This window comes from Augochlora pura, chromosome 8 (genome assembly GCF_028453695.1).
Source record: "Augochlora pura isolate Apur16 chromosome 8, APUR_v2.2.1, whole genome shotgun sequence".
Lineage (NCBI taxonomy): Eukaryota > Metazoa > Arthropoda > Insecta > Hymenoptera > Halictidae > Augochlora > Augochlora pura.
In genome coordinates, this window is record NC_135779.1 from 9442904 (window position 1) to 9549668 (window position 106765).

The 106765-nt window shown below is 41.4% G+C and overlaps 3 protein-coding genes and 1 long non-coding RNA gene across 4 annotated transcripts; 2 read left to right on the forward strand and 2 right to left on the reverse strand.

Annotated features, from left to right (window-relative positions):
- Window positions 1-36710: 36710 nt before the first annotated feature.
- Window positions 36711-39074, reverse strand: Elp3 (elongator complex protein 3). The gene is made up of 9 exons (XM_078188545.1): window positions 38929-39074; window positions 38619-38860; window positions 38340-38543; window positions 38026-38279; window positions 37762-37951; window positions 37473-37690; window positions 37141-37401; window positions 36902-37083; window positions 36711-36823 (listed from the first exon to the last, which is right to left on the reverse strand). The coding sequence occupies exons 1-9, from the start codon at window positions 38945-38947 to the stop codon at window positions 36738-36740; spliced, it is 1656 nt and encodes a 551-aa protein (XP_078044671.1). The 5' UTR covers window positions 38948-39074; the 3' UTR covers window positions 36711-36737.
- A 715-nt stretch (window positions 39075-39789) lies between these two features.
- On the forward strand, window positions 39790-45213 carry Sirt6 (sirtuin 6). The gene is made up of 7 exons (XM_078189681.1): window positions 39790-40491; window positions 40699-40826; window positions 41488-41606; window positions 41679-41802; window positions 41870-42043; window positions 42488-42611; window positions 42746-45213. Exons 1-7 carry the CDS (start codon window positions 40426-40428, stop codon window positions 43241-43243), a joined length of 1233 nt encoding a protein of 410 aa, XP_078045807.1. The 5' UTR covers window positions 39790-40425; the 3' UTR covers window positions 43244-45213.
- A 2062-nt stretch (window positions 45214-47275) lies between these two features.
- On the forward strand, window positions 47276-58257 carry LOC144474611 (uncharacterized). The gene is made up of 3 exons (XR_013494759.1): window positions 47276-47366; window positions 56686-56956; window positions 58077-58257. It is a non-coding gene; the product is annotated as an uncharacterized LOC144474611 (long non-coding RNA).
- Window positions 47360-74609, reverse strand: LOC144474608 (uncharacterized). Its single transcript, XM_078189680.1, has 4 exons — window positions 73971-74609; window positions 55865-55938; window positions 50223-54875; window positions 47360-49548 (listed from the first exon to the last, which is right to left on the reverse strand). The coding sequence occupies exons 1-4, from the start codon at window positions 73987-73989 to the stop codon at window positions 48988-48990; spliced, it is 5307 nt and encodes a 1768-aa protein (XP_078045806.1). The 5' UTR covers window positions 73990-74609; the 3' UTR covers window positions 47360-48987.
- Window positions 74610-106765: the final 32156 nt, after the last annotated feature.

The following is a 106765-nucleotide window of genomic DNA, read 5'->3' on the forward strand; positions in this document are numbered from 1 at the left end:
AAAAAAAATGAGGGAAAGAAGTTACCGGAGCGAGTGGCACGATCGTAACAGATAATGAACCTTGTTTGAATTGCAGAACCGCGGCTTTTACGTATTTCAAACAGATCAATTTTTTCCTTTCTGTCCAGCACTGCGAACCAGTAAATCGCCCGATAATTTATACAATTATTACCGTTCCTAAAAACAAGAACACGGAACACATTATGATCTTCAGTCTCAATTATGGACGGTGTATTTATGCATAGCAGCGTTCGCTAAATGATTCGCCGATCGTTTTAGCAATACATTGTTGCAAATTGTGATTTCCACGGTGAGTGAACATCGCCTACGACGCAGCAGTTCCGGCAGCAATTATTCGAACGTTTTAAAAAGACTGATAACGATTTGTTCAGAGATTCTCAAGAAGCATTGATCTATAGAAACCCCGTTCCAGGAAGAACGAATCAGTCCAAATGGTCACCGGGACCAAAATGAACGTTGACAGCGAATTTATTATCGATTCGTACGATGCTGCAAAGTCGGACATTATTCGAATGAAATTTTGTTCGTATAATATATCACATGAATTCTTTAAATAAAATTTTATTCACATAATGTATCGACTAAATGCTTTGAATAAAATTTCGAACGAATTTTACGAATACAATCCGTTAGTCGAATAAAATATGGCCAACTCTGAAACGTTGCGAATTGAGAATTCTACGATAAGAAAAACATCTCTTAACGCAATAGCTCCAACGTTTCAACAAGAACTATTAAAGAAAGATATATTGAGAAATCAAGTTGCGTCAGAAGTTCTGCAGAATTATTGATCTTTAGACATTGTTTCAGGAGAAACGAATCAGTGGGAGCAGCCTAATCACCGCTAATTGTGCAATTGCCGGTCCACTTCCGGCGGGTCGAAGCGAGTTCTCGAAAAGCGAATCTCGCGAAGTTCACGTACTTCGAACTTTATTTGCAGAGCCGCTATAAATACCAGTTGGAAGATCTGCTCAAGGTGACGGGGGTAAGCATTAGGCGTTCGCGTGCCGCATCTCCTCTGGTATCTCCGTTCATTTGTTCTCCACGCGCTCGCTGTCAATTGATCATCGACGAATTCAAGGTGCACGCGTGATCATCGGTCGCGGAGACGCTGTTGCGCCGGTTCGTGTGACGCTGGGAGCAGATTGAATTCACGTGGGAAATTAAATTGAACGCCGTCTGCCGGCCCTGATTCGTCCGTCGTTCCATCGGGTTACAGTTAAGTGGAAATGCCCAGGATCCGCGGGTTGTTTCGCAAGAGATCCGACACAATCCAGAGCCAAGGACGGTCGCGTGATCGACGGTCGTGAGAAAAGACCGCCGGAGAAATCGTTTCCGTCCGCTTTTCCGACGCCCCTTCACGGCCAAGAATTAATGAGAGCCGCGAGCGCTCGCCTCAATGAAATTCCGAGACGAGACCGGATCGTATTTATGGCTGGCGGTGTCGCCGCGACGGTCCCGATATTTTGCGAAATTCGTCGGATTTTTCGGGCAATTTATCACGACAAGGATATTTATGCGACGCTGATAGAATTCTGCCGTTGCATGCATTTTTAATCGTTCATGGATTTTCAATCCGTTCGCCAAATGTGGAAGCTGTACTCTATCAATTCTTATCAGATTTTCCCATTTTCCAAGAGATCTCCAACTCACGCAGCCGAATTTGTCAAAACACGGCGAAGAATTAATATACTTAACGAAATAACTTGATTGCCTCGGTTGCGGATGTAACCATGCTATCATCTTCTCAAGAGAAAGTACGTTCAAGTGTGTCCTATCGTCACGCATCACTGGACTGCACATTTTTATAGAAGATAAAAGCATTTCACCCCGATTGCGACATGATTTACATAGAAATGGAATTTTCTAGTTTTTTTTCGCTTCTTTGTTTTTAACCGCGAGTGCATAAAATCCGCAGTTTACTTAGCGCAGAGAATACGTGCAGTACAAGCACCGACGATAAAAACGAGAATCTATAAATGACGTGAAAAGATTAAAAGAGTTGAACAATTTCGATAAACGATTTCTTCATTCTCACTGGTAAGAACGTATAATTAAATATAATAGACTAATCAGTCGTTCTTCTTTTAATAAGGTTATTAGATCAAAAATAATAGAATGACCTTTTGAAATTGATTTAATCTCGCTACTATGTTAAATTGACTCTACTCGTCTTCACTGTAAATACACAAAATCCGCTGTCTAATAATAAGATTACTAAAGATCAGCGGTCTTCTAACGATAACAACTATTGATTTTTAACGATTACTGCATTGGGAACGCCGCAACTCCAAGACCGAGGTGTCAACAACCTTGGACTCTCGCAAGAAAAAATGGCCTTGAACGAAGTCTTATCCTATAGATGCATCTGTCCCTTAAAATACACGGTGTCTTTGCCCCGAACTGTCCGGGGCCGCAAATAACATAGTTATTTAGGCGTTCCCATTTGGTTGTTGCCACACTCGACAGTCACGAAACAACGGGAACACGATATTGAGAGAAAAAAAAACACGTCGCTCTTATCAGTCCGATCGGCGAGCGGGCACTGTTTAAGGGCAAGTAACCGTCGCCCTGCGTCGTTCTTATCGGTTATTAATATTTCAATCGCGTGTGCTCCTCGTTAATGGGCTGCCCACACGTATAAACCGCGAAGCGAAATTATTTTTAGGTTGTCGTGACTGAATCTGCAAAAATCGTAATCGTGCTCTCCGCGAGTGGGGCTAATTATTTCATCCTGTCCGGTTCCCCTTTAATTACAATGTTTCATAAGGTAAGCACACGTACGATGTATAATTACGTAAATGTACCGCGTGACAGGTAACGACGTATTAATTATTAATGAACGAAGATTTAATGGAAACTGTGTCGGTTGCGATCGCGGGGCCTACCTTCGTACATAACAATCGACGCGGACTCTCGTTTGTCTCTCATTTCTTCTTGTTTCTCTTTTGTGGCGACTGTTAATTGACGATGACCGACACGAGAATAAACGTTCGATGAATTGCAAACGTTGCAATTTTGCGTGCGACAGACTTTCGCGAAATGCTGGAACGAGAATTACAAATGTGGACTTGTTTCCTTGACCACGTAGTTTAACTTCTCGGGAAGTGAACATTTTCGGCACTCATTGCGAGAATCGGGAGCTTAGTCAAAAGTGATCCAACACCCTAAATAATTTAATTAGTTCGAGACAATATGACAGCGTCCTTGGACAATTATTTTACCGATTCTATTCCTGAATGATTGTATTTTATAACAGTATGTCGATATTAATAATACTGTTCTAACTTTCTCATCCCTTAAAGATTTTAATTAATTTAAAACAATATAACGATGTTCTGAGACAATTCTTTTAATTATCTTATTTTCATATAGAATGAAGATATGTACATTTTATACGGATAATAAACGAATGCGCGAATTTGTCGAGTGGACGGCTTATCCTTCGAATATAGCGGAAATCGGTCATAATGCGGGCATTTCGTTGCTAGATTGTGATATTTGAATAACACGAGTGAAAGCTCCGGCATTCGGGGAACGATTAGGAGCGACATGCTGTCTGCATATAATTAGATGAGTTGGCTGCTGCGTGCGACCCCGGACGAATCCGTCTAGAACATTCGCACACACTGCGGTCCAAATTTTTCACGGCAGCGTTTCCTACGAACGGACCTTGCGAAACCATGAAAAATGACTTGCATTATACCATTATTAATATTAGTTAAATTAATTAATATTCTGTTACAATCGATATTTTTATTTTTGATATAATGCATGAAATTTATTCTAATATCTTTTCTAATTATTGAATAACGAATAATAGATTAGAAGCAGTGCATATCGTTTCATGAATTATATTCTTCATTACCTGCGTTGATATTTATTTTTATATCAAATAACATGTCATTGAGAATATTAACAGATTTAGTAGAAAAATATGATTTAAATTCTAGTATTTGGTATTTCTTATTTATAACAATATCTTTGCATCAATGGCGCGAGGGTTAACAGTTGAAGCAAACACCGATACACAACTGGGCGCCGCGAGCATATTAAATTCGTGCGGATTTATTTATGTCCGCCAGAGATCAATTATGCTAATCGGTAGAGGTGCTCGCAGACACGCGCGACGCGTTCTTGGAGATTTCAATAGAAACTGTGTCAGCCGGAATCAAAGACCTTTAACGCGGATGGCGATCGTCGCCGGGCGTGCTTTCCTTTTTCCGACGTGGAGCCAAATCAAACGGAGCGCGGAGAGCCACCGCTCGCCGAGCAATTAGGGTTTAATTATGCTCGACACCTGGCTCGCATGGCAACGAGCTTCTCGTTTTTCATACCAACACGCGTACATCGCTTTAAAAAATTCGAGGGCCGTTCAATTGTAATGCGCTCTTCGTTTAGATTACAATGGAACTTTTAAATAACTTTTTAATAAAAATTAAAATTTACCTTTCCAGGGTCAAAACCATATTTTCCTTTTCAGTGACAAATTAAATTGAAAATTAAAACTTTCCTTTCTAGGGTAACATTAAAACTCTGCTTTTCGCAGTGCAATCAAAACTTTCCTTTTCAGAGCACAACAAATTTTTTTGTTCTAAGATCAAATTAAAATTTCCCATGGAAATTTCAAATGGTAAAATAATAATTTTCTTTATCAGAATCTAATTAAAATTTCCCTTCCTAATGCATGATTAAATTTTTCCCTGTACCTTTCGATCCTTGATATCGAATGAACGTGCTACCAGATCTCAGGTCGATAAACACATCGAAAGAAACACAAGAATTGCAATGTGATTGGAGAACGGTTCGAAAACAAAAATATTGTAGAAGCATTGTTCGCGCGCAATGGAAAACGGAAGAGAAACGCAGTGAAGTGCGTGATCAAAATAGCGTTGACACCGAAAACAGCACAGAAATTAGGCAAATCAGCTGTCAAAGATCTGTTACGTAATATTACTGATATTTTGGTGACGTATAATCACGATAAAATATGATTACGCGTTCGACGAATTACTTTTCATGGCTCTGACACGGCTGATTGTGGTCGACTACAGCTGCTCGTCGCTAAATATGGTCAACTGTATGTACTTATAGCTGACTATAGTCGAGTCTATCTTTTTATAGCTGACTATAGTCGAGCGTATCTTCTTATGACTGACTATGGTCGAGCATATTTGCTTATAGCTGACTATGGCCGAGCATATCTGCTCCTGGCTGACTACGGTCGACCGTAGCATATCATGGTTGCTCGCAGCTGACGGTAACTACTACAAGACCCGATCCGCGTGCAAGAGACGCGTGAATTTTTCGTTATCGGTTCCCGATGCACTCCGGTCATTCGTGGAAATACCGCGAATCGCGAATGCATGCGGCTACTATACGTGATCGAAATGTTATAACTTCACGAGAGCCGGCAATATCCGCCAGCAGAGCTCGAATACGGCGCAGCTCTTATTTGCCGATCACTTGTCGGCTTGGATCTACTCTGGCCCAGCATTTTGTCAATTGGTTACAGAAGAAAATTGTTAAACAACAGTCTGAAGAAACAAATTTTAGAACAACGGCTAAGCATAAGAATTGATAATCAGCAGCTAAAGAAGAGAATTGTTAAAGAGCAGCCAAACATAGTTATCTGCGGTATCGTCGAGTTAATATTGAAACTGCTTGTGGACACAGAGATAAGAACGTTTACTTTATATCGTTACAAAATAATATATATCGTTTGCTAACTGGAGTGTCGGAAGCGCCTGGAAGGCAAATAGCAACAAGAGCAATGCAAAACCGAGAAGCGAAATGAATAGATCGAACAATAGAGGGACGGAGAATGTAATGCGCGAATGTGGAATGCGAAGGAGCGGATCCTCGCCAGGTAGCCTTCGAGCGACTACGCTAAATAACATTTATTTTCCTGTCTATTACGCAACCGCAGAATTTTCCTCGAGCCGCGTTCCCGTGGCCATTATTAAAAAGCGCGAACACGAGAGACGTTCTTCCGACGGAGCATCAACAATACGCGGACAACCGGCTCGGCGAATAAAAATCTGAAAGCTCGTTTTCAGTTTTATTCGGCAGTTCCGTAAAAGTTCGTCGACCGTGTCGCCACTGTTTTCTCTTTACTATAGAATCTTCTATAGAATTCTCCTCTCTTTATTCTCAGCTGTTCTTTCTTTTCGATGCTGCTTTGTTCGCGACATACGGCCCTGGATAAATATATGTGCGCGAACACCTTTCACAAGAGACGACATTTCTGAAATTGTACCAAATGATTCGAATTGTACTGCAGCGATAGAGAGGCTAGTTTGCTGGACAACAACAATTTCTCATATCTTCTTTATCCTAGTATTTAAGGCAAATTTAAACAATGCATTTTTCAGGTCTCTTATGCCCATACCGGAAATTTTAAAAACGATGAAAGATATCGAGAACCGCTGTTTTTCACGACCTTCGACCAGAAACGGTAAGAAATGATTTGGTTATCTTTCAATGCCTGCGGCTCGTTTTCTGTATTAACAGGTTTCGATGAGATTTTCAAAAATGCGTTGTTTCGATTTTTATGTGCACAGATAAGTTTTATAAACGTGATCTCTATTTGTTTTTTATCCACGAAACCCAATTGCCATTGTTCCAAAAATGTTTGTATACATTGTCTAATAAATTAGTACGAAAGGGAGGATTCGATCAGTCTGATCCAATTTGAAAAAAATTATTCTGCTCCAGAAGGTGTTCACAAGTATCCGCCGGCGACTATATTTTTTCGGTGCGAGCGGTAGTCGGCTAAGCGTGCATTATTTATGCACTAAACTGGTATGGTTCAAGGAAAAAATGCGTTTCAAACAAGTTTAAGTTGATGTATCGCCTGGTGCCAGCGGCACTGTCACTCATAGCTCCATTGACGTATCGCAATCAGTCGCGGCGGCTCTCCTTTCGAGGATAGGTGCGTTACCCTTTCATTTCTGTAGGACATACCTATATCGGTCCCTTTATTTTTATCGATCATCGTTTCCTGTCTACGGGATCAAACGACTCATCCGTAACCACTTTTCTTAAAGAATGTCAACCGTTGAAAGGCGAGGCTAACGAATCGGTGTAACCATAATAACAATCATTCTGTCACTGTATACGTGCTAGAGAAACCCTTTGTTTTAGAGGAAGTAATAGCGAATGAAAAGATTTCATATAACAATAATTTAAATTTATTTACACAGCGATCTTTCTAATTTATTCGCCGTTCTGAATTCCATCTGTTCATCTCTGTCAAGAGTACGCGAAATCCGTAACCTTGTTGCGATTGAACCGTTGCCAATGTTTAGCTAAAGTTCACTGGTAGCCTAATCTAGCGGATCTTTCTTGGACACTGAAATCTGACCAATGAAAAATAGACAATACGCACGAGAGTGTCATCGTATCTCTTCGAACATTTTTCAAACGTAAGAAGCATTCCTGGTAAAAAAAGTGGAATAATATTTTTAAAACTGTACAAAATGATTTGAGTTATTTTTCTAAATGTTTAAGGCTCTAACTCACTGTACAATGACTAAAACAATTTTTTTAATTCTGCTATTATTTGGAATGACAAACAATATATATATATATATATATAAAACACAAAACATAAAATATAAAAAATTTAAACTGAAATTTAAAATTTGAAAAATGCGTTTTGTAGATCTCGGTAACTTATAGGATACTGAAAATTTCATCAAAATTGGTCGACGTTATTACAAATTGCAAACAATTGACACTATGTTTATGGAATCCGTCAAAATGCCGGCTCACTAATTTTCTAATTTATTCATTGTTACTTGCGACAAATATTACGATAACATTGTTAAAAATCAGAATAAATGTCCAAAAAAGGAAAAGTGACAATCTAAGTAAATAAACTAACATAAAACAGCTGCTTTTAATTCTCTCTGAATTGAAGATCGTGAAAATCACAGTTTTTCAGGAATTTCAACGTAGAAGAGATTATTTTTGCATTCCCCATGGACTCGCCATAAGAATCGCGGAGCGGACAGCCGAAGGATCGAGGCTCTCGACGGACATTGGGGGCCCAGTGATCACGTCGGGGCTCGATTTAGCCGCGTTTCGTATTTTACGTAACTTTCACCGCGACGACGGCAAGGTAGAGGTGAGAATGCAACGGTATTCTTAGGCACTGGGAAACCGAGAGCGCGGTCCAAGAAATGTCGCGAACCGCCGAAGCATCCGTGACAGAGAGCCGGTGTTTTTCACGGAATCGTTGGGAACACGGTCAATCAACGGCCCATGCCAGAGGGAACGCTCTCGTCCGTCATAGTAAATTTAGCCACTGTTACGCCCGGTTCCACGAAAGTATACAGGGTGTCCCAGTACTCTTATTATACCTCGGATATGGTAATTCCTGAGGCGATTTTGTCAGTTAATTATTGCTGCGTTTAATAACTTTCTTGAGGACGGAAATTTTAATTCACCATTATATCATACAATACAATTGCGATTACTCTTATCATTGCAAATTCTCGAAAATATTAAATAAAAATAATCAGACACACTATGTAGTAATCAAATAAATTTGCAAAGTTGCAGAAATAAAATTAGTAATACATACCGGGTACTAGATAACTAAATATCTGAGTACCCGATCTTGTATGCCACTCGTAGCTACATAATAATGAACTTCTTAAAGATTCATTAAGATATACAAAGCAGAAGCAAAGCTGTAACAAATTTTGAAGAATGAGATCAGCTGTATTCATTCTCGCATTGGTTCGCCTTTTTCGTTAACATCTCATTAACGAATCCACAACCAACCCGATCGCCAAAGAAAAAGTTGCTCCGAATTATCTCGGGAATCACCTCCTCACAGGTATAACAAAAAGTAACGCTTCGAGTGCATCGTTAGTTCGGGACACCCTGTGCATCGTCCAAAGATTGGACAAACCAAGAAGGAAAAGTCGTCTCCGAGGCTGGCGAACTTCCTCTCCAGACGATCGTGTGCGCGTGCGAACCGAAAGTAAATAATCCCGGATAAGCAGATAACGATGAATAATGAAAACGGAGGGCGACGGCGGCGATTCCAACGACGGGACACACGCTTGCTACGAAATATCGCGAGCAATCGATATAACACGCGCTCTGATAAAAACGTGATCGATCAACTGCGTGGCGAAACGGTTCCGTTCGGCTTCCGGCGACGATCGGACCACCGATCGTTGTTTCCGGAATTAATTTATGATCATTCGAAGGTACCTGTTAACGGTGCGTATTATGACCGGGCACAGCTACAATGAACGAAAATTGTCTGCGGTTTATCGTCAGGTATTGTGTGAATATTTTGACAGAATCTTCTGCTTATTTATAATCATTTGTTTTTATCATTTTCAGTGTGACCTACTTATTTCTACCATGAAATTGCTAAATCTCTTTATAATATTGTACAAAGATTGTTTTTACTCATTGTTGATTTGAAGATCGTTCTAGCCTCTAATGTAACTTGTTCGATGGTGAACCGACTAATTCGGACCACTTCCAATACAAGAGGAATAAATGTTTGTAAACAATAATACTGCGTTTACGAACAACAATAACAAGGTTAATTGCTCTGATTTATAAACAACAATAACAAGGTTGACAGGTCCGAAAACAAGCTTTTAACAATGTTATTCTATAATGTTACTGATGATAAATCAAACGCGGTCTCTCAAGCGTGTTGTTGGGTCTAAAGATCCCTCGTTGATACTCCCAAATTACTCGCGCTGAGATTCTACAAATATCTCTTGAGATTCCGATGATATCTCGTTGGAGGGTCGTGTGTCACCCATGAGATCATCTCGGTTCTCCCTAATCCTTCTAACTTGGGGTTGGCGGCCCAAGACAATGCCACGGTTATTCGAACAATACCGGTTGGGACCTAGGTGAAGGTACCGCAGACGCTTCCACGGGGGGTCCAAAACAAAGAATGAACTTTGGGAAATTCCCGATATCTGGAAACAATGTCGCGCTAAGTACCCCGCGTTCTAAACGTGCAAATTTCTGCCTACCTGACCGCGCCGTGAAATCAAAAGCCAGGCGTTTATGGCGGAACAATGCAGCCAATTTCGACGAATCCCCGACTGCATGTCTTGGGACAATCAGAAATGTCATTTACCGAAATACGAGTAACGGTAACTATTCAAGACCCAAAGCATATTGCCCGTGTAATTAAACCTGGCTAAGCAATCCTAAAGATATTTATAGCTGATTGTTCTAGATATATTCGTTTTAGAATTTCACTTTTCGACTACGTTATTTTGTCATAAATTAAGTAAACCTCTCTAGAATACCGTACGGAGTTGCAGTAATACCTCGCTCGACTACCTGATTGTAAAGCATTTTTATCCTCGCTATTTCAATGTGGATCCAATTCACAATAGATCCTGCCTCAGCAGTGTATCGTCCAATCAGAGAAAAGCGTATTTAATGTATGTATAATTATATGTTCGTGTCTGTTGATTTTACTATCTTGTATTTTGCCTAACAATGTTTATCACAAATGAACAAAACATCTATTTAACATTAGGCAGTTAGTTATAAGTAAGTTCGTTTTACTACTTAGCTTTTTGTCTCTCTATTTGTTTTACAATTTTGTTTTTGTCTATCTATTTTTACCACGAATATACAAGATTTTCTACAGTACTATCAAAAGCCATTTGTAATAGTTTTACCGAACCATTTCTACCATAAATGAACATAATCTTCCTACATATAATATTACAAGCAGTTATTTATAATTATATCTATTATTTACTTTCATTTTACTATCTGGTATTTCATCAATCCATTTTAACTACAAACGTACAAAATCTTTATATAATAGTACAAAGAATTACTGACAATTATTATTAAGTTGGTGCATATGAAATGTCGGATTTTTAAGTGAATATATAAAGTAGCACAACTTTTTTCAAAAGCTGTTTATTTAGTCAAAATATACTCCATTTGTTTCGATACAATTTTCTTAATGCGATCTTAATGCGTAGATGCCTGTTCTAAAAAAATTCTGATATTTACAATCAATAAACTCTGATATGAAATTTTTCAGACTGTCTTCATTTACATACATTTTGTTACTGATTGTGAAAAGTGTATTGAAGGAAATGTAGCATATTTTGATTAAACAAAGAGATGTTGAAAAAAGACACGTTGAAAAAGATAAATCCGACATTTCATATGCACCAACCTAATATTTCTATCTATCCGTGTTTCGCTATCTTGTATTTTGCCTACTCATTTTTGCTATAAATATACAAAATCTTCCTTTAGTATTACCGGAGTTCGATGATAATTTAATTACGTTTCGACCATGTACTATGATTTGTCTACGGGGATTTTATCGTGTTTGTACATAAGAGAGGCACAGCTGCGTTCACCGATGCAGGATGCACCCGAAAATATGGTGCATTTGGTGCACGTACACCCGAGGTGACTGCTGGCCCACCGCTAAATAATGCCAACGACTTCTCGATCTACTTACTGCAGGCTTTTTGCCAATGGCGCTCGCATCGCTGTAGGACGTAACCTTCATGTAAGGACTCGAAGCGGATATCGGCACGGTGATCATTTTTCCGCTCTTCGACTTTCCCTCTCACTCCCATCGGCGGTGAAAAGATTCGAATTCGAGCGATCTCGCTGATTTTTCGCCAACGGTCTCCGCAGCTCGACCGACTTCAATCCGACAGATCTTTTCTCGCCCACTTCCGGTCTCCGTGACCCTTTTCCTTCGCGATGGATCTTTCCTCGATCTTCTCGAACGCCGTCGACCAGGATCTTCGGCAGCACGAATCGTCACTATACACCGGATGCACTCGCACTATTTCGTTGCGGTCTCGGGGCTTGTTTATTTCTAGGATAAATTGGCGAGAGATAAATTTCTGCAATTTGATGGAGATACACGCGTTTGACAACTAGCTTTCGAATCGCGAGAATATGCTATTTATTTTCCGGACGATCTACCGTCGAAGATAGTAGACGAGAACTACGGTTATCAAGATTGCGAATTTTTCCGAAAACGCGATCCGATTAATCTCGAATTCGTACGGTTATTTATTCTCCTCCGACCGTGTTTATGGCCGCTATAAATACTCGGGAAGTCCGCAGTCTAATTAGTATACTGCGGACTATTATGCAAATTCGTATTTTTATTGACCGATCCATGCAAATAAACTAACATCGTCGCGTCTTGAAATTAACAGGATAAAGTTACGCGGAACTATGCCGAACCTCGGTCAACATGGAACAAAGATAAATATCTAAACAATGTAACGCAAACTTTCGAGCTGCGAGTAAACAATAAACAAACGTTCGTCGCCATCTATTACTAGCATCCTCTCCGCATATACTCGTCTACTTTCAAAACAGCTGCGCTCCGTTCGCCGCGAACCAAAAAATCATTGTTGTAAACACTATCGAGAAAATAAACTAAACCGGCGGTCTACTTTCACGTATCCACGAAAGTATGCCGTACTTGACACATATAAGAAATTTTGCTGCAGTCACGGCAAGTGACCGAAACATTTTTCTGATAGGGGTAGCACCCGGAAATCGTCGACTAACTTTCACAGACGAGGTCATCGCGAGTAACGGACGAAATCGTACCACGAAATTCTCGCGGAGTCACGACACCCCGATACGCTAGTCCGAGGAATCATTTATTTTAGTGCAAACTTGGAAGTACCTTCAAGGCTGTCCACAACAGTTGACCCTATTCCATCTATGCAGCCGGATCTCTTCAGAATACGCCGAAGAAACGGGACGCGATCGATTCACCCTATATACCGATCGCTCAGTCGATAATTTGTGTACACGATCTATACACTAGATGATTTCAGATCTAGACAATTTTATATCTAGAGAACTTTAAATCTACACGATTTTAAATGTAAACAATTTTAAATCTAAACAATTTTATATCTAAACGATTTCAGATCCAGTCGACTTCGCATCTAAACAATTTCAAGTCTAAATGATTTCAGATCTAAATGATTTCAGATCTAAGCGATTTCAGATCTAAATGATTTCAGGGCTGGACGATTTATTTTCAGAATTCTCGAACAAGATTCTCGATTATAGCGTTTCCACTGTGGAAATTGCTTCACTGAATGGAATTTAATTGGGACCGTCACTCAGCGACCGGTTCGCTACGACTCGCGAATAAGTGTGTGTACGCGACGAGCTTTCGAGCAGCTGGGAAAACAAGGTTTGTTTTCAACGACGCGGAGCCACGCGACCCGGCACCTTTACCGACGGACGAGCAAACATCGACTGACGAGCGTGCCGCGCCGCGACGGTTCACCAGACGAATAGACCTCTCTTGATTGGCTGTCGCACGACTCCAGGTAACGCTAGTCCGGCCGGATTATTCGCAACGAAATTGCAGTGGAAGGGCGGACCAAGTGTTATCGAACTGCGACTCCTGTCGCCAGACATTCTGTATCGTTATCGATGGATCGACCTCGTGGCGATTGCCCCCCGCTCCGTTGTTTTCTCCGTCGACCTTGGCCAGAAAACTACTTCGGCTACAGAAGTAGAACGTATGCCACCTTTTTCGAAAATTCCGCTGCGAAATTTTGTACAGAACGAGTCAGGATTAACGACCGTGCTTCATCGATGTATTCTACGAAGTTTGGCTAACTTCGACGCCTTTTAAACAGGACGTCCGGCGTGACACAGCGAGAACGATAGCGTAGATGGATTCTACGAACAAAAATAAGCCGAAATTGTACTAAGCAGTTTTTCGGTGCAAAGCTTGGTTTACGAGATATTTAAATTTGAATATTGCAGGTACACGCGCACTTGGCGAGTGGGTACGGCGGGTCGCGGTCAAACGCATTGACGGGTACTTCCTCGAAAACTTTTCGAACTCGTTTCTCTCGGAAACGAAGCACTGAATCAGAAAATTGTATTCTACTTGCTTTGCGCCGTGTTTTGTGTAGAATCTGACATCTATCGATTTTTCTGTAAATATCGAAAACGTCTCTTGATATTTTTAATCAAATGGAGATGCACTTCAGATATAACACTAAACCTTCCAAGTAATAAGTGTCTGTCTGTCGAATTAGATATGTTAATCGTTTCCTGTAAAATAAGAGATAAAATAATGCTCGAAGAGTGATTGAAATGCAAGGTTTCCAGGACATCGATCGTTGATTATGTTAAGAGGTAAATGATAAGAAATGAAGCAGGAGGGCCGGGCATCGTTAAGTCTGTGTGCCGATCTATCGGCATCGGTATTAATTTCTTTCGCCTCGTTCGTCATCGGGAAGACAAACAGAGAGATCCGCGGGGAATTGCAAACATAATTATCCTTCCGCCATTAGACGCACGGGAGGTCAAACATTGAAAAGGATATAGGGGACAATCGATGGGAAGAAGTTTTCCTCGGCAACCTAATCAATCGACATCAAATTATTTATACGAATACGCATTTTTTCTGAGCCAGTGCACGGACAACAGAACGTCGAAAGTTTTCTCAAATATTTATCTCACCGCGAAGCTGCAGAAGTTAACGAAGATGTTGCCGATCTTTACACTATCCAATTAGCAAATCCAACGGAACGATAGATATGCGTCGTTGGATTGCGAACAACATTATACACCTGCGCGCAACAATTGCGGATAATTTAAACATTAATTTTCGCGTTGAGATCCAATTCAATGAACGGCAGGCGTCTACGTAACAACGTATTAAAGGCGACGGCCAATTATTTATAGCGTCCGGCGTTTAAGGTTTTGCGAAACGAATGCTGCCGGTTTGTTAAACAATAGCCAACGAAAATTATTCACCGCGGAATCAACGCGGCGGCGCCGTAATTGCACCGCGGTATTCCGCGATAAATATGGATAGGCGTTGATTTTCACACAATAAATCGCGGTGAAACTTTTCTAATTGAATTTTGAGGGATTTATGCGACCGTTTCCATCTTCGGTTGCGCGGAGATTGCAGGCTCGGTTGATTGTTCACGGCGAGGACCGCCGATTTAATGATAAACTCTCCCCACCCCCGCCCCCTTTCACTCGGCGTTATGATGGTCAGGTGACTAAGAGTTTTATATTCTCTTAAAATTCCTGACCACGGAAATATCTTTATACAAGGTGATTCATTTGTTCACGGTTTTATCGTCGCGCTCCCAGATAGGAGACAGAACGTTATAGTTGTGCAATGGCTGTTGTAGCTGATCGCATGCGTCAGGAAGCGGCTGTTATCTCCGCGCCTGCGGACGTCTGCTCTTTTATAACACGGTTTCGTAAAAAGTTGCAATAATCCTCGATAAAGTTCTCGACGGTGTTTTCTTCCTAATAAAATTCCTAACGGTAGAGAATGTTCGAAACCCGACCGTGAAAACGCGAGTTTTGCATAATCGTTTACAGCCAAGATGCTGCAATCATTCAACTTGATCATACAGTATGCAGAGTGCTGCAATAATTACGATCTGAAAAATAAGTAGAAAAATTCGTGAGCGAACGTGCATGGGAAGCGTAAAATATAAACATTTACCAGGCTTTGTTTTCGTAAAAAACAGCTAAAACGTCATTCCGATAAAATTTTGTTTGATATATTATCTGAATAAAACGTCATAAGAAAAATTACGTCAATGGAATTTGGAATTGTGATAGTCCAATTGTATCGTCATTCTTAATTAATGTAATTTAATTGCTTAGCATTTTGTAATTACATTCGAACTGGGATTACGAATTACAATTTAATTGAATGGCTATTTGAATCACGAATTACAAAGTGATTGAATTGTAACATAATCGAATCACTTTATAATTATAATTTCCTGAGTAAATATCAATTGTAATTGGCGCAACTCTGGCTGGCACGTTCCACTGAACATTCTCCCATCCACCGTAGCAATGTATAAAAGTAAACAAATTCTTCGCAACGGCAGGCGTGATATTATCTGCGTATCAATGCGAAAATCGAAATGAAATTAAACCGAACGCATCGGACACAATTACCGTCCAGCGGAGCCGTAAAGAACGGAACTCCACCGTAACAAACGAACGAATGAACGAACGATTCCCGAAATATTAATTCGGCATTGTCGGGCGTCGAATGATCGGAGAATTTCGAGCGTTTGTTTCGCGCGGCTCAGCCGGTGTTCGGCCGTAAGCTGCCGATAAAACGCGTCGAATATCTCGGTCACGTAGCGCAATAAACAATCGCGCCGGCAGAACGATTATAAACATTCCTGCGCGGCAATTCCGATCGCGGCTCTCCGTAGCACGATAACGCGGAGACCGCGACACCGCGTGCAGACTCTGCTCATACGTGACACCTTTGCTTTTTCGCCACGCGATTCCCGCGAGCGGACAGCTCGCGTGCCTGCACACTCGCCGCATTTTACAACGATCTGCAAGGGAAATGAGGCCGTACTCCGGCCGATTCGACAGCCCTCGACCCTTCCTGTCCAACTAATACACCGATTTTCTTTCGCGATCCAGCCACGACCCTTCAACCCTCGAGCGCCAGTCGTGAGCTTGCGAAAAATTACCGCGCTAAGTGCACTTCAACCATTTGCATTCAAATTTTTTCCACTAGGTTGATTACCACTTCTTTGTAACTAATGTATTCGTAGACGAGACAGAAAATTGATATTTGCTAGCGAAGATCTTTGTGCTGTAATGCTTGATGTTGATATAGAAGGGCAGAATTTTATTTTGTTAAATTGACCTCGTAAGTTATTGTTAGACCGCGGATTTTACGCATTTTTGACTAAACCGACTAGAACAAGATTGTAAAGACGTTATAAGTATTTTAGAATATTTTTATATCTATATTTTAATTTTAAATAAGGTATATTTTATATTTCAACTTTAATTAAAATATATTTTATATTTTAGTATTAACTTATTAAAATATATTTTATATTTTAGTATTGTTAACTTATTAAAATATATTTTATATTTTAGTATTGTTAACTTATTAAAATATTTAAAAAAAAGACATTTTAAAAATCCGCAGCGTAGTAATTACTGCGCAAATTACGTTTGATCTCTCTGCACGAAGATTTATCTCACAGCTCGGTTCATTGACACTACTTAGTCACCAATATTATTTCTAGACGAGGATGACAATTTATATTTATTACGTGTCAAACCATACTGTGCTTTCAAAAATGTTAATAACACGTGAATCGAATTTTATTTCCATTTAAAAGAAGCGCGTGACATAATTACTGCGCAAAGTGTAGTTTAATCCTTCGCACCATGATTTGCCGACTAGGATAATTAGCAGTTCTTTGCCATTACTAAATGAAACGACGATGAAGAACGTTTTCCAATATATTGCTCGTCGAACTTTGTTTCAATGTTTAAATACGAATAACAGTAGCAGAGTAGTATTTTATTTCTACTTAAAGGAAGTGCGTGGCATCAACGTATATCCAGTAACTTAAGTTACATAATTTCCGTAACGAATCTAACACCTTGTTCCAGTGCAAGGGGTTAATTGCATCGTTACACTGCTTTGGAATCTTACACGTTAATTGCATTGTTAACAAATGTGAAGGTGTGTCGGCCCCGAGATGTATTTCCGTATTGTTTAAGAGCTTGTCGTGCATTCAATTCGTGGTTTTGTTATACATTCTTTTTGCTTATAATTAGACCGCGGAATTTTTATTTATGAAGAAACGTGTAAATAGCCATTAGAGATATGAATATTTAAAGCTGTTTGAATTTGTTTCCATCATGAGGAATATCGTAGTGAAACTTCGTCCCTTAGTCGGCGTGCTTTCTCTTTGCACAAGTTTCTATTTGCTTGCTATTAGATCGTGAATGTCGGTGTATTTATTATACTTACAAATGTGCATAGTTTAAATGTAACTACATTTTTTCTGCATTAGACATATTTTAGTCTTTCATTTCGTCACTGTTTAACACATCAAATATTCATCGCGTTCTTTCATTAAACGAATTTTTTGTTCGACTACACACCGCAGATCTTAATAGCTTCGCTGCATGCATGCAAACTTGGGATAGCATTCTTCAATTTCTTTTAATCATGAGGATTTTTCTGCGAAACACAATATCTCTGCATTTTGTATTTTATAAAATGGTCCCTAAATAAACTAAACTATTTTATAGCAATTTTACTGTAACGATTTAATACGATGGATCATTCGATAATGCTTTTCCCGATCATGGTTAATAGAAAATGTAGGGTGACTATAGAGCGATTATAAAACATTGTAAGAAATTAGAATAGATCATAATAAATCACAATACATTACGTGAACTCAGAGTAAACATGGAGTGAACTATAATTAGCAGTAAAAATAGGTTGCTATTAAATTGTGCCTTATATTTATCTCTCCTCTGTTGCAGAAACGTTTGAGAAATTATGAAACCGATGAAAAAAACTAATAGAATGTGAATCTATCAATACATCTCTTAATCAGTTTGGATGGAGCCTGTTTCAATGGAAAAAAAAAGTGTTTATCGACGGGCATAATTGATCGATACTCGGTCATGTAACCACAGAAACCGGGAGATCGTCTAAGCTGCATAGTCTGAGCCGATCTCGAGGCCATCGCGAAGCCCGAACAGGTCTCCTCGGCAACTTGCAAGAAGAATTTCATCAACGGCCAATGAGTGTGTCGTCCACTAACAATGAGTTGCGACATCGCACAGCATCGGAAACTCCGTTGTATAGGCAGGTTCCAAATAAAGCTCGTGCAACTTCGTCGAATCCGCACAATGAAGTCGTGATCGCACAGCGGTCTGGAACACGGTGACTTTTAGCCGCGAATAATTTTCTGAACCAGAGTTGGGCATTATTCGAATAAATCATACGAAATTCTTGAAATTAAATTTTATTCGAACAATACTGATGACTCCTTAAATATTTCGAATAATACCACGAACAAAATACTATTGGAACAATTCCGAGAATTAAATCGAAATATTTCTCTAATAAAACTTTTTAATTTATTCGCAATATTACTCGAATAAAATCTGATTCCAAGAATTAATTCGCAATTTTGCGTACTCCAGATTATGTCTATTACATAAATAAATATTCCGTAAATAAATTAGTAATAATAATAATAATAATAATAATAATATTACTCGAATAATGTCAAACTTTGTTCGATTAATTAATTTGTGAACCAAGAATTGTCTCGTTCCGGACCATCGTGAATTCCGAAAAAAATCGTCGCGCCTTATTTTTGCACGGTTTCATTGGAAACTGGATGTCGTAAAACTGTTGTTGCGACCGGTGCGTGCCAAGTGAACAAAATCAGTGAATCTCGCTGTTTGTGCCTCGTTTTGACTGCGGCGATATTGTTTCGAGATTCTGAGCTCTCGGCCGATTGTTTGGCCTCGTTCGACTATTATTAACCTTCGAATGATGAAGAGGTCTCACAGGCCGATTAAAATGGCCGACGCCTGAGAAACCGATGACGAAGGGAAGTACACCGATGTTGGTGGACGTAAAACGCGAGACTCCGGTCGAACGGTCAAAGTGTGCGCGAGGGATCTTGTGGACTACCGGAACTGTTTGCGCAGGCTGTGTCGGATAATGTTTCAAGGACGAATCAGGTGGGCGTTGGATCTACATCGATCGGTCGAGAGGTGGCAGTGAAATCCGCGTTTCTCTACACCTCCTCTAGACGAACTAATTAAACGTGAACTAATTAAATGCGAACTAAATAAATAGAGACTAATTAGATACGAAATAATTAAATACAAATTAATTAAATGTCCGCTACGTAAATGCGGAACAATTAAATACAAACCTAATTAAATATAAACCTAAATAAATACAAACTAGTTGAATGCAAATTAGTGACATAATCTATTTAATGGAAGCTAAACAACTCAAAGCCTCGGTAGCTTAAAGTTCAAGGTTGACTCGTATTAAGTGGTTCGTTAATATTATCCAGAGCTGAAAGTTTATTTTTAAAAAGACAAACTTTTTCGGCTATTCAATTAAGAAGTATCGAAAATCGATCATTTACAGTGTCAAAGTCCATTAATACATTGCTTATTGGCGAAGCCCTGAAGGCAACTATTTTATACCACTTTACTAACAGTTACAATAAATAGTAAGAATGAATAGTGATAATAAATAGTGTCAATAAATAGTAATAACAATATATGGTAGTAATAATAAAATTTGCTTTAAATATAACTTTAAAATCTCGATCATTTTTTGTGGTTCCGTAAACCTAGTGTTAAAGATCTCTCTAAGAGATTAAGACAATTTTCTTTTGTATCTTCTTTTACTATCATTCTTAGATTTGAATAAAAGAGGAACCAAATTTTGTCTCGAGTTAGGAGAAAAGAATAAACTCATTAGTGAATTTTCTGAATCACGTGCGTGATCTCCGTCAGATGCCTGACGAGTTGTTATAGAGTAAGGGGTTAAAGTAGAAACGTAAGACGGCGGTGTAGCAAAAAGCAGAGCGAGTACGTGCGGATTTATGTAAATTCCAGGTTCGCAGACGCATTTGCCAATGAAAAGAACCATCAATGTGAGTGATTGTTGACGTGCTGGCGCGAAGAGGTTTACCGAAGCAGCTCCGCCGCAGTTATTTCACATCCGACGATCATCTAAGCTCGGATCGGCGAACAAACACGGCGATTCGCGCGACAAAGTGCGCCGACAAACACCTGTAAATTGCCGGCCCGCCAACGGGAACGTAAAGTTTGGCAGAAACACAGATCTTTGGGACCGCGGACGGTTTATCTCATATTTTTAGCCGCGAACGGTCCTCTATTTCGGTGCCTCGGGATTTTATCGACGCATCGATCTGACAAAACAGTTGCTTCTATTACATCGAGGCGAATATAGTTCCCGGTGCGTTCCGATTTACACAATTGATTAATCATTTTACTTTCGACGGAACTTAATAGATCTGTTACAAAACTGTATAAGTGATTAGAAGAAAACGCAAGGTTCTGTAGCCCTGCAAGAAAAATCGCAGCCAAGTTTCTTTTCTGTTCAATTAAATGTTTGTATTTTATTTTCCTATCCTGTTTTAATTTATTTTATTGTTATTTGATTTTTAAATTTCTGCCAATTTTGGACAAATTCTGGTTACAGAATAACAAAAGTGTTACAGACTTGAGAAGATCGATCCGCAAGCGATCTACCTATGAAACTCTCCGTCGATCACGGTGCAGAGTAGGTAGATCGTAGCGGCCGTAAATGTTCCAGGAAGAGGTGAGCTGCGTATTTTTACGTAACAAAGAGGCGTTCGATTTGAAATCCGCGGGGGATTGTCGGCAACTGGCCCGAGGCGAAATTTCCGCGATGCGCTCGCCGCTTTCGTGCTCGTTTGCGCAACACTCGCTCCGCGATACTGTTTAGCCGGCGTCGAATTCGAAGCACAGAGCCCCGGCAATATAAAGGGAAACAATTTCCAGCGAAAATGAACGGCGTCGCGTTGCGCAACTCGGAAAAGAAGCTGCGAGATGCGAAGAATGCAGCGTCTCTGTGTCAAATAAGAGTGTAATTGCTTAAGGGAAATGGAAGTTCCGTTGTTGCGGAGCAACAAGTACATTCGAGGAAACTCTTGGAGACGGTGCTTTTCCAAGATGGCGGCTGAAGAGAGTTGCGAAAGCTTTTCTTAGCGACTCTTGCTTTCCGCGTTGTGGAAACTTGTGAAATTGAAAAAATTGCGAAAGTTCTTCAGAGTTTAATAATCTTATAAGAATTTGAGAGAAATTGTAGTGATTGTAGTAATTGTAGTTGCAAGTAGTTGAAAGAATAACTAATAATTATTAATAGACTGTCTATTAATAACATATATTAATAATTATAACTATAATTAATAAATGTACAAAGTTCGCAGTTTAGTGAAAAAATTGGAAAAATATATATACAAATAGTTAGAGCTAATTTTAGGCCTGTAAACGTAATAATATAATTTGATACTAATACAAAGGTACGGAGTATCATCATCTTACTATTAAATTCATTAGATGTTATTTTCAACGGGTCAATCTCGTCAACAATTTCGTCAAAGATCGCTCAGTTGAAGAACATCATTTACAAAAATCGATTCGGATAGTATCCGGAATTTTCAATGAACCAGTCTCGAACGATCCTAAACGAGGATATCCTACTAGCAAGGTGGTGATCTAAAGGTCTGGACGAGTTTTCGCAAAGGGCAATCCAGGAAACGATCTCTCGCTTCGGTGGAGCCACTTAATTGGAGTTTAACGAGCGGCCCGGTTGGCCGTGAAAAACGTCTCCGCCGCATCGATGCAGCCAGAAGAAGAGGCGGAGGAGGATCTTGGTGCAAGTGCAACGGTGCACGGCCGATAATTGCCGCTTATGATTATCCAGAATGAAAATTCCTCCTGCATTGGGTGACATGAACGTTGACGCAATCCCGCGAACCGGTTCCCGAATTGACGATCTGTTATCTTTCATTAACACCGCCGCGATCCGATCTTTTCAACAATAATTTGGTAACGATATTACTTGACAAATGTCGAATAATATATCACAAGCCAAGCAAAAAATTTAAATAGCACGAAGTTTAAGAACGACACTCAAGAATGGATATCTTTTATAAATTCACTAAAATTCTCTCATTATTTCTGATCTAATGAAACTATTACAAGAGGATTAGATCTTGCTTCTGTAGCTGACTCGAAAAATTGACCAAAATTTTCATTGAATCAATCACGAAGTTGCCAAACGAAATTTAAAATCAAACGCAGAGGCCTAAGGTAATTTGTATCGTTAAGTTGTCAATATGGCGCAACGTAGCTGTAAGTAGCTTCTTCAAGATTGTTTCCAGGATAGTGATAAATATATCGAGAAGATTTAAATGGACTACATGCGAAGAAAACGCGGTGAAGAAAAAAACGGAAGAAAAAAGTGACAGTATCGGATACCGGATTCTACAATATAAGGTTTACCATCGCCGGGGTAGAACAGTTTAGTATCTTGCGACCGCAGTAACAATATCCGGACTCCGCCATGGAATGCAATAAGAACACCGGCGCGTGCCAACGAACCATGAAAGGTCCTTTCATTCCGATTCCCTATTGTAATTGCGCAATCCTGATAATTGCATCAGCCGCGATCTTGCTCTTTTTTTCATCCGATTAGACTTCCTGTCGCTGCGCGATAGGACGGACACATTCTCGTGTACCAATAAAACCAATAAAAAGGCATCGATCGATCGGAAACCTGATTTCTTCGTCGTCTCTTGTTTTCGCGGAGAAGACTTCATTGGGCTGCGAGAACGACTTTTGTACTTTTTGGTGCGACGAATTGGAAACTGTGGCTTTTATTCGCTCGCGGCAGAATCAATGCACTTTCGCAGCCACTAATTGTTGGCAACCGAGCAAAAGATTTCATCCAGTTGATGCGGTGGTGTTATCGGACTCTGCTGAAATAAAGCGTTTTAGAATACACAGTTTTAGAATAATGTAGACACACGCGATTCTCTAGCTAACAGATTGTACGAGGACAATGACGAGCCATTTCTGTATACAGAAATAAAGTAATCAATTGATAGACAATTTTTATTGGATACTTCCTGTTAAAGGAAATGTCGTATGGAATATTTGTACAGAAATATAAATGCGATTCTTTAGCTACAGATTATAAAAAAAAAAAAAAACAATGATGGAATATTTGTACAAAAGTGTAGATACGATTCTTTAGCTACAGATTATAGAAAAGCAATGATGCACTCACTATCTCTGTACAGAGAAGTATCGTAAATGAAATCATAAGAAGAAGTTGCTACCGAATTAAAGGAAAAATGTCGAGAATATTCTAGAAATCTAGACGGTCGTGTAGGATTTATATTTTTTGATCGTTTCAACATTTCAATTAAAATTTCTTCGATTTTTACGCAACTTTGTCTAGTACAATTCAAAAAAAGAGCCACCGCTACATCTGATTTCCATTAAAATTTCTTTGATTTTTCCACAGCTTGGTCAATTTGCCGCGCTGTGTACGTGACAACGATCGTCGGAGTGTTGAAATTCCTCCGTGGCCGGCACGTTTGACGGGCCATTCGACGAGTGCATTCTGGCTCGGCGCAGGACGAAGGCATTCGTCTGGATCGAGGAAAGTACTCCGTGGATCGGTTATCGTCGTCACGTACGATAAAATCGATGAAGGGAACGTGATTAAACTGTTGCCGCGGTATCTTCGCCGCGAGAATTCCGCGTACCCGAGGATGCATCAGTCAAGGACATCGGCTGATAATCTCGCCGAGAAAGAGGTCCCTTCCGCTTCAACGGGCCGGGGCACGGCAACGGAGTCTTAAATAATGCAATAATCGCGCTCGATTGATAAGGGCCGCCACAGGAGCGAAAGAGACCGACCATTATTTACCTGCCGCTTTATTTCCACCTAAGCTGCTCTTGTCTCTTCTCGTCTCGTCTCTCGCCCGTTCGGACGGGCTCGCGTTACATCACTTTAACCCCGTTTAAACATCGAACGAGAGATCTTCCTTTACGGGCCGCGGCAGCCTTTTTTTCCCTCCCTAACGACGCCGCGTTGGGTAATCCGCGCGCAATTATCGAGCCGCGCAGGATTGTTTATGCGGATTCAGATTGATCTTGCGAATCACGGGACCGGTTGCCGCGATCGCGCTTTTTCCCGACGGTTTTTCAGCCGGAAAAATGACAACCTTATCCCACTCGGCTCTGACCCCGACGCGATCGTTTATCTCGGCTTTTAATATGCTAAGTTCGAATGATTTATCGACTGTCGCGATGATCCGACGCTTCTCAATTCCCTCGGCGATTTTCCTCAAACGAGGGAACTTTGGAACGTGGGTGATTAGGTTCTGGATAGTTATGCGGTAACACGGTAACTAAATGTTGGGAGGATATTAAACACCGAACGCGCCGAGTAGAAAACCTATCTGACGTGTGCTATTTTATTAGAATGACGAGACTGAATTTAGTTAGTCATTATTTTTGTTACAACGCGAGATTACATTTAGACATGCATTCAATTATTTTTTATCGACGAGTCTATAATTTCAACACTTTTATAAAAAACGTAAACTTGTCGAAATCAATAACATATTAGGTATAATGTACTTCATTTAACCATTTTTATTACAGATACAGCCAGAGTCTAGCTGTTATTTCTTACATATTTTCCGAGAAAAATCATTATCGAGAAAATGATTTTGTCACTGTGAATTAATTAAACGATTAAAGATAATTGATTTATCGTTTATTAATTTATTACGCTTAAATATTGTCGGAAATATTAGCTGAAACGTATTGTATAATACAGTACAGACCCATTGCGGTCAGAAGAAAGAAACTGGGTCGAGAAAAAACCTGGAACACAGCGGAGTCAACACTCGTCCTCTTGTCGGACGATAAATAAATGAATTTATAAACGCACACAATAGTCGGCTTAAAAGGGGGATAATTGAATAATTTTTCGAAGCCCTGTGTTAACCGAGGCAGCGCATTTGTCCAATTTGGAGTTGGAACCGTGGGATCCCCCGTGTAAATCCGCAGAGTTTATGGTAATCATGGCCATCATTAAATTTCCCGGCCTGCGGACACGAACTAAAGAGCGCGCGGTGTTTTCTTATTTCGCGGAACATCGCCGAGCCCTTGTACGCTAATTAACCCCCTTCCGCGGGGCTCGCCATATTTTCCGCGCGCTGAACCATAACGAAGAATTTACACTTCTCACAGTCTCATCCGCGGGCCTTCGTTACCTCTCGCCGGAATACTTTTCTTTCGTTTCGTTTAAACGCGGCCGGCTACCCGATCTCCGATCCTAATCTGATTGTCGTAAACGAATAGAACGATGCGGGCGAATTTACATTTTCCCGTAGCTTTTATGGAGGGGATAGATCGCGGAAAATTTAACGAACATCCAGCGGATGCAGTTTTCTGCGGACGTATCCCAGTGTTGCGTGGGTCCGCGGGTGCCGTAAATGCAAACAGATCTGCAGCCCAATAATCGTAAATGTGCTTGATGGCTATGCAAACAAGAGGATTTCATTCCGGTATTAAACGAAGATTGTTCGCTGTGATTTTCTGCGAAGTACAGTTTAGAAGTCTGCAAAAGTCTGTGGGGAACTAGAATACAATGATATATGATTCGAAATATAACATGAAAATCTCCGCTGGTTATATCAATATAATGTAATTATTCCAAATAGTTAAAAAAATTTGAACGATTAAATCTTCGTTCAATCGACTGATTCGTTCGAGAAATGTCCACTGATTTATGGGAACCAAAATGAAAGTGATATTGTCTCCACGATCCGAATAATATGAAAATCGGATCCCGATTAAGAGCGTTCATTTCTGGAAAATAAAGTCGAACATAAATTATTATTATTGCTATAAATTATTATCCATTTTCAGCATCGAATCAGTGAGAGAAGATCGGGTTAATTGGCGCAGAATTCGTGTCGGCGAGACGGGAACGCGGAAAATCCACGTTGCCACGATAAAACTAGCATCCGAGCCAGTTGTTTCCAGCTCGTCCCAGTTGTTTTCTTCTCCCTAGATCTGCTTATCGCGGCTCCTAGAGCCCGCAGCTCGGTTTCACCGCCGCGGAAACCCTCTTCTTTTCCCGCGTCCTCGTTCGAAAGCCGACCAAGTACCGTCGAGTGCTGTCTTCTTCTAATGGCGTGCACTCGAGTGGACCGACGTACGATAACATGCGGGGACGAGTTCTAACTCGAAAAAAGAAAAGAAGTCGAGAGAAAAGAGAAAACAGAAAAAAGAAGAGAAGGAAGAAAAAAGAAAGAAAGGGAAAGGAAGAGAAAGAAGACATCGTCGTTACGGCCCCGTAGCTCTATCTTGCTCGTCAGTTGGAAACGTACGAAAAACACGATCCTAGCAGTTACGCCGGGTTGTTAGAAACCGCTGATAAGGGAGCAGGTTATTTAATAAAAATTCGAATCGCAGAAAAAGTTTGGACAAAAATTACATGATGGAAAACTTTAGGATAAAAATTGGCCAACTTCAACTAGCGATGAATCCGCGAAAAACTACGGTAGAATGGTGATCCTCTTTTTTAAATTAAAGCTTGAAAGATGTATTTTATGGTACCGTTCCTCGATTTCAAGTTCGATGCATCCTCGCCACTGTAATCGTTTCTCCGAAACAATTTTTCGGAGATGCCGCTTGCAGCAGAATAAAACTCGATACCTCCCCCTTTAATTTAGATGAAAAAGATACGTGACTACGACTTTTTCTCACGAAATTATGGCACTTTAAAGTAACCCTTGCATTTTCGTCGTCTATCGTCGACGTTGGCATTTCCAAATGTTTCGTATGATCTGAATGGGGTGATGGTCCGTCTTAAAATCGTGAAACGATACCTTAAAGTAGAGATTTCAATCTCTAAGCTTCTAACCAGTGCAGGTAATTTTTATTTTGCCCAAACAAAGATCTGCCTCCAGAAATAACGGCGCGCAATAAAAAAAAAGGACAGAAACTTGAAAGTTCATCGGGTTAAATAAATGTCCGCGGTTTAAAGGGATTCTTCAAAGTGCCGAGGCGGTGTTCCGCACCTCACTAGCAACACGACAGTTTATACAGGTGTTTCAAAGTCGGCTCCAAGGCTTTCCGCACTATAAGCGTCTTCAAGTACAAAAGCAGCCGGGTTCGAACGCGTAAAACGCGGCGTGTTCTGGGTAACGGAAGTTCGATTGAACGCGATCTCGAAATACAACGATCCCGAGGACGCGGCCGCGCGGCCACGTAATCGGTAATTCCGACTGCCTCCTCCTCTTTATTAGACTAAGCTCCTCTTCGCTCGGCACGGCGTGCGTCGCACAGAATACACCAAGGGCCAAGAGTCAACTGTGCAATTGACCGGGCAGACGTGCGTTCCCGAGAAATGTCCTTCGAGTTATGGAACAAATGTCGTCGTGTCGGTTTCCAGATTGGAACGTGCCGAGATCGTGTGTTCGCTCGCTGAATCCTGGACGATCAACAATTCCGTTCATTCACTAACAATAAACCTATAAATACTTGCCGTCAGATAAATTTATACACGTCGACGAGCTTCCAGAGTATTTTTTAAACGGTAAATAGGCTGTACGTATTTCTATTCTCTTGTGTAATACGTAAATCAATGAATTCTCGTTCAAAGTAATTGTTATTCAAATCAAATTTTATTCGAATACATTTTTATCTGAAAGATGTAACAACGGATGGATGATTATTACCGAGGCAATGGATTATTTCTCGAGCGCATCTTAACAACAAAATGTTCTTAAGACAAAGCACTCGAAGACAGAGTTTATTCAATTTAATTTTATTGGGCGCTCAATAATTCGAAGCAATTGATTTGAAGTCCTACATCCTCTAATAGTAGCTTGGGGTCTCCGCTGACCGCAGGAAGATGTTCTGTGTAGCGGCTTTCCGGAAGATTCTTTAACTTGCTCCAACTTCTCAGATCAATAGTCTGGAAACGTATACCTTAAGCTACTTTTGCCAATTTTTATAAAATCTTTAGAGAGAATGTTATCATGATATTGCAATAAACTTGAAGTTGCAATTGAACGCGACGTTTTCCCTGGAACGAACCGGATTCTCTGTTAAGAGAGATCTCGAGCTGAACTTAAACGATGACAGCACAACAAACGTCCTGCTATTCGTTAAATCCATAACTCTGTGCAACCTGTTATAGATTTCTATTATAATCACTCATGTCAATTTAAATTTTAATTATAATCTATAGCATATAAGTGTTCAGGTCACGTGATCATGAATACGAGTCACAAAGTTAATGTCAATCGTAAACTAATAAGCGTATAAAACTAGCGAATTCTACTTGATTTTATGTTCAATCCATACAGATTTACAAAAGCTTCATAATAACAATAAATAAATCCACACTGCTGTATTAGTAACACTGTTTTTACTCGATTGGTATTACGTCTAATTTTAGACCAATCAAATTAACTAATGTTAGCAAAATTGTAAACCATGTCATCGATAATGACCTTACAGTTAATGCGACCAGGCTAAAATAAATAAACTTTTAATAATATCAACAGTAATAATAATAATAATTAAATGAAGTCGACTGGCATCCTCGTGATCTACTGCTCATATAAATTCGCTCACCAGGCGCGTCAAATTCGAACGGATCAATTTTTCGCGGCTATAACGTTTTCACGTTTCCAGTGGATTAGCGGCAACCCTTCTCCAACGTCAGCCTTTGAAACAGATAATCCTCGAGCACACGTGTCCGAACATATGCTACAGCGATCAGGTGCCATAACGAACGGATTCTCGGACCAATTAGCTCGTTCTAGCGTGGTAGCATCCGGCGCAGGACGAAAACCCAAGTTGAGGAGAGAGAGAGAGAGAGAGGGAGAGAGAAAGAGGGAAAGAGAGATCGATTGGCCATGTTTCAGGCGGGAATAAATATTGTTTGATCGTTTTACTATTCGATCGTCGATCAGGTTTTCGACAACGAAACGCATCCCTCCCCCGGCCGAGAATAGAATCACGTAGCCGCGTAGGTGGGTGCATCGTGCGTGTTATGTAACCGGTGCACGTGTGCAATGGATGTCAATACGAGGGAAACTTCACCGCTCGAAAGAGCAACCGTGTCCCGGCGGATTGCACGTGGAACATTTTGGCAACGCACCGGTGACAAACGATTTCTCAGAACACCGAGAACGAACACGTTGACTCACTCCGCGGGCCCGACCTTTATAATCCGCCTCGAGAATCCTCCGTTCTCCACAGAGAAATGCAGGAAACTGCAACGCCAACGGGAAATCAGACAATTTCCCTAACAAAGTAATTTCGTTTGATCGTAAAGAAATATTTCTGACAGATGAGAGATTTTAACGACAAACAAGAAATTAATTCTAGTAAATAAAAAATTTATTCTGGTAGATATTTTTTTCTGACAGATCAGAAAATTTGTTTAATTAAATTAAATCCTGACTCGCTTACAAAGCAATACACGTTAGTCACTTTTAACGATCTGGTGTTAAAATATAGTTTAGATACAGTTAAAGCCGCTTCGTTATTCAGCAACGAATAATCGATGTTGCAATGAACGTCTAGCATCTAGCTCTTATTTGTGCGGCCTACTGATATTTTCGAGCGAAAATATCTCATCAGCTTAAGGGAAGCACTTTCGCACCCCCTTCGGTTTGGCCTGTCCAATATTTCCAGCCGCCTTCGTGCCGTGCTCTTTTTAAAATTTAAAGGAGAAGACTCGCCGTTGGAACGTCGCAACCAATTTCGCGGCATTTTCGCCCGTTTTTTGGCGGGGATTAATACCGGCATGCTTTCGCGTTCCGGTTTTATTAAATATTTTTTTACGAGCTACACAAACGAGGAGCCGGCCTCGCGCAATTTATCGTCGAGCACCTGCATAACCACCCGAGGTGTAACTTATGGCGATTAAAATATGTCACGCGGGATTATATGCAGCTACGTGCCGCTCCTTCACCGTTGAGAAAATATCCCTCGTCCTGTCTTGTTTGCCTCTCGCGCCCTTCTAGGTGGAGAGCCTACGGGTTCCCGCGATACTGATTGTTCGAAACAATCTGGCAGTTTTGATCAGACAGACACGAAAATTTCTCGACAATTCTGGTATAGTATATTTTTGTAGATTAATTCGAATTATTAGATCGAATCGTTAGACTGCAGATTTTATGTATACTCGTGACATAAATTACTAAGTCAAATATAAAACTGTAAAAATAAATTTAATAACATTGTTGAATTGTAAATGATTTCCCTCCAACTTATATTATTTACGATTAACAAAGACAATTTTTATTCGTACAGAAACCCATAATCTACTAATCACTCACAACTTAATTATTAAATTAATCGGACAAGTGAAAAGAAGTATATCTTTTTCAGTTACCTTAAACTTTGCATAATACTCCAGCGATTACTGTCACTGATTTTCCTTTGAATTTTTCAGTATCTGTCATTTTTTACGAAATATTTATAGACTAATCTAGAATTTATGAAATGTTGTACAGCCTCGCTATAGTCTGCAAATTTCAAGATCCAAAGAGTGCATTGACCAAAGTATTTCAAGACCACTCTAGTATTCGCGATGCGGGTGGTTGGTCGAGGACAAAGAACCTAAGAATGAAAATCGATTTTTTTGCGGACAGGTTTCGAGCTCGAGGAGTCACTTACGAGCGATCGAACGGAATCGCTGTCTAGTTCCTGGACGGCCATCGGACAGCCCGCAAAAACGAACATAAGCGTGTTCAAGGAATTCGTATGAGACGCGGGAACAGCGGTTTTGTAGGCACGCAATACACGCGACAAAGTTCCGATAACTTTGCACAACGAACAATCAACGCGACGATCCAATTTCGTCACGGAATTGAGTTTCGCCGATGCATCGATGCGTATCGATCTGTGTCGAACAATTGGACAGCGTCCATCGATCTTTGGATTTACTTAGGCGCAGCGGCTCTCAACGTCTCGGTTAGAAAATATTTCGAAAATCTAGTGAAAATCTCGCTTTAGTTACCGCCGCTGAGATTATATAATGAGAAAATGACGAATTGTATGATAGAAAGAAAGAAAAGAAGGAGTTAAGCATAGCAGACGAACAGCTAATCGACTGAGCCAACAATTACTATTAAATGAACTGCAAATATATTTTGCAATTTTTACTTAACTTATTTTATTACCTTTATACTAATTTTATCTTTTCACTAGGATTGCAATTTCAAAAAAGTTTTTAATACAAATTTTTAAAAATTGATCCTGTGACATAAGTTCTAAAGAAATTCAGAGATTTGTGCTTCATTAGGTAGAATTATTTGTGAATTTGTTCATTATTTTCTGTTGCAGAACAAAGGAAACGGAGCACAATATGTTAATTCGGTTTAACTCTGCAGCTATCCGAATATGAATAATTGCGATGGGAGTAGCGATTGGAGACTCAAGTGGGAAGGTTGTCCTCGACTGGTCTATAGAATATTCGAAACGAAAACGAATTTGGTTTGAGCACATTAGGGACATTCGACGATCTTATCCGGTTATACCCTTTCGATGAACGTTTTCCGTTTGCCGGGGCCACGCAATCGACAGAACAGCGTGAAAATGGCGGCCGGATGGTATGGCAAGTCGTTTCCGATTAATCTCAGATTAGTTCCATCTAGATTCCCCGCAACGCGATACCACGCGCGAGCATAAATTCGCGAGGCTTAACAAGAAATTCATGGTCAACCAGGAGTGTCCCACTTTCCGACAATGTTCGTTGTACATGTCGACGTCTTATCTGGCATGGCATGTAGGCGTACAGGCATAACACCGTGCATTCCCAGCAACGGGCTACCGCGGCGCACAAAAATGCAAATTCTGGTACGCACAATACAGATGCGACCGTCGAGAAAGGAAGCATGCTCGACTAAATGCTAACAACTACACTGATCTATCGACTTCGTCGCGAGACGGAACATTTTTTCAATTATAAATCCGAAGATTGAACTCGATATGCACGGCGAGAAGCCGTGAGCACTGCTCAATTACGAGACAATTAAGTTTCCTTTCATTTAACACGTTAACGCCCGAATAACAATGTCGTTCAATAAATGAAACTAAAATTGGAAAGTTTAAGATTTACCATAGGACACGTTAGTTTAACTATTTTGTATCCTAAAAACCGTGGTAATATTTAGTTTGTTCAATACATTATAACAAACACTAATGTCAGAACATAGATAAAAATTAATGCTAAACCAATCGTGCCGATCTCATGTGATATCTTTTAAAATTATTGCAATTATATAGATACCTTTAGAAGAAATAATCGAATGCATTTCTCAATTCAAGCATTCGTTATGTTTGGACTACGTATTTTATACATTTATGACAAAAGGAAGTGTAATTTGAAACAGTGAAAAAGTTGCTATGTAAGAAGCTAAAAATATCTGTTCAACTTCCAATCTCTTGCAATTTACGCAAAAATGTTTTATACAAAAACTGGTGGTCTAGGTTACTTTGATTGTTAAATCAAAGTGGCAGAAATTCTATATATGGATTCAGATTATTATCTCTACAAAGCAACGCGCGTCAGTGGCTGTGAGTGGTCGGTATGTTCAGTGTCAAGGATTAAATTTTAAATGCAGCAAAATAAGCCAGGCTGTTTAGCATTTCAAAGAGTGTTTTTCCAAGATGACTGTAAGGGATACACCCGACAGGAAGTGCAGAAATAAGCATGAGAAAAGGACTCTTTTTCTCCCCCTCTTTAGATTCGCGTCATGAAAGGACGTGAAAAATGACGATTGCCTAAGTGACCGCCATCTTTCGGTTTTCTCGGATATTACGAGGAAGTTTCTCCGCTTCGCCCTGGCTAGTGTCAATATGTTCAGCTAATACACTGGCACTACATATTCGGAAAGGCATGCGAACACGCTCGAACCTAATTGCTCTACGCTGTTCCGCTTTTAAAATCATCGTATAGATATATCGATCCCTTATCAGACGTAATGTAGGCGCACGAATTCGATACTAGGAATTTATGATACAAGTCCTCGGTCGTCACTGTCGTTGTGTGGTCTAACGTGTTATTTGAATACACAATGGTACGGTAATACGAGTGCAAACGTACGATGCGACACGTATCGAGTGCTACTCGAGCTGCACATATTTCTGAATAAGACGAACGAGCTACCGTGACGCGATAAACTATAATTAATAATAATTCGAATGTTTAACAGATCGCCGCGTGCTCACGCGGAACACGGCTGAACATGGTTTGTAAAAACGCGAGCCTAATGCCAAGAGGATTTAACCGGAAGCTGCAGTTGCACCTGCAGTGAGGCAGTTTGAAGCTATATTGTGCAGTACACTGTCCAGTACTGCTTTGAATTGGTAAAATTCTTCTTGGATTCTCGACGTTCAAATTTCAAGTTTATAAAGCTGAAAACTGAACTCATTTATTAAGACGGTTATTAGCGAAACGAAAATGTAGAACATTAGGTATCGACCACCCGTGACGAAACAATTTTTTCTAGCACACAACGGAATCTATCCGTAGGTTATCCGTTATCGTAATCTTTCTCGAGGTCGAAATTTGTTATCAGTGATCGGTAAAGAGTAATTTTCGCGCCGGCCACCGGTGACCGACGCGCAATTCCGGCGCTACTTTCAAGGCTAGTGCTTACCTAAACGGTATACGACTGCAGGATTTAGCTCGGGACGATCGAGGACGGTTACTCCTTATGGGATTTTTCACGTGGATCCTGAAGGCACTTAACACGAGTGACGCAACCACACACAACCGGTCACAAGATCACGACCCGATAACTTCGCGAGGTCCGCGAACGGCTCCGGTGCCATTCGTGCGACGGGAGCTAATGGTTGCGAGACGATACCCGTAACGATCGTTAAGGACAAACTTAATAATAGTAGCCGGATATTTACTATAGATCGCGAGTTATTCTATTGGCCGGTCAGAGACGAATTCATGACTCGCGGCCACTTTGCGAATATATCGCGAGCGGCGAGCCAAAACCATCGCGAACCGCATGCAGGAGTGCACCCGCGCGCGAACGTAACTTGTCGCGATACACACGAGAGAGAACGTGATGGACGGGTTTGCCCGACACACGATGAATATCGTGTGCGAACACGCCATTTATCGTAATTTTCGATCGACGATTAGAATTGCGCAACCCGAGCGATAATTTGTTGCTCCGATTTTTATCCAATTATATCGTGATATAACGTGATTTTCTTTCGGTAAAGGTTCATTTCTTTACGCGACGCCGCGGAATGACGGAAATATGTATAATTTATGGCTGGTTCCTTGAATATCTAAAGCGTGTACTCTTACCTAGAGATAACTGTTCGATGACGAATGTTTTCAAACTATGTTTACTATTTATTTACGGATCGCTTGACAAATGAGAGGCGAGAATTAATGATCGAAGATATCGATTACCTGAGAAAAACTGTTCCATGATTTCTGTATAAATAACGACTTGCCAATCTGTAATTATCATATCGGTACCGCGTCGGATTTCGATGACTTCATGCGTATACTTGATCATCCTAGCTGACAGAGCAGCAAAACAAGACAATTATATCGGGTCTGGGATTTCGCTGGCGAAACAATTTTGTCGAAACATAATCGTGCCTGCGTCGACACAAGTCAGCACGATGGCAAAAATTTTATTCATAAGTTATTCCAAGTAACGAACACTCACAATTTATCGTCCTTGTACAAAATTGTTGACTCTAACTGCGTTGTCATCGACTATTGTTTCTCACCAAGTGCTTTTAAGTTCAAATACTTGCGCAAGGTCAAAGCACCTCGATAAATCAGGGAATCGCAAGGAACATGTCGGAACCAGTTACGGCGCAGGATTACGTGCATCGCGATCGTAAATGTCGGTGGAGTTTCTCTTTTTGTTTACATAACGCAGCAGCGTTGTGCGCTGCGTACGCTCGAAAATCATACACTGTGCAACCGCCGAAAACAACGGGTTTCCCAACCGAATGTTAACTTGACAATTGAACGTGTCGTTCCAGCAATATCAACAGAAGGGAATTTCGAAATCACCGGTCGAAATGCTTCCTTCTCGAGGAGCGAGATATATCGCAAGGGATAGAATTTCGAGTGCAATGGGAATCGCAGCGAAGGGACCTAACCTAAATATAGAAATCGGTACTCGCCGATGGGAAATAATGCGCTTACCTTGACAGAATTTGGCGCCAGGACACTCTTTGTCTCGCGTGTTTGTTTGTCAAGGAGCCGCCTTGATTTCGTCCAAAATGTCCTCTAGCGTTCACCGACCCGTTCCTTGCTCCTCGACATCTTCGTCCCGGTCGCAGAAATGTCAGACGGCGCAGCGCACACGCGGTAATTCGTTCCTGCCGAATCGCGCGTCCGTGACCGAGACGTATTTGAAACAACACACATCACAAACGCGAAAGAACCGTTCAAGCGCGTGCAACAACGTTCACTGATCGACAGCGGTGTCACGAATGCGACTCGCTTTTGTTTACTCTCTCCGGCTCGTGACAGCAGGTGGCGCAAGAAAAAGTGGGGGATCCCATGGTGATCCCATTATTGTCCAATCGAGGGATTGAATCGTCTATCTTCGATGAATCGCGCCTCTTATCGGTACTCTTTTGTTTTGATTTCAAAAAACTACTTGATATTACGCTAATAAAAGAAGAATTTCGCTTCGCACTGTACGCTTTTACTGTCCAATAAATTTGTGTCCTTTCTTTCTTTCCGAGAACCAAGATTAACTAAATACACAATTTATGATATATTTATAGAAATAAAGATCCAAAGGAACATGGGTAGTGATGCCGATTATTGCGAGCTGATCAATTGTTGTCTTTCGTTTGTTTTCAGTCATGATTAACTTTATATTTATCGGATAACATATCAAATATTTTTGTCCTTTAATATAAAATATAATGTCTTATTCTATAAGTATGAAGTTAATTACGTCCGATAACAAAACAAAGGCACAACAATTAGTCAACCCATGATAATCAATTACACTACCCTAAAGTGATTTGAATAATTATAGACTCAAAATAACTTTTACATTGTTACTGATATCTGAATAAAAAATTCACAAACTACTATATTTCAATATTTCTTTTTTCTATTAATTCTAATACAGAATGTAAAAGTTTTAAATGTAGAAGTTACTTCGAGTTTACAACCACTGTACATGTTCTTTTAACGTTTAGGAGGATTAAATGATTACGTGGGATTCCATTGTACAAGTGTAAATCACAGTTTATTTGCAATCTATTAACATTTTGGACATGTACGGGCCATCGAGTTCGTAGCCCATTTTTCTGTAATAGTTTCGCGTTCCAACGCCTAAGTAAAAATTTGGTATACTTAGAATAATTGATCGAACGTAAATATAAACTAGAGCATAAAATTTCATTTTTATACCTGATATGACAGCGATTTTTTGAGATTGATGTTCGTCCTTCGCAATACGCTCAGCTTCCTCCATTAAAAGCATACCGAAACCTTGATGTTGGAACTTCGTAGGGTCCCGAGCATTTACGGGAACTACACTACCATATACATGGAGTTCTCTTACAATAGAACATTTGTCTTTAAGTTCTGGTCTGTAAAATATGAATAGTCAGTAGTGTCATTAAATGAAAGTTTAAACTAATAATTACCTAAAGGTTTCGTTAGAGCATTTCCTTAATCTCAGCAAACCGACTAAGATATCTTGTGTAGGATCTTCGTACGATAAGAAGGTTTCCCAGCCACCATTGGCAACATAATCGCGACGGATAAGTTCTACTTCATAGGGTTGTACTTTATGGTGAATCTCCTGTATACCTACTTCTCGAGTTCTTACGTCACGGCAATCAGTTCCCAAGTCCTTCATTCTTGCCAGTGCCAGTTCACGCAAATTTCCGTGTTCTACACCTGAACTATATGTTAAATAACTATGTTAAACAACCATTCAAATAAAATGTCGATATTGAATTATATATATTCATACCTGACTAAAGGCATTGGTATATCTCTTTGTACGCGATAGACACGAGTCCAAGGCGGAATGAGGGCTAATATACGAGCTATAAGATCTATCAAAACACTAGGCGGATAGCTTTTGTACCTTCCAGTTTTCCAAAGCTCGTACAAACCTGTACCACGAATGACCAACGTTGGATAAATTTTTAGACCATCTGCCCTGAACGCTGGATTCGCAAAAAATTCCTGAAAACAGAGGAACCTTTAAAAAAATCCCGAGGTAAAAAGATTCGAAATTATACAAGAGTGTGACTCACAATAAATTGGTTAATGTCTCTTTCGCTATCTACGTTCGGTAAATCTGGCATCATGTGCGCTACCACTTTGAAGCCAGCATCTTTTGACATCTGGAAACTCTCACATACTGCTCGTACTGTGTGGCCTCTATTAGTATCACGTGCCACATCTTCGTACACGGATTGGACACCAATTTCTAAACGGGTACACCTGTAACAATAATATCTTATAAATACGTTCTGCAAACTATGTCTTTTTATAATATATCTCTAAAGCATGGATACCCATAATTTAACATGTCCGAAAGATGTTTCTTAAGGCAATAGTCGGGACGAGTTTCTATGGTAATACCAATGCACTTTGTTCGACTCCTTTCAGAATATTTTACTGCTTCTTCAACATTACTGCTAACATGCCCAGATAGTGCATCATGCAAATTCCGTATAAAATAATCTCTATAATCCTCTGGCAGAGACATAAATGTTCCCCCCATAACAATAAATTCAATTTTATCTACACTGTGTCCTAATTGTTTTAGCTGTAACACAATATGGTATTAGCACTGGTGAAGAAGTGGTTTGTGAAGTTTCACATTCACCTGTTCAATACGATGCCTTGTTTGCAGGAATGGATTATACCTTGCTCGAATGGCCCTCATAGATGTGGGCTCATAACCAGTGTATGACTGTGTTGAGTACTCAAAATCAGAATCAGGACCACCGGGACAATACACGCATATGTTTCCTGTCATATTAATGTGAGGACATCTGTGTGGTTTGCACATTACAGCCACAACAGCAATCTGCATAAATCAAAAGACTCAATGTATCTTTTGCAATAAACTGGTACATGAATTATCAGATATTGTAGTACTAACTCCACTAGCAGTTCTAATAGGCTTAGCTTTCAACTTTGGCAATAATATGTTTCTTGCATCCACAGGTACAGCTGCAATAATGTCAACCAATCTAGGTGAAGAATCCAAACCATTCTTGGAAGATATTCTTGTTTTCAATTTATTTAAATCTACATCCCGATTCGCTTCGTGCGCCTTTAACAATTCCTGTATAATCTCTCCAATTGTCATCATCATTCGTTCCTCCTTACTCTTTTCAAACTCTGAAAATAATATTGTTCCATGTGAATGAAAAATTTTCGTCAAATATTACCAAAAAGAAAATATTTACCTCTTTTCTCCCGAACCATTATTGTAAATTGCGAAACTATTCTACAAGTGATAAAACTTTAATGAACAATTAACACCCGAAAACTCTGTTTTTATTTAAAAAAATATAAGAGTTCAGGTTAAGTCGGGTGACACTGTGCACGCTTCCATTCGTGGAATACGTCTAGTCATCTAACGGTTGATGCTGCAACCATTCAAACATCATCAGTTGGTAAGTAAATTATAAAATTATTCTTCTCGACTTACCTTTAGTTGGTTCGTTTTCAACGTGAATTTGAAATTAGAGCATGGGCAAAAATAAGAATAGATCTAACACTACAGCTCAGATTAGGGTTGTAAGAGTAGGCTAATTCCAAAATAATTTTTTTCTATACAACTGTGTTATAAATTTTGTCCCGGATCCATTAGAAATTCATCATAGTCTACAAGACGGCTTTATGGACCCGCAAATATTCTTTTAAAACTGCCAGAATTAGAATTTGAGATTTTAGGACTCCTGTCATCTCCTGAAGGTCCTTTTATCCTGGTCGTTTCTAGCAGTTGAAGGAGGCTGACAATTTTAAGGTGTTCTCTTCTATTTGTATTTTTGCCTGCATATCCTTTGCTCGACAGAACGCACTTACGTGTGTGGAATTTGTCGTTTTTTTTTTTAAATTACAACACATGAAATTATGTGCTTTGTGCAAGATATATTGACCTACGCCTGTTAACAAATATTAATTCAAGGCAGCCACCTCTGTTTTCAGTCAGTTGGAAATATATTACGAAAAATCATCATTCTGAATATCTTTTTCTTCTTATAAATATAACAGATGCTCTCTTTACATTTTTGCGATATTCGGGAAAACTGTTGCTAACGTCAGAATGAATATCTCGTGTACCCACACATCCGTTTCACACAGTCGGTAATCGACAGAAAGATGAAAGAAGCTATGACGAAAGCGCGCGCTTTACACGACAATTCGTCAACAATAAGAAGGGTGCCGCGGAGGAGGGGAGAAGTCGACTGTTCGAATATGGCGCCCCATGAATTTAGTCGACAAGGGCGACTGTGGGTGGCGCTGACTGGCCGTGGCATGAATTGAATATACGCGAGAAACTCAAGCGTCTGCAACGCTATAGCCGCCAGTTCCGGGTTCGCACATTGCGCATGCGTCGCACGTTTATTATCTTCTTTCTGTTCAAGTGCCATTTCATTGCATGCAGTGCAGTCTATAAAACAGAGAATGCGTTCTCGGTGGATCTCGAGTTTCCTATCACTTATCGTCATTCGTAGCGTATAAACATAACAGCACGCGGTCATTAACTTACAAATTGTTTACGTGTCGCGCGCGCGAGTACAGGCACATGAGAGCTGGCTGATATCGGCGTCGGGATGCTGGTTACTGCTGGTTACTGCTAGAGGAAAAAAAAACCGGATCGAGAACCATTGTAAGCGTCCACGGGCTTTCAGGATTTCGGGTCGAATAATCGTCAGTGCCGTGAACACCGGAGCAAAATGTCATGCAGCTACGCAGACGGGCTATCGCACTACGAAAACAAAGGAGTGCTGGGTCTCGAAGAGGTAAAAAATCTCCATTGTTACTGGGGCTCGTTTGGCGGGAGTCTATCGGTCATCCGCGCGACCCTTTCAACTTTGACCCTTTGTTGTTTCGTGTCTGCCTGTCTCTGTCGCCCGTCCTCGTCCTGTTTCTCTCGCTCCCACCGCTTTCCTCGGATCGCTGTTTTTTTTTCTCTTGTTTTAATTCCCACCATCGTTCGTTGTTTTCAGCGATACGACAGCGTTGAGGCGTTACGACTGAAATGCGGTCTACTCGCCGATTGGATACAAGCGGCGCGTCACGTCGTTGTTCACACCGGCGCCGGCATCAGCACTGCTGCGGGCATTCCGGATTTTCGGTGATTATCATTTGTAATTTTTCGCTCGAATCCCCACCCTACTTCTATGTATTTCCATCCCCTCCCGTCGCAGCCCCGATGGCCCATCATTCCGGATCTGTTGTGCGCCCGAAAGCGCCACCGGTCAATTCTTTTAAATTAATCAAGCGGGAACGGGAGCCGCGAAGAAACAACCCGGAATCCGTTTCGGTCGTGGTGTCCACCATTGTTGTGCGCAGCTTTGGTGACGATCATCCGTCCCGGAACGATGATAAATTTAACAGGCACACTCATGACTGGACGCCGGATACGAGGCGGAAATGCTTTTCCCTCCTTTTTTTCTAGATTAAAAGCAGGCGAAATAAAATTTAAAATATTCAACTTTTAATTATTACTCGTATTATTTTTAATGAGTTTACTGTTGAAGCGTCGTCTGAAAATATCTCACGAAATCAAATTAATTTAACCGTTAAAACTGAAACTGAAACTGCAATTGCAAAATTTAAATACATTTCAGATTCTACAAAGTTCCAATTGTAATGTTAATTTTTAAAAATAATAGATTGCTGGAGGGATCATGATATTACGTTGATTTTTGCTCAAAAGTTGATATGATAGCTTAGATACTTGTTGAATTGAAATATGTAATTACAATTGCATGGTCGATTGTTTGGTATTTTAGAGGTACAAATGGAGTATGGACATTAGAACAGAAAGGTTTAAAACCTACAATGAACACATCCTTCGATGAAGCAATACCTACCAAGGCACACATGGCATTAAAAAAATTGGTGGAAGCCAGTGAGTATAATGATCCCAAATACAACTATGTAACTAGAATATTAAAATCCATGCGACATAATTCTGTTGTAGAAAAAGTAAAGTTCATCATAAGTCAGAATATTGATGGCTTGCATCTGCGGTCAGGACTGCAAAGACAACATCTTGCAGAATTGCATGGAAACATGTTTACAGAACAGTGCGACAAATGTGGCAGGTTAATATCTTGCCTTTTAAATTACAGACAGCATTTAGAAGAAGAAATAACATAGCATACTTTCTAGGCAATTCATTCGGAACTTTGCAACGAAAAGCGTGGGCAAGAAGTCATTAGACACAGTTTGTAGGTCTGAGCAGATAGGTGGTCGTCCGTGCCGTGGCCGTATGCATGACACCATCCTCGATTGGGAACACAACTTGCCAGACAGTGATCTGACACTGTCTGATCTGCACTCTAGGTAATCCAACATTTTTATGCTAATGAAAATGTTAACATATTTGCATATTATGTTCCATGTTATGTAAACACTGAAGGTGGAAATCTGGAGGCATTGTATAAATTTTTTTAAGAAGAAAATTACCTAAAATCGTATTCGCAAGTGAAACGGGTAGTCATGTGAAAACGTGACTGGTTCTTTATTACTTCACTAAAAATTTGATATTTTTCTGCGAACAGATGAAAAGAAGAGCGCCTAAACGTTTCACGGTTGTTGAAGTGCATGTTAGATGTTTAAAATTTCGATGCATCTACGCAAGTATGCGAAAAAATATTTTGGAAAGCTTTCGTTGATCAGAAAATCCTATCTCGGTGTCTCAGGTTTCAGTTGACAATTATATTTTATTTACACGGTACCGGACGCACCGGTTAGAGAAAGACTAACTTGAAAAACATACAATTACAGTGTGGCTGACTTGAGTATATGTCTTGGAACAACGTTACAAATTATCCCCAGTGGTAATCTACCTCTATACACCAAAAAGTATGGAGGCCGGCTGGTTATATGTAATCTACAACCCACGAAACATGTAAGATAACAAAAATTAACCATACTCTCCTGAGTCCACTAACCGATAGATTAACAATTTAAAGTTGTTCGTATGTAACGATGATTACTCGAAAGATCGACGATGCGGAATGAAAGCGGTGTTCTTGATTTTAGGACAAGAAAGCGGACTTGATAATTAATGGTAACGCTGATGACATCATGGTCAACGTAATGAAGAAATTGGGCCTGGAAATCTCAGAATATGATAGCACAACGGATCCAACACGAAACTCCGACACAACGTCCAAAGAGATGGACTGGACAATACCGACCAGCAGGGTAAAAGAAATGAATGTTCTTTATAAGAAAGTGTGCAAGCCTATGAAAAGGAAACGGAAGACGTTCATGTACGAGAGAGAACGGACGGATGCCAAACGAGACGTGAAGACGAAGAAGCCGGCCTTTATGATGGACCAGGATATAAAAACGGAAGATCCGGAATCATTGAACACACCGAAGATAGAATGCAACGACCCGGTGGTCGGCGACATGAGCAGTATCCCCGTGAAGAGCGAGCAGGACATCAAGGATCAATTGGAACCGTTCGAGGAGTTTTCAACAGAGAGTGTCAGCCAGCCTGATCCCGGCTTACAAGTGTCAGATATACTGTAGCATGAAGATTTCAACATATGGTGATCTTAACGACCTAATATTCTTGTTGAGGGGTCCTTTTGTTTCGGAGGCTTGACGACAAACTAAAAATTCGACAAGCCTTTTCCTGTTAAATCAGATCACAAAAATTTGAAGGATTCAACGAAAAGGGTTGTAGATTTCAAGAAAGCTGCGATCGGAGCGGCTCCTCTGTTAGAAGTCTGACGAATGATCGAGTTTTCGAGCTCCGAAACGGAATAACCCCCTTAGTTTTCAGTCCACGTTCAACTTATCCATGAGTGCATATAGAATGGATGTTATCTGCATGTGAAGAATGCCTAAAGTGCTACTGATTTGTTTATACAGGAAATGATACCGCAACTAGCGGGGAAAAAGGTCACGGAGAATTGTAACAGAAGTTCGGTAAATCGCTTTTATCGTCAGAGGCCAGAGAACGCTGCGCAATACGTGTACATATGTGTAGTAGTAATTTCGTGATCGCTTCATGTTTTGTCCGCTTGCCCCATTACTCGAGCGTGTGTACAAGCGTAGTTCATGCCCCGAAGGTCAATGTTTCAGCGACTAACGTTGTATCATACTTCCGACCTAAGGATAGATGCATGCACATCATGGGTTCTTTCCATTGTCGTAGTACATTGTCTAATGTTATGTACTTAAGATGATTTATTTAGGATCGTTTGTAACACGTTGATAGGGATCCTGCGTAGATCTCTCAAGAGAGATGTGTACTTACAGGTAGCGATGTAATCGGAGGGTTTCTGCACCACATGGTGCTGAATACATCTGAGAAATGTTGAGATTAAACTTTAATTTTTTACCTGAAAACTCTTATGATAGTTTTGTTGAATGCGGTACTAAACAATGCTTGAGAAGCAGGCTGTGAGCCAAAACAGATTGACAAACTATTGTTATGTATTTTGAATCTTAAAAGTATTTAAAATAATTTCAGAATGGAGTTTGGGCCAGTATATTGTCTATCGTTACCTAGAAGTACACGTATTACATATTACGTTTAAGTGCGTTTAATTAACATATAAATATAGATATATGATATATATACACTGTTCGTGTTTTCTGAAACTGTGACCAATACTTCCGGAGGTTGTTCGATGATTGATGGAGCGATTAAGGAAGTTCTATAATGATGTTTTAACTGAGATACTCGTTGCTAGCTTGGAACGTTTAAGATTGAGATCTTTTTAATAGAAAGCTCCGTACGAGCGTCGATGTTGTTTGGTCATTTGATAGTTAAGTGTCTCTTTCTCGTTAAACGCACATGTTTGTACAATCGCGATTGCGATACAGATCTCTTCTCCAGAACGAACGTCGAACCAAGCAATAGATACGTTGATGTTCACTCATTGTGATGATGAACAGTGGTTCGCGAAAGTGTTCGGACACTGATTAGAATGGAATAATGTTTTTTTTTTAAATTGGACCAAATGATTTAAAATAAAAATTATAGGGTCAGATAAAATAGTTCAAATACATGAGTTCTTTTATTAGTGTTGTCATTCCAAGTAATTGCAATTTACAAAAAAAAAAAATACTTCTTTAGGCATTGTCTAGTAAACTTATTTCTTAAACATTTCTAAACAATTGAAGTCATTTCGTCCAATTTTAAACAGAACTTTGGATTTTGAAAGGTGTTGGAATACTTTTGTAAGCCACGATACATGCCCTCGTGAGCAACTCGGGAAAGGAAGTGCAAATGATTTACAAAAAAAAGAAATTTGAATAAGAAGAAAAAGATATATAAGCGAGTCTTTCTTATATCGGCATTCGACGCTATTCAGTCGATAGCGTGTTTTACGGTAGAACGCAGATTAGTGAAACGTGTAATATTTATATGTACATAGCGATGCGCGCTTGGTTGCTCTTAATAATTTATTACTTTAATTGACATTATTTACTGGACGTTACTATTAGTGAAATATTATAGTATTCGACGGGAAATAAAATTATGGAAACGGGATCTGCGACTATGTTATCTATACCCGCCTATTAATTTAATCTGCGCATGAACGTCAATCGTTTAGATTAAAGTAAGGTGTGGTCAATTAGACTGCAGAATCTTTCTTTGATTCATTAACATAAGTTATACTATTATTTTGAATATGTACTAATTTTTGTCATACGTATACAATTTATGTTTAAGGATAGTGGGATCGGTTAATCATGTACGAATGGATCGAACAACGTTTAATGTCTTTGATATCGTATATTCTTATTCATAAGTAAAGTTTAAACAAGGATACAACATAATCATGTACACATGTGCTACAATAATTATTTCATAGTTTAAATTTTCTTAACTCGAATCAGGAAAAAACGTCACTCCAAAGATTCAAACGTATTCGCCTATTTAATAAATAGATCTTTATCGTTTATATACTTAATACGTTTTTTACGCATATCTCGCCAACGCGTCGCGGTGTATCGACGTCTAATAAGGTTTGAAATAGCGTTTTCTATTTCTTCGGAGTCAATTCAGTACATTCCCGCTAAACGATCGATTTTTCGAATATTTATCAGCGAAAAATTACACACCGTCGCACAGTGCGGCAAACGAAATACAAAATCTAAGTATTCACGTATAACGATATTTCAGATCTTTTCAAATTATTATATTTTTATGGAAACATATATGTTATATAAGAAGTAAGGAAATATTAATCAGTTTTTGGATAAAGCTCAATTATTTTCAGTTTCAAGTTAGCAGATTTCAGAAACGATACAAAATCTTCTGAGATTCGAATTGTTTCGAATTTGTTGTTTGTTATATTATAAAAATTTGTCGTCTTTAACTTATCTTTGATTTCCTATAACCACTATAAGATCCTTGTAAAGCTTCATTTTCAAAACAAAAATTTGGACATCAAATTGTATTTTCGACAAAAATGAGGGGTACTGCATGCCAATAGAAAATGTTAAAAAGTTCTAATCAAACTTCTCTCGATTCGGCAAGATTGAAGCGAGCAGTGGAGCACATGGTGGCAGAACGTCGTGCATACGTTGCTTACTCGAAGTGTAAATCGTTTTGACACTTGCTGAACAGATTTTTTCCTCACAAATGTTTATAGAATCCCTAGGTAATTTTCGTGTTAGATAAAGAACTTTTCGAAAAAATACAAAACAATTGTTGAGAAACTTTTTTAAACTTTGACATGAATTTATTATTAAAAATAATTATAAATTTAGGACTAAAAATAATTATGAATTTAGGACTAAAAATAATTATGAATTTAGGACTAAAAATAATTATGAATTTAGGAATAAAAATAATTATGAATTTAGGTCTAAAAATAATTAATAAATTGTATGCTACTACATTTGGATAACTCACGTCTATCTTTTAAGACCATTAAAGAACTTTCTACAATTTTTATTTCTCATACCATACCTAATTTTTGTCGAAAATTCTGTCTTTTAACAAAAGATAGTATTATTTAAAAAGAACTCATAATGCCTATGTAGGAACTAAAAAATCATGTACAGTTATTTAAAATCTGTTATCGTCGTACAAGAATATTTGGCTTTTATATATTCGTGTCGCGTGACCCCACTATACGTCGTATAGATCAAGGTACTCTCGAATCAAATGAGCAATTAGAATTTTTAATGTATAATAATATTTTGCGTGGATAGAAAAACATCGATTCGAAATTCAAGTACCAGTGGCGTCCTCTGCGAGCGAAAAGAAAAGGCTTTGCTAGTTAATATTTTGATTTTCGCTGTTTAAAAAAGAACTTCACTAAATTCACTGGTTACGCAACGAAAATAGACAAGTACTTTTTAAAGGGTCTCTATATTCGAGCACGATCATCAAATTTCGTTTTTCGAACATTTCCTGAACGTTTGCACAAATTGTACAGCAATCGATACACCGAATTGTTCGTACATGACCCTGAAACAATGCTTAACCTTAACATTACGGTGGCAATTATCTCGCTCGTTTAGTCACATTATAGTTCCGGCTTCGGCGCCACGGGTCCTCATTGGTCGAAGCAATAGTAACTTTGTTAGGCGTATGAGATGCTAAAGGGACTCCACGGTGTGAACGAAGAGAGATTGCACGAAAACTGAAGGCAATAGAGGCGGTGGGTGAAAAATGAAGAGAAAGGTATGTAACTAGGAAATACAAATGTTTTATCGGCTCGGTTCGATCCATAAGTTGTCCACGAGCGAACCGCGACTCGACTATTTGGTATAATGGCTTTTAAATATCGTTTCCTCCGCGAAGAACTAATTAATGTGGACTATGCACGACGCGAAACATGGACCTACTAAGAATATTCAATTAGCCTACCTATATACAAGTATATCTGTACGCGACAGAATAGAAATCGATTATTACATATGTATATATTTATATATATATTTATATTCCTATATTGTTTTACGCGTTCGCGTAGTTTCATCAATCTTTCTAGTATCGTCGATTTACGTGTAATCAACCGAGAGAATGCGCGCGACTATTACCGACCGATAATTCGAACGTCGCATAATTCCGATACTATCAGTGGCTTCGTTCGCGAATTAATATCGAGACTTCCGTTCTCTCCTACATGGGAGAGATGTTGCCTCCAGTCCCGACTCTAAGTACGTGGTAAACAATAAATAGGAGTACATATATACCTTAATTAATTCGTTGTGTACAACGTATCTTTGGGTTTCTCAGTACAGCCCGGTCGAGACAGGCGGGGCATTCGAATTTAGTCTAAATATATCTTCTCGACACTTTTATACTTATTCTGTCACCGTTAACGAAAAGCTTGTCGTTTGCGATGCACGACATCGCCTCTTCTATATCGCTCACACGTGCGTGAATATTGATATGTACATAATAGAGAGAGAGAGAGAGAGAGAGAGAGAAAGATAAATAGATAGAAAGAGAGAGAAAGAAAGATAGATAGAGAGAGAGAGAGAGAGAGACGTAATTACACACTAACCGCGTTTCGAAACTCCCGCGGCTTTCGAAAACGATATGTAGGCACATTATCGATGGAGAAAAGCCATTGAGATCCTACGATCTATGGCTAGTTTCGCTATCATACGATCGATGGCGCTGCGATTACGAAATCGATCATTTTCTTCTCTAATCCACGGTGAAACCCGATGAGATCTTTCCCGCTGCATGAACTGTTATTTTAATCGATTCAAATAGGACGATCTGTACTTTTCCCTCTTATCGACGCCGGCGTTTTTGTCATCGCCTGAAAGCACCATCGGAAGGTTCTTCCCTGTTGAGAGGCGGAAAGTAAAGTTGGTTAAACAGCACCAACTTTAATTCCGTATTGAGGAAGAGCTGAGATTAGATGATGGTACTTTCACCGTGACTTGAAACCAGTGGTGGGATTCAGACTGTTTTCAAGGCACAGAGAATCTAGACCGAATCTATAACGACCAACGACTGAATTAAAGTCTATTCAAAATTTTGTCTGAAACGGCAGGATGCTAACTGGTTCCCAATCTTTGAACCCCACCACCGCGTAAACCCGAACGATAACAACAAAAAGTACGGCCCAGAATAGATACGTGAGGCTGTAGCTGAAAAGACGCTTATATAAGTAGCTAAGTCGCATCGAAGTAACGCCTGTCCGCGCCTCCATCCTTTGGTACAGTCAACAGCGGGCCGGAGAACCAGTGCTGCTGGAGATCATGTGGTCGACCAGCCACCCTTACGCGGAGGGTTATAATCTAAGGCACGATCGTGAATTGTTCAGATGACAGAGATCGCGATTTCACTCATGGCTATGCTTTACACCGAGAAGTTTGGCGGCGTCATCGGCGGACGCTTGAAGCACTCGGTCAATGAAATTTTTATCCCGGATGCCTAGGAGATTGGAGATCAGGTCGTTGTCCGTGCTCTCGCTGGTATCCAGGTTCGCGTTTTGCGGGGTGGCGTTCAGTTTCCCTGTCAAGGATGGCAAGTTCCCGTAAGGGTTGAACCGCACCAGCCCACTGGGCGCCGCGTCGCCCGTGGCAACGGGGGCCACCGACGGCAACGAGATTCGGTCCTGTATTGTAGGATTCCCTACCAGGACCGGGGGTTGTTGCTGTTGACTCCTAGGTGTAATAGTGGGCGGCTGCGTGGGCGAGTTCTCCTCGTCGCCGCTGGTCCCCACGTACATAGTAGAGTCCACCGATTCGTGCTTCTTCCGGTGTCGTAGCATGCTGTGCTTCAGCGTGAACCTCCGGCAGCAGATGTCGCAGGAGAACGGCCTCTCGCCTGTGTGGGTCCTCATGTGCCGGCGCAGGTCCTCCGCTGACCAAAACCGTCTCATGCAGAAAGCGCATACCACCTGGAAATGTTTGAACAGCCACTCGTTTAGATCACGCCGGGTTGTCGAGCGAATCACACATCTATTAAAGAACAAGCACGTAGCTTAGACACAGCTGCCGATTACCGACAGGTTGTCCGAAACCGTGAAATCTAGACTGTACGGATTTTCTTGCAAACTGAATATTGAATTACACGTAACACATAATTAAACCTTTGCATACGAACCCATTTCAAGTTATAGTTAATTGAAAACAGTGTTTCCGATCTACAGTATCGTCATTGCACGTGGCTTATTGTTCCTGTATTTTATGCATACGAAATTGAGTTCTTGTAACACATGTAACAGGTTTTTAAGTAGGTATTTTGATAATACAAAAACGATTGTGACATAACAGCGTCGATGTAACGAGTTTTAAGTAATGCAAGAACATTTTCGAATTCATTCACGCCAAACCTATCGTGGTTGAAATTTTGCAATTCTACATGATTTAGAGACTCTTTGGTGCTTGAATAAATTACGTTATTGGAGCAAGTTTCATAATAAAAACTTTGCGAAACCTATCTTGTCACTTTTACGAAGCAATGCACACGAGTTATTATTGCTGCTTGCTTATCAAAAGTTTAGAACAATTTTCGTTTGGACGATTTCGGACCACCATGGTTGGCAAATCTCATCAAGGATTCGATCCTTACCTTTCTATTGCTGTAATCCGGGAAGCGACCTCTCTTCTCCTCGCCATCGCTGGGGTGGTTTTGCTGTGGTGGCTGTTGCTGATCTTCGACAGTATCAATGTCCATGTCCAATGCCCCCTTCGCCACCAGCATCTCGTATTCTCTGTCATGGTTCACCTTGATGTGTTCCAAGCAATCTTGCCGCTCGGAGAAGCCGCAGTCGCACAGGTGGCACTTGAAGGGTACGTCGCTGGGACCGGGCGACGATCTCGGTGAGGGTCTCCTAGATCTGGGCGTGTCGTTTATGGACTGCAAGGTGGTCGGACTCGACTTCGGCACTCCGGACACGGATGTGGTTTCCATTCCCTCGGAGACGCTCGACGATTGGCTGTCGTAATCCGTCTGCTCGTTCTGCTTCGAGCATTCTTGAGGACTGTTCTGAGCTTCGCTGGACGGAGTGTCTGATCTGGACTTCATTTTGCGAGCGTGCTTCGTCGAGCGGTGCTTCTTCAAATTGCCTAGAGTGGAGAAGGTCGAGCTTGGACACTGATTGCACTTGTACGGTCGCTCAGGTACGTTCCTCATGGAGAACGAGTTGTTGTTGCTGATAACCGCTTGACTGTCCGGCGAAGAGGAGTTCCTACTCCTGCGGATCTTGCTAGGGCTCGTTTTATGCTTCCTCAACAGATGACGGTCGCAGTTTGACTTGGTAGTGAAGAGCAGGGAGCAGTGCACGCATTGGAAGGGTTTCTGGCCCGTGTGTGTCAGGATGTGCCGTCTCAAAGACGATGTCCACGGGAACGGTCGCTCGCAATACGGGCAGATCACTCGGTTCGGCGCCATCGAGTACGCGGACTTCTTCTTCTTCTTCTTCTTTTTCTTCTTTTTCTTCGACGATGTGCTGACGGAGTTCAACGAGTTCACAGAGTCGGACTTCTCGTCGCTGCCGGAATTGTTGCAGTCGCTGTTCGACGCGACCAAGCCCTCTTCGTCGCTCAGATACTGCGGCTGAAACTGCTGGAACTGCTGCGAGGCATTGTCCAATAGCTCCGATACGCTGGCCAAGTCTGTCGCCACGTCGTCAATCTTCTCCGTCTTCTCACCCACCGACTCGGTTTTGATCTTGACGTCGTCGTGCTCGCTAGTTTCCATCGATTGTTCCAAGTCCGACATCTTCGACTCGTCGTTCGCGTTGTCGCTGTTCGCCGACTCCGTGTTGGTCGACTCTCCTTTCACACACTCTTCGTGCTCTTCTTTTATCTCTTTTGCTACATCCGAGCCCTCCAATTGACCTCTCAACAAGCTAGTGCACTTCTCCTTCTGAGATTCCTGCTCCTTCTCTTGAGGTTCTTCGTCGATCACCAATTCCTCTTCGGTGTCGTTCTCCTCAACCTTGTTGGCCTTCAACTGCTGCGCCAGGATGGCGTACTTCACCTGGTCCGAGATAGGGTGTTTCGCGGAGCAGTCCGCGCTCGGCAACGATTTAGGCAGGATATTAAGGTAAGACGGCGATACTTGAGACGCGGGTTGTCTCAGATTCTGCAGCAAGGTGGGATGATTGGAAGGCGGTCTGCCTCTGGTCGAGTGTCCCCCTCTGGTCTTCAGTCTCCAATGCTGCGGATGCTGTTGCTTGACGTGTCTCTCCATGTTGCTTCTCAAGGTGAATCTCGCCGAGCAGTGTCCGCAACCGAACGGTCTCTCGGTTCTGTACCGCCTCTGCTTCTGCTTCGGCATCAGCACGCCGTTCTTGATCACCATCTTCACCGAGTTCGATGACGGTATTTGCTTATTGTCGGGCTTGTCCTTGCCGGACAACGCCTTGTTCGACATCTTCGGGTTCATTAACTTCGCGTAATCGTTCTGATCGTTCGCCGATTGCGAGATCATGTCTCTGTTTTGAGGATACGCGCCGTATCCGGTGGTACCGATCGATGGCTCCACCGACGTTCCAACCGATGGCTCTACCAAAGTCCCGCCGCTGGTCAGTTGCAGGCCTCTGACCAATTCCTTTTGCAGTCTCTCCTTCAACGCCAAGTCCGGGCAGAACACGTGCGGTCCGAAGAAGTACGGCGGCAGTATCCTTGGCCCTTGATCGTCGGGGTACGCGCGGTAATATAAATGACTGTCCGGGTTGACTCCGTTCACCGACACGTTGTGCGCGTTCGCCTGGCTAGCCTGGCTCGCCTGTAGCAGAGCCTCGGCGAGCAACAATTGTTTCGCAGTGTTGTACAGCTCCTCCTGTTTCTTCCCATATTGTTCTTGCGCGGCCGAACAGTCCCCGTCCTCGTTGCGCTTCGGCTTCTTGCTGAGATCCAGAACGTCCATCGACAGATCCAGGGGACCGTCGTCCCCGGTCATCTCCGACACCGAAGGACGCCTCTTTCGGTTCATCCGACTAGCTTGTATTCTTTGGTGCGAATCGGATTTGGTATCACTGACTAGAGACACGCTGCTCTCCGACAACCTCGACTCCAGGTCCTCCTCGAGCTTCGTGTAGTACTGTTGCTTGCTGTGCCCCGACTTCCTCTCGTCCGCGTTCCGCGTCAACGGGATCGCCTGCTGACCCAGCCTCGGGTAGCTCCCGGCTTTCTCGTAGCCGGCGTGCAGGGACAACGAGTTGTGCAACTTCGCCTCCTCGATTATCCTGATCTCGCCGCGGCCCTCCACCGGCGCCGACGGGTAATGCATCTGCGTCTGATGCTGCAGCTCGTCGTTCGTATACACCAGGCTCTTCCTCGCGTCGTCCTTGTCCGCGGTCGAATCCTCGTTCGGATGGTAAATTATCACGCTCTTGATGTCGTCCCTGGTCACCTTACCGTGCCTGTTCCTCACGTGTCGCTCGCAGTTCGCTTTGGTCGTGAACGCGAAGTGGCACAACGCGCACTCGAACGGTCTGTCACCGTTATGGGATCTCAAGTGTTTCACCAGGGTGGCCTTGTCGGGGCCGTTGAAGGGGCATATGACGCAAGGGTAAGGCATCTCTGGATCGACGTTCATGTGAGCTCTGTTGTGGCCCTTCAACGCTCTCAAATTCGGGTATATCGCCTTGCATAGTCGGCACGGGAACTCGCCTTTCAGTTTCATCTTTCTATATTCGGCCGCGAACGCGTCCTGTGCTTCTTCCTCGTGGTACTCCGAGCAGAACATGCCGGAGGAGCCGGACGAGCTGACGCTCGGATTAAACCTGATATTGCTTTCGGGCGTGCTGGCGTCGGACCTTGGAAAGTTCTGCAAAATCGGGCCGGATGTGACCGAGATGATGCTCTGGATGTCGGCCAAGTCTTTGCCTTCTTTGGCCTCGGTCATCGCCGCCTTGTTCTGCAGGTCGAGACCCGCGAAGAAGTAGTCTCTCCTCGATTGGCTGTCGTCGATCACCCTGGCTTGGGAGTTCGACGTGCCGCAGTCGGTTTCGTGCGCTTCCAACGCCAGTCGGCACGGGAACGCTCTGAGGCACTTGGAGCATTGGAACTTGGCCACCTCGCCGGAAGCAGGTCGATGAAGCGACTGCTCGCAGACGGCTCGGGCGATCGCCGGAAATTTGTCCGCGGAGAAGTCGATGAAGGTCAGATCGTTGAAACCGATGACGGAGTTTCGGGAGTTGCGGCTTGCGTTGAATATCGCATGCTCCGACAGGTGAACCATAAACCGATGGAGGTTCAGCACTCGGTGATTTCTGAAGGACAGGTCACAGGGGTCGCACTTCGCTTGGAAGTCGGGATGGGCTTGCTCCAGGTGCGACTCCAACAGCGCGCTGGTCGCGAAATCCTCTCTGCTGCACATCGGGCAGATGAAAACTTTTTGGCTGTCGTCCGGGCTCACCATGATCTCCATACGGACATTGTTCAACATGATCTTGTGCCTCTTCAGGGTTTCGTTGTCGCTCACATAGTCCGGACACTTTCGCTTCAAGGCCTGCAGGGTCTCCTGTCGGTCCACGAGGTCCGGCGACTTTTGCTTCATGCTCGAATCGTTCTCTTGCCAGTCTACAAAGTCTGGCGACTTCTGCTTCAGGCTCGACAAATTCTCCTGCCATTCTAGGAAGTTTGGCGACTTTCGCTTCACGTTCGGCGTAGTATCCTGCCGTTCCAGGAAGTCCGGCGACTTCCGCTTCAGATTCGGCATGTCCTCCTGCCGATCGATGAAGTCCGGCGACTTCGAATTCTGTTCCGGCGAGTTATCCTGACAGTCGTCGAAGTCCGTGCAACTCCTCTTCACGGTCGCCAACTTCTTCTTCCGTTCGACGAAGTCCGGCGACTTCCGCTTGAGACTCGGCTCCGTTTTCTTCGCGATCTCGTTGTTGTTGTACTCCTCGATGTGCCGACGCTTCGACGAATTGTCCGAGTCGCTGCTGCCCTCCGACTCCGTGCAACTGTGCGACGGCGACGATCCGTGCGCCGTTTTCAGGTGCCTGTTCATGTTACCGTTCGTCGTGAACGCCATGTCGCAGGACTTGCATTTGAACGGACGCTCGCCCGAGTGCACCAGCACGTGCCTGTCCAACGAGCTCGCCGAGCTGAGCACCTTGCTGCACACACCGCAACAGTAGTCCTCCTCGCCGCTGCAATCCGTGCTGCGGGGAGAGTTGTGGCCGCGCAGGTGGTTCGTCAGCTCGTGGGTGCTAGACAGCACAGTGGGACACGCGGGACATGGGTGCGCGCACTCTGGCAGATCCACCTGAAATTTCGAAGGACGCGGTTATTTAACCTGTACAGCGTTCCAAACCGGAGGCAGATTTTTCTATCACGAATCAGTTCAGGATCGAGGATACGCGCGGATACGATAAGTTTACTCCCAATATTAGCAAACATTTTGTCAACAACTTTAATAACAGATCCGGAGGAAGATTCCTACTATTCTATTGTGTCGTTAACACCAGAATTACCGAGCTACTTTGACATAAAAACGGTGCTGCGATAAAGTTTTGATCATAACTATATTACTATAAAATTATTATATTACTTTAAAATTTATATTATTATATTACTATAAAATTTAACTATAAAATTATCTCATAACATCGCAACAACCTAATATAGCACAAGAAATTTCAAAAAGAAATAGAGAAAAATAGTAGAAGAGAAAGCGGAGGTATTTGTTAACAAATACCTAAGAACAACGCGCGATAGAGAATGTACATCGTTGCATATTTCTGTGCTCGAGTTTGCACTCCGTATCTGCGGAAAAGTCGGCGACGACCCTGAGAACAGATTCCACGCGAATCGAGGTTACCGGAATCTTTCTAAACGCTTTTTTCTAAAGATATCGATCCGATATCCAAGTTCAAAGACGAGTTCAACGACTCCGAGGCACGCTACTCCTGTCGGCTTATCAGTGTCCAAACTATTGATCCTTGGCGCCGAGCAACTCGCCACGGTTTTTTCGGGGCGAAGTTGCGAAAGGGTTGCGATAAGTGTTTAGGACCGTTTCCCGATCGAATGATTCCGGGTAGCCCCGGTGTCGTAACCCAGATACATATTATTAGCTCGAAGCGATTACGGTGGATCGCGCAGCTATTATGATTGTCATCTACACGGCCATCTTTTATCGACGGGTTACGCACATCGATGATCAGGAACTTGACGGTACATTTTCGTTTCTGACAATGTCGGGAGGGTCTTTAACTCGATGTTTGACGAGATTGTATCGAGGGAAAGGTAACTTACGCTTGATAACGGCGATGCGGCATCGGCTTGGGTCTCGTTATCGTTTCCCTGGTTGGGTCCACTATTGACAGTCACTGCAACAAAAACGAAAAGTCAGCTGTTAGTAGTTGCACGAAAAGTATGAGATAATTTCTTTTTAATTCTTGATGCCGCAACGTTAACGTTCAACTGATCAATTCAACCTTTTATAACTAGCGAATTCGATGCATTACAGGAAAATCAGTGGTTGAATTGTGACCATGCGAAGACGTAAAGAGAATTTCATAATTGTATTATGCTAGTTTTAGGTTATCAAAGTTACTAAAGGAAACAGTTTATTTTTATTTTAAATAGTTTTAATATCAGTAAACTGATTTATATTTTTAAACAGTTGTTGAAACTGCAAGTATTGTACTTGCCAGTAATGCAATCTTACATGCACTACGTCATATGATTGACGTAGCAATACAAATTGCAATAAGTCATATGAAATGCAGACACTGTAGCTTAGAAAACGTTTTGTATTTCGTAAGAAAATAGCATCGATTTCAGGGGGTTAAATGTCGAGACCATTTTGCCCTCGGACGTCTCAGAGCCTTCAAAACTCTCGCACGTTTAACCTAGTTTCACAAACTGCCGCCTCGAAGAACAATTAACTCCGTCGTGTCCCGGCGATCGACCGATTCCCAGAGCTAACGAATTCCAGATAATTAGTCCACCGAAAACCGGGATACCCGTGAACGTCCGCGAGACGTACTTCGCGCGACAAGGCTCGTCGATCGGTTGCCGTCGGGCCGACGATAATGGCATATTGTTTGTAAATTCGTTGTCGTTGTTTAAAGGATCTCCCTGGGCGACACGCGACCGTGTGCCACACGGTGATCAGCCGTATATTCCGGAAGCTGATAGACGACCGCAAAAGAACGCCGCCCGGTGCTGGGACAATGACACTTATCAGCGGCCTCGTACGACGTCCTGACCGCAATCCGTTCCTATTTACACCGTCGCTCGGTGGAAAACGGCGTCCAAGGATCCCGGAGGCGAGAATGGAGCTCTCCACTTCCGAGAACGATACGGGGGAACGCAAATAAACGGACGCCGAGAAAAAATAAGGTTACTCGATTGCCGGCGATAAACTGCCACGATCATTGCTCGACTTAGCGACAACAAGCTCCGCGATAACAGCTCAGCTGCCGGCGACTGTTCTGCTCGGTGTCCTGACTGCTTCGTTTCAAAATCTGTTAATCCTTCGCGTATCGATTCTTTGGTAGAAGGAAATTTACGCAACTCGAAAACACACAGCGACGAAGTCAACAATGAATTTGAAGCTCAAACAGAAATTTAATTTATTAAGGAGGTTAGATAAGTGAGGTTAGATCGACTTGGGACGGTCATGGCCGGGTCAACGTTGCCTCGAGGTATTGAAATTGTTCGCTTAATTATTTAATTATAAAGTATTATTTATAATGAAATAATATTTATAATTATTTAACTATTTAATTATAAAGGGATTGCGTCAAATAAAATGCTGTCGCTTTAGGAATAATAGCAAGGCTACTTTCAGACTGCGGGATAATATTTTCGAAAATATGTTTCAAAAAATAGCTGAATAACATTCAGAATTGTTATAAACATCGTGAAAATAGTTCGCCGTACGAGAGTCGAAACATCGGCAAATCAACAAGGAATTTACGCGAAGGTAGAAAGAATCGATACCAGTATTTTTTTTCTATTATGCAATTGTGTCAATTAATTCAGTGTCTACTGCTTGTAAATTTGGCGGCGAGATTCATAAGATAAGGTTCTTCTTCGGTTGCATGTTGTGTTTAGCGTAATCTAAAACCTCCGAGATCAGTGATAAGGATCGTCCGAGTAACACGCAAGAATTAATAGCGTTGAATTAAAGTCTTCCAAAATCTTGGTCCGTCAATCATTTTCACGACTCTCTAGAACCAATGCAGATCCAATCAATATTCATACGATCGTTTCGAAAATATTAATAGCTTCAACTTTGATATATTTCGCGTGGTTGTCCGACACGCGTTGCTTTATAAAAATAGAAGACTGACTTCATCTTACTATTTTTATTACACTGCTTGTTACATTTAGTTGACTTTATTCGAACGTAGATTATTCAAAATGTTTTTACCGGAATAATTTTACAATTTTACTTTTAATCTGTCAGGATCAAAACGATGGTTTTCTTAATTTGAAAATTCTGCAAGTTTTACAGAATCTCCCATGGAAGATGCTTGAATAAATTATTGCAGCAAGTTTTGTAACAACAATTTGACAAAATCCAAATATCTTCTCGCTTTTATGACACAATGCAGTTACAACGGTACCGCTTGGTAAGTTTAGCGTTAAGTAGATTGGGTCAGCCATGATCAGCCGTCGATGATCTCGTATCCACGTATCGTGTACTGATCATGTAATCAATATTAATTACATTGTTCAATATTACGTTACAATATTCAATATTACATTAACAATATTACATTACAATATTATTATATATTGTTTTTATAATATCAGTATTAATACCGATTTTCGCGACGGCGAAAGCATAATTTTAGACGACAACGCCGACGAAGATCCTGTCGGAATAATGCTCTACCAATTTCAAGATACAGGATGTCCAAGCAACGATCGACAAGGATCGACAAGGATCGACAAGGATCGTTATCATGTTCCGCGGGGCTTCCTCAACGAAATGGCAAGTTACCGGAATTATGAGGAACAGGTGCGAACGAGCGGTCTCGAATGAACCTGTTCCCCGCGTGGCTCCTGTGACAAACATACCTGCCAGGCAGGTGACTTTATTCATGCGCGTAAATCACGCGGACCAAACGGGTTTTTCGAGCGGTCACTTTGCTTGCGGTCTGCGTCCGCGTTTAGCTCGCACGATTGCGCGTAAAGCGTGGGATATTAATTCGACACGAGCAATTTATGGTCGCTTCGCGTCCTTCCTCTCTTCCCTCTACTCCTTCGCCGGGACACCGTTCCTCCGATTTACTATTCACCGAGGGAATCTCGTTCTCGGTTCGCCATCCCGCGGGACCGACAATTTTCCGGCATGTTTTACAACGAACACCGAATCTCTCGTTGAATTAGCATTTCCTCGTAACGATCAAGTTTCTTGAAACAATTAATCGCATAGCTCGCAAGTGTTAGATTTAAGCCGAGTTGTGCGAATTTTTATTTGGACGTCGGATAAGAGATAAATTATTATTTGTCACGTTATCGTTTGAATAATTTTACAATTTTTATTCTAATAATTTTTCGAACTTTACTCGATTCGAATTATTCGATTGTAACATTTTATTCGCATGTTATTCAGCAAAAAAATCCGACGTTCGTAAAGTTCTCTCGGAAGAGCGCGCGGAGGGTGCGCGCATCAGCGGTCGCTTCGAAAAAATCTCGTGAAAAACGAGATCCAGGCGTCGCGACGGCAATTTCGTAACGCTGCAAACACCGGCCGGTTTATCTGTCGCTGCAGCAGATTCAGCCTTTAAAAAATCGGTTATCTTCGCTCGCCGTCGGTTATCAGCATTTCGAGAGATTCTACTTCGAAAATCGCGTTATCTGGATCGGCTCGATAGAGCCGACCGCGGTTCGCGTGGAATATGAAATCGGGGGAGGGGGGGGGAGGAGGAGGAGGAGACGACGACGAGGAGCAAGACCGTTAAGGACGACCGGTGAAATTCGGGACGTGTGCGCGCCGTGTGCTCTCCGCGGCGGACAGGTGGAAATCCAGGTGCTTTCCATTTCTAACGATCGTCGATCGCAGGTTGGACGCGGACAATCGTTACGGGGCTCTGTGAACCACGAAAACAACGATTTCTATTTTGTTTTCCTTCTTCGCGCTCAGCCGTCGCTTCCCACGCGAATTGCACTTTCGACCGGTTCGGTCAGCCTCGCGCCGAGAGAAACCGGCGCTCGACCGAATCGATTCCCGGTGTACATACATACACACTCGGTTTCAGCGCTACGTTTTCACGCGCTTTTGTTTCGGCTAGTCGCGTGTAGCGTGCGCGCGCGCGCGCCTCTGACCGCGGGGAAGAACTGTATTCTTTTCGTAGATAATGATGATTGCCCGCGCTGATCGTGTTGATTCAACTTAGATCACGGTTACGATGGAAACGACAAGAACTTCTGCGAAATTGTCATAATCGCCGTATCTGACGCTTCGCATCCTCCAACCAGCAATCGGTTCGATAAAAACATCGGAAATATTCTGCTCGATATTTCCTGGCGGAAAGATTAATGGCGCGTTTAACTGGCAGGGAAACGTAGGAGTCGTTCAAACCTTTTCCGGCATTCAGTTTTCCAAATTCAATTCGAAGGGTAGAATAATCAATGAAAGAGTTAAAAATATAACTCAAAATTCCTAATAGAAAATTCTAATAGTTAAATTTTACGTAAAGATCTAGTATAATTAAATTGATTTAAAATCTATTCAAATCTAACTTCGTACCAAAAATCTTTAAACACGTCACTATAATTCTGAGAACGTTTGTTGTAATCAAATTTTATGTAAAAAGTATGTTAAAGTTAATCTCATCCCTATTTAAATTGAATTCCAATCTGTATTAAAAATCGATTATAATTGCAATCTGAAATATCTGATGAAAATTCGTTAGAATTTATTCATAATATAATTCTAAACCATCTACCTAAATCGCTGAATCTCTGTCAGAGCCAATACGATACATGTCTTATTCTTATAAAAATACATTTTACCCGTATATATATATTAAATAGATTGATTAAAATTAGATTAAGAAGCCTAAGAATCGTCGACCGAACGAACGAATCCGCGGAGAAATCGTAAAGAGTACCGTGTACCGAGATTAGGCGAATTCGTTCGACGAGATTCCCGGGCAGGAAATGGAGGGTGGCCGAGCTCGAAGGGCTCAGCCGCCACGCCCTACATCCGCAGTGCACCCCCGGGGAGAGCCGGGGTGTCGCAGAGGGCCGTGGAAAAGGGAGCAGTGTCAGTCAGTCCATCGAGGGCGTACATGCGCACTTCCGCCGACTCCGAGCCGCCTACGAATCATAGGATGCTGCGCTGAACCAATGGTGGGGAGATCCCCGCCATTGGCCGACTCTCATCTGTCCGAGCTTTTATCTCGTTTCCCTCTCCCCGGCTCCCTTAACCCCCCTCCCTCTCTCACTCTCGAGCCGCTCCGTTCCCACCCTCCTTCGCCTAGCCCCACCACAGTTTCACCGTCTCTTTCTCCGATCCGCTTTATCTCCCCCTGGCCCTCCCCCGTTCTGCGGGCCAACTGTCTCTTTCTTTCTCTCCTCTCCGCTCTATCACTCCCGGCCAGTTTTACGGACGTCGATACTCTCTTTCCGTCATCCTCTGGATTTTTCAGTTCCCAGCCATGACTTTTCAACTCGCCAGGTTTTCCTAATCCCAGCGTTAATCGATAAACGGTCCAAACTGATTGCTTTACCTTTTAATTTAATGTAATATCGTACGCTTGTTATTGGTCCACTGTTTAGTCTCGCGGTACCCACTTTTGGGATTTTCGTAGTTCCTTACTGCATTACGATAAAATGGCGATATTTTATGTTATATTTTATTTCCTTTGTTTCAACGTTCTGTATTATATCATTCTCTTTTATTACCACTCGCTTACTTTATTACCACTCATATTACTCACTTCATCGCTTACTTCATCCTCTATCGTATGTTTTCTTTCTTTGCATTGCTATATCGCAGAACTAGCGACAAATAATATAAAAGGAGGAATAGAATAGAAAAAAATGTCGCAATAAGATATTGTTCAATTGTCTCTATTTTCAGTCGCAGATTTTATAGATCCTCCCACGCAACTAGGGCGGTATATTCCAACCCCGGGCATCCCCCGAATCCCTCGCGACTCGTCGCATTTTCACCACTCCCCTCGCTGGAGTCCCCCTTTTTTCATCTCTCTCCTATTCTCCAGCGGCCCCACCATTCTATCTATCTCCAACGCTCTCCCTCCCTCCCTCTCTCTCTCTCTCTCTCTCTGCTCGGCTCTATTTTCTCCGTTTCTCCCGAGGTTCGACCAGAGAGAGCGCCGTTCCCGTCCCTCTTTCTCCATCTCTTCGCTCGTCTCTCGCCGACCCGGCTGCTCTCCCCCTGCCGCCGCCTCCTCCCCCCCGGCCCCCCCGCCACCCCTTCATCCCCGCTCTCTCCACGCTCGGATACACCCACGCAGCACGCAGGAGAAGCAAAGATGGCGGTCGGTTAGTGTGTTTCGAGAGTCGTAGCCCTGACAACCTTGGACCTACCCACCCGTGACACCCTGGCGGCCACCCTCTCCGCGTTCGCCCGGTGACACACGTTTTTCGCCTTTTGCATTTTCTTCTCTCTCTCTCCCTTTTCTTCTCGCTTCGCTCCTCTCTGTTATTCTCTTTGACTCCCGGCGAATCGCTTTCCGGTCCGCCATCATGGATCTCGAAGATTTTTTTAGGCAACAAAATCGTTGATCAACGAGGAACGTTCGTTTGATCGGCGAGCCGTGTCTCGATCGAAACTACGAATCGTTGCCAGAGTTAAATCGAAACTGGAAATCGTTGCCAGATTTTCATCGAAACGAGAAATCGTTGCCAGATTTTCATCGAAACGAGAAATCGTTGCCAGATTCTGATCGAAAACCAGAGTAGGCCATTATTCGCCTCGTTTTTAATATTTATATGGTTCGGGATGATTATCCGGTTGAATAGCGATTATCATAAACTTATGATTTATTGTTGTACGATTTTATTCAGAAACCGTTCTATCTATTTATTCGAATAAATTAGTCGAATGGAGATTGTAAAATTATTTGAATGATAATGCGAACTATGATTTTATAAGGACATATTCAAGATATTCTATTATTCCATTATTTCCTGCATAAATCCCTGTTCGAACAAATTCTTGTTCGAGCAAACTACACATTCGATCGAATATTTATTCAACGGTGTCGAATAATATGTGTCACAAATGAACTCTTCCCAAACTCTTTTAAAACCTCTTTCCAAGACTCTTTAATCTTCTCAAGATTATCTCTTATCTGTTATCTGAATAAAATGCTGCTCGCTGATCGAAGCCGCGGAACAAGATAAGGTACCAAGATGAATAAATGATAAAAGCATAACCCGATCAAACTTCATAATCAAGAGAATGAATTTCTGTCAGACTTCTTCTCGAACCTAGCGGATCAGTCCTGCCAATTAACACTAAAAAAATAACAGTAACAATTCACATTAATCTTTAACGGTTGGAAATTAATTGAGATTAACGTTGGAAATGAACGCTGACAATGATCCCCAATAAATCACGTTAGTATAATCAGTATTCATCGACGGTAGAATCGATGGAATAACGCGGAGTCGAAACAATATACGATATCCTATGCATGATCAATTTGCAATGCGCACGTTCGATGCACTCTCCCCGATTCTTAATTCTCCGTGGTCGCATATTGGCATTGATTTTTGTTCCACCAGGCTGCGCAGTTTGCGATTTGAATATTCCGAAATGACAAATCAGAGATCGAGGGGAACAATGATTCAGAGCGAAGCGGCTCTGCAGCGCGATATCGAGCCGCGGTATCGGAATCATTAGACAGTATCAGACACGATGATTAGAGTCTAATTTGAAGGGTACAAAGTACACCGTCGCGGTGTCACCGTACACCTCCGATGGAAGATTTAGTTCCCGATGATCGATATCTGCTCGCGTTCGAAACGGTCGCACGTATAACCCGATCTGTTCTATTGGGATTCGATTCTGCGATCATCCGGCTTATTAGATACAATAATGCTGCGTCATTTCGGTGTAACCAGTTTCGTTCTCTCTCGCGCGATTGATTAATCGACAACGTGCTCCAACGCGCTGCGAGATAATTGATAAATATTTTAATATATTCGGGAATCGTCCCGCTGTGTAGCACGTCGTGATCGATTCGTGAACTCCTCGCACTGTAACTAGGATGACTCGTGATACCTTGACTCGTGATATTCGTGGCGGGTTTCATTTTCTGTTGCACAGATTGTTTCAAAAATCGTGGGAAATTTTAATAAACTCGGTTTTTGTCGTCGTCGCGAACGCGTCGCGTTCTTATAAAAGGAACGCGATTTTTGTAGGATAATTTAACTAAAGGTAAACCGATCAAATATAAACGGCAAAATAAGATTCCTGAACAATCCAAAATATTTGATCGCATTCCACTGGATTTGCCAGTGTCGCGAACAGACGGTGGATGTTCGTGCGAGATCGAAACGACTAGGAACAGGGAAACGCAAGAACGGCTCAGTTCTAACGAGCTAAGAATTCTGTCCGAGACACCCACCCGTTCGCGAATATTTCCGCGAAGCTACGATCTCGGGGAGGCTCGCTCGCGATCGATAAATATGTACGTCGGAGCGTTTCCTGGATTCGACCGAGCCTGCGGTGACGATGCGACGACGCCGAACGGATTTCGAAACACACAAGCCGCTATCTCGCCGTGATCATGATCGACGGGGCGTTCTCCGAAAACGGCTGATCTGCCCCGGTTGTGTAAACACGAGAAGACGACCTCTGGCATCGGTGCAAACAGAAGAAAATGAAAAAGACGCGCTCGAGCGTCCTCGTCAGACCGGGCCGAATCTCGAAAACAGATATCGACCGACAATTTACGCCGCGATATCCTTTGTCAGAGCCTCCGAGGTGTCAGAAAAACGCTTACAAACTTCGAGAGACCTAGAACGAGGCTAAACTCTGCTAGATATTGTTACATTGTTCTATTATTCGCCGAAACAGCGAGATTCGTCCCGGGAGTCGATCGAGATCATTTTAAAAAATATAGTCAATAGAACAACAAACTCTTCTAAGACGAAGTAAAAGTTATGAATATTCGTAACTGCCTATGAAACCACCAAGATATAAAAATATAAAAAATAGCTCAGAATAAGAATTGCGTGTGTTCATTGTAGAAAAAGTTATAAATAGACTGCGGACGTTTATGCGAAATAGTTAATTGCCAAAATTAAATACATAAAAACGTGATTAAGGTAAAAATATCTTTTCCCTTTCAATACTCGTAAACGTTTAAAAATAATAAATCTGTCTGTGAATATTTCTTCTAATATTCTTGTAACAGTCACTGTTTTCCATTTCATCGACTAATTTGCCATAAACGCCGGCGGCCTAGTTATAAACAATAGAATTAAGTTGCCAAATTCCTGTAACAGCGTCACTGTTCTCCATCTATTCATTGTTGCCGCAAACGAATAAAATTCGCGGTAACAGGTACACGTTAAACCCGGTTTTAAACGTGGCCGAGGAATAATGAGAATAACAGTACAGGCGATGCTGGCACAAACTGTGGCATAAACTCTGTTCGACAGTATCGAATGCGTGCGCGCGGTTTGTCGAGACGTAACAGAGGAAAGCGTAATCGAATCGATTGTCGCGCTTTATCCGCGCGACTCGCGGATTCGCTGGATATTTATGAAAATGGTGGTCGCACGCGTAACCGTATGCTTTCGTATTTACGCGTCGGGTGATAAATGGGAACGGTGTTTCTCACGTTTACGGGATTCTCTTGGGAACCGCGGGGCCGGATCGGGCAATAAACGGTATGGAAAATGAAAGGCGGCCGCACGGGGATCGAAGCCGCGGAAAAACTCCTTTTTCTCAGGCCGACAAGTGAAACCAGAACGAATTTGTAATTGCGACATTCTAATTTTTCCGCGGCCGTTTTCTCCGCCGGTTCGACGGAACACGGCCAACGGGGCCGGGCTCTCGTCCACCAATTTCGTAGACTGTGGATCTTCTGAGTCGATTGTTGCACAGGAAAACAGAACAGTGCCGAATAAAAACATGATTTCAGAATTCGAGACGTTCCGCGCGCTCTTATCGAGTACATAGTGAAATACATTTTTATTGCAGTGAATTTTGGAGCTAATTCTTATTATAGCGCATTTTAAAGCACATCTTTATTGCATTTTGAAACAAATATTTTTTTAAACACGCGAGCAGATTTAATACAGCATATTTCTATTAAAGTTAACATTACTTTTTATACAGAACAAGGGAGAAAAGCGGGCACAAAAATATCGTCGAAGTTACTCGAGATTAATCTTCGACGATTGCGCGCGTCTATGCAATTCTTTTGGAAGCGCATGCCACAGCAAACTTCTCCGGTGTTCGTTCGATGGATAAGCCACGTCGGACGATGATCACGTTGGAGTAGAAGAGTCTTTAAATATCCGGTGAATGGTTCGATTGTGTAAAATTTTCAGAACGCCTCACTTTGAATACACGAGATTATTCTTCAGCCTAGTACGCGGCTGGGGTGTCCTAGACAGTTGCGTGCGCTATAAATGCATAAAATCCGCGGGTTCAGTAATTACCACGTTGCGGATTTTCCGCGATTACGGCGAATTCGAATGGGCGGAACGTAATAACTGAAAGACTTAATTCTGTCTAATTGACGTTCTCGTTTAATGGAACCTTTAACAAGGGGAACGATCGTGCGTTTGCTCGGCGGATTACTTCGCGGGGAGAAGGGCGCGTGATTTAAGGGCCGACAGCATCGCTGTTTCTTTATCTTGATATTAATAATATTAATATTATGATATTCGAGGGAAGCTTTAATTTATGAAATTTCGCGTACAATCGAACGGAGCTTGAATTCTTTTGGGCACTTTGTACAGACTCGATCTATAAAATTTCCTAGATGAAATACCAAAATCGTCTTTAATTCATTGAAGTTATCACGCGAAGGAGCACAGATTTCTTTAACTCGCGTTCTTTATAATCGATTAAAACACCTTCGATTTTGCCTATTCGCGTCTTCGTCACGGACACGATGTCGCAACGCAAGAAGTCCATAGAATATTTGAAATTTAGCGGATCCGTGCAGCTCGCGGTGCACAAGATCGATCTAAAGACCTCGAAGGACAAGCCTTATATATCGCTAACAAGCCCGATTTTAGCGCGACGATCTCATTCGCTCGTACTCTCCGCAACTATGTTTTGTCCGCAAAACATTCCACGGAGGAGGAGAAAAGCCTTAGAAATTTTCGAGGCGAAACACAGGCCGGGGATCAATTATTCAGCGACGCGGGATCAGTCTTGGTGATTAACCACGTGGGACGAGCGTTATCGACGGCCGCGTTGGCCGCGGAATGAAGCAACTAACCCAAGGAAAGGGGGTAAGAAGCGAGCGCGTGTCTTCGCGGTCGAGCGACAATAATCGTCCCGCGGTTTGGAGCGTAGTTAACTATAACCATCTAAAGCCCTGAGAAATTACCCTCATGAATTTAATAAATCCCGGGGATGATCGACCGTCCCCTGCCGCGCCTGCGGCACGCCGCGCCGCGGGGGTGGCTATATACGTGTCAACGAGTTCTTCTCCGGTGTTACGATTGGCCGGGGAGCCGGCTTTCCCGTGTGTAAGAATGTCACGGGAAACAATCTGCCAGTATACGTGGCCCAACCGTGTCTTTCCGCATGTACCTTAGAAACGCGGTTGTTATACTTACTGCCCCGCGTTATGGATCGGCCGCGCACTACACGCTTCGACAACTCTCTCTTTCTCTCTCTCACTCTTTCTCTGTCGCGTTTTCTCTATATTCTCCTCTTTAGTTATATTCCTCTATTTTTATTTCTCTCGCATTCAACCTGCCTTCTCTCCTCTCGCTGCCTCGATTTTTCCCTATATGTTCCATTTTTTCCAGTAATTTTATTTTTCTATATTTTTCACTCTAGTTTCCTATCTCTAATACTCTTCGCATTTCTCTGCAACTATTTTCTAACATTTTTACCTCTACTTTTCCACATTTGTCCCTCTATCTCTACCGTTATCTGTCTCCATTACCCTCACCTCACGTCTATTTCCCTCAATATCTATCTCTATTTTTCCCCTACTTCTCAATCTTCGTTTCTATAATTTACTCCCCCCCCCCCCGTTTCTCTCGTTACCAAGCTCTATTTTTCCATGTTACACGAGGAACGATTGACTTTATAAGATTTTATAAGATACGGCGGAATTGGCTTCGTGGATTTTTTATGCTCCTCCGAACCGAAACCATATTATCGTGACAGTCTTTCGTGCGACCTCTCGCGCGAACAACACCGCCAGTCTACATCTTCCCTTGTCTTCTCGACTGGCTTTGTCTGTTGATTTCCTCGGGGCGATGACCCGAGCCGAAATGTCCCGAGTCCTTTGAACTTTTTTCATCGGGATCGGTAAACGGCCGTGAACTCGATAAACTCGAGTCCGATCGATTTCGCAAACAGATCCAATCGAAACCCGACCACGAAATTGTGAGAAATTATTATTCGACGCTTCTACCATCCGGAATCTTTATTTAACAAATTGTTCGATCACCGAGTCGCATGCGAGAAGATAGATAATTTTCTTCTTCCAGGAAAAGGTTGTTTCGTGATACGGATAATTTGTGAATCGTTATTTAAACAAATCTTAGTTGTTGAATTATTATTTAACTCTCGGATCATTTTGGAAGATATTTCAAAGATATTTATTAGCCTTTCTTTTGTTCCAATTCTGACTATAATTTATTCGATTTAATTCTCCGTATAATTGAATAATTCTGCGAACGATTTAAATAGTTTGAACAATCTAGATCAACATTGGCACAGCCACCGTCTCGCGAGGACCGTTAAAGACGCACCGAAGAATGGAAGTTGGAAGGTGGTAATATTTGCACGATCATTTCGAAAGATATTAATCGATGCGATGGGTTTTCTATGTTCCACGGTCCCGGTGAGTTCGATGCCGGAAGAAAGGAGCCGAAACGTTTTTGCCCGGTCGTTAACGAGCCCTAAGCTAATTGGAATGTTTCGAGAGGGAAGGCTGCGCGACTGTGGGGTGAGAAAAGGGAGTGGTTGGCTTTGCACGCCACGCCCTAATTCGGCTTTTACGGGTCCGTAGCCCGGTGTTTTGCCCCGTGGAAATGTAATTCTCTCGGTTATTCACTTCGGAACGAATTTGGGGCTCTCCGGAGAATTGACAAATTATCGACATTTATATAAACACGAATTTCGATTTCAATCCCTGAATCGTTTTACTTGACATATCTCTTTATTTTTCATTAAATACCAAAAGATTACGTTACTTAACAGTTTATATAAGATTCTAGAATTTCGCAGGTCACTTAACGAATTAAGATAAGTGCTAATATATCCCTAAAAATCGAGTATTAACATTCTTAAAAATCTAGACATACTTAGAAGTCAAATCCCAATATTGTTGAAAATCTATAAACGCTAGTTCTGATCCGTTGTTAGCTATAATTAGCCACATTCGGCTGTGCCACTCCTATGTATGTATTGTCATTAGATTTTAAGATAAAAATAGCCATCGCCAAATTAGCGTTATCCGTGTGTCCACCCCCCGGTAACAGTTGCGAACACCCGATGTAACAAATAAACTGAAAATTAACCACGCGAAACGATCGAACCGAGGCACGACCAATCGACAAATTCCACTTCGCTGGAAACGCGATCGGACGTGTGTCGTCTCCAACGAAATTATCTCTCGAGCCCCGGGACACGGGAGATCACTCGCGGCCGATGTTATCATCGATCGGCCGACCGGGCGACGTGTGGCAATGGCGACCGGCGGCGACGCCACGGTCCGAAATCGACAAAGATGGGAGAGGCGGTGGAAACGAAAGCTTACGAGATAACGAGATTACGCGGCGAATCGCGGGGTGACGCAATCCGAGTGCCACAGTTTCCAGGAAGCCCGTATCGATTTATTTTTTCGCTCGAGCCGCTCGATAGCAGTGATTCGCGACCAAGCCTGCGGGAACCGAAGGTGAGAGAGGCGAGCTCTTCCGCCGGAGATCTCGCTTACGTGTCCCCCCTAATCTCTGCCGTGTCGAGAGCGTCGGGGGGACCGGCAGAACTCCGAATGGTAGCACCCGAGTCCACGACGATAAGGACCTTCCCGCGCCTATCCTTATCTGCCGTTACGTCGAATCCCGTTTCCCGCGAACCATCCGAGATTTGGCGCTTCCCCATTCGTCCGTCCAACACCCTCGCACACCACCCGATCTCATCTGTTTTCAATTTCCTAATTTTTCACCCAAAAATTTATTATTTTCAATCGAGATAACAAAAAATCTGTCCTGAATCGTGGTATTTCTAGAATAATTGTATTTTTAACAGATTTTTATAACAGAATCTAAGCTTGTACTATTAAAATTGTTTTGAACGGGATGTAGAAACTTTTGGGGCATTATCCGACTGCAAAGGGTTGATAAACATTTTAGTAGCTCTGCTTGTTTGAATTTAATTTCAGTAAAAATATTAGTTATATTTCTAAATGTTGTTACATTTTTAAATATAGTTAAATTTTTAAATATAGCTACATTTTCAAACATAATTATATTCTCATATATAATTATAATTTCCTATATTCTCTAGCATCTATCCTAATTTCCACTGTTATTCCTATCTTTCATGTTATTCTATTATATTTATATTAATTTTTCAAGAAATGCCTAAGTTATCACAAATTTGTATCCATAGAGTATTGGTCGAAAGTCAAAGATTCCCTGCAGAAGAGGTCTTCCAATAGGTCTGCCGTGTAATTTGTACGGTAAAGAATTACATAGATCCAAGAATTTCATGAGTCTGTATTTTATTGGACGAGGAATGCGAGTCTGTGATTCATTTGGTCGTTTATCTTCGTTGTTGTTCGCTGAGTATGGACGATCGCATGACCTACTGTCTACGAATTTACGTGTCCCACAGATGAGAAAGAGTCGGTGAAACTTGTTCAATAAAGCAGAGCACAATTTATATGCTGCAATACTAATTGGGGAACCGATCGTTGCTAGTAAACGAAACAGATTTATATAATATGTTTAGACAAGTTTTATTCTATCAAGATAATATACTTTATCCTATTTGGGCAAGGAATTTTATTTGACTTAAATAAGAAATTTTATTTTATTTAAATAAAAAAATCTTATCTATGTAGATGAAGAATTTTATTCTATTTGGATAACGAACGTTATTCAAGTAATAAATTTTTCATTCAGTTTATAATTAAAATTAGGTTAATTAGTAAATTAGAACTGTTACGACAAAGGACGACAATCTCGACAATGTTCTTCAAACGAAAATATATCATTTTGACTTTCTTTTACTTTATGTAGTCTTTTAATTAGAGAATTTGCGAAAGAGTTTATTAAAGCGTTAAAACACCGTCTACTATGATAAATTATTATTCTTCACTTACAGTTTCATTAATATCAAACCCAGCCAGCACCGTAATTGACTGACATAACAATGCTCACGCGAGAGTAAGAATACAGAATTTCATTTAATCTCAACAAACCATAACCTAACAATTTCAAAACTTCGAACTTAAAAGAACGTAAAGTGCTTGGCGTTAACTGAATTCATCTGATTTCGCGTTAATCTCATAATACGGCGATTTCGCGACGAATCGAATCGCCGGAAACGTTTGGCCGTGATCTAAACGCGATCGAGCGCTCCGCGATATACCGTGATCGAAGTCCGCGGGGATATGTCGATCGATCCCTCTGTAGAAACCGGTCGGTAACATTGACACAGAAAACGAGGAAAATCCATTGCGGAATTAATGGTGGGACCCGGGATCGGCAGATACCGATCGGCGTTTCGTGCGTTAATCGAAAAGCCGCGCCGAGATAAGAGGGGCCTAGCTGTCGATAGATAACGATCATCCGTTGCGCGTTCGACTCGTTAGCCGGCTAAATTCGGTCGTTTCCTGTTGCGATCGGCCGCGGAAACGTTTCCCAGGCTTCTGATGGTGATGGGGGCCGACGTTAACGCCGCGGTTAGCTCGATCCCGGAACAATGCCGCGGCTCGTTAAGAAAATCAGACACCGGGTATACGATACGCCGGCTCCGACGTTTTTTTTTTCTCTCCCCTCGTTTTCGCGGCGTTCGACTGATCCCAACAGACGCGACGGTCTCCTTGAGTCGACACACCGACGCGAAAATAAACCGAAACACGGTTTCGAGGATCGAGTTCCGCGGGATCGAGGACACCGGGGGATCATCCCGCATGTGTTTCCCGCGCTGTCGATACCACCAACTTAAGATACGTACCTCGCGAGATAAAATGCTACAATGTCGCGTTCGCCGTTGTTTGCGGTGATCCAACGATCAAAGTTCAGCTCGGAGAATAGTTTCGTTCGATCGAATCTGTTCACGGGACAGGATTCTGCGGGTTATAGATCGTTGTTTACCAAAAATGTTGCCGAATCTTTTTACGATGACCGTTGCTAAAGAAAAAAAGATCGCGGTGTTCTTTCGGAGAGCTCGCCGAGGTCGTTGTTTACTAAACAACAGATCACCATCGTTAGACTTTGTCCGTTCGCAGTGTTTTTTTTTTAAGAGAAGAGGAATTTTTAAGCTGACTCCGGCTCCGTGACTTTGAATGCTTCAATGTTAATCAGAGAATGCCGGCAGTGTTGTTTCAATTCAGCGGTAGAAATCGATGCCGTAACAATGATTCGCGAGAGCAACGACACAGACTTTTGTCATCCACGGTTTAGCCAGTCTTTATTACTGTATAATAAATATTTCCGTACGATTCCGGTATTTTTAAAATCAAAGACGCGATTGGTATTATTTATATTAATTTTAGTGTTGCATTGGAAGAATCAAAGCGGCGAATTCGCTTCGTAACTTTGGCAATTTTGAAACAAAGAAGGTGTGTATATTCGGAGGATTCTACAGACGTTTAAAGTACTCGAGAGATAAAGGCACCTTTTAACTGGAAGACGGCTCGAGGGGTGCCGATATTTGGCGCGTGAGTCACAAAGCGATCGATCCCCGAGATAAATCACCTTCGAGATACACTCCTCGATCCGGTGACAAATACATTTACCGAGAGGAACCGAAAACGATTTTCCCACGTGAAGTTTCCACTCGTGTGTTCCACGCATCGGCGAGAGTGGGAGAAAGAGAGAGGGGGGAGAAACGCGCAACATTGTTTCTCGTGACTAGATCGTGACGACGATTTGTTTTCGTTCGCGATCTATGATCTCGCCGGCAGATCATCTCGAGACAGCCGCAAATACAATTTCCGGCGACTTATCTGACGATAACGCGACTCCTTTCTAATTAAGACCTCTGTTCCACTGTTTAGACGTCGATCCTCCTGATAGATCATCTCGGCGCTATCGCGATCCATTAGGAAAATGTAACGACCAAGACGATCTACGTTCTCGTACGATAACAGGGCATCTCTCGCGTCCGGACGGAGACGTCAACGGCAGGCTCGTGGTCACGAGAACGTGTTTGTCCATCGCAACGTTCATTAGAATGTAATTATACACGTAATGAGTGGACTGCGGGCCTTTGGTACGCTTGCTGCCACGTCGTTCGCGTATGGATGACACTTTCCATCTTTCAATTTAGTTCGCGTTTGTCGGAGCGACTTCGATTTTAGCGGTATCGTTGGGATGCTGAAGGCTGGCAGTAATCGCTACAGCGAACATTTCAATTTCCGCATACAGTTTAGAGAGAAATTTATTCTAGTTCGCGTTATTTTTTACGGACATTGTTTTTTCATAGCTTGTTTTCTTATAAAATGTTATTAAAATATTTCTTTCGATCGAGATATGACGAAATTGATGTTACAGTGAAACGCAATGCGAAAATAATGAAATCGTCGTCTGAATCCTTGAAAGATCTAAGTCATCGTGTTTTTGTTTCCTAGATCTTCTTGAAAATCTATGTTTAGCTAATTAGAATATTTCTTCTAATCGAAGAACGATGAAGTTAACGGTGTATTGAAGAAATCGTCCATCTAACAGTACCAAACATCCGTACGAACTTCCACGAACGAGATCATCACCTAAGTCCCTATAATGTCCGATAAATTTCGTAAGAACGATCCGAGAAAAATTTGCGACGCCGCTAAAAGCTGACCCACAAAGTCCGCGTAGTCTGCTAACGGAACCGTCCGAGTAAGATCAATCGCAGGCAGGCCCAGAATGTATCCCCTTAGCATCCTTACTATTTCGCCGCTCTGGATCCGGAGATTCCGGAACCCGTGTCATCTCGTCTCCCATCGCGATCCCCTTGTTCCTCGAATATGAAAAAAAGTCGATGTATCGTACCTACCTTTTGTCGAGTAATCCATGCCAGGTGATCCACAGCGTAGCGGCGCACTTATGTAGTCCCAAGGTCGGACCCGGTCGCACTTAACATTCGAACAAACCTAGAACGTTACACTTTACACGACCCCCCCATTTGGGGGGTTGGCACACGTCTCGGTTAACCGTGTCTCGATGGTGATCCACGAACAAAATCCGCACAAAGTCTTGAGATCTTCGAAGCCAATGGTCGATCCGGTTCAGCGACGTCACGGGGACATCCTCCGGAACACGGATACGGACGGCACCCCTCTTCTCGAAGCGAACTCGGACGAGATTCCCGGATGATGCGTTCTAACCGCGTACGGTTTTGACGCTCGAGCTGTGTAGCCGAGGATCCGTTACCCAGGCGTGTGGGCTAGGACACGAGACACCATCGATTGCTGTACCAACGGCTATCACCACCGTGCGACGTACCAACGATGCGACGCGGTCGAAGGACGACGGACGAGTGAAGGACTCTCTCGACGGGCTGCGAAAACTGGCCGCGACTAGCAGACGGTCTCCGGAGGAGAGGGGAACCACGACCACGAGAGAACGAATCGAGGAGTGGGCGAAACACAAGGTCCACGAAGAACAGGTCAAGACGAGCCGACTCACCACTGAGAAGTGACACGGCGGTTCTGACAATTTCTCTGGCGTACGGACTCCGGGCGCAGCCTGAGCTCATCATCCCTCCCACTCCTACCTGCTCTCTTTCACCGGGTATCCCTTGTCTCCCCACCTGGATCCTTCACCCTTCCAGAACAGCGGCTCTCTCGCTCTCCCTCTTTCCTTCTCTGTCTCTCTCTCTCACTCTCTCTCTCTCTGCGCCAGGGTCTCCTACCCCCTCCCCGGGATCCACGGTACCGCGCGTACGCCCCTCTATCTCGATCCGTAGCTCCCCCGGACCCTGCTCGCCTCTCTATTTGCTCTACGAACGGTCCCGTATGTCCATCCTCGTCCGATCTCCCTGTTGCGGTCATCCCCACCCTTCTCTCTCTCCTCGTTTTTCCCCTCCTCCTCCTCTTCCCTTCACCCTGCGGGTTCCAGCTCCGACGTCGTCGCTCGAGAATCCTCTCTTTTCAGCGTCTCGCTCTCTCCGCCCCCGTACCGTCGCGCTCTTCTCCTCGCGCCGCGAGACTAATACACCCCCCACTACACCTCACCAGGTGAGACTGTCTTCGTTCGGATCGCTTCTCTCTTTTTTTCTCCACCTGCCGCCCGGCTACGTCTGCTGCCGTCCGTGCCGGTTCTCTCCGGCGACTACGCGCACTACTCTCCTCTCTATCGTCACCCCCCACCATGCCGAAGACACGATCCTCTCGCGACGATTTTCTCTCTCTTCTGCTTGGATCGACGCCGATCCCCACCATCCGGCTCGGTTACCGGTGTTTGTGGGTGGGCTTGGATGTCTGTAGGGAGTCTCTCTCTCTCTCCCTCTCTCTCTCCTTCTCGCTCGGTGTGCGCGACTCTCGGATCCGCCACAGACACAGACAGGGCTTAATACGCTTCTCCGGATCCGATACGCTTCCCTCTTTCGATCGGTCGAGCGCATCCGCGCCGGGAAACGGTGCACCGGAGGAACGGTGCAACGGGAGTTATGTAAAAGGGGGTGGAACGCTTCTCGAGGTTCCTCTATCGCCGATCAGTGTAGGGTTAGGCTCCCGATTATCGAGCTCGTCCGGAACACCGTAACTTTCGTTTATTTCAACGATAATCGACGGAACGTGGCCGCGATGAATTGTAAACGAAACGATTTCAATACTAAATCTATCCGGGTCGAAACGACCATTCTCTTATTTGGAAATTCTGCGAATTTCGAAGAATCTCTCGTGAGAAAAGTTTGAATAAATCATATTATTGTAACAGGTTTTGTAATAACACTTTACAAAATCTGAATAAATACGATCTTACTTTTATGAAGCAATGCGCATCTGTTGTTGCTTGGTAGATTTAATATTAATATCTTAATATTAATATTTTTGTCATTTCATGAGAGGATAGTACATTTATTTAATAGGACAAATATAATAAATGTAACTGTGTATGCTAGTGACACTGGCGGCGAACGTGTTAACGATAAATCTACCGAACAGTAAGATTGACTGACGTGCATTGCCTCATAAAAGCGAGACAAACAATTTCTTATTCGTAGCAATTAATTTCGGTGACTTTTCAGGAGATATCAGGGATTAGAAACAGTTCTAATATCGCTTTCGTTTTTTGAAACAATTTTAAGACAACGTGTTATAACATATTATGCTATAATACCATATTGGCTCTGTATGCAGAATGTTTCAAAATGATGTTACTTCCGGGAACTGAGGAGATCCCGAGACCACTTGAGCTATCATCTTCCGTAGCAAGAATTTCAACCGCTGATTGGTTTATGAGTTATTTTCGAAAAATGCTGGCCAGTAAGAGTCAAGTATGAGTCAAAGTTCCAGTTCATATTCTGTTGGCTCGACTGCCTTGTTCCGGTTAAGCGCACTTCTCATTGGACAGTGTCTTTTACTAAGGAAGAAGTTTCTTGAAATGGTCTCGAGAAGCCTTCATTTTCCGAAAGTAACAGAATTTCTAACGTCACGTTTCTCAGTTTTTATTGAATTATCTGTGATAATGGAGCAGTTATTGAGATGCAAAACTGTTCGACAATTTCACAGATTTCTTCGGGTCATTTTGTCGCTGTAGATTGGTTCAGATCGAACTGTCTACGCGCGGAATACATTTGAGTAATTAATAAATCAGGCTAAATGAAATAAATTAAAAACTAAACAAATATTTAGGTGGTCTACTTCAATAATTACCAAATTGGTCTTATTCGATAAATAACACTGGAATGATCGTGATAACTCGAATCGTTTCGAAAATTCAAAACCGGTGCAAAGAACGTTTTTTCGTTCTCGGCGATTTTGTTTCTATGTTACGTTGTTTTGCGGTAGAGCCGGCGAAGTCCGTTATCGTAGTCGTTCGAAAGGAATCTGGACTAATGCACAACGCGGATCGTGAAAATTGTCGTCGATAGTTGTTCGTCGATAAGGTGCAAGGTCACCGTCATTGGATGGATGACCGAGCATTAAAGTTTCGTTAGATAATGTATGCTCGAACTTGCGTCAACTCGCAGCCAAAACAACAGGGAACGAACGGTGAACAATGCTCACAGCGCTATTCGCGACAGCGATAACAAACCTGCCGCGAAAGTTCAGCGTTTCTGTTTTATCGGGGTCGCCGAAATAGTCATCTTGCCTAATCGCGATCGTTCACCCCCCGTTTACACGCATCCATCGATTTACACTGGTCGATTTTTTCTCTGGCCCATACGCTAAAAGTTCATCCGACTTCAATTCGCTGCTGGTTTTTCTCATGCTTTTCTTTGGTCAACTTTTATTGATTAGAACACATAGCTAACAACCCCTATTTCTTCGCTATCAACGGTCCAAGCTTTTTCATATAGTAATCGGCATGTTCTAGACGTCATTTCTTTTTCTTTAATAAATAAATAATTTAATTTAATTTGATTGCATTTAATTCAATTTACTTCTTGCGTAAACGGGGTAAATTCCTTGTTACAGAAATTATAATTATTGTACACGTGTACGAGTGTATAATAACTTGATTGGAGATTTTTATGAAACATGGAACTTGTTAACTCCATTTAAGCCCCTTCCCATTTCAATGGCATCTGCTTATAAATATGTAAAATCCGCAATCCAATCATAACGATGATAAGAATAATAATAATGATAATGAAGAATAATAATAGTAACGGTAATGGCAGTGAAATAACAGATAAAATATAATAGGAGATAGAAAACAATAAACAAATCAATCTTTTCGTTAGTAACGAAACTACTTTGTTAATTTTGAAGAAAAATTAACAAGGTAACCTTAATATTTTTCTTCCATCTTCAAAACTTCACAAGGATGTGAATTGGTGTAATAAATCATGACCTAGTATCCTTAATAAGGGTAATCTCTTACTTGTCGGTTTTATGCTTGAAATGCGCGCTTAATCCTTCACGAAATACAAAAATTCGGTGCCGAGAACGTATAGAAATAATAGGAGATGTCATAAACATCGTTGCTCTTTAAAGGCGACTATAAACCTACGCGGCGTCATTGGCAGCGATCTTCGCTTATACCTGCGCGGAACAAAAGGGGAGCTGCATAATCTCCGAAGTCTGTTGGTCAAACAGCCGGACGATTTTCACGGGCCCGGTAAAATAATACAGGACAACAATTGACTCCGGGGTATTATTCTCGGTAGGCACCGTCGAACAACCCAAGAAACAAAACGAAACTACCCCGTAACGTTCATCCGGGGGGGTGTCCGTATGTTAATCCCGGATACCTGAGATACACGCGACGGATTTTATTTGATTCATCCCTTTGTCGACCATCCTCGAGATGGAAAATACCTTCGAGTCGTACATTTCGCCGACCTTCGCAGGACCGGCCATCTTTGTTCGAGATTGTCGGAACGATTAACCCTTTGCACTCGAAGTCATTTCAACAGAAAATCTGAAATAACTTCTCTGGCTTCTAATATTTCCATTTGATACAACAAAGTGCATTATATACTATATGTAATACACGTGTATAATTATTTCTTATCGTTCGTATCAATGTAACATAACCTTAACAATTTTTAAAATGCAAACTTGATTATTAAAGAAATTATTTTGCAACGTGATAGAACAATTTCACTGGCGCCTCACAAGCGCCACTCGAGTGCAAAGGGTTAAACTGTTGAAGGGTTGTAAAGATCCAGGGCGCTTACCGATAACGATTCTGTTTCGAACAAAAGTTGGGTATCATTTATATTTTAGGGATGTTTATAACATAATTCATCGTTTGTTAACTTCTCTAAACAGTAATTTAACAAATTAGGTTTGCTAGAAACGTTAATGAAAATGACGGAATAGTTACTTATTCGCAGAAACTAAACACTCGAATAAGAATGTTTATTCTGGGTCCGTATGCAACTATCACCGTCTACAATTTATTTTTGTATATTTATGTCGGACAGTTTATCCTTGTACGTTTATATTAAATAATTTAATTCTTACGACTTAATTCACTAGGTATTCAATTTAATGATCTCAAAACATTTTGTGAATTTCTACGAACCATAAATGCACGGATCCATATCGATTGAATAATTATCAGCGAGTTTGTTTAACACAGGAAATAAATTTCTACCGGAAGACTTTATGAAGAGTATTATAATCATGTATCGGAAGGCATAGTTAACTTCTTAATTGTTCGATCGAACCGCGCGCAATATTGTTCGAGCCACATTGTTATCGGTAATATTAAAATGAAATTCTTTTTATACGTCAGCTCTCTTTCGAAAACGCAGCTAGAACAACCGACAGCTTCTTTTCGGTAAATCTATAATATGACGAAGCTACCCTCGGTCAAGGGTAGCGTGTACCTGTGATTCATTCCGCAGGGAGGTAATCATAACTATGCGGTCATCCGCGGCTCCAACCTTACCATTTCACGGGCTCGTTTATTTTACAATGAAAGACCAGTGCGATGTCCCGCTCGTTACCGTTTACCTGAATCGTCGTCTCTCGTTGTGGCTAACAATAATTACGCTGCGGATTTTGTGCGATTTCGAGATGTCAGTGAACGCGGAAGTTACTAAGAAACTGGCAATTTATGCGAAATTTCTTTCTTAGGGTTTAGAAACTTGTTTTTTATGAGTCTACTCCTTGACGAGGCTATGAATATGTGCTTTGTAAAAACAGATTACCTAAAATTAAATTTTTTAAATTTTCTTCCCTAAAGCTATATTTTTTGGAAGCATATTTTTGTATAGCAAAATTCTTTGCAACAAAATTGTCTATAATAACATTCTGTATAATGAAATTCTCTGCAACAAAATTCTGTATAATGAAATTCTCTGCAACAAAATTCTGTATAATGAAATTTTGAATTTTCTTTAATAACACTATATTTTATGGAAGCATATTTTTTGCAACAAAATTCTGGGCAATGGAATTCTTTGGAAGCAGATTCTTTAAAATTCGATTCTCGGGAAGGCAATTCGTCGAAATGAAATTGTCAAGAAGCTGCTTCGTTAAAATAAAATTGAAATGAAATTCTGCTGACATCGATCGGATCTCGCCTCTGGACCGTTCGCATCCGAGATAGTCGAGATCCGTTCCCAAGTAACCCTTTTCCGGCCAGGTAGGAGAGGAAACGGTTAAACGTCAACTGCCCTTTCTTATTTTTTCCTGCCGATTTTTTCAGACCATCTAATTTGACTTCCGACAGGTCCAGACGCGAGATCCGAACAACGAGGGGTGACTTCCTCTCATCCTAACCCTTTACTAGCGCCAGGTCACGATGGACCATCTGGACATCGCGGTCAATCCCTTTCCACTGACTTTCATTCTTACTTGTTCGGTTTTTATCGGGTTGGAACAAAGGCGACCGTGGCAATCATGCCTCGATGTTAAAGGAGCTAATGTGCCTTCGTGTCGCAGTCCGAGGGAATGAATCGTCCCTCGACCATAAATGGACCCTATGCAAAGCGAACGGTTCCTCCGGCTATAATCTTCGAGCTGAAATCCGACTTACCGCGTTAAATAGCTCTGCTACAATAATTTCCTACGCAGAAATGAATTTTTCGTGACTATTCTTCGAATCTGAAAACGTCTGCGATATCGTTTTGCAGTTTTAGCGAGCAGCGAGAAATGTTACAACCGGAGGAGGAAACTGAGAGTCGAACGGAGTCTGATTCACGATCTTTTATCAAATACCGCAGCTTCCTACTTCCTCGACAACAGTTCTCTTCCTGATATCAGATCTGAGCAAGTTCTGAGTTAAAATTCGCTCGTTACCGTGGATCTTTATGCGAAATAATAATTATCTACGTTCACTGTAAGAAGACGAAGTTAGATCAATGTTCTTTCTTCTTTTCACTATTTCAACACTTTCAAGATCACGTGATAAACCTCGCCGAATTCATAGAATTTAAGTATTTTATTCACTTGAATTAAATTTGCGAAGGATACTGATATGGCATCCATTACTTTTTTAACATTCCGTTGCAAGTTCTAATAAAATGACGAAAATCTAACGTTGATTCTCGTGAACATTGATTCATAGAAATTCAATTTTAAACAATTCCGTCACCAACGTATGGCTAACGTGACAGTGGAAGTGTTAACAGAGTTTAATTAAAGGAAGCATGTTCAAGATTGTGTTGCAGCATGTCGTCGAATTCGTGTTAAGGTCAGCTGTGACGTTATAAAGTCAAACATACGTGAAGCTATTTAAAAAAGTCAATACGGCCTAAGCACTTTGTTGAAAAGTTTCTCGAAATTTTGTATCATTGCTTCTCGCTCTCCTCGAAGTGTCAACTATTATTGCAAACATTTTTGTCAAATTAGTGTAAATACCTAAAAAATCGGCATTAGTTCAACAACCTGTAGATATTTTTATATCTCGTATTTCTCCAAATGTGTGCGTGTATGCGTCATTATTTTCATTGAGAACTTGGCATAAATGTTAATTATGGATTGTCGTCTGAAAAGCGTTTCCAGAGAATATGGTTTTAAATGGGAGATGAAGAAGATGGTCGAATCTGAATGAATTATTGATTATATATTAAATATTTATATTTTATGGTTACTTAAATTACGTTACTATAAATCTAATAATAATATAGTAACTATAAATTTCGTCTTTGTGTTAAACGTCTCGTATAAGAACAGCGATAATACAATAGCCTGAGTTCAAGATGAGAACAATTGTCTCGTTACTACTCCAAACTAATGCGAAACAGCTGCCCCGAACGTTCAATGCATCTAGGGACAAGGGATTGGTTATCGTCTTCCGAATCGTCTTCTGAACGTGTCGAGACGCGAAATCGCGGCTCCAGAAAATCTGGCGACATTCACGTCCGCAGACCTCATTAGCAGTTCGGGGTCCGCTTTTACAACGGGCAACCTTCTACCTAATTACTTGATTGCGGATTATAAAGGATTTTCGCTGACTTATTCAATGGTCGCTCCGTTTGGTCAGACTTGCGAACCCCTTTTATTGCATCGGTACTTTCCCAATCCAGTGGTAATGAAAACCGCGCACCTCCATAAGTCATTCTGTCTCATTAACCTGGCTACGTTACTTATATTACCTTGCAAAATTTTTTTTAGAAAAACCATCCGCAAATGTCACCTTTGCGAAAGTACATCCAGTTTAATGGAGTCCAGGTAACGCCCTTATTTTCAATTGAAAGGCGACGAAGTATGACTGTGCTGTCTGAAGTGAGTCGTTCCAGGGTTTATTTGGGAAGTCTAATCCGTGAAATTGTTTACCAGTTATTTGTGACAAACACTGACCAACGCGAGGCAAGATGAGCTGGCACAAGAACTCGGCCGCGCAAGCGTCTTTCTGGTTTGTTTGCGGCGAACAACCCATAAACATTTGAATTGTATTTCGGGCCAAGGAAAAGTAACTTTAATGACCTCATGGACGCTTCTTTTCCCGATAGCAACAATTTTGGACAACCCTGTATCGGCATCCCTAAATTCCGTTAAATCCTTCTCTTATATTCTGTAATCCTAGCATCTGTCACTCTGAAGCTCATTATCGTGCAGCATATTGTGCACGATGCCGTATTCTGGCTAAACAAATATAGAGACTGCAGAAATTGTCTGTGAATGGTTGGGAATAATTATTGTATAAAATTACAGAAAGAAATTGTTGGGACGAAGTTATAAGAAGAAATTATTAGAAGGAATTATAGTAAAGAATTATTAGAAAAAAATAACTGTCGGATGAAATTATTTGAAAAAGTTTTTTAAAAAGAATTTTTTAAAAAGAATTAGTAGAAGAAATTTACCAGAAATAGTTATTAAAAAGAAATTATCAGAAGAAATTATGGAAAAGAATTATAGAAAGAAATACGATCCAAGCAATCATCTAAACATTTAAATCCGCCAGCATTGTCGATTAATTGTTAACAAGCACCGATCTCCGCAGTTTCTGTTTCACGGAAAAATGGTAGATCGGTGGACAGAATTTTCCTGCAACGTTCTCTTTCTTCCTCGCTCTCTTCCTCGGCGTGATTGTCGCCGCAGAGATATTTCGAGGAGACGGCCGTGTCGAAGACGTTAATTGCCAAAGACGTTAGGAAATCTTTGAGATTAGCGGACGAAAGCCACGGTTTTACTGCTTAAGGGAACCGATCAGAGCCGTAGATATATATGGTTTAATGGTCTTTGGCTGCGAGCGTGTATCAGGGGCTTGGTTCGCGATTACGCTATTATTGGGAAACAGTTTAAAGATCTTCGATGGTCCGTCGCGGATGAGCGCGCTTCCTTTCAATAAACTCCGGCGACCGTCATTAGACGTTTCCCGGAACGGTTCGATATAACAATGGGCAGCTTTCGGACGTAATCTCACAGTTTTATAGCGACACTCTTTCCTCGGGAAATAATGAAATGTAAAATTGTACACCGAGCCATCGAAATAGCAATAACTGTCTATAAACAATTTTATGCTACGCTGTCATATATAACAGTGCCTTTGAAAAATGCTACGCGATTTTTAAGGAACTCTGCGATGTTTTCAATAAATTCTACCGCGTCTTAGAAAGTACCGTGATGCTTTTAACAAAATTCTACATCAACGATATCTTTAGCTGAGATTTGAAATGGCTACTCTTTTCAGACATGTCGGTATAATTTTCCGAAAAATACTTCACGAAACATCGAACGATTGTCTCCGACCGCGTATCGGGTAAACAAATGGCGAACAATTTCCAGTAGAATCCGGCGTCCGTAAAAATTGTTAAAATGTTATCATTTAAAGAAGACATTGTTCCATCAACAAGGAAACCGTTGGCGAGGAAAACGAGCCGTTCGAAAGTGAAAACGGTTTGAAGAAGTTTTATTTTAGCGATTCGAGGACAATGAGATAAGAGTCGAGGGGATCGATGGTCCCGGCGTAGTCGAGATGGGATATTGCGGCGAGTTCGGAACGGAAAGACCAGGCAATCGAGGAGGAAGGTCGACCATCGGGATCGACCACGGTTTCCGGACGGGAAACCTGTCAACGCGACCGCCGTCTATCTACGCAAACTGTTTCCAAGCCGATGCGAGGCCGGGCGGGCCCCCCGCGCGCGGCTCGGGTTTTTCGGGGCGCAGCGTGGACGATGATAAGGCCCGTGTTCCCACAGGGCAGGGGAAAGCACCCGGAATTCGGTGTACGGTGATGCTGCAACCGTCAATAACGTCTCCGTGACGAGGTGGCCCTCGAAGCACCGCGATGATAAAAGTGACGAGCGCGATTAGATCAAGCTCTTGTTTGCTCATCCTCGCCCATGTTTGAACGGTGATGTCACCGTTGGTCCATCCGGTCCGGGATTAGGTCAAAGTCTCGCCGTTGATAAAAATCGAACATTGCGGGTGACTCTTCTTCCTCATCCCAACTTGTCCGCAGTCTTTTCTTATAGAATTTTTCTCCGATTCGTATTCTTAGCAAGCGTGTATTTTTCTTCGTGTTGCGATTTCTATTCCGTATATGAGGGACTATTCCTTACGTTTCCTAACGTCTTGCTAAGCTGCGCTGCTGATTCTCGAGGTAGCTTTCAGCTACCTACTTCCGTAAAACGAATGCATTTCGTATCGAAAAATTGGCTACCTGAAACTGACCCTAGCACGACTCGGGATTGTACAACATAGTCGGCAAGAAAGGGGGAAGGATTAGGGGTCCATCGGGACCGGCGAGTACCGATACGACCCTGTAGGGAAATTGCCGAGGGTTCTACTTTGATATACAAGCTCCTATAGTTTGCATTGTTTGTGTCATAATCTTTACTATTCGTGCCATCTCATCGTGCACTGGCGACATTCGAAGAGATCCAACATTGAGGTGATATTTATTGCCTACCTTCTCAGGTTTTATTATTCTCTGTGTCGCGTATTCCACTGCTAGGTTATAGTTTGAATCCTTTGGTGCATGGCCTCTATCATTTAGATCATTTTCCTAAGTACGAGTACATATAACTGAGACACTGTAATATATATACGATTTTATTCATATTTTTCGTTTAAATATCAAACATAATTTAATGAAGAATAGTATACTAAATTTCAAATTCTAAATATATAATTTGATAAATATATCGAAGTAAATTATATATTGTAAATATATAATTTAATAAATATATCGAAGTAAATTATATATTGTAAATATTTAATTTAATAAATATATCGAAGTAAATTATATATTGTAAATATATAATTTAATAAATATATCGAAGTAAATTATATATTGTAAATATTTAGTTCCATGGAGGATATAAAAATAAGTTATGAATTATAAATACATAATTTAACAAAAAGTAACATACATATCCTGTAAAATATATTTTCTTAAGCAGTTCGTTGTTTTCGAAAAATAATCACATTATAAAGAAATGGTAACATTTTGCGTTACGACGAGTATACTCGTCAGAAAAGCAAACGTAAAAAAAAAGTACATAATTATATTATAGACTGTCAGAAATGGACATTACCTCCCGAGTTTGTAATGAAGGGAATTCTAAAAACATCTTTCCAAATAGTCACTAATCAAATTGACTCATACCTGTATACTAAAATAATCCCTGTATATATTAAAATAAAAATTCACGATTTCTCACCGAACAAGTTCCTGCCGTTTCGCGGTCTTCCGTCGCCGCAGTTCTCGCCGAAACGGCGTCGCTACCAGGGAAAAGCGTTCGCGCAATCATCGACGCGGCGAAAAGGAAAAAAAATCATCGAAGTGTACCGTCGCCGGCGTTAGTATCACACGTTTTATCTCCGATTCGATTCCCGATCCGCCGGTGAACTTCGTCGAAGTAATAATCTCGAAGTGTAAATTCTGCGATCGCGGTGAAAAAGAACCAACGGGTGGAAAAAAAAAATAGAAACGGCACGGTACGCGGCCACGGTGTTTGCGATCGTTCGATCATCTTATCCGTCGGCGAAAAAACCGGGGGAGGCGGGGACGAAAGAAACAGGAAGAAATCACGTTTCGCCGATATCGATGCGTCGACTTCGCGTTTTATCGCGCACGGAGATCGAGAATAGAATCTTCGAGGCCTCGAGCCAGCGAGAGAGGGCATTTTCGTATCGCCAGATAATGCTCTCTATCTTTCTATCTGCTCTTGTCGCCTAAAAGAAATAGTCCTATCCCGGTCGTTCGCCGCGGCCAATCAGGTACGACCGCGTTATTCTTAACGGCGATCGAACCATTCATCGACGGTCTCCGCGTCATTCGGCCCTGTTCAGATGATTTTCACGACCGCCGGCCACGAAACCGTTTCCAACCACTCGCGACTTGTCACGCGTACTATATATTTACGAAAATTAACGTTAAGGCTCCCCTTAATCCGTCAGTATTAATCGAATCGGTTCGAGAGATAGACAATCTATTTTTAAGCCTCGCTAGGCCTTTCATACGTAACTTCGACTAACTTTTATTTGATATTCTTGATATTGCTCTCTTTTATTCTCCCCCTTTTGACATTATTAAATATATTTCTTTTTACTTTTTTTTATATATTACGTGTGCGATAATAAATATTATTTTTATTATTTTTACTATTTTTATGATTTTTATTATTTTTACTATTTTTATGATTTTTATTATTTTTACTATTTTCATGATTTTTATTATTTTTACTATTTTTACAATTTTTATTATTTTTACAATTTTTACTATTTTTACAATTTTTATTATTTTTACTATTTTTACAATTTTTATTATTTTCACTATTTTTACAATTTCCTTTATTTCCATTATTTCTCTCACTTACAAGATTCTTCGCAATTTCATTCGTTTTTCCGTTTTGTCAAATGCTGCATTCACGATCCTCGTTCATTTGCATACGTTCCTTTAATTGTCTAATCAACAACGTCTTCCATTCGTAACCATTGGAAAATTAATTCGGAACAGCATCAATTTTTGCCGATCACAAGCTGCTCCATCCGCGATTTCATCTACCTTTCAGCTTTCGCGGAACGTTTTATCGCGCAGTGATTGTATAATCGATTTAATTGATCAGGAAGATAGAGGAATATTGTAGCCGTTATCGGGTGTTTCGTTCCAAAGACTTATCACCTATGAGAGAAGCAATAATCCGACAAAAGTCGCGGCGATGTTCAAACGTTTCCTCGCCGAGCTTGAAACGACGAACGATCGATGACAAATGCGTACAATTAGCCTTAACATTAGAAAAATGGTTTCAAGAACAGCGAAGTAATAAATTCTCGAGAGCGTTAAGATTAATTGTAGGATTCGATGGAAATAAATTCGGAAGAACAAATGGAATGGAGACAGAAATGTACATGAAATATAATTCGATTATGTCGGCGGACATAAAGACGATCGACGAATTTAGATTGGTTAGAAGAATTTCGTAGAAAATTATAAAAAAAGTCAGATTGTTTTTTTTCAGAGAGATTTCGAGACAAAGGGTGCGACCGTCGAATTGATCTTCGCAAATTCTCGTCTCCGTTGCCGGGCCATCGGGAGCAATCGAGAAAGAATCGGCGATTTAGGGGGGGGGCGAAAAACGGCGGGAAATTCGAGCGTCTAACGATTTCGAAGGGAAGCAAGGGTGTCTCGCGTGCGACGCGCACATTAACGACACACATGTTACAAAGTCGCAACCCCCGTGGAAGCTGATGAGCATATAATGGCGCGGGGAGGCTCAAAGGGACTGCCAAGTCGGGTCTAGACAGGTATTTATACCGTATATTTACACGAGCCGTTCGGACATCTGTTGTGTTGCACAGGTAGATAGTCCGCACGAACCGCGCGCGCATACAGGTACGCGGGCGGTTACCGGGTTGCACAACCGGCGACGCGTGGACTTTAAATTTTCAACGCGGCGAGACTGTCATCGGAACCACCGATGAGAAACACGCGAACGATTTTCGCTAAATATCTAATACGATAATATCATTTTCGACGATTTTCAACGATATTATTTCATCAACTATTTGACATTGACGAACGGTTCCTTGTGAATGTTTTCTCGGAATTTTTATGGACTCGAACGAAGCGTATGCTAAAGGACGAGAACAAGAGATAGAGGACTGCAGATGACTAAAAATATCTCTACACTGTTTCGTTATAAATTACTTAACCCTTTGCACTCCGCGCCATCATGAATGTTACCTACCAGTGCTTATAAACATTTATATTATTATATAGTATACGTTATTATATGTGTATATGTATATATAATATTATTATAATAATATTCGATTTATATGAATTTGTAGACATCGAGAAATAGTTGCGAATCGCTAATAACTTTAATGTTTACTTATATACTAGAATTACGATGTCCCCTGAGAGGGGACAACGGAGCGCAGAGGGTTAATTATACATAAATTCGTATTTTGATTCGTATTTAATAGAAACGTTGAATTGATTGATTTTAAATAAGAGTAATATCGATTTAAAAAAATTGTATTTCAGTAAAAGTGATACGATAAATTCAATTGAAAATAGTTTATAGTAATAGACGGACAGTCTCGGTTGTTAGTAATTTAATCGATGAAAATTCATCGACAGGACCGGAAACTCGGCACGGGGAGCGCGCACACCAAGATGGCGGCCCAGCAGATCGGAGACATCGACGCTCCCAGTCTCCGTGACACCGCGCCGCCCGATCCGATCGAACATTTCGAGCGGTTCCAGAGGCTCGGACGCTTTTGTTCGGCCATTGTACACGCATGTTTCTGTTGTTCTCGAAACCGGTGGGAGCGAGCGCGAGACCGGCAACGGTACGAGACCCACTTACGGACCGTATATCTGAGTACGTACACGCGCGCATCCACGTAGACACGTGAATAAACCGTGGACGGACGGGAGGGAAAGAAGAAGCTACGAAAGTTGCATACGAAAGGGACCCAGGCTAATCCACGTGGACGGCCGTGAGCGTATCAGTTCGCCTCGAATGTAGGTTATCCGTTAGAATATGACCAGCAATTGGAAGTACTGTTCCGAGGAGGCGGCCGCGCGCGGACTGCAGCCGAGGAATCGGTATACAACCGATATCTTCGACCTGGACACCTACTTTTTAGTGCGCTGTCTCTACCCCCGCCGATAGAGAGATACGAAGATTGACAGAAGATGCTCGATACTCGACGGTCTTAACCCCTTGCACTGTAATAAAGAGTCGGACTCGTGTTGGAGATTTCATGCATGATCTACTAAATGAATATCACTAATTTATTCCAAATTGAAACCAAATTTAATTCTTCTGTTAGCAAAGTATAGAAACGTACAAAGTATAGATTGCCCTACAGTACGTAAAGGCAATAAAGGACTCAGAAATTGTCTGGTCTTATTAAGGAATATATTAATGATAAATAAATGGTAATCATCGCAGCGTGAAAGAAATCATAGACCTGGGGGTTTAGGGGAAAACTGTGACTGGGGTATTATTGTTCAGGACAGGATAATAAGAAAATTACCTACAACATCTAGTTTGAAACATTCGGAAGTTCAGTTCTTTTGCTATTAGAATGCATGGTGTTAAGGTTCACTCACCATTACTTGTTTTATTTTTCACATCTTTGTAAGTACATTTTGTCCCATTCATCGATCAGTTGTATTAAATGGGAAACATTTGCAAATGGAACAGGACAACAAAATAAAATAATTTTGGTTTTAATCTTACGAGTACTGTTTTCTTATTGTAAATATAATATCATAATATACCGATCTTAAATTACATAAACATTCCGCATGAAATAATCCTTTCAATAAAAAGATATTGAAAGTTATTGACAAAAATATCTTAAACACGATCTTAACAAATCTTCTAAAAATGAATGTCATAACGAGCAAAAGAAGTTTAGAGCGCTAAACTTTTATAGCAGTCATAAGTGATCATCTGTGAAAACAAGAAGTAAAAATTGTCGGAAACAGTTGCACGGAACTATCCGCGATGCAAAATCCCATAAGAAACATAAAAATGAAATCGAAGTGAACCGTGACTATGGAACAACTTCGACAAATTGAAAATCGTGTGACAACATCATTGAATTCCTAGTTAACGTCTTCGCAATAATTATCGCGAGTCCAGTCACGGTTCACCATAGAACGAAAAGAATCTGCCGAATAGGAAGACTGACCCAGATCGAAGTCAGCACAACGCGGCGCGAGGGAGTTGTGAATGAAGGAGGATGCTCACTTTCGTTCCATTGTTAACAGTGATATCTACGTCGGGGCAGTGACGTCAGAGAGCGCGTGATTTTTCGACGACCTCGGCGACTATCCCGGAAGAGCGTCAGCGACCGGAAGAAGAGGAAGAAGAAGAAGTGAAAAGAACATAGGACGGGATCGGTCCAATTGCGAAACGATCGAGACGCTCGAAGATGGAAGAGCACGAGAGGAGGGGGGGCCAGGTGACTAACGACACCGGTATGCTGAACGCGAATAGTTCGCTGCCGTGCATCTAACTCGGGGCCAGTGAACTGTCCGCTCGCTAAGTCCGCTGGTTGCACGCGCGCGCGCGCGCGCGAGATTCTCGCGAATCGCGACGATATCGGCGCGCCGCGAAATTTCAGCTCGGCTTTCGGCGATGTCACCCGAGACGATCCTTTGCGTAACGGAGAACCGAGAGCCGCGGAGGAATTCCGAAATTCATCCGGTCGGTGGAATTTCACTGCGCATAGTATGCACTCTACGCTCACGGTGGACGCGAGGTCGTTTATAGTAACGCGTATACTCTACGCAGAAAAAAATTGTAGCATAGAAAGATCTTGGATGCAAGATTGATCAACTTCGATAATTCCGCGAAGAATCATCGTAGAAATTATCATCGCGATCGTTCTTTTAAATTGAAACATGAAACCTCTCCTTTAAGTCATTCTTTCTGGATTTTAAGTTCGATGCACCCTCGCGATCGTAACCATTTAAATGCGAGGACATGTTTGTCATCTTGAAACACACATGTTTCAGATAACCTGCCAAGTTTGACGAAATGCACGGGCTTTGTGAATTTTTTCTCGGGCATGTCGTTTCCAGGAGAATAAATTTCGATTCTTCCCTTTTAATTTGGAAAAGAGAGAACGTGGTTGCGATTTTTTAATGTAAAGCTACAGCTCTTCAATTATCAATATACCCAGTTAATTCGAAACAGATTTTAAATAATTAAAACTGTAATTAATTACAGCTAAATTACAGTTCAATTAAATGCTTGATTAATATAATTATTAATATATAATTATTAATATAGTCGATAATAGTATCGACTTGTAAATTCAACACAGCAGTATGATAAATCAATCATCACTTCACCATGAAATTTCGTCGAGTTTCTCGCTCCCCGTTCCTCGAAACTCCTTGGTGCGCGTCGAATTTTCAGAAACGTTCGATCAGAAAAATTGTTGATAGCTGGAACACCCAGGTGAGAGAACAGAAGGAATCGAACGTATGGCTCTGCGCGGAGACCGGCCACGTAGATGAGGAGCAGATTACGGATCGTCTCTCTCGAGCTTTTTATGCTTCCCGTGTTTCCGAAGTCTCATTCATCTGTGAACGGGACGCGGCTCGAATAGGGAATGAGGGGTCGGCCATTGGTCCGTTCCGTTTCTCTTCTCTCGGCGTGTGTGTCTCCAGCATCGAAAGCAGCGAGATTCCTATAGAGCCTCTTCTCTTTTTCTCCCATCGGTTAATCCTGTGGAATCTTGAACGAAACGCCAGCGAGGCCTAGCATCATCCCACGCCTGCCTCGCGAAACCGATAAACGATTTCAACGACTCCTCGGACAAATTGTTCATAGATTAATTACTGAGGTAATTAATCAGGAAGCACTGAGGTTTCGTATGGAAAATAAAAATTGTCTAAACCGTTTGCAAGAAGCAGAAATGGTAGGCTCATTCTTACTTTAATCGTCTTGGTGGATTAAAAATTGTACATTGATGTTTGCCTTTAATTTTTACTCTATTTTATACTGTGATTGTTCAATATTTTCATTTTAGTTTGAACACTTATTGTCATTCTATAATAATAGAATTAGAATTATAAATAATAATAAATTTAGAATAATAGTATTATTACTATTATTATTTTTATTGAGATTATTAAAAGAGCATCTGTCCCGTTTTTGCTATACAAATAACTGTGATTATTTATATACTGTGATTATCCAATATTTTCATTTTAGTTTCAACACTTATTGTCATTCTATTATTATTATTATTGAGATTATTAAAAGAGCATCTGTCCCGTTTTTGCAATACAAATAACTATTCTACAGCCCAGTTACCTTCACTGTTCACGAAAATAAGAAAGAACAGTGTTCGTAGCACGCAGATCGTATTACTTGCATTTACAACAAATTCGTTCTGAACTAAACCAAAATAATATAAAATATAAAACTAGATAAATACCAGAAATTAAACAATGCGGCTCTCGATGTCGTGCAACATGCAGATAATAGCAATAGTTTAATAGTTCGAAGACTTATGTTTAGCTATAGCGTTCTTCTCTCAAGGCTAATTTCTAGAGTACAGCACAACGGAAAGTTTTTTGCAATGAAGAGCGTTCGACGGTCGAACAGGCGAGATTTTTCAGGCGATCTCTCGCAGCCTCGTGTTTCGCATACCACGGAGCTGATCCTCGCGACGGAAGCTTCCCGGCCAGATGGTATGCACGCACTGCTTTCTCCCGTATGGTTTCCCGTGCATCCACTCGCATCATATCGTCTCCCTTGAACAGGTATTTCGCGCGTCACGTCGCGCACAGGTTTCCCCGGAGATCCGTTTCGCCAAATTTCCGTAATTCTATTACGCCGTCGGTATATGTATGCAAACGCAAGACCGTGTACCGACACCAGCGAGAAAGGTAGAGAGAGAGAGAGAGAGAGAGAGAGAGAGAGAGAGACGCTACGGATTGATCGTTTGCTCCTTGGCACGCGATCCTCCTCTTCGCGGAACTCGCGAATCCGTAAGAATTTTCGTTCGAGAGACGATCGGCTTCTTCGATCCAACTTGGAAATTATCGGCCGTAAACTCGGCTGCATTCGAAATTGCTGGATCGTGACGCGAATCGTTTGCTACGGCGTAATCGTGGCTATTGCTTCAACCACGTTTCCCTCCTTAAGGTCTCGCCGAAAATTCTTCCGTCCGCGGTGTATTTTGTCATTTTTCTCAGTGGTTTCGTAGTTTTCTTCGTCTCGAAATGATTCAAAACGCAGGAAAGTGTGAGGTTAAGGAGGTGGTTGAAAAGTGACGATACGGAGGAAGAACTTAGATCGTTGGATTGTGATCTTGTTATTGCGATTTTTATGATGAGATACTACGATTCGGGTTTATTTGTTGGTTGGGAAGGTATTGTTGATAATTGGTGAGTGTATGTTGAAGTGGTGGGGAATGGGAGTGAGACGATAAGGAGAGAAAAATGATGCAGAGCAGAAATGTGTATAAGCATCGTTTTTGTGATTTCAATTTTCATGAAGTTATTTTACAATCCCTAGTGTTAAAAAGATTATTGGAAACTATTGAGGTGAAATGATAAAAATGAACGCGAGACGATACGGAGAGAAAGATGATGCAAGAAATGTATATAAGCATCTAAGCTATCATACAATCTCGATGGTTAAAAACAATTATTGGAAACTATAGACAGAATAATTAATTATGATGACAGACGGTACAAATGTATCGGCAATCTTTGTTAAAAGTTCTGTCCCGTTCGAAATATTTAAATAAACTTTCTCTGGGAAGATTGAAGCAATTCCGCGTCCGCGAACAGTAAATTTGAAATTTTCAAGGGAAAGAACAACCTCCGGAAGTTTGACGAAACGAATTTAGCGGAGCAGAAAGGAAACCGGATCGAACCGAAGTTTCATTGATCGAGTTCGCATCCTTCTGTGTCTCCCATTTGTCGGCCGTCCGTATGGAACGCGTAACTGCAGGATGTGCAGGTCTCGTAATAACTGTTTGGGACCGTGCGGTGTGATCGATGGATGATCAGGGTGGCTGGTGGAAATAGGTCAAGCGAGAAAGCCACGGGAGAGGACGGCGGAGAGGAGTTTCACGTGGTTGCCTCGGAAGGAAGCTGCAAATTACACCATCCTCCCCGTGAAGGCAACCAGAGCGATACGCGCGCGTGTGCGCGCGACACCCATACACGGACGCGCGTGCACACACGCCGGCGCGACCTCGAAGGTATCATGTGGTGGGTCTCTACATTTCGTGCATCCCGTATAATGGTCTCCCGGCGCGGCCGGAAGTCGGCTACCTGTCTCCCACGTGTGTGATGCAGCCAGCCTCCGAGTGCAACGCAATGCAACGCGGTTCAAACCCGATTCAACTAGATGTAACAATTTCGTTAAAAATTCGCCGATATTGGATTGCCATTTATTTATGTCTAGACATCGGATTATATGCATTTATAATGAAATCCAATAGGTATAGTTTAGAAATGAAACCTGTACAATTTCGGGGAGAATTTTACGAGGAACTGGGAATGTTGATGCATCAGTTTGAACTTATTAACCCTTTGAACTCGAGTGGCGACTCTGAGGCGCCATTAACGTTCGAAAATTATTTTTGTAGTGATTATTTTTCATAGTAATTGTTTTTATAGAAAGTGTAACTCTTTTATGAGCCACGAGACATAATTTCCTATACATAAAATGAATTTTGTTAAATAAAATAGAAACACTAGAAGCTAGAAAAATCGTTTTAGATTTCCAGTTAGAATTGCTTCGAGTGCAAAGGGTTAACCTGATTAAGGAAGGGAGAAAACTTGCGATTCGCTGCTATATCATACAATTCAGGTAATTTCCAATTTGCATATTTACATTCAACGATTTTGAAAGCATCGGGGTACCGATTTTAGTAATAACAATCGTATGCATAACTATGGATAATTTTTAGTAACATAAAGTACTTTACAGCAATATAAAGCAACGTAACAGGGGCCCGGCTGAGGTCAACGAGAGAACGCTTCGCTTGGCTCGCTCTGTTCGCTCGTTCGCGCGCGTGTCCCAGCGTGTGTCACACAGCCGCGCCTCGGACAAAAGCCACGGGACGACCACAAGGTGTCACAATGTCAAGAGTGTTTTTCACCCGCGGCTCCGGGAGAACGAATGAATGCTGTGGGGACCAACGCGCGCCGGAGAACCCACGTTCTTCTCGAAAATTTCAGTAACAGGACTTTTCGTCGCTTTCGACGATTTTTGTTTGGAAACGATGGATAGTGGATACGTCATCCGGCTGTTTATATTGTTCGCCAGAAGTCGCTTCAGAGACAACAGGTGAAAGTGGTCCTGGAATGGTATTACATTCGCTTTAACCCTTTGCGCTCGTATTATATTTGTACATAGGTATCGTGCTGGTTGAAATTAACTATCGTTGAACGAACAATAACACATAATATGGAAGATTAACCCTTTAGCGTACCATTTCCTTTACAGGTACTATGAACAGAATTTTTTCGATCGCATTAACCCTTTGCACTCGAAGCCATTTCAACTGGAAAAATAAAATAATTTTTCTGGTTTCTAGTATTTCTATTTTATATAACAAAATTAATTCTATGCATATGAAATTGAGTCTCGTGGCCCATGTAACAGTTACAGTTTCGACAATTTTTTAAATCTAAGCTTCGACGATATTGATAAAAATAATTTTGGAACGTGCAACAACAATTTCAATGGCGCCGCTGAGTCGCCACTCGAGTGCAAAGGGTTAATTTCTTAGTCTAAAAAGGAATTTTACAGTTATGCTGTACTTATATCTACTTGAACGTTTAAATATTCGTGACGAGAGAATAAAATTTGATTACTGCATAAAGGAACGAATAAATATTAACATCTAATAGCTTATAACTAGAAACCTCCAACACGAGTGAGAATCGTTAAAGTACGGCAAGGGGTTAAGGATGAAAATCACAATTTAATAATTGTGATTAATTGTATTAATCTTTTAAAGTTTAAATATATGACACGCAATAATATTAATTTTATGTGAAAATATAAAACAACAGCTTTGGTGAGAGTAGACATACAACCGCGAAGAGTGAACAGAGAGGTTAATGTCGTTTTAATAAAGAAATTCACGCGCGTTTGAATATCAACGTCGCGTTAACAAAGAAATATCCCGGCAGTTTAATAAAGAGATCGCGAAACATTGACATCGCTCGAGAATAAATTCCGCGTTACGTCGATATCCCCGGCGTGGAAAGTGTTAAACGGTGTTGGTCGACGCCGGTCGAACAATGCCAGTTGCAGACGCGTTGCAAAACGCGTTAAACCGTCGGTCCGCGCGGCGGAGGAACGGTTTTCGTGGCCAGAAAAAGAGCAAGGTTTCGGAAACGGTGAGACAGGTGAGCCGTGCCTGGCGGTCGTGTACGCGTTCCCGGTCCGTAGACAACGCCGAGTGGCCCGTACAATGGTCTCGGCCGACCGGAAGCGAGCTACCTGTCTCCCACGTGTGCGATCCAGCAGCCTCCCGACAAGCGTCCGTCGCGCGTCGGTGTGCACGCTCCGCGGCGAAAGATTAGTTTGTATTCATCGAATAGATTTTATTGTTTCTACGTCGTCGGTGCCCCGTTGCCGCGGCATTATTCCACGTGAGAACCGGCCTGCTCGATCCTCCGGGCACCCGGCGTGTGTGCACCGTGAAAGCTGTTTACATACATTGTAACATGGAAACGCGGAACGGCCTGCGGCCCACCTGGATGCTAATTGTTAAGAGATCGGATCCGTTCTTTTCTGTATCGGTTCGCCGCTATCTTGCGCAACGATTCGTCGCGCGTCCCCTCGCGATCATCGTTTAATTCGATCCAGTTTGTCCCCGTGGATATTGGTTATATGTATGTACATATTGGAACCGGTTCGCCTTCCACGGGCGCAGGTTCCTCGACGCTCGATTATCGAACGACGATAACGATTTGTTTACTATCTTCTCGCGTTTTTTCCAACGTCATAATATCGCGATGGTAATCTTTACTTCTGGCCGGGAGAAAACGCAGGTTCTGTGGGTGGTTCGCTGTTGCCGGTGTCCGGGAAATTTTATTTTAAATAATAATGGTAATGATGATATTAGCAATAATAACATTAAAAATAGTAATAGTAATGGTAGCAGTAGTATTATAATAATAATAATAGAAATTACGTATTTCATAAAACGTATGAATATAAATTTGGAATTTATTTATTTGGAAAGTGGAAAATGTTTTGCATAATTACGTTTATACAATTTTCTGGTAATAGCAGGGATGACTTATCCAGAATTTATTGTTCAACAAAAGCAGAAAATGATTAATCATCGTAAGTTGAGAATTACTTTTTCTTAAATTATTTTTAATGAAAATATCATTGCAATAACTCTTTGAAACCTATAACAATTTGACACCGAATCCTTTAAACGCACATCACTGTACGGCTTGCAGAATCGTCGCACGGCTTGTTACGATTTCCTAAGGATACGGAAAGGGTCGCCCCCGGTGAAAGCTCGCGAATTTACAAGTGGAAAGCCCCGGCGCTCCTCAGGCAGCTCGCCATTTGCATGAACCGATTCCCTATGCACGCTTTTATTGTTACGGCGGGACGGCGTTAACGAGGGATTAATGAGGTTTTACAATACGCGACCTGGGGGGAACAATAAAAAAAAGAAAAAAAATGATCAATCGCAGTATCATTAATTACCGAGATGTTCAGGGAGATCTAATAAGCAGTTCGAACAATCAGAGTCCCTAGGCGGGCCTGGTATCTGGCTAGGAAATCTTTCGCGATGGAGGGATCGTTAACGTCTAAACAGGAAACGTTCGGAAAGACGTGCGATCTATAGAAATAAACGCAGGCTTTGCAAATAGAAAAATCAACGCGCTCGATCTTCCTAGCATTTTCCCCGGACACTCCCTCGCTTTCGAACACTGTCAAAGTCTTGAACGCGAGTCGGTCGATCGTGGATCATCGCGAGTGATCGATCTCAGAAGCAACAAAATATAATATATCATTTGCTTTTCTCTAATATTCAAATAACAAAAGTAACATTTTCTTTGGAAATAAGAAATAGTAAATAAACGAGAAAGTAAATCAATCAGAAATAAGTAAAAAAATAATGAATAAACAAGAGATATAATAAATAAGTAAGAAATAACAATGGATAAATCAGTGGTGGAATTATTTCAATGATTTTTAATTCAATAACATATGTAATTCTTATTCGACACTGAAAAATATCAATTTAATTATCCGCTGTTCAATGTGAAAAATCAAAGTCGCCCGTCTCCGGTCCAAATGCACCGTGAACAGCGACTTCGCGCCCGCAACGCTCTAGATTGCCGTGGCATCAACAATAAGCGGCAGATAGGATCTCGTAGCGGCCGGAAGAACAACGAAAGATCATCGCCGAGCTCGTCTAATCCCGGCTGTAACGCGGCCTCTCCTTGGACTCGACGAGACGAAAGAAAAATTTCCATCCTCTTTCTGCTTTTATCGGAGCCGCTCGGGTTTATCAGCGTCGGATCCGTAGATCGAAATCTGGAGGCGAGAGAGACGCGCATAGGATGCGTCCGATCCCGATAAAGCCGAGCATCGATCTCTCGAACACGGGGCTCCGACGATAAACCGGCGAGCAGCGAGAGAACGCTGTTAATTCGGTAAACAACGGGAACAAGGACGGAAAATGAAACCGTCGACGCACCTACCGGCTCACAGATGTGCAAACAGAGATCTCGCATGGGGGATCCAGAGATCCTCCCGACGGAGAAGATATCGCCTCTCTTTCGATCGTTGTACTTTGGACGTTTTATTTCGTCGTTCCTCTCCTATCGTGTTAATCTTTATTCCATCGTTCTTTTACTATTATGTCAATTTGTAGTTCGTCGTTCGTTTACTGTTATATCATTTTTTACTTCATAATTCTTTTTCTTTAATATCAATTTTTATTTCAGAATTCTTCTGCTTTTATATCAATTTTTACTTCATAATTCTTCTACTTTTATATCAATTTTTATTTCATAATTCTTTTTCTTTAATATCAATTTTTATTTCATAATTCTCCTCCTTTTATATCAATTTTTATTTCATAATTCTTCTCCTTTTATATCAATTTTTATTTCATAATTCTTCTCCTTTTATATCAATTTTTATTTCATAATTCTTCTCCTTTTATATCAATTTTTATTTCATAATTCTTTTTCTTTAATATAAATTTTTATTTCAGAATTCTTCTCCTTTTATATCAATTTTTATTTCATAATTCTTTTTCTTTAATATCAATTTTTATTTCATAATTCTTCTCCTTTTATATCAATTTTTATTTCATAATTCTTCTCCTTTTATATCAATTTTTATTTCATAATTCTTTTTCTTTAATATCAATTTTTATTTCATAATTCTTCTCCTTTTATATCAATTTTTATTTCATAATTCTTCTCCTTTTATATCAATTTTTATTTCATAATTCTTTTTCTTTAATATCAATTTTTATTTCAGAATTCTTCTCCTTTTATATCAATTTTTACTTCATAATTCTTTTTCTTTAATATCAATTTTTATTTCATAATTCTTTTTCTTTAATATCAATTTTTATTTCATAATTCTTCTCCTTCTATATCAATTTTTATTTTATACTTCTCCTCCTCTAATATAAATTTGTATTGATTGTTTCTTTATCGATTAATTCTAAGAATATTTCTCCGAGAAATATATTAACAATCAGTTCGAACTTAGTCAACACAACAAAACAATACATACGAATTACATTTAAGATTCTTCAGTATTTCTAGCATGGAACAAATTTCTCGATCACGACATTTATTTCAAGTTGTTCAAATCTAACAACGCAATTCAGGATTTCGGCACGTCCGTCTTAACGATCTTGCATCACAACGCATTCTACAACGCAAACAATGAATTTCGAATGTTTATGGATCGATAAATGTTTTTCATCTTTCGTACAGCTGTTCGATCGGAATGTTTATGGCAGCGCGCGGCTGTCAGGCTCGGGGAAATAAATTTCGAGGAAATGGATTTCGGATTATGACCGATCGATCCGAGCCGGGTTATGCCAACAGATTATCGCCGCTATCGGAGCACCGGCACGATAAAGCGAAAAATCGGCTGCGATCCGCTGAGGCGGCGCAGATCGTGCCGGCGCGCGCGCAATTCATCGTCTATACAAGTTAATTGTCGGGCATCGGTGCGCGGATTCATCGTCCGCTTATGCTTGTCCGCTCGCGCGCAATTGGATCGGTTACCCGGTGACCCGGTTACGACGGATCCGGATGCTGGAAATTCGCGAGCGGAACAGAACTCCTGTTCGCCGCCGGCGAACATCTGTCCGATGAAATTCAACGGCGGACGTGCCTCCCGTGATGCTGCTCTCCGTGCCGTTTTTCCACTGGACCGAGCGCTACATCTTCTACTTAAACATTCAGATCGTAGACTTATTTTAAATACTATTAATAATTTTCGTATATAATTATCTGTGCAATTGGAAGGACTAGAGAACTGATTCGATTATAACCATAATTTAAAAGAAACAGGACTTTCGTATCTGTTATGCACTTACGTACGAATTATTTTATTCGAATAGGAAATCAATTTTTATAAATATGAAATATTTATTTAATATTTATTTATAAATGAAATATTTCTCGAATAAATTTTTAATCGAAGAATTTAACCGAAATATTGTTCAAATCAAATGCTGTTATTACCCGAATCAAATTGTATTCGATGAATTTGTAACGATATTTTATCCGAATTGTATCGGAAGAATTTATTCCAAATATTATTTAAATTCGATATTCGATACGTTATCCGAATAAAATTGTATTCGAAGAATTTGTTGCGGATAGATGGACTCGAGATTTATAATAGATAAGTTCGAGAAAAGCGTCTTGCACCGGGGACTCGTGGTGTCTCGAGAGCAGGTTTCGGCTTCAGTTCGAGATTATGGAGGTTCTCGTTGGAAATATTCCGTGTGGCCTCGGGATCGAGAACGGTCAGATCTTCCACGTAGCCGGGAGAGATACGTCGAAGATATACCGTGTCGCGAGTTTGTCGAGCGGATGACAAAGGCGTGTTCTTTCGCGGGAGAAGATAATGTACACGTTCGTGTACACAGGTGCCCGAGAAAAGGCCGCGCAGATGCTGCGTCTAATCGTAGGAGGCCGCGTAACTGGACGAACGTATACGTCGCACGGAAAGAAGACGATCGACCTATTCGAAGATATCGACTGTCGTTCTAAAGGTGAAACCTCTATTACTCTGGCGAAATCTTCCTAGCGAAATAAAAATTGTCGCGCGGTGATTTCCGGAAACAGAGGACCACCGGAATTTTAATTATTTGTTTCAGATTTTTATATATTTCATCAAGATAACATTTTTCTGTAAAGATAATTATTCCAAAAATTATTCAAGTATCTCTTTCAAACTTTTCAATTATTTCTAGAATTTTAATTATTTCTTTTTAAGAATCTCGATTCTTATCGATTCTTTAATCTTCTTTTTATTTCTCGAATTTCTGAATTCTTGAATTGTTCAGGTTTTCCAATTTTCCAGTTAAATATGGAAGCTGTATTATCTTGTCGCGCTGTTGTCTTTGATCAGTTAATTACTAACGTCGCTACATTGTTTCGCAGATCATTCAAATTCCACGAAGATCACCAGAATTCCAGCGAATCGTTCGAGTGCGAATACCGAGAAGAACTGTGATTACCGAGTTCTCAACTGATTCCTTCGAGATAACAGATCGCTCGGCTGCAGACGTTATTCGTTCATCTGCGTCAAACGAATGCAGCGAACGTTGCAGTGGAAAATTGTCGTCGTATTGCGATCGAAATTAGGTGTCGGTAATTATGTACCGAGTACAACAAGCGATCGGTAACTATTATGTATTTAGTATATGCATTATATAACTGTGCTGAGGATTTTTATACATTTATTGCAAATCGAACGCATTTGCGTATTTTATTTCATATTCTGTTAACTACAACGAGTTGAAAACAACGTATCGATACCCATCAATTATTTCAATTCTTCTCTGTAAAATTAGAGATAACCATTTCTGTCACAAATTCACAAAATTCTTTACTCATCGCTAGTTCTCCCCCATCTTCAATATGGCTCACCAACAATGTTATATCAATAAGTTGGAAACAATTCAGCACAAATTCTTGAGATTCGCTTCATTTAAAATTGGAACACCAATACCTTATTATTCACACCATTGCGAACCTATCCTTAATACCATGAACATGAGTACGCTCAAACGAAGAAGAACTTTGGCAGACATTCTTTTCATTTTCAAAATTATTAACCAAACAATCGATTGTCCATCCATTCTAGAACTGACGAAACTAAAGGTTCCTGCTGAAGCAATACGTTCAAAAGAATCATTTCACGTAGATTACTTTAAAACCAATTTAGGATCTCAAAATTGTATAACGAGAGCATTACGAACAGCAAATAAACTCAGTCCAAAAATCGACTTCTTCGGCAATTCATTGAGCCAATTTACAAAGGCAGCAACGCTAGCCATTAAAACACACACTCTGTAATTAATTCATGACACACTCTTATATTATGATTTATAATTTATATTATTCAAATGTATTCCGGACTATGTATATAGTGCCTATTTATTATTCTGAATATTTTTCCTTTAGGTGAATAAACAAAGCTGTGTTTCACTAAAACTAAAGATAGAGGTTTTTATTTATTAAACACTAATTAAATTACAAATATATTATTTACATTTTCCTTACCTAAAAATAGAGAAACGACATTTAAGCTTATTCTCCCTTATCCTCTTATTCTTCTGTTCTTTAACTTCCTTAGATTTCTAACTATTTAACCTTTCAAATACTTCTCGTCTCTAATTATATCTGTCGCCTATATCGCTATTCTTTTGTCTAAAAACTTTCTATATTACTATGTCTCTATGTATATACTCTATGTTACACTCTACGCGGCAATATTCAAAATGGGTTTTATGAAGTAGTGAAGATACTACTTTATATGTATATATATATATAACCTCTATGTAACACAAAAGGGTCTTACTAGCCCGTTAATAAAGAATAATAATAACAATAAAATTCGCGGTTTGTATAGTAATTAGTTGTAACAGTATACATATAAAAAAAACTGTCGAGATGATCGATTTAATGGACGCCCCGTGGTTGGGTAAATCACATCGAAACGCGGACTTCGTTAGAGCCGAACAGACAATTCGCTTCACCGCTGATTTCGTTGTTAACAAGACGATTAACGGGGAGAAGTAGGATGCAACCCGGTCTCCGGGCTCTGCAGCCGTACCCAGGAACCCGTGAATTCGCCTAATCCGCGGCCCGATCGTAATAAACTCCGGGAGAAGTCCGATCTCGTTCGCTGATGCGAGGATTCGCCAATTAAGGTGCCTGTCCTATTTCGCGGTCATAGAACGGTGCCATTTCACGAATCTTTTTCTCTCTTTTTCGAACGCGAAACTGATCGACGAAACGGTCTGAAAATTCACGCCTGAATCACTCGATCTTCGGAAGAATGGGATCGGATCTGTTCTTTCTAACGGATCGATTCCATGCTGCAGCGATTCTGTCGAAGTCGGGATTACGTTAGTGTATCGAACTCGCTATTAAAATAAGGCTCCGATGTGCTTAATAAACGAAAAGGAAGTTCACTGTTGCGAAGGAAATGCCGGAAATGTAAAAGCAGGATACGAAGCCGGAAAAGAATGGTTACTGAGAAATTAAAAGTTCAATATTTTTTAATCAACTGGAAAAGCACTAAAACTTTACAATTGTGTAGATAAATGGAAATATGAATTTTCAGGAAAATAGTGTGTCCAGGATTTCAAGATCGACAGTAAAAGTACCAGAGATATGCAAGACAAAGCCGACGAAAAATAATCAGTTACTAAACAATTATGAGTACAGAATTCATAAATCGACTACAGCAGTTTCAAAAATCATTGAAGAAAGGTGTAGCAATCTAAACCCGACTGCAAATGAAGCGGAGCTTCGAAACCGTGTGAAAAGATGAAAGTATTATTGCATCGCTTAAGAAATGATAAATTGGAATTTAAAAAAATCGGACGGATCCAGGTAGATCCGAGTGCGCCTGTGCGAGCAGAATCCAGGCGCGCGCGCGGAGAACCCGGAGACCATTGTACCGTGGACGCATCTCGCGGAAGGCTCGTACGAAGGAGCACGGGAGGAGAGCGTGCGCGCTCGAGAGAGGAACGGGAGCCGTGGATGGCGCAGCTCGCATGTGCGCAAAGGAATTATTACATCTTCGCGGTCTGGTGCACGTGGCCGCGCGCCACGTTTAGTCATGCCACGGCCGAAAGTGGCCGCTCGGAAACGAGCAGAACCGGAGAGGATGAGCTCTCGTTGCGTTCGAGAGAGATCCGACGACCGCGGTGGCCAGAACCGGAAACGGCCACGGGTGATATACGAGCAAATTATCGAGATTTCCGGCTTCGGCCGCCGGCCGCTACGACGACAGAATTGGACAATTTCCCTCGTTATTTGCACGGCCGGCACTTTTGCCGAGTCTAATGGCCCTACCGAGGCGGCCGTGATGCCACTATCCTCTCTAACGGGTCGCGAAGGATTTTAGAGCATCGGGTACCTTCCTTTTTTTATCTTCCGGCTGTGTGTGTGACTGCGAGCTCCCTTGCGCGACTCAATTCTTCGACGTTCCTTCCTTCTCCGATATTTTACTATTCCGTTGACAGGAGGCGACGTTACAGAGTCGTTCCAGAGTCGTAACTCAAGTTAATTATTATAATTATTTATTCAACAATCATTGTTTAACGTTTTAATCTACTTCATTATAATTTCAATAAGATTCCTTAGACTGTTCTTCAATAATTTCTTCATTTTATGAATTATTTTAGAAATTTCATCAATATCTTTCTCAATTATACTTAATTTTAATATAAAAATAAAATTAGAATCTTATTTTTCTTTATTTCAAATTTGACTTCAGTATGTATTCTTTTCAATTACTTTATTGTTGATCATAACGATAATGAAATTGAAAACAGTTGTACTACAATTATAACATTTGGACTTTGATTAAAACTAGGAATATTCCCGTTAAACTGCTGAATAAATTTAATAATAAAAATTTAAATTATAAAAGGACACAATTGTGGGAAAACGGTGGACACTGTTGCCAGCTAAGAAAATGTATTTTGTGCTGTTTAAGCAGAACCGCAAAGCAAAGAAATGAGACAGAAATTAATTCTGAAAGATTCAAATCTGAAAGAATTCTGAAAGATTAAAATTCAGGAAGCATGATCGATTAGTGTAAGAATTCAATTTTGAACCATACAAAATTTTAGTAATAGTGCAATTGCGATACACTTCTTTAATAGTGCCATTATGCTATGCTTTTCCAATCGTATAATTGTTATACATTCTTTAATAGTGCAGTTATGAAGCACTTTTCTAGTAACAGAATTACAATTAATAGTATAAATAGGATAAATTTTGTTAGTAATATAATAACGATACATCTAAAATAATGAATTATTATTAGGCTGCAGATTGTTATTAATACAAAGAGGATAAATATTGTTAGTAATATAATAACGATACATCTTTTACGATCCTTTATACTTCACTGCAGTCTTCTAGAAAACGTGCCACAATTATATCGTCAACAAAATCTATCCTCTTTGTATTAATAACAATCTGTAGCCTAATAATAATTTATTATTTTATGAATACTTCAGTTACAAGATTTTATGTGACTACTAGAGGTAATGGTAATTCACGGCAATTTTTCGGGCGCCGTGTTCGGTTCGCCAACTATCGCCAAGGGACTGCGAGGAGAAAGAATCTCCGAGTGCACGATGGGTATCGATCGGCGCACGGTGGGACCGTTTTCTCCTATAGATACCGGAGGAGCGTCTGGAACGCCGGCGCCGCGTCGGCTTTCGCATAGGTTCTATACGGCGTCAGGCTGTCGCTGCGCCATACCATCCGCCAGAGATGGTAGAACCTTTTGATTGACGTCTGCTTCCGAAAGCGAACGAAACAGTACTTAGACGAACCTATAGTTCGGTCTTTGCGGACACTGAAAGAACCCCGCGGGTCAACGTGCCTCGGTTACGCTCGGATCCCCTTTTCCAAAGATAAACCCAGGCTCAGAAGAGCTAGCTAGGAGGACTATTCTAGCGTCACGGCGATCGGTTGATATCATCGATTGCATTCGATATTGATAGGCTGGTGGGACCAGTTACCGTGGCCAATCACAGCGCTTTTAGTTTATTACAAAGCGAAATTAACCTTGGAAATATTTTTTAAATCTGAAACCAATCTATTTGTTTAAATTAAACACTCAATTGATGGAAGTTCTTGAAATACCACAAAAATAATGTCAACGTTTATTGATACTGAATGTTCGAAGTAAATAAATCAAAGTTGCGACTAGACTAAGCGTCGCCGAAACTACCGAAGACTGCTAATGAGGCACAGTAATTGGCTCCTCTGGCTTAGGTTGTAAAACGGGCAGATTGGAAATTCAGTGGTTATTTCGTGGACACTTGGGATGCAAGTCAGTGGCCACTTGCAGCCGGGGTCACTGAACGCGTACGATTTCCTGGACAAACTTTCGTCTGAATGGATTTCCGCGAGGCCCTTCCTCTCCCGAACAGCATCTGGTTTTTAAAAGAGTTCACGATTCTTTTATCTTTCGTTCCTTTATCTTGAAACTTCCGTCGATTTTTTAATAGAATCTTCTTTAGATCAAACATCGCCGTACAAAAATATCTT

Coding starts and splice junctions, on each gene's coding strand:
- Sirt6 (XM_078189681.1), top strand. CDS start 40,426: ATGTCATGCAGCTACGCAGACGGGCTATCGCACTACGAAAACAAAGGA. Junction 41,607..41,678: donor AAAAAAATTGGTGGAAGCCA/GTGAGTATAATG, acceptor ATTCTGTTGTAG/AAAAAGTAAAGTTCATCATA. Junction 41,803..41,869: donor CAGTGCGACAAATGTGGCAG/GTTAATATCTTG, acceptor CATACTTTCTAG/GCAATTCATTCGGAACTTTG.
- Elp3 (XM_078188545.1), bottom strand. Junction 38,280..38,339: donor CAAGGCATCGTATTGAACAG/GTGAATGTGAAA, acceptor ATTGTGTTACAG/CTAAAACAATTAGGACACAG. Junction 37,084..37,140: donor TGCTCTAACGAAACCTTTAG/GTAATTATTAGT, acceptor CATATTTTACAG/ACCAGAACTTAAAGACAAAT.
- LOC144474608 (XM_078189680.1), bottom strand. Junction 54,876..55,864: donor CCGCATCGCCGTTATCAAGC/GTAAGTTACCTT, acceptor TCGAAATTTCAG/GTGGATCTGCCAGAGTGCGC. Junction 49,549..50,222: donor CGGATTACAGCAATAGAAAG/GTAAGGATCGAA, acceptor AAACATTTCCAG/GTGGTATGCGCTTTCTGCAT.